The 119,087-nt window shown below is 41.8% G+C and overlaps 4 protein-coding genes and 1 pseudogene across 5 annotated transcripts; 4 read left to right on the plus strand and 1 right to left on the minus strand.

Moving 5' to 3' along the window:
• Window positions 1-885: 885 nt before the first annotated feature.
• LOC119735423 (TLC domain-containing protein 5-like) lies at window positions 886-4,158 on the plus strand. The gene is made up of 3 exons (XM_038209123.1): window positions 886-992; window positions 1,662-1,884; window positions 2,841-4,158. Exons 2-3 carry the CDS (start codon window positions 1,674-1,676, stop codon window positions 3,503-3,505), a joined length of 876 nt encoding a protein of 291 aa, XP_038065051.1. The 5' UTR covers window positions 886-992; window positions 1,662-1,673; the 3' UTR covers window positions 3,506-4,158.
• A 6,996-nt stretch (window positions 4,159-11,154) lies between these two features.
• LOC119735746 lies at window positions 11,155-23,696 on the plus strand. Its single transcript, XM_038209662.1, has 2 exons — window positions 11,155-11,733; window positions 19,630-23,696. The coding sequence occupies exons 1-2, from the start codon at window positions 11,619-11,621 to the stop codon at window positions 21,918-21,920; spliced, it is 2,406 nt and encodes an 801-aa protein (XP_038065590.1). The 5' UTR covers window positions 11,155-11,618; the 3' UTR covers window positions 21,921-23,696.
• Window positions 23,697-27,894: 4,198 nt separating this feature from the next.
• Window positions 27,895-42,838, minus strand: LOC119735254 (annotated as a pseudogene).
• Window positions 42,839-47,026: 4,188 nt separating this feature from the next.
• Window positions 47,027-58,783, plus strand: LOC119735468. Of its 2 annotated transcripts, none has more exons than XM_038209168.1 (2): window positions 47,027-47,895; window positions 55,195-58,783. In XM_038209168.1, the coding sequence occupies exons 1-2, from the start codon at window positions 47,781-47,783 to the stop codon at window positions 57,414-57,416; spliced, it is 2,337 nt and encodes a 778-aa protein (XP_038065096.1). In that variant the 5' UTR covers window positions 47,027-47,780; the 3' UTR covers window positions 57,417-58,783. The 2 variants fall into 2 exon arrangements, with proteins under 2 accessions (XP_038065096.1, XP_038065095.1); XM_038209167.1 differs by lacking the exon at window positions 47,027-47,895 and adding an exon at window positions 50,615-50,942.
• A 2,609-nt stretch (window positions 58,784-61,392) lies between these two features.
• Window positions 61,393-75,849, plus strand: LOC119735469. The gene is made up of 2 exons (XM_038209169.1): window positions 61,393-61,596; window positions 73,442-75,849. The coding sequence occupies exons 1-2, from the start codon at window positions 61,485-61,487 to the stop codon at window positions 75,712-75,714; spliced, it is 2,385 nt and encodes a 794-aa protein (XP_038065097.1). The 5' UTR covers window positions 61,393-61,484; the 3' UTR covers window positions 75,715-75,849.
• Window positions 75,850-119,087: the final 43,238 nt, after the last annotated feature.

Consider the following 119,087-nt stretch of genomic DNA (forward strand, 5'->3'; position numbering starts at 1 on the left):
GGGTTGCTAGCATAAGGCTTGCCCCGAATCACGTGATATAGTAACAGTCTCTTTGGTCGGGAGAATGCAAACTTAAAACGTGCAAAGCACTGGATTAAGTCAGTGTTCCAGATTTTATGCAAATTTAACACGCAAATGGCTTATTGGGTAGTAATGGACTTATATCGTGTACTTGCTGGTGTTATTTCCAACGTGCATTACGTGTTTTCATGATCATTGTAATTATAACGCCCACGCCCTCTCAAAAATACTCCTTTCCTTTTCAATTTGCTCATATTAATACGAAATGTAATACCGCATATTGGCGGGATGAGTTTGTAACATTTGCAAATGATCCAATACTAGGGTGAGAGAGCGGGTAGTGGTGGGAGCGTACTGCTCGACAACCTGGGAACGAGGTTGATGTCAGCCTGCCTGCAACAATCGGTCAGGCAAAATTCGGACGGTCCTGACCCCCCCCCCCCCACCCACCCTCGCAACAATTCGTGGATCCGCCCCTATTTGTGTTTGGTGACATATCACAGCATCAGCGCTCTCAGTTGCTAGGAACACGGGACATTAAAAAAAAATGCACTTTTAAAGATTTTATAAGGCCCTACATTTTGGGACACACACAAAAATGGGTTAAATCCATGGTATACTCAAGCGTACGAGCGGATTGGGTATAACATAGGCGGATCTACATTACTGCCTTGCTACGTAGACCTATGTGTGGTCTTCGGTTTTTGTCCGAAAAGGTTACCTCGTGTTAAAAGGTTATTCCGGGCAATTCTGCAAATGCGCTGGTACACCTGCTGGGAGATTCTCTAAGGCTATTGACAGAATTTGTTCTTGAAAACATTGCCCATTGTGTATGATTGGACTCTATTTTTTGACTGACGATCAGAGCTGTAACACCGCGCGGTTCTCATTCTAACTGCCGATCTTCAAACACAAGAACACGTCGTACTGTACCTCAACCAGACCTGGTCTTTTGCCATCAGAATTCATCGGTGAGTATGCTATGAAAAGACATTGGATTATTTGTTTGAAAGCTGAGTTCTCGGTGCTGCTGTCTGACACTAACTTGACAAAATGTTTCATTCTAAATCGGCCACGAGTTCATAAATGGGTAATCTCAAGCATTCGGACGCAGTTTCGTTAAAAAAAATGTTGTGTTTATGTCTAAAATATCAAATTTTTCTTTAATTAAAAAAATTCAAATCTGTTTTGAACATATTTCTCAACAGCATTCATGTTTCACAAAATCATACACCCACATGTTGACGGTATTAAGCTGTCCGAAGTGTTGCTTTTAATGAAATTAAGGGTCCGGTACCATAAAAGTCAACGAAGTGTAGCATTATTCAAAAGTGCAATATTGGTGAACTACGGAACCTTGCTGAGGCGAAGTGACAGTGAGAACAAAAAGTGACTGTAATTTCTTGACGGAGATGTTCGCAAGACAATGACAGGAGTTCCCCTGCTTGGTTTATCATAACATTGTCCCTATTAATCTTTTGAGACAGGATGCACAATGAACACCAGGGAACTATTTGGAGTAATTTGTATTTCCCCTAATGGACTCACTCAAAAAATCACACTCATAATTATTATGTCAGCCAAATGTCAAAAACACATCACTAATTAGTGTTCTCTCCTCAACGCTCATACAGCCGCAGCTTATAAGCACGATGAATGCACCGAGTGGTTGGGGCATTGCCCAGACGGTGGCCGTGTCGACCGCCGCTTGGACAGCTCTGTTCGGCCTGGTCAGCTACCTGCAGCCATGTCGAAGCTACGGCTGGAACGGCCGAACGGTGGCCGGCATTCACGGACTGACCGTCTCCATCATGTCACTGGCCTTCGGCGTCTGGAACAACCAGTCGCCTTTCACCCAGCCAGGTAAATTTACCGTCCAAAATTAGGGGGTGGGGGGGGGGGGGGGTCCCAGGAAACCATCACAGTGTGCTCTTTGTACCCACCCACCCCACTGACCCACCGTCCCAACGACCCATCCACCGACCCACCAACCCACCGACCCACTGACCGACCCAGAAAAGTGTCATGTTGAAACGGTACAATTGTCAATTTATTGTTGTATAAATGAAACGCTATTAAGTCACTGTAGCACACGAAACCGCCCTGCCTATTACTCACTGTAACACCCGAAACCGCCCAAATACTCTTCCTCAGTCGATAAATACAATGTAATACATTAAACCAGGCGCCCAAAACTGTGGCATTTTTAGATGGATTTCAAGTGCTCGGTACATATACTTTCAAAACATATGCAATGGATTTATTAGCCATGAGACCGGGTAATTTATCATTTTTCAATAAACCTGTATTCATAGAAAGTTGAGCTCTATGTGCACAGGTACCCCATCAACGGCCAGAAAAGGAGAGTTAGGGATGATCTAAACTGGTTCCCGATCCATCCATTGCGTATTTCGAGTGTCTCCAAAATTATTGGAGGCGGAGATTAGTCTCGGAGACCATTGCAAGCTGAATTCGAATGTATTCGTGCGCCGACGACGCCTGACGCCATTGATCTCCATATATGGAGATCAATGCCTGACGCTCACGCGAAGACGCGGTTGCTATAGCTTTTGCACACTCTGCGCACGAACCAGTACAGTACAATACGCGCACGCTGTGTTCCCCGTCCACGGAGCTCTCAAAAGAGGTAAAAACACGCCCTCTTTTAGTCGCGCACGTAGCTCATTGTACCTTTATCGTCTTATTTTGTTGGCGTTATTTCTAACTTTTTGAAGATAACTTTTAAGAGGTCTCGTTAGTCCTACCAGCTACTTTAATCTAGTCCAGCTCTGTACTCTTCCTCCTCCTCTATTTTCCAGGCGGTGTTTCCAACTTCTTTGAAGTCTTCGTTCAAGTCACTTGTCTCGGGTACTTCATCTTCGATACGACATTTTGCCTGGCGTTCCGAATCTACGGACGCGAGACCCACATCATGGCCGTCCATCACGTGGTCGCGATGGCCGGCATGATGACGTCACTCTGGATGGGCGTGTCGGGCACGGAGGTCAGCGTTGCCATCGGCCTGATGGAGTGCACCAACCCGATGTTTCAGCTGCGCTGGTTCCTGCGCGAGGTGGGGCTCCGGAAAGGAGACACGTGGTACGAGATCAACGACCTGGCCTTCGTGTTCAGCTACGTCATCATTCGTGGCGTCATCGCGCAGTATCTCTCGTACTGCGTGGTCACGCACCCCCAAACCGCGGATCCGATCAAGTTCTTCGCGGTCGCCATGGGTGTAATGAACGCCATCCTGTTTGTCGGGATCCTGGAGTACGCCCTCAAGAGGTACACAGCCATGTTGTGGCATCTGACGCGAGGGGATCGTGCAAGTGAAGCAAGGATTAAATCCCCAGCGGAGAGCGTAAATAAAAACCAACTTAGTAACAGTACAGACACATTCGAAGAAATCACTATGCATAAATCACTTGGTTTCACAATGAAATACATCAAGCAGCAACTGCTTTTCAAACACCACAACATTTAGACTGATTCTCCTTTTTTTATCCTTCGAGAACCCGGTCAGAACAGGGCTTTTTTTAATCTTCTCAGGACCGTTGGGGGCACATTATTTTCAATAATCTTTATTTGGTTGGCCGGGAATCTACAACATGACGCCATTGAGTTGCACTGCGGTGACAACAAGTCAGAGCGTTTATAACATTTTTGCCTATTTGGTCAAACAGGTGGGGTTTTTTGCACAATTGCTATATTTGTCACTCAAATACCTTCAAATTTGGTACAAGCATTTTGAACAGTATCCATCAAACTGACTAAATCCTGGAATCTAAAGTCACGGCTCGAGGGCGCTATGCCTATTTTTATGGGCAAAATCATCCTGGTGATTTTGACCCACAATTTGCATTTTTCAACAAAATGTGGCATGGCACTATAATGAAGTTATGGTGAATTTATTACATGTAATGCTTTGCATTTTGTAATGCTATAGTACATCTACTCCCAAAAGTAAAACAAAGACAATATTGTGCAGAAAAGATGAAAATTTAAAAGGATTTTGGCGTAAATGGCGGCCTTATTGAATTATATTTGTTGGACCAAGAATTGTATCCAAAGTGGATACTGGGCGGGTTCTGGCAAAGAGAACGCTGTGTGATTATGAGTGGTTTCAAGATATGCCAAAGTGTTATAATAAGAACTAACATTGAGGTGGAAGCATAATTCTTCCGCAGTCATAAAAGGGTGTATCACTTTTTAAACAGTGCGTCGCAGAGCAGCATTTTATGTGTATTAACAGAAACTAGTGATTTTCAAAAAGAAATGAGAAATACAGGGTGAGTAAAAAAAGGTGCATGTAGCACTTTCAAAATCTAGGATATAAAAGCCCAATGCATAAGCTTTCTTTTAGTTTAAGAATCATTCAAATCAGACATGGACTTTTCAGGTTACGGAGTTTTAAACACAACCACCGTTTTAAGAGTTCTGTCCACGGATCACAAAAAAGGCGTGCGTTCTTTCATCAAAACGAAACAATTCACATCCCCATGTGATTTGTTTTCGCTTTGCTGAATGAACACTGAACTTTTTTGTGATCCGTGGACAGAACCTTAAAACAGGGGATGTGTTTAAAATTCCTTAACTTGTACATGAGTGATTTGAATGATTCTTGTACTCAAAGAAAGCTTATGAATTGGGCTTTCATATCCCAGATTTTGAAAGTGGTACAGGCGGAACTTTACTAAAACAATGGTCCTGACATTTGGGTTTCGAGTTTTTTCTTACTCACCCTGTATATTTGAACATTTGCCAATTAAAAGCCACTATTGATCTGCAGCAAGTTGTCCCACTGTAAAATACTTTCGATTGTTTGCTGGTTGACGAAATATTTTCCACAAATATGGAGTTCTTATATTTGTGACAACAGTTCAAAAGGTTTACAAGAGAAACTTTGCAATAATATTACCCGCAAATGTGCGGGTACCTTGCAAATTTGCAGTCCGGCGCGTTCTGAAAGGGGGTTATAAATAATGTCATTGTTTTTATTGATCAAAGGCCCACTGTGCCATTGAACTAAGCTATTGAACTTACGACCGGGTCATTGGTCTCTATCTTTCCTAGAGATATTGTCCAGGTCTTGGACAACTACGTAGGCACAATGTTGACAAAAGACGTAGCCTCATAGCAACGGGAGCCCGTGTTGGACTCAGTCTTATGGCGATATCTCGTGACATTTTGACTCCTATATGAAATTCGTGGACTCAGCCTCACCTCTCAGTGAGTTGCCGCGCTATGTTTGAGTTTCATCCCGTAAAAATGGATTCCTTTTCTAAACTGCTATTTTTGTAGAATTGTATTCCATTTTGAATAGGACTTTAAAAGAGGTTTCTTATTGAATCATTTACTTTAGAATTTTGAATCATTGGCTGCCAGACCATAATTCTGTTCTCGCGGCTGGTTCCCGCCCCGCAATCAGTATCGATAACGGACCGGGAGCCAGTCTGCTCGCAAAGCAGATCTATTTTTGCCCCAAAACAAATACTTTTTCGGGGGATTGCAGACGTGCAAAAAAATAGGGAAGGGGGTTTTGGTTGGAATACAAAAATTGCAAGTTGAAAACGTATTTTTTTTTATAAATCACATTTAAGAGCACACTAACGCAATTTTCAGTTCGTTGAGTCATGCGCGATATTGGCGAAGAGTCCATATTTCTCAGGGGTTCAAATTTCACAAGACACCGGTAGTCTGCTGACGCGTCCTGAAAATAGAGTTGTTGTTTAGTTGGGTGTATTTGTTTTAGATAAATTGATATGGCCTTACATCAAATGAATCTTCTAAACCACTTTTTCCTTTGTGACGGTTGCGATGCGAACCCCCCTCTATTTATTTTTACATTACGTAATCGTTTTCTGTTATTTAAATTGGCGAGCGCCCTCTTGGTTTTGTAACCCAGTTCGCGCGCTTTCCACATTTCGTCATTCTGTTTTCGGTCGAAGACCAAGTAACATGTCTTCGTTCCTCAACAGGTAATGATCTTTTTACATTTTACCTCAATCTTTCTCATAATAATAACTTATATTAATTCACAGTTAACAGGTACTATCCTTGAGTAGATTTAGATTGCTCTTAGGTCATTTTAGCTGATTTTGGAAGCATATTCGACTAATTCAGGATATTGATTGACTTGTGATTTTTCATGTATTCAAGAATTCATTTAATTATTTTATCGTAAGAGTGATAGATATTTCGATATTGTAGAAGAAATTCAGAAGTTCATTTCTTCATTATTATATAAGATTGGATTAATTATCTTGTATTTATTGGGTGTTTACAGTAAAATTCAATATGGCGGACGCTGCCCGAATTTAGGCGCAAACCGCGGGATCTTGTTTAGATATTGATGAATGCTTTTTGGTATTTAGTATCTAGATTATTTCCAAAGTATTTTGTACCGTCATTCTTTTGTATTTTGTATATTTGATTCTGTTTTCGGTCGAAGACCAAGTAACATGTCTTCGTTCCTCAACAGAAATAAACCAGCAAAAACAGAGAATCAGCCGTTCAGCCCGTATTATTTAGAAGGGTCACAACTTTATCTTGCACTTACTCATGCCGGAATTCATTACGGTATTTATTATAATGTTACTTAGTAAGTTATTTAGTATTTAATGGCAAAAAGTGAGTGATTATTTTGTTTGCAGGACTATTTAAAGTATTTTGTTTGGGAAAGTAACAATTTGAATATTTCAGTTTGTTTTTTATTTAGGCGCCTTAGCTGATTTGAACTTATTTGTATAAATATATTGTTTCCGTGCCGGGCTGTGTTGGTGGTCCGAAGTTGGTTCACCGAAAATGCTTATGACAGAATATAACAGCAAGAAAATTCATTAGCAAGAAAAACAAACCATTTAATTTATTATGGTAAGACAAGCCAGCAGAGCAAAGACAACTATGAACCGTGTGATATTTGTTGCTAAAATTAGATGTTCTCGTCCCGTGATGCCAAATTTCAACAAACGGTTCCCTTCTGCACTGCAATGTAGGCCTTCGTGGACATGTATGTATAGTTCTTGAAATGCTGTGGCGTAAATCTGTGCCGGCGACTGAGGGGATGGGGGATGACAAAAATCCTACATTTTCGCGGCCGTGGAAATTCGAAAGGCGGGGGGGGGGGGGGACTGGACAACACATTACACTTGTAAGAAGTTTTCGTGTATTTCTCCCCTTTTCGCGAAATGGTATAGTCTCAAAAGTTTCTTCCAATAGCACTAACTGCATTTATAACATGCACTAACTGGTGCGGCTGTAGGACACCCCAGGCGCGGTTCTACGGGGGGGGGGGGGGGGGGGGGGGGGGGGGGGGGGGGCTGGGGGGGGCTGTAGCCCCCAAATTTTTTTGTCTAGCCCCCCCAAAATTTTGTCTAGCCCCCCCCAAAATAAATTCCGTAAAAATAAAATTGCATTAGCAAAAAGAAGGATTGTGGTGTACATGTGAACGGTCTCCCCCTAAAGGGGTGCAAGGGTGCATTAGTTAATATAGTGCAAGGGCGGAGAGGGGAGGGGGGAGGCCAAAGGGGGCCATCGCCCCTCTCCCCCCCCCCCCCCAAAAAAAACGAACCAATTTTTTTATTTCTTATGTGACATCGCAATAAAGGCAGGCAATGAGTGCACCACCATCTTTTCCTCAAAAACAATTGGTTAAAGTGGTCAGAATTTGCCTCAGATCGCACCACAGAGCATCTAGAATCCAAAAATTGTTCGGGGCCCAAGCGGGCCCCGAACCCCTAGCCGTAATTTGTTGGACCCACTTTTTTGGGGGACCAAAATTTTTTTTGGCCCCCCCCCAAAAATTGTGTTCTGGATCCGCCCTTGCTATAGTGTGAATGATTTTAGGATTTTATTGGCGTTCCCCGTTGAAAACATGGCATGAGCCCCCCCCCCCCCCCCCCCCCCCCCCACCACCACCACCACCACCACCACCACCACCTATTGATTTTCGGAGGCCTAAGTGTCTGGAAAAAATAACCGGTCAACATTTCAGCACGCCTCCCTGAAAAAAAATGTCTGGATCGACCGTGCTAGCCCCCCAAAATATTGGTTCTAGAACCGCGCCTGGGACACCCAACCCAGGAGGCGGTGTATCCAACGATCAACCGGCATCAGATGATTCAAGACAGTACCGTGGGCTTGATATCCTTAAAACGGCTGCTCCTCCCATTTAAAGAACCTTGTATAGAGTAAAATAATTTAAAGTAACTGCAGAGTGGAAGTTTGTTTAAAGATTAATTGCTATTCATTTCAAAGGAAACACGAAGGAAATAATATGATTTAGAATGTGAATTAATGTAACAAGTGAAGAAATACCGGCCTACCACAGTTGTAAATAAGTGTAAATTGTTTGTAAATAGAACAGATATACTGAAGGAAAAGCTTACTGTGTTTAGTGTATTTCTTTCGTTGTTGAGGAAATAAATAGTTGTAGACTATTGGACACGAATTTAGGGAATAATCCTAACAACACTCTTGCGCTCTTGTTGTATATTCCCTTTAATGTGGGACAAATAACATGCAAATGAAAGTTGCATAAATGCCCAGGTTGCCCGGCATTTGCCTGTCGGCATGACGTCACACAGTTCACATAGTCTATACGTGCATTGACTATGGTCGTAATATACGCTCCCCGCAATCATTTGCGAAGTCTTCGTTTTCTCACAAAATTTCATGAAAGAGAGAGTGGCGGTAACAGAGTGCCGCATTGGGGGCGTCTCTGGATAGAGCGATGGGTAGGAGTGAATTGTATTCGAACACTTTGGTGTGTTAGGGTTAATGCCAAATATTGAGCCAGTTTGATAAGCAAAGTGAACCGTAGAAAAAAATACCAATATTCAGCAAAACTTCGAATTGAAAATCAAGATTTTGAGTTTTCCCCATTAAACAGACCCTTTAAAAAAGAAAAAAAACCTGGCAGGAGCTTCTACGTGTCACTTTGTAGTCGGTCTGTCCGTCTGTCCGTCTGTATGTATGTTTGTCCCCGATTATTGACGAACAGTGTCGTGCTGCAAATGTGCCATCGGCTTCGCGTTCTTCGGCGTCGCATTTTTTTTTCAGCTCTGACAGGGATCATTTTGATTGATTTCATTTTTAGCTCTGTTAGGGATCATTTTCGTCGATTTCATGCAAGACTGTCATGCAAGACTTCTTGCAACACGGCCAGAGCTTATTGTTCACTCGCACTTGTTGGTCTATGCCAAACAATTCCTACCCGGCAGCGAATCTTTTTTTCCCAAACGACATCCGCTTTCCATCTTCTGATTGGTCCTTTTGATGCACATCTAATGCCTTGTTCTCCATAACACAATCCTTAGATAGGCTTTACGTCTTGTGAGAAATGATCCTTCATCACTTTACTTATTTAAAAGTTAAAATGAGAAGAAGTGAAAAACGCTCACTGGGATTCGAACTCGGATCACCTGATTAGAAGTCAGGACTACTTCCAACCAGTCCACGAATCAGCTGCCAATCGTCGGTGATTGAAACACTATTATTCCTTGTTAGGCCAAAAAGAAATAAGTCGGTCTTTGGTCAGCGCGCGCGTCGATTTTAATAATCATGCGCGTCAATCTTTTTTTTTTCCAAAATGTTCCGCGGTAGCTCCAACAGCGCTCTCTATTGCCGCACCTCCTCAATTGTTTTTACCACAGAGCATCAAGGAATGGGAAATTGGACCAAGGCAAACGATCGAAAGCACCAAGGCAAATTATGGAGGACACCAATGTACATGAGGACACCAAAAAAGCAAAATAGTACTCCACCTTGTCTGTACAATCCAAGCTTGAAGGAAAAAAAAGGAGAAAAAAAAAAAAAAAAACCCGTCGCCGCGTCAATTCCGGAACTTTGGTCTGACCAGAGACCGAATATTTTTTTTGGCCTTATATAACTTATACTCTTATTTTCCTAGACATCATGAATATACATAACGCGGAGAGAGCGCCCTCTTTTGATATTGTCCGATCTCGCTTGGGAAAAGAAATTTCGCTACCCGGCAAGGCTCAATAGACCTTTCTGCGCTTGGTTGGCAAACTGCATTTTTGCCAACCACGGCCTGAAAAACTATGGAAGGTCCAACACTGAAAAAATGAAGAAGAGTTATTACAGATCACTAATATTATTTGATACTTGAAATTACAACATTTTCAACAAAGCTATAAAAAATTATTCCCACATATGTCTTTTTACTATGTGTTGATGGCGTTATGAAGACTTTTTTGGAAAAAATATGTTGCCAACTACGGCTTCAATTTATGCACTTACGGCAGCCCATACAAAATGGCGCCAATGTTTACAAACAAAAGAAAGGCCTATAGTGGGCCTTAAAGGGAAAATACAACATTTGCAAACATCAAAAAATAAAACTACCAAATCATTTTGAAATACCTTGCTGGACTGTTATGAATGACAGTGTAAAGCATCCTGTAAAATCATGGCACCTGGTATACTGTCATTTTCAAGAAAAGTGGTATTTTTGTATCAATTTCCAACGCTGATCGGCCGACCAGCGTTGGAAAAAACTGGCTTTTTTTCAAATACTGACCCCAGTTGACCATCGCACTTGTTTGCAATCGATTACACACCTATGAACGGGTACAAGCCAGCTAGACTGGTTCCCTGACCTTACAATTCCCCAATATATGTAACTGCTCTGTTTCTTCTTAAATGGAGTCAGGGAACCAGACTACAGGAAAATGATTGTTTTTCTTGGTTTTTATAGCATTTTCGAACCCAAAACCTCAAAAAAGTCAGTGTAACTATATTTGCTATATATTTCCAACCCCCCAATTCCATCCATTTCTGAAAATTACAGCAAAAGCAAAAGATGTATATTCCCTTTAACATATAATGACGACACTTTTTTGTTCACATTTGCGCTTTTTATGGGAGCCGAGTAGGGCCGAGAGCAAGGGACCACCGAAAAGAAGTCGCCATCCCGGCCAACCGCCGAATAATCATAAACAAACACCCCAACAAACAAAAAATCAAACAACTCCACACCACTTGAAAATGGTTCTTATTAATAGACATAAGCAATCTTCCTATACTCCGGTCATCTCAGCCTGCAGGATAGTCAGTCTTAACGGCAGCCTGGTTCGCCGCGGTGGTATACACTATGACGCGAGTGTACACATGATGACCTCTCTTTTTCCGTCAGTATTTTATGTGCACAAACGAAATTGATTCGCGGCCCATGTTCCCGGTCACAATACAACTCCGTGTGGGATGAGCGTCCTAAGGCTTGCTCTTAAGAACTAACCAGACAATAGTTTTGTTATCGTGCTCATTCGGGCATTCACCATTGGAAGCCGACCCCGCGACCTGCCAAGGATGAACATTTCAATAGCGATGAATGGACGAGGAAAATAATCTATATATATACAAATGTACTGTTGTATATGTTAGTAAGGTAGTAACATGCAGAAACTCGAATGTGCGCATGCAGTGGGCGAGTGTTTCGATTCATCGCAGGTCTGAAGGGTGTAAAGGTCTGGTGTCGGATTAATCAGTATCTCGCCTTTCAGATTCTCATTTATGTGTCACCACAGAGGAAACGTTAAGATTATCTAGTAAATATTATTTTAGAATTATTCGGCATGGCAAGCAGGTTTAACCGTGTTTTCGTCTCTCTTACGTCAGTGATGGCAGTTTTGTTGTTGGTGTCGATCGTGATTCGGAATATGGACGGCAGGATGCTCCCTGGAAGAGGAGGTAGGTTTCCACTTATTGATTTACTCCATGGTGTATTTTTGTTTCCTGTTGAGTAAATTGTGGAGCAGTAACGGGTAAAAAAAGACTCTCAATGTAAAAACAAGACTCTAAAACTCGCCTGCAGGAACATCAGGACCATGCAGGATGCAAAAGACAGCAACCGTCCGCAGCGTCGTTCGGCGTTCTGCACTAACAATTGGAAATATGGTCCAGGTACAAATGAATTATGTGGTCCGTATATTTTGGTGTAGAACCGGGGTGTAGGGGCGGATCTAGCTTTCAAGAAACGAGGGGGGAAATACCATACTACATGTATCTTCTCCATCATTTACATGAATTCCAGGAGCCTCTGTAGACATTTCTTCGACATACAAGATTACTTGGCTAGTCTAAACCACTCTTTTTCCATCTACGGGTTCACTGAAACTTGGTTCCAAACAACCCCTCCGCCCTATGTTCACATGAATAATTTCCGTCTAGTTCATTCCTCACGTTCCGATAGACCCGGCGGAGGGGTAGCCATGTTTGTCAAGAACTCGCTGAATTTTCGGATTCGTGAAGACCTCACGCCTTCTCATAACGGCTTTGAGACAATCTTCATCGAAATTCAGCGTGACAAAGCTAGCAATCTTGTTGTGGGAAATGTCTACAGGGCTCCTGGTACTTCACTTGACAACTTTAACGAGGCTGTTGGTACCTGCCTAGAGGAGATAACAAGGGAGGGAAAGCTGTGTTACGTAATGGGTGATTTCAACCTTAATATACTCGATTGTGTAGATCACCAACCCGCGGACGACTTTGTGAATGCTGTCTTGGCCTGTGGTTTCCATCCTTTAATCACCAAACCCACTCGCATCACTCCCCATTCTTCCACACTAATAGACAACATACTAACCAATTCTGATCTAAATACCACAGCTGGGATTCTGTACTCTGACATCTCTGATCACTATCCACTCTTCCGATTCACTACTTCTTGTCTCCAGAGCTCTGAATCCTCCCCTTAAACATATCTTTCAAGGGATATTAACACGGACTCCATCAGTTTATTTAAGCAAGACCTCGGCAGCATTGAGTGGAGTGGCGTGTATCTAGCTCAGGACTCTGAATCTGCATATGACACTTTCCTTTCCATTTTCTCCTCCTGCTATAATCACCATTTTCCCTTCACTCTTAAACGGGCCAAAACACCTAGGAATACCAAACCATGGGTTTCTCAATCTATCACTAACTCTTGTCTTTTTAAAAACAGGTTACATAGGCGGTTTCTTCGTAACCCGACTGTTGCAAATGAGCAGCATTACAAAACATATCGGAACAAGCTTACAGCCACCATCCGACTTGCAAAAAAAGGTACTATGCTGATAAGCTTGCCCGTACCAAAAATAATCTGAAAGGTACGTGGCGTGAAATCAATGGGATTTTCGGCAAACAGAAGCACAGCAATCTTCCCAGCGATCTGGCGACAATCTCCTCTCCAACCCGCCTGATATTGCTGATACTTTTAACAAGTTTTTTACTAACATTGGTTCCTCTTTAGCTAGCAAAATTGCCCCTACTAATACCCACTTCACTGAATCCTTGCACAATCCTAATGCTTCCTCGTTCTTCCTTTCCCCCACGAACAAATACGAAATTATTAAGGTTGGAAGTGAGTTGAAGAGCAGTGGCAGTAGTGGCTTTGATGGCATCTGTTCAACCGTGGTGAAATCTGTACTTCCTCTCATTGCAGATCCATTGACTCATATCTTTAATCTGTCTTTTCTATCTGCTTCTGTTCCTCTCAATCTGAAGGTTGCTAAGATTATTCCTATTTTCAAAAGCGGCGATGTTCACAATATCAGCAACTACAGACCTATTTCTATCCTCCCTTGTCTCTCCAAAATTCTTGAACGGCTTGTTTACAATCGTCTTTCTCAATTCATCTCTCATCATCATATCCTTTTCGATCAGCAATTTGGTTTTAGATCAAAACATTCTACGGACATGGCCCTCATTGAACTTTCCGACAATATTACTAATGCCCTTACCAACAAATTGTGTGCTATTGGTGTTTTTATCGATCTCTCGAAAGCTTTTGACACTCTCGATCATTCTATTCTTCTTTCTAAACTCTATCACTATGGCATCAGGGGCATTCCACACCAATGGTTTGCCGACTATCTCTCTAACAGGTCCCAATAAACTTCTATAACGAACCATGATTCCGGTCATCTTAACATCCAGCATGGTGTCCCCCAAGGCTCTATCCTTGGGCCTCTTCTTTTTCTGCTTTATATTAATGATCTTCACAATTCTTCATCTCTTCTTAACTTCACTCTTTTCGCCGACGATACAACCATATTCTATATTCTAGCTCTGATGTTACCTCTTTGATAAACACTCTCAACTCTGAACTCAAGTTGATGTCTTCGTGGTTTAAAGCCAATAAACTTTCTTTGAACCATAGTAAAACAAATTATATTTTTTTCAGCAAGTCGGCTCGTCCTCATGATATCAACTTGTCTCAACTTGTAATTGACAATATTCCAATCAACAGGGTCTCTTCAGCCAAGTTTCTGGGTGTCATCATCGATCAAAACCTTTCCTGGACCGAACACATTTATTCAATCACCAAAATCATCTCTCGAAACACCGGCGTTCTTTCTAAGCTTCGTTTCTTTCTTCCAGCCACCTCTCTGATCTTACTTTATAACACTCTTATTCTCCCGTATCTAAATTACGGTAATATAATTTGGGCGCGTACCAGCAATAAGAAACTGAACGCTTTGGCTGTCGCACAAAAAGGGCCATTCGCATCTGTACTCTATCGCATCCTCGGGACCACTCTGCACCTCTCTTTGCACATCTACGCACCCTCACTCTTACTGACATCAACAAGTTTCACACTGGGATCTTTATGTACAAATTTACTAACAATCTTCTGCCTCGCACATTCTCCTCATACTTCACCTCAGTTCATGAAATTCATGATTATTCAACAAGATCCCGCAATAATCTGTTTGTTCCCTTCACTCGCACCTTGTATTCTATCAACACCCTTCGGTTTTACGGTCCTCGGTTATGGAATGCCATCCCCAATGACATAAGAACGGAGTCGTCCGTGGGTCGATTTAAGATCTCTTATAAACGAGTCCTCCTCTCCCATTATGTAACATAGTTTCATTTCTCTCCTTTATATCTCTCCTTTATTTCTCTCCTCGCGCCAAAAAGTTACTTTCTATGGTTCGAGTCTTCTCCCTCATCGACTCTCACTCTTTACCTCCTTCAGTCTTCTGAACTTTTGTCTCTTCGCAAATAGTTGTAGGCACAATAATGACTCCCATTATTCATGAAGTTTATTCAGAAATTGCAGTCGTTTTGATAGAAAACAAATATTTGAACTCTCAAATTGCGTTTTCCAGACGTGCGGCACAGCCATGTTCGTTGCACGGAGATATACATGTACCATGCGGGTTGCCTAAGTAGTCTTGAACAAAAGTAGGTTTATTTCGTTGTCGCGATTCGTAACCGACACTCGTGGCGTGTATACCAAATGAACCCGGTATCCCGCTCCATTTGGACGGCGCACTGATTTACGCATGCTTTAAGTCTAACTTCACTGGTCCCCATGCATATGGTGCTCCGATGGAGTTTAAAGGGAATATACAACATTTGCAAACATCGACAAATAAAACTACCAAGTTTTTACGAAATACCTTACTAGGATGTTGGTAAATTACAGTCTTAAGCATCTTGTAAAATTATGGCACCTGTAGTGAAGTCGTTTTCAAGAAAATGGTATTTTTGTAAACATTTCCAACGGTGGTCGGCCGACCAGCGTTGGAAATACCTAACTATTTTCAACTACTGCTCCAAATTTACCATTTTTTCAGTCCAAATTTTGTTTGCTATTGGTTCCATGTTCATGAACGGGTGCAGGCCAGCTAGACTGGTTCCCTTGCCTTACAATTTTCCATCATCTATACGTTGATCCATTTTATCTTTTGTGGAGTCAGGGAACCAGACTACTTGAACATTTTTGTTTTTCTTGGTTTTTCCAACCTTTCGAACATTAAACTTCAAAAAGGTCAGTGTAACAATATTTGATCTATTATACTAACCTCTCAAATAGTTCATTTCTGAAAATTACAGCAGAAGCCAATGATGTACATTCCCTTTAAGTAATACACGGTACATTGTACATGTACCGAATGCATAAGGTACCTGTACGGTAGACTACTCTTATGATGCTTGTGATGTAGCGAATTAGGAATTTATAGAGGCTTAAGAACAGACATTGGACAACTCAAATCCAAACACAGGAAACTTAAATTCTGCTTCCAAGTAATTTAATATGACTACAGAAAATGGTACAGAAAGTCATGACGGAGCCAACGCCCTGAAGCCAACTGCAACGAACAATGAATACGGGCGTGCTTATATGGCCACACAAGATTAGGCGGGTATTAGGGTAGCAGACCAGTAAATAAACTTCCATAGACCCCAATGGTAAATGCTCCCACTTCAAAAATTCGGGAAAAATACTCACAACTCTCCAAGGTGTTCGAGACGCACATCAAATTAAAGCTTATTTCATCATCTTTCATTTTCTTTTCGGTCAACTGATGACTTTTAGGAGAAATTTCCATCTGAAGATGATCACCCCTGAAAATAGTCCTGAAGCCCATCGCCATTTTGAAAAACGATGCCTACACTCCATTGCAAAATAGAGCGCTTTTAGGGTCCAAATTACTTCAAAATTACACAGAACTGCAAGCTCCCAGTCCTGTGCACGGCTTCCACCCATATTTTTTACAAACCCTCAAGTTCATGGCCCACAGCATGCCCAAATACCGAAGATTTTGAGGGCATGCAAATCGTGATTTGGCCGGCGCAGGCAATTTCGGACCGATTTACTGGTCTGCACCCTTAGAAGAATTTGTATTATAAGAGCGCCACGTCTGTTATTACATAAGAGCGCCACAACACTACCATACAGTACGGGCAAAGGTTTACGAATCGGAACGCAATTGGCAAGTCCAACGAGCTTTTATTTTCTATTTTCTATCTTTTTAATTGAAAAAAAGTGAATTTCGATTAACAAAAAGAGTCCATAAATTAATTTGACCCACCCACCCACATTTTCGAGAAAAAAAAAAATCGAAATTTAAAAAATCAAAAATTTTGAATGGCCCTTAGAAAGAGCTAAACTATCCACTTCATCGTGTTTTAGTACTCACATAAAGGCAATTGACTTTAACTACTTTTTTTGGGGGGGGGGCGTTTAAAGCACATAATTGTTTCTGTGCAAGTTCTAGGACAAATTTACAAAATTTCCTCTGGATATAACACGGAAAACGTAGACCGCCTAATTTAATTTACTTGTATTATAGGGAAATGGCGACCACCTTATCTCTTGGACTGACTGCGACTTGAGGATTAGGCTGGTTCCCTATCTCACTGACTGACTGTTACTTGTCTCATTAGGCTGGTTACCTGTCTCACTGACGGACTGTCACTTGTGAATTAGACTGGCTACGTCTCACGAACTGACTGTGACTTGAGAATAAGACTGATATATATCTCACTTACTGTCGCTAGTGAATTAGACTGGTTATCTATCTCACGGACTGACTGTGACTTGAGAATAAGACTGATATATATCTCACTTACTGTCGCTAGTGAATTACATGTAGACTGGTTTCCTAGCTCACAGAGTGACTGTCACTTGTGAATGAGACTGGTAACCTAGTCTCAAGAACTGACTGTGACTTGGGAATTAGACTGGTTCCTTATCTCACTTACTGCCGCTAGAGAATTAGACTGGATATTTATCTCAAGGACTGACTGTGACTTGAGAATTAGTTTATATCTCACTTACTGTCGCTAGTGCATTAGACTGGTTTCCTAGCTCACAGAGTGACTGTCACTTGTGAATGAGACTGGTTACCTAGTCTAAAGGACTGAATGTGACTTGGGAATTAGACTGGTTCCTTATCTCACTTACTGACACTTGTGAATTAGACTGGTTACCTATCTCACAGAGTGACTGTCACTTGTGGCTTAGACTGGTAACCTATCTCACTGATAGACTGTCACTTGTAAATTAGACGGTAACGTATCGCACGGACTGACTGTGACTTGAGAATAATACTGTTAACCCATCTCACTGAGCTACTATCACTTGTGAATAAGACTGGTTCTATCTTAAGCAGGCTTTTTAATTCATTGGTTATGGTTTTTAATAGCTGGGTTAATAATGTATGTTTAAAAAAATGTTTTTAAAGGCTAAATGTCAAAAGAAAAAGTATGTTTTTCAATGGCTAATTTGTCCTCACTGGACTTATGATGTAATTGTATGTTTTGATCTACACGTTCACCTTTTTAAAAATATATATTTATATTGTAATTACTTTATCTTTTTAATGTGTACAGCGACTAAGACCATATTATTTACGGGGGCCATATAAATGTTAATTATTATCATTTATTATTATTACCTCACGGACTGACTGTGACTTGAGAATTAGACTGGTTACCTGCCTCACTTACTGACACTTGTGAATGAGACTGGTTACCTATCTCACGGACTGACTGTGACATGAGAATTAGACTGGTTACCTATCTCACTGACTGACTGTCACCCGTTTATTAGACTGGTTACCTATCTCACTGACTGAATGTCACCTTTGAATTAGACTGGTAACCTATCAGACTGTTTGACTGACTGACTGTGACTAGTGACTTAGACTGGTTACCTATCTCACTGACTGACTGTTACTATAGTGACTTAGACTGGTTACCTATCTGACTGTTTGACTGATTGGCTGTGACTAGTGACTTAGACTGGTTACCTATCTGACTGTTTGACTGATTGACTGTGACTAGTGACTTAGACTGGTAGCCTATCAAACTGTTTGACTGACTGACTGTGACTAGTGACTTAGACTGGTTACCTATCTCACTGACTGACTGTTACTATAGTGACTTAGACTGGTTACCTATCTGACTGTTTGACTGATTGACTGTGACTAGTGACTTAGACTGGTTACCTATCTGACTGTTTGACTGATTGACTGTGACTAGTGACTTAGACTGGTTACCTATCTGACTGATTGACTGACTGACTGACTGTGACTAGCGACTTAGACTGGTTACCTATCTCACTGACTCCCCGTGACTAGTGACTTAGAGCTGGTTACCTATCTCACTGACTGACTGTGACTAGTGACTTAGACTGGTTACCTATCTGACTGTTTGACTGACTGACTGGCTGTGACTAGCGACTTAGACTGGTTACCTTATCACTGACAGACTGTCAGACTGTTGAATTTTTCATTACGTTACCACTACAGCTAAGTTCTGCGGACCTTTTAGTCATTCCCAGTTGACGGAGTACTACAGACAGTCCGTACACTTTGAGTAGTTAAAAGTACGAGGCTTCACGTCGCCCGCCTTGTTGTTACAGTTGCCCAACATCAAGAATTGACGACCGAGTAAACAAATATCGACAGGTTTAATTGTGTAAACAAATTGACCAATCTATGGGATAGTAAACACAGCCCGATGCTTGATGAAAATCATTTCCCTGCAACTGGTTGCTACACTGTCCAAACCTCAGGAAGAGACAGTTGAACAAACTTAATTTGGACTAATTCTTGATAAAAAAAATGTGTTTCCTTATTTATGTTTACCCAACTTTTTTTCCATTGTGGGGCTAAGCAATTCAGGATATTGGGAAATCGGATAGCCTTAAAAATACAGGTTAATGTAAGATAGGATAGACGGAAAGTGTGACATATTTAGGATAGTCAGTTGTTGAAAAGATATTTCTTCTGAAAAAAAATTACATGAGTACACTAACGTCAGACATAATTTCGTCTCAAAAAGATCTTGTTTGTTTCTTATCCACAGCTATTTTTCCAACTCCAGTTATCCGCTCCCGCGTGGATATGAAGAACAGTAAAAACATCCGAACTCTCAGTGACACATCAACAGGCCCTCCAGATGCTGCAGAAGGCAGAAGAGGTTCAAACGGTAACCAAACTACGCGGCTGCCATCGGAAATCGATGACCAAGAAACTTCCAGGGAATCGAAGAAACAACACAGAATAGTCATCATTGGCTCCGGACCTACCGCTCTGGGTGCTGCTAAAAGACTCCACGATTTCGGGCAAGGGATCAACAACAGCGTGATCACTATACTGGAAGAGCTAGGCAAACTAGGAGGCCGAGCCTCGTCTGTTAGGGATGATAAAGGCTTTCTCTGGGACGATGGATTTCATGTCGTCTTCTCCCATTATACCTACTTCGATCGAGTTCTGAACATGGCAGTACCCGAGTGGAACTACCGGCGCAGGTCGTCATTTGCCTTCATGAAAGGATCAGATGACGAGAGGAGATTCATTCCTTATCCAGTTCAGAACAATATCCACGTCATGGATAAAATTGATCAGCAAAAAAGCCTGCAAGGATTAGAAGAGATTGCCAAAAATCCCATCACCAGTAAACCCAACAATTTTGACGAGTGGCTGCTGCAGAAATTCGGAGTGGGTCTTGCTGACGTCTATATGAGGAAATACAACCCGAAAATGTGGACGGTCGACCCCAAGAAAATGAACTCGGCCTGGGTTGGCGAGAAGGTTGCCGTACCAAACATTGAAGAGATCAAGACCAAGATTAAAGAGGTAGATATAAACGGGACAAACACCAAGGATTCCGAATGGGAACCGAACCGTTTCTTCCGTTTCCCCAAATATAATGGAACTGGTGGAATTTTGCAGTCAGTTGCAAAACAGCTTCCAAGCCACTGGTTCAAATTTCACGAAAAGGTAACCGGTATTGATATTGACCAAAAAATAATATCCATTGAAAGAGGAGATGCAACGGAATCTAAATACACATTGGAATACGATACTCTGATATCAACGATTCCCCTGGACATTTTGACTGGGTTTTTGAAGAGTCGTGATCAGTCTTTGGAGCAGATGCTGGAGCTAGCATCCCAGCTGGTGTACACACACACTCACGTCGTAGGCGTCGGCCTCACCGGTCAACTACCCAAGACCCTCGCTGATAAATCTTGGTTGTACTTCCCGGATTCTGATTCTCCGTTCTACCGCGTGGCAATGTTCTCCAATTACTCGGATGACCATGTACCCAAAGCGGGAGCGTACTGGTCTCTCATGTGCGAAATAGCCGAACCGCAGACAAGTTCTAATCCAGCGTATTGGAGTAGGGAAAACTTGATTAAAGAATCCATTCAATCTTTAGTCATGTACGGGTTTATCACAGCTGATATGGTAGTCTCCAAGCACTACCGTCGCCTGGAGCATGGGTATCCCGTCCCTTCACTTAAAAGGGATATGATCCTTGACACGGTACAACCTTGGCTGAAAAACAAAGACATCTACTCCCGTGGACTTTTCGGAGGTTGGAAATATGAGGTTGGAAAGCAAGATCATTCCTTCATGCAAGGAGTCGAGGCTGTAGACAACTTCCTACATGGCATTCCGGAGTTAACTTATACGGACCCGAATCTCGCCAATTCCAAGAAAAACACGGGTCGCAAAATTCCGTTGGATTATGAAATCGTCGTTGCCCAGTACCAGGAGGACCTGGATTGGGTTAAGCCGTTCGCGAATCGGACATTCGTCTACCACAAAGGGGGCGACGCATGGCCGACTTCCCAGTGGTACTCGTGGGAGAGGCTCCCTAACATTGGTCGAGAGAGCCACTCCTATCTGCATCATATCATCACCAACTACGACCATCTTCCAGATGTGACCGTATTTTACCCCGGAGAGATTGCCGATCACAAACGACACTGCAGGCGAAATCCCCTGGATGCGGTCTCCAAGGCAAAGCGAGGCATCCCATGTAGCAAAGGAGGCGGCTACAGTGTACACAAGAAACACGTCATAAGTGCCGGTGATAAGTATTTACTGAAGCCCAAGAATAAGTATTTCAGACCATCAGATTTTACGTTCATGGAATTTTATGAATACATCTACGGTCACAAGCCGCGTGGAGGATCAATACCACACTGCTGGAAGGCCTGTTTTGCCGCCACGCGAGAGATGATCAGAAAACACCCTTTGGAGTTTTACCAGAGAGCGATTTCGGCTCACGGTAATTCCTCAAACGCAGAGGAGTCCCACTACTTCGAGCGATTGTGGTTTCACATGTTCCACGATGAACCCTGATGATTGTCACTTGTAGCGTTTGTTGATAATTTTGTATTTTCAGCAATCAAATACTATTTTGGTTATCATTAATGTTTATTCTCCATTTTTGCAGTGTTGGACCTTCCATAATTTGGCAACCCGTGGTTGGCAAATTTGCCAACCACGCGTCGGCGATAGAAAGGTCTACATAACGCGTAGAACATTCACATATCGGAAGCCATTTTTGCAAGACCGGGCCGAACTGGTCAAAATGCAAATTCAACTATGTGGCTGGTGTATGGGCATCCGCTATATCCAGTCTTTATATAGAGATCAGTGGTATATGCAACAGTCCTAGTGCTTTTAACATATTATTTGCGATATTGGCTGTGTCTAGTTTGACTGGCCTACTTCTCTTGTACACTCGCGCTTCACGCTAAACGCAGCACCCTATTGGTACGCGCGTAGATATTTAAATTGACCCTCATGTCATAAGTCATTCTGAGAATCCACGCGCTGGCTAGTATCAGACTTTAAATGACCTGCCATTTTGAGTCTGTGTTCAGACTTAATAGGTAGGTGCGAAAATGATACGACCAGAACGGAAAAAAGCGACATTTTCATCGCTATTTTCGATTGACACTCGGGTATGTTTAGGTGTTAAATAGTTATGTTCACCAACATAATGCCTATCATGCATGTTATTGTTGCTCCTATTTTTTTGATTTTCACATTGGCGTAATGCTCAGTACATTTATCATCTAGGCGATGTGCCTCAAGTACATGTATGTGCAAATGTACTAGCCGATCACAAGGATAGGGCTTTGCTGGGTCAAGTTGTGCGTTTTGAATGGGTGCATACCTATGTTCCCTTTATACCTATGTTCCCCAATACCGATGTTCCCCGAGATCCTTACCATAACCATAGCCCTAACCCTTACCCTAATCCCAAGGATTTCGGGAAACATTGGTATTGGGGAACATAGGTATTAGAGAACATCGGGTAGATCCCATTTTGATTGTAACGGCTACCCGACCTACCATGTATTGGGAGACGTCAGGGATCATCGTGTATAGGGAATCAGAGTATCATTTGGATTAAGACTAAGTGATAGAAAACGCACTAATCACTCACTTTATCATGGGTGATTTCAGTCCCTTTATAAATATTTTCGAATGACGAAAGAGATAGCAGTTCCATAGTAAGGGATCACTACTAACTTTTTCTGTTGAGTTTAGACCATGTTTAGGAACAGCAAGTGCCTTATTTATTTATGCGCCTATCATAATGTCTCCCCCCCCCCCCTCGCGCTAACCCAGGTCCGAGGTCGGGATTTGGTCTCGTTTTTCATGCCCCAGGGAGGGGATTTTGGTCGCTCAAATTACATCGTTACCATTGGCGTACTACAGAAGACGCAGTCACTAGTGCGCCCCACGTATCTATGTCGGGGCATGGTCAGGGATTGTCATTTAAAATTTACCCGAGGGGTGGGGATTTTGTCACTTCAAAAGTTACAATCCCCACGACTTGGGTGGGACAGCCCGGGGGAGGGGGGAACGATTGATAGGCGCATTCAACGCGACGTTATTTCAGAAACAACTTTTTTATTTCAAACACAAGTAAAGGTTCACAAACAATTAGAGAAATGTTCGAAAATTCTTAAATTGAAAATTGCAAAAACATGTGAAAATTAGTAAAATCATTATTCGTTATTCATATTATTTCATACAATTTCATGTCGGTTTGAGAATCCCTGCATTTTACTTGTTTGCAAATGAAAAATAAAGGAATGAATTGTTTTCTTCAAGTTTCGATATGTTTCGATCAGAAGGTGTGGTTGTTTTGGTTTAAGTTGGGGTGGTTTTTTTTCAAATCGAATTTTAAATTAACCTAATGAATCGTATCTTATATAACACTTGAAGAGTCCAAAATGATTAAAAGCTAAAGTTTTTCTTTGTTTATAAAGAACATTTTAGATGAGGGCGTACTGTATTGTCCACCCTTCCAACTTCTGATAAGTGTAAACTGTTCCCACGCAGGGGTTGATCCATGAATTTTCGCGGGGGGGGGGGGGGGGGGGGGGGGTTCATCAGCTAAAAAAATCCTAAATGTGAAAGATTTTTCTCCGAACACTTGGCCTCCGACAATCAAAAGGTGGGTGGGGGGGGGGGAGAGGGGGATCGTGCCATACTTTCAATGGGGGCGCTGTTCGAATCCACGATTATTTACACTAGCCTAAAAAAAACCTAACCAAGCTGGCTGTGTCTGTTTTTTGTGCACAGTCCGACATTATTACCAGTTTCATTTTTAGGTGTCAGACCAGGGGGGGGGGGGGGGGGTTCGCATATCTATGAATCTACGATTTTCTTTTTTGACCCAGATGTCAACCTTTCCCATAATGCACTGCAAATAAATTAGTTTGTTGGGGAACTTGGTTGCCTCGCCTCTAATTTCTTATAGTTCTCATCGAACGGATGTTTGATGAAATGGGGGGGGCTGTAACGATGTCATTTTCTGGGTAAAAAAATAATTTTAAAATCCCATTTATAAAAGCAGTTTAAGTGTTATTATCTAAAATGTAACGATCTTGTTGAAAAAAAGTCATTAACTTTGGGAAAAAAGTCTGAAGGGTGCAAGCCAGTACAAAATAGGCCCGAAATTGCCTCCGCCGGCCAAAACACGATTTGCATGCCCTCTACCTTTTTTGACATAAGGGCATTTTGTGGGTGATGAACTTGAGGGTAAAAAAGGAAGGGTGGAAGCCGTGAACAGGACTGCGAGCTCGTATTTCTGTGAAATTGGGATGAAATAATTGAGCCACAAAATTGCTCTATTTTGCAATGGAGCGTAGACATCCTTTTTCAAAGTGGCGATGGGCTTAAGGACTAGTGTTAGGGGTGATCATCTGTGGATTGAATTTTCTCCAAAAGTAATTAGTTAACCGCCAAAAAATTAACAGAAAATGAAAGATGATGAAATAAGCTTCACATGTGATTTGATGTGTGTCTAAAACACCTTGGAGAGCATTTTTTATATTTTTTGAAGTTGGCATAATTATTACTGGTAGTTCATTAACTGGTCTTCAACCTGAATAAATCCCCAAATGGGGGTAATGACAGGATCCTGATTCGTTAAATAAAAAAGAAAATCACTTTTTTTTTTAAAATTATTACTGATGTTTATACAACTTCATGAACATGACTCACGATTTATTAGTACCAGATTTGAATTCGTTTACATTAAACCTTCATCGATTAAACAGTTTTATTAACTTCAAAGAATGTAGGCTACCCTATAAATAAATCGATTAACTTATTTCATATATTTCCATTCATATCATATAATAACAGCAACCTCCCCTAGCCTCTTGAGGGCGCTGGTGCAATGAACCATGAACGTAACTTAACCATTATGAACTTAACTGAAATAGACCGTTATCATGCTGCCAACATTTCAGTCATGTTCCCTGTATCCAATAACAGTACTGAATGATAATGTTTTTTTGTGCAAAAGAAACCAGACTATTGTTATGTTTCTTCCAGCCTCGACAAATCAAGATGGCCGCGACATGATAATGGTTTATTCGAACACTCGCCATGTTCTCTTAAAACAATTGCACCCAAAGATCAAAAATCATTTCATATAAGGTTCTTTATTCAAACACTAACAATTTTTAGTGAGTGAAATGCTCTACAACAAATTCGATAAATAATTGTCATCACGTGTGTTTTGTTTTACGGAAAAAAAAATCGAAAGTGTTCATGTATTTCTCTATTGGGCTTTTGTAACCCTCATAAAAAGGCTTTCCTTTCAGTTTGCTTTTGTGCACAAACAGATCTGCTCTGAAAGCAGACTGGTTCTGGTCTTACACTAACGCAGGCGCGGATCTAGGGGTTGGGGGTTGGTCCCATAGCTCTGTCAAAACTTTTTTTTTCATAGAAATTCAAGAAAAATAATGCGAACCCCCCCCCCCCCTGCTCTGACAACCTAAAATATTATACTGGTAATAATGTCCACCTGTGTACAAAATACGGTCAGAGCTAGCTTGGTTAGGGGATATGTGTACAGTATTCTGTAATAATCGTCGGATTTGAACAGCGCCCCCATTGAAAGAGTATGGTACGAGCCACGCCCCTCCCAACCTATGGTAGCAGACCAGTAAATAAACTTCCATAGCCCCCTATGGTAAATGCTCCCACTTCAAAAATTCGGGAAAAATACTCACAACTCTCCAAGGTGTTCGAGACACACATCAAATTAAAGCTTATTTCATCATCTTTCATTTTCTGTTCAATTTAAGTGGGTCAACTGATGACTTTTAGAAGAAATTTCAATCTGAAGACGACCTCCCCTGAAAATAGTCCTGAAGCCCATCGCCATTTTGAAAAACGATGCCTACACTCCATTGCAAAATAGAGCGCTTTTAGGGTCCAAATTACATCCAATTTACACAGAACTGCAAGCTCCCAGTCCTGTGCACGGCTTCCACCCATATTTTTTACAAACCCTCAAGTTCATGGCCCACAGCATGCTCAAATACCGAAGATTTTGAGGGCATGCAAATCGCGATTCTGCCGGTGCAGGCAATTTCGGACCGATTTACTGGTCTGCACCCCTATTGATTTTTGGAGGCCAAGTGTCCGGAGAAAAAAAAACCCTGTCTACACTTGAGATTGTTTTGCTGATGCACCCCCCCCCCCTGCAAAAATTCCTGGATCCGCCCCTGTAACCGATAGCCATAGGGTGGCGGAAACCAATCTTACCGACTATTATCGGTCGCGAGTAATTTTTAAATGTGTGAGGTGATAATGGAAGTCTCATTCAACGAGAAGACTGTTTTTTGTTTGTTTCTTTTTGAAACTTGAAAACACCATGGACAGTACATGTACATATCTTCAAAGTAACCTCTTTTTTGGGGGGGGGGGGAGGGGGGAGGAAAAGTAAAGAAAGTTTTCATTTATCGACTGGACTGTATTTATGGAGATATAACCTAAACGCTGCGCATGCTGGACCAAACGTTTTACATACTGTCTTTGAAAATGTATTGTGTATACTTTCGCAATACGAAAGTTATTCACTTTTGATTTAGGTATTGGACAAAACAAACCAACCCACAGCCACATTCAAATAGGGAATACGAATTATTTGCGGTTCGAGAATAATTCACTCACGCAAGTTAGATTGTGTCCAACCACCCGATCATAATCGTTAATGTTAGGACAGGGAACCAGTTTACCCAGCGCAAAAAGGATCAGTACGTGCGCGACAGTAAGGCCAAAAAAAAAAGTCTCTGGTTCTGGTATGGAGCTTGCCCAAAAGTGGTGCGGCGACGCGGCTTTTTTTTTTTTTACCTGATTTTTTTGCTTCAAATGTCGGCTGATGACTGCAAATGGCATGAATGGTGCCCGACTTAACTTAGTGCAAATATATATGGGAGTCCAGAGAGGCCACATAAAGCTTATTCTGGACCATAACCCAATCTAAAAACACGTTAAAATTGTGCAGCAGCAGGATTCCAGTCAAACCAGTGAGTTTGGAGGTTCTGAGACATCATCTTTCATTGAAAAAAAAAACTTTTTCATTTTGCCGACGCGCATGGCTACGGCGACGCGCGCGCATACCAGAAACCGGAGACCTTTTTTTTTTGGCCTAATCCAAATATTTTTTTTTTGGGGGGGCAAAAAAAAATTGTGTCTCCCAAAAAGAGGGTCGAAAACTTATGGCGCGGGGTTCGGGGCCCGCTTTAGGGCCCCGAAATTTGTTTGGATTCTCGATGCTCTGTGGTGCGATCTGAGGCAATTTCTGACCACTTTAGCCAATGTTTTTTGAGGAAAAGATGGTGGTGTACTCATTGCCTGCCTTTATTGCGACGTCACATAAAAAAACAACAATTGGTTTCGTTTTTTGGGGGGGGGGGGCATGACCCCCTTTGCCCCCCCCCCCCCCCCCCCCTGGATCCGCCCTTGCATTGAAGTTGGAAATTCGTTGAAGGAAAAACAAATGCCGACAGTAATTTTTTTTTTTTTACAATCATACGAAATTTATCGCGGCTGAGATCTGAGAGCTGGATGTCCTGGTTCGCAAGGTAAAGCAGGCTCGTTCACTAACTTTTTGCATATGCAACAATCATGATTATAATGAATTAAGATAATGAATAAGCCTCTTTACTAATGACGTTCCAATTTGTTTACATGTGCACTTTCCTATGGAGCCAGTGGGGGTCCACGACTGAGCACCATAGGAAAGCACACACGTAAACAAAGTGTGACGTCATTGGTACGAGGCTTATTTAAGGTCATCAGGGTCAATCATGGAATATGTGATACCACATTCTCTCGAAGAAGTGGCCCTCTTCAGGATTAGAAGACTTGACCAAAGTCGATATGGCTCTCTGGTAAAAGTCCAAAGGGTGTTTTCTGATCATCTCCCGCGTGGCGGCAAAACAGGCCTTCCAGCAGTGTGGTATTGATCCTCCACGCGGCTTGTGACCGTAGATGTATTTATAAAATTCCATGAACGTAAAATCTGATGGTCTGAAATACTTATTCTTGGGCTTCAGTAAATACTTTTCACCAGCACTAATGACGTGTTTCTTGTGTACACTGTAGCCGCCTCCTTTGCTACATGGGATGCCTCGCTTTGCCTTGGAGACCGCATCCAGGGGATTTCGCCTGCAGTGTCGTTTGTGATCAGCAATCTCTCCGGGGTAAAATACGGTCACATCTGGAAGATGGTCGTAGTTGGTGATGATGTGATGCAGATAGGAGTGGCTCTCTCGACCGATGTTAGGGAGCCTCTCCCACGAGTACCACTGGGAAGTCGGCCCTGCGTCGCCCCCTTTGTGGTAGATAAATGTCCGGTTCGCGAACGGCTTAACCCAATCCAGGTTTTCCTTGTACTCGGCAACGACGATTTCATAATCCAAGGGAATTTTGCGATCCGTGTTTTTCTTGGAATTGGCGAGATTCGGATCCGTATAAGTTAACTCCGGAGTGCCATGTAGGAAATTGTCTACAGCCTCGACTCCTTGCATGAAGGAATGATCTTGCTTGCCAACCTCATATTTCCAACCTCCGAAAAGTCCACGGGAGTAGATGTCTTTGTTTTTCAGCCAAGGTTGTACCGTGTCAAGGATCGTATCCCTTTAAAGTGAAGGGACGGGATACCCATGCTCCAGGCGACGGTAGTGCTTGGAGACTACCATATCAGCTGTGATAAACCCGTACATGACTAACGATTGAATGGATTCTTTAATCAAGTTTTCTCTACTCCAATACGCTGGATTAGAACTTTTCTGCGGTTCGGCTATTTCGCACATGAGAGACCAGTACGCTCTCGCTTTAGGTACATGGTCATCTGAATAATTGGAGAACATAGTCACGCGGTAGAACGGAGAATCAGAATCCGGGAGGTACAACCAAGATTTATCAGCGAGGGTCTTCGGTGGTTGGCCTTTGAGACCGACGCCTACGACGTGAGTGTGTGTGTAGACTAGCTGGGATGCTAGCTCCTGCATCTGCTCCAAAGACTGATCACGACTCTTCAAAACCCAGTCAAAATGTCCAGGGGAATCGTTGATATCAGAGTATCGTATTCCAAAGCGTATTTAGATTCCATTGCATCTCCTCTTTCAATGGATATTATTTTCTGGTCAATATCAATACCGGTTACCTTTTCGTGAAATTTGAACCAGTGGCTTGGAAGCTGTTTTGCAACTGACTGCCAAATTCCACCAGTTCCATTATATTTGGGGAAACGGAAGAAACGGTTCGGTCCCCACTCGGAATCCTTGGTGTAAGTCCCGTTTATATCCACCTCTTTAATCTTGGTCTTGATCTCTTCAATGTCTGGTACGGCAACCCGCTCACCATCCCAGGCCGAGTTCATTTTCTTGGGGTCGACCGTCCACATTTTCGGGTTGTATTTCCTCATATAGACGTCAGCGAGACCCACTCCGAATTTCTGCAGCAGCCACTCGTCAAAATTTGTGGGTTTACGGGTGACGGGATTTTTGGCAATCTCTTCTAATCCTTGCAGGCTTTTTTGCTGATCCATTTTATCCATGACGTGGATATTGTTCTGAACTGGACAAGGAATGAATCTCTTGTTCTGATCTGATCCTTTCATGAAGGCAAATGAAGACCTGCGCCGGTAGTTCCACTCGGGTACTGCCATGTTCAGGACTCGATCGAAGTAGGTATAATGGGAGAAGACGACATGAAATCCATCGTCCCAGAGAAAGCCTTTATCATCCCTAACAGACGAGGCTCGGCCTCCTGGTTTGCCTAGCTCTTCCAGGATAGTGACCACGCTGTTGTTGATCCCTTGCCCGAAATCGTGGAGTCTTTTAGCAGCACCCAGAGCGGTGGGTCCGGAGCCAATGATGACTATTCTGTGTTGTTTCTTCGATTCCCTGGAAGTTTCTTGGTCATCGATTTCCGATGGCAGCCGCGTAGTTTGGTTACCGTTTGAACCTCTTCTGCCTTCTGCAGCATCTCGAGGGCCTGTTGATGTGTCACTGAGAGTTCGGATGTTTTTGCTGTTCTTTAGATCCACGTGGGAGCGGATAACTGGAGTTGGAAAGATAGCTGTGGATAAGAAATAAACAAGATCTTTTTCAGACGAAAATATGTTTGACCTTAATGTACTCAGGTACATTTTTTTTCAGAAGAAATATCATTCCAGCAACTGACTATCCTAAATATGTTATACTTTCGTTTTAGTCCACAAATTTCTAACCGAGCCTTCCTATCTTACACTAACTCCTGTGTTTTTAAGGCTATCCGATTTCCCAACATCATGAATTGCTTAACCCGTACACTGGGGTAAACATAAATGAGAAAACAATTTTTCTTTTTAAAAAATTAGTCCAAATTAAGTTTGCACAGTCACTCTGTGAGATAGGTAACAAGTGTAATTCACTAGTGACAGTAAGTGAGATAGGGAACCAGTCTAATTCTCATGTCACAGTCAGTCCGTGAGATGGGTAACCAGTCTAATTCACTAGTGACAGTAAGTGAGACAGATAACCAGTCTAATTCACTAGTGACAGTAAGTGAAATAGGTAACCAGTCTAATTCTCAAGTCACAGTCAGTCCGTGACAGTGGCGTAGCCACCGGGGGGGGGGGGGGGGGGGGGGGGGGGGGGGCGACCGCCCCCCATGAAACCTTGTCGCCCCCCCCCCCCCAGTCGCCCCCCCCCCCCCCACACACACTGAGATTTTGAGTTTCTAAAAAAATTATCATTGATCTACATGACGCCATGGGCCCTATTATGTACTAAAATGTATCTTTTGCTTAGAAAATATTGGTTAAAGTGTTCAGAAATTGCCTCAGATAGCACCACAGAGCATTTAGAATTCTATAGCTCAGAATTCTGGTAGCTGATTCAATGACTCCAACCTCGAAAACAATGTTCACAATATGCCTTTAACTGAAAAACCCTCGAAAATTTTGTTTAAATTATTATCTTTTGTGCTAAGATAATTATTGGTTAAAGTGGTAAGAAATTGCCTCAGATCACACCACAGAGCATCGAAAATCCATTTTTTTCCGGGGCCCTTAAGCGGGCCCCGAACCCCACGCCAATAGCTCAGAATACCGATAGCTGATTCAATGTCTCCAACCTCAAAAACGATGTTCAAATAATTATCTTTTGCCAAGAAAATATTAGTTAAAGCATGGAGGAAAGTCGTAGGAAATTGCTTCAAATCACACCACAGAACATCTAGAATCCATTTTTTTCCGGGGCACTTAAGCGGGCCCCGAACCCCATGCCGTAAGGGCTTCGCGCTTGCAACAGTAATGATCAAGGTATTCCCCCCCCCCCACTTTTGAGAAGCGATTGACGCCCCTGCTTGACGCCCCCCCCCCCCATGAAATGTTCCAGCCCCCCCCCAGCGCCCCCCCCCCCCCCCCCCCCCCCCCCCCCACTGAACAATTCCTGGCTACGCCACTGGTCCGTGAGATAGGTAACCAGTCTAATTCACAAGTGACAGTCTGTCATTGAGACAGATAACCAGTTTGATGAGACAAGTTACAGTCAGTCAGTGAGATAGGGAACCAGTTTAGTTCTCAATTCACAGTCAGTCAGTGAGATAGGTAACCAGTCTAATTCTCAAGTCACAGCCAGTCCGTGAGTTAAGGTGGTCGACATCTCCCTATTTAGACTCAGAAGTACGATTGTAATATGTTTTAAAACTTTAATTTTGGTTCGGAAATACTCCTTGTAAATAATACAAGGAAATTAAATTAGGCTTTCTACGTTTTCCGTGTTATATCCAGAGATTTTTTTTGTAAATTTGTCCAAGAACTTGCACAAAAACAATTATGTGCTTCTAACGCCTCCCCCAAGTAGTTAAAGTCAATTGCCTTTAGCCTAGGTGAGTAATATAGCAAGATGAAGTATATAGTTTAGCTCTTTCTAAAGCATGTCATAATCTAGTGAGAGAAAATCCTTAGGACCGGTATTTGGTCACATTTTTGAAAGTAAAAAAAATAAGAAAAAAAACAAAAAACACTTCCCACTCGTTTCACTGGTGGCATGACGGGAAAGTACAAAGTGCCGACATAATGTCTACTGGGGCAGCTATGTAGGGGTAAACCCTCAGGCCCATTCCCAGCCAAAAAATTGAGATATATCTTGCCACCCCTGTCGCAAATCCGGGATGGGGGGGTCGTTCAGCCGCTGACTAATGTTATGATACTATAGGTTTTCCCGGACAATTTCGGAAAATGTGCGTTTGAATTTGTAAAACATAAATTCAATTTGGCGCCGAGTTTGAGAACGACGTACATCCTGGTTTCATTTTCGCAATAACTAGCATTCAATTTCATTTTGCATCAATCAAATGAATGAATGTGCGTAGCGTTTCATTTAAGGGATTACAAATACGTGATTAGGTTTTCGGTTTGACGTATGAGTTGCCGATTATTACGAATGTGCAATCCAATCCGCAGAAAATCGATTGTCTATTGTGACATGGGCTGAATTGAACATTCTTTTTCATTTGTTACAATTTAAATTCGCATTTTCTGCATTCAATTTAAATAAATTTTAAAGGCCTATACAAATCATGATACAACTTTGATTCATTAATTAATCAATGTATGCCCTATTGATCATTAATGTGTTTGTTCTTATATACACAAAGGCCTATGTGAAATGTAGGCAAATGAAATGTGAAAATGATATAAATATGACCAATATGAAATCAATAAAAATAATCTTGTAGCCATATTATTGAAACTGTAAAGGGACACATCACGTGCCATGTTACATAGGATCTGCATGGGGACTTTTGTTGGTTCATTGTCTTAGTTGTATTTTAATTTCTTTATGTATTTCTTAAGGTTCTCTCTCGTCTTATCAGTTCGATTGTCTATCCTTCAATGACCTGTCCACCATGACATCGAGGGAGATATGTCTGAGAATGGTTGTACCAGGCGGTGCATTTCGCAGGTGTCACCTCCAATGTTGAGTGCAGCCACCTCCTGGAGACGGAGGGATCTCCAGACTTGCAGGTTCACACCAGCTTGGACTCTTGCGTCTTGGTCTCCAAATCTGTCCTGCCATTCAGGAAGCCCCAGCGTGTGCTTCACTCCCGCCTTGAAAGCCGAGTGCGCCATTTCCGTAGGATTTAAGAATGACGAGTATGGGGGCAGCAACTTGATGGTGAAATTGCCGGCATCAGGGGGTAGTTGGGCTCGGATATGAGGACGAGCGTTGTCATATTATCAGATATATGCGTTCGCCTGCCGGGAATAACATACCGCATTCTTGTACAGTCGTCGCTAAGAAATCCTCAAAAGTCGCTCTCGTCACAGTCTCTGATGATATTCTGTCAAACCTCACCAGAAATAGCAAACGTGATGTTGACTTGCTTGCCTCTCTGGCCATGGACGACACGCCTTGCTGGCTCTCCACGAGGAGCGCGACCATAAGACCGACGGGTCCATACGTTATACCCAGTCTCGTCAATGTACACAGTGTGGCCAAGGACACAAACCTGAAGAAACCAATTTCCAAATATGACTAATATGCGTGGCTCATTCCTCTGTTCTGGAACATCTTCCGCTAGTTTAAGAGTTATAAGCATACCATCTAGAGTTCTAGCGATGGTACTAGTGGTAACGAAGGGCTTATCGGGAAGATCAGCTCGCAGTTGAGTATTGAGTTGACGCAAAGTTAGAAGGGGGTTGTCATCTAGATATCCTTGAAGGACATCTCTCATGTCGTCGTCAACCTTCTGGTTTATGGGTCCTCCTTTCGGCAGCTTGTTACGACGACCATCCCGAAGATATACGCCAACGATTGATCTGGCCGTTGAGTGCTTCTGCTACCTGCAGATAGTCAGCGTCGTCAGCCTCAAAGGCATCGATGAGGCGATTTCGGTCAACGTCCGAGATTCGTCGGTATCTCCCTCTTGCAGCCATTATTGGATATTTAAGGACTATGTGAACTGAGACTCTTGGCTATATGATGCGATTGTGGCAAATGCTGAGCAGAAAAAGATTTTCCTAAGGTTAGATTTTTATATAGGATTTATTACAATAGCTGGTATGTTTCAAAAGACTACACCTCTTGGTTTTAGCTCAATCATCATGAATATTCAAAAATTCAATCATTCAATCAAGCTTTCCTCAAATGTTACTTTAACACATAAATGAATTCCAATGCTTGACCAGGCATACGTTAAATAACACTGCGAGGGAAATCGGCTGTACATTTAGCGAAAAAGATTGATGACAAATTAAAAGGAAAATAGGATTGCGGATGTGCCTTCGATTTCGCGCTAAAATGAAATGTCAATACACTAAATGCAGTGCACATTCGGGAAATCGTACGCTGATTTTTTACGACTGAATGCACCTTCACGGAAAAAGAATTATCATTTGTTAAATAGAAACAGAGATTTGGAAGGTTCATTCTATTTCGCACGAAAACGAATGCTTCTTTTACAAATTCGTGTACACATTTTCCGAAATTGTCCGGGAAAACCTATAGTAAAATGGGGCCAAAGGGATAATAAATGAAATGCTTAATTTCCTTGACCTATTCTCGAATTGCCTTTAGCCCCATAAATGTGGCCAACTTACTGGACTACCGCTGTAAATAAAGGCCACACTTGGAACATGCATGTATTGAAAATGTAGAACTTTGTTTAGTTTTTCATTTTTACATTTAGACTTCGTAGTTTATTTGCGCTTTTAGAAGCGAACTCACCCTCTTTTTAGCGATATAATAGAAATCCGTTCTTTTCAGACGTCCACTTTCGTGTAATTTCCAGGTTCGTTTGTACACGTTTGCACACGTCTATAAGTACCAACATCGAAAAGATCACGCGCGTGCTGGATCGTTTCTGCTGTTAGTCAAGTAAACTTGAGTCAAGGCGCATGTGGTAACCCGGACACCCGAGTACAGGAAATCGTTGGCTCCGTGCGCCGCCAGCGAATTTCCTTTCCGTAGGCGGGATGCTCCAAAGTCATGAATAATTCAATAGTTTCGGTCGGATCAGTATGCTTATTCATGAAACAGAATAATGATGTCAAGAGCATTGATGTTATTTAGTACCACACAGTAGCGCGTGATGAGATTTGGATGCAAAGATCCCTGGTTCGAATTCACGTCGTCGCTGCTCATTTTCATTGATTGTTTTTCTTCTATGAATTTGTAGTTGAGATTACACGAAAAATTACACGAAAAATAGACGTCTGAGAAAGGCCAGACTTCTTTTGTATCGCCATTTAGAGGGTGAGTGTGCTTCTAAAGCGTAAATTAACTACAAACAAAATCTAAATGTAAAAATGGAAAATTGACAAAGTTCTACATTTACGGCACAAGTGTAGCCCTTATTTACGGATGTATTCCAGTAAGTTGGCCACATTTATGGGGCTAGAATTGCCTTATGGTGCAGGAGAAAGCATCGTAGAGCATGACCCAGACCCCTGGCAGGGCATTCGGCACGCTCTTGACTCACCCCTCCCTTTATATCAAACACACCCCTCGTTTCTTGAAAGCTAGATCCACCCCTACACCCAGGTTCTATACACGAAAATATACGGACCACGCAATTCATTTTTACCTGGACTATATTTCAAATTGTTGTTGTTTCTCCTTCAAAGACCGTCCCCAATTGTTAATGCAGAACAAACGACGCTGCGGACGGTTGCTGTCTTTTTGCATCCTGCATGGTCCTGATGTTCCAGCAGGCGAGTTTTAGAGTCTTGTTTTTACTTTTAGAGTCTGGTTTTTACTCCTTACTGCTAAACAATTTACTCAACAGGAAACAAAAATACATCATGAAGTAAATCAATAAGTGGAAACCTACCTCCTCTTCCAGGAAGCATCCTGCCGTCCATATTCCAAATCACGATCGACACGAACAACAAAACTGCCATCACTGACGTTAGGGAGACGAACACACGATTAAACCTGCCTGCCATGCCGAGTATTTCTTAAATAATATCTACTAATCAATCTTAAAGTTTCCTCTGTGGTGACAGATAAATGTAAACAAGAATCTGAAATGCGAAACACTGATTAATCCGAGACCAAATATTTATACATCACAGAACCAAATCGAAACACTCGCCCACTACATACGTTGGAGCTTGTGGTCGGTTCTACCTTACAAATCTAGAAAGGCAGCATACGACTGGTTCATTTGCTTATCAATAAATTATTTGTCCTTGTCCGTTCATCGCTATTGAAATATTCATCCTTGGCGGGTAGGCTGCCATGCAGTGATTGAATGCCCGAATGAGCACGATAACAAAACTACTCTCTGGTTACACTCTAAAAAAGCATTAGTCAGATTTGACTAGAAACCAGTCAAATTTGACTAGCCATTCAGGGTCAGCTGGGTGCAACTGAAAATCAGTCAATCTGACTAAATTTTTCCAGTCAGTATTATTGACTTTGGAAAAATAGTTATGCAAGAAACTGAAATTGGAGTCGAACCCAACTACTTTTTCTAGTCAAAATATGAAGCTTTGCATGTTTAACTAAATTCCTAGTCAATTTTCAATAACTAGGAAAACCAGTCAATATTTTGACTAAGTTGTTTTTAGAGTGTATGGGAAAGGTTGACATCTGTGTCAAAAAAGGAAATCGTAGATTCATAGAAATGCGACCCCCCCCCCTCCCGGTCTGACACCTAAAATTGAAACTGGTAATAATGTCGGCCTGTGCACAAAATACAGACAGAGCCAACTTGGTTAGGGGGTATTTGTACTCTATAATGTGCATGTATCTGTAATATAGGCTAGTGTAAATAATCGTGGATTCAAACAGCGCCCCCATTGAAAGTATGGCACGATCCCCCTCTTCCCCACCCCCCCCCCCCCCCATTCCTGGATCCGCCCCTGCGTGGGAAATGTTTACACTTATCAGAAGTTGGAAGGGTGGACAAAACAGTACGCCCTCCTCTAAAATGTTCTTTATAAACAAAGAAAAACGTTAGCTTTTAATCATTTTGGACTCTTCAAGTGTTATTTAAGATACGATTCAATAGGTTAATTTAAGATTCGATTTCCAAAAAAATTAAACCAAAACAACCACACCTTCTGATCGAAACATATCGAAACTTGAAGAAAACAATTCATTCCTTTATTTTTCATTTGCAAACAAGTAAAATGCAGGGAGTCTCAAACCGCCATGAAATTGTATGAAATAATATAACGAATAATGATTTTACTAATTTTCAAATTTTTTTCCAATTTTTAATTTAAGAACTTTCGAATATTTCTGTAATTGTTTTTTGTCTTTTACAGACTCTAAATCAACTGAAAGTCCTGCCACAATATAATACATTCAATTTAGAAACTTAAGAGATACACTAAGAGTTTGTGAACCTTTACTTGTGTTTGAAATGAAAAAAGTTGTTTCTGAGATAAGGCCAAAAAAAAAAAGTCGGTCTCTGGTCAGCGCGCGCGTCGCTTTTAAGCATGCGCGTCGATCTTTTTTTTTTTCCAAAATGTTCCGCGGTAGCTCCAACAGCGCCCTCTATTTCCGCATCTCCTCATTTTTTTTTACCAAAGAGCACCAAGGAATGGGAAATTGCACCAAGGCAAATGATCGAAAGCACCAAGGCAAATTATGGAGGCCACCAATGTACATGAGGACACCAAAAAAGCAAAATAGTACCCACCTTGTCTGTACAATCCAAGCTGAAGAAAAAAAAAAAAAAAGGAAAAAAAAAAAAAAAAAGCCGCGTGGCCGCGTCAATTCCGGAACTTTGGTCTGACCAGAGACCGAATATTTTTTTTTTGGCCTAACGTCGCGTCGAATGCGCCTATCAATTGTTCCCCCTCCCCCGGGCTGTCCCACCCAAGTCGTGGGGATTGTAACTTTTGAAGTGACAAAATCCCCACACCTCGGGTAAAACTTAAATGACAATCCCTGACCATGCCCCGACATAGATACGTGGGGCGCACTAGTGATTGACTCTCATGTAGTACGCCAATGGTAACAATGTAATTTGAGCGACCAAAACCCCCTCCCTGGGGCATGAAAAACGAGACAAAATCCCGACCTCGGACCTGGGTTAGCGCGAGGGGGGGGGGGGACATTATGATAGGCGCACAAATAAAATAAGGCACTTGCTGTTCCTAAACATGGCCTAAACTCAACAGAAAAAGTTAGTAGTGATCCCTTACTATGGAACAGCTATCTCTTTCGTCATTCGAAAATATTTATAAAGGGACTGAAATCACCCATGATAAAGTGAGTGATTAGTGCGTCTTCTATCACTAAGTCTTAATCCAAATGATAGTCTGATTCCCTATACATGATGATCCCTGACGTCTCCTAATACATGGTAGGTCAGGTAGCCGTTACAATCAAAATGGGGTCTACCCGATGTTCCCTAATACCTATGTTCCCCAATACCGATGTTTCCCGAAATCCTTAGGATTAGGGTTACGGTTAGGGCTATGGTTAGGGTAAGGATTTCTGGGAACATCGGTATTGGGGAACATAAGTATTAGGGAACAAAGGTATTAGGAAACATAGGTATGCACCCATTCAAAACGCACAACTTAACCCAGCAAAGCCCTATCCTTGTGAGCGGCTAGTATATTTGCACTTACATGTACTTGAGGCACATCGCCTAGATGATAAATGTACTAAGCATTACGCCTATGTGAAAAAAAACAAATTAGGAGTAACAATAACATGCATGATAGGCATTATGTTGGTGAACACAACTATTTAACACTTAAACATACCCGAGTGTCAACCGAAAATAGCTATGAAAATGTCGCTTTTTTCCGTTCTGGTCGTATCATTTTCGCACCTACCTAAGTCTGAACACAGACTCAAAATGGCAGGTCATTTAAAGTCTGATACTGGCCAGCGCGTGGATTCTCAGAATGACCTATGACATGAGGGTCAATTTAAATATCTACGCGCGTACCAATAGGGTGCTGCGTTTAGCGTGACGCGCGAGTGTACAAGAGAAGTAGGCCAGTCAAACTAGACACAGCCAATATCGCAAATAATATGTTAAAAGCACTAGGACCGTTGCATATACCACTGATCTCTATATAAAGACTGGATATAGCGGATGCCCATACACCAGCCACATAGTTGAAATTGCATTTTGACCAGTTCGGCCCGGTCTTACAAAAATGGCTTCCGATATGTGAATGTTCTACGCGTTATGTAGACCTTTCTATCGCCGACGCGTGGTTGGCACATTTTGCCAACCACGGGTTGCCAAATTATGGAAGGTCCAACACTGCAAAAATGGAGAATAAACATTAATGATCATAACCAAAATAGTATTTGATGCTGAAAATACAAAATTATCAACAAACGCTACAAGTGACAATCATCAGGGTTTATCGTTGAACCTGACCACAATCCCTCGAAGTAGTGAGCCTCCTCCGAGTTTGAGGAATTACCGTGAGTCGAAATCGCTCTCTGGTAAAACTCCAAAGGGTGTCGACTTATCATCTCCCTCGTGGCGGAAACACAGGCCTTCCAGCACTGTGGTATTGACTGTCTGCGTGGCTTATGACCGTAAATGTATTCATAAAATTCCATGAACGTAAAATCTGATGGTCTGAAATACTTATTCTTGGGCTTCAGTATAGTACTTATCACCGGCACTAATGACGTATTTGTGGTGTACATTGTAGCTACCTACTTTACTACATGGGGTGCCTCGCTTTGCCTGGGATACCGCATCCAGGGGATTTCGCCGGCAGTGTCGTTTGTGATCAGCAATCTCTCCGGTCACATCTGGAAGATGGTTATAGTTGGTGATGATGTGATGCAGATAGGAGTGACATTCTCGACCAATGTTAGGGAGCCTCTCCCACGAGTACCACTGGGAAGTCGGCCCTGTGTCGCCCCCTTTGTGATAGATAAATGTCCGGTTCGCGAACGGCTTAACCCAATCCAGGTCCTCCTGGTACTGGGCAACGACGATCTCATAATCCAACGGAATTTTGTGATCCGTGTTTTTCTTGGAATTGGCGAGATTCGGATCCGTGTAAGTTAACTCCGGAATGCCATGTAGGAAGTTGTCTACAGCCTCGACCCCTTGCATGAAGGAATTATCTTGATTTCCAACCTCGTATCTCCACCCTCCAAACCGTCCACGGGAGTAGATGTCTTTGGTTTTCAGCCAAGGTTGTATCGTGTCAAGGAGTATATCTCTTTTAAGTGAAGGGACAGGATATTCGTGGTCCAAGTGCTTGGAGACTACCACATCAGCTGTGATAAACCCGTACAAGACTAAATAGATAGAAATAGATTCTGTTATCAAGTTTTCTCTACTCCAATATGTTGGATTAGAACTTGTCTGTGGTTCAGCTATTTCGCACATAAGCGACCAATATGCTCCCGCTTTAGGTACATGGTCATTTGAATAATTGGAAAATATTGTCACACGGTAGAACGGAGAATCCGAATCTGGGAAATACACCCAAGATTTATCAGCGAGCGTCTTGGGTAGGTGACCGGTGAGGCCGACGCCTACGATGTGAGTGTGTGTGTTAACCAGCTGGGATGCTAATTCTTCCACCTGCTCCAAAGACGAATCATGACTCTTCAAAATACTGGTAAACAATTTCCAGAGTAATCGTCGATATCAGAGTATCGTATACTAAAGTGTACTTAGATTTTACATTTTGTTCCCTTTCTACAGTGATAATTTTTCTATCAATATCAACACCTGTAACTTTTTCGTGAAATCTGAACAAGTGGCTTAGAAGCATTCTTGCAACTGACTGCCAAATTCCACCAGTTCCATTATATTTGGGGAAACGGAAGAAACGGTTCGGCCCCCATTCGGAATCCTTGGCCTCTATCCCGTTGTCCACCTCTTTAATCTTGGTCTTGATTTCTTCAATGTCTGGTACGGCAACTCTCTCGCCAACCCAGACTGAGTTCATTTCCGTGGTGTTACCCGTCCATATTTTCTGGTTGTATTTCCTCATAAAGACGTCAGTCAGACCCACTCCGAATTTCTGCAGCAGCCACTCGTCAAAATTTGTGGGTTTACGGGTGATGGGGTTTTTGGTAATCTCCTCTAATCCTATCAGGCTTTTCTGCTGATCAATTTTATCCATGACGTGGATGTTGTTCTGAACTGGATAAGGAATGAATCTCCTCTTGTCATCTGATCCTTTCATGAAGGCAAATGACGCCCTGCGCCGGTAGTTCCACTCGGTACCGCCATGTTCAGAACTCGATCAAAGTAGGTGTAATGGGAGAAGTCGACGTGAGCTCCGATGTCGCAGTCCCAGAGAAAGCCTTTATCATCCCTGACAGCCGAAGCTAGGCCTCCTGGCTTGCCTTGCATTTCCAGGATAGTAATCACGCAGTTATTTTGTCCCTGCCTGAGATCGTATAGTCTCATCGCAGCTCCCAGAGCGGTAGGTCCGGAGCCGATGATGACGATTCGTTGTTCCCTCGGTTCCTCGATTGTTTTATCGGTTACAGATGCCAAATGGGTGACTTTGTTAGTGCTTGAATCCCGCTGGCCCTCTGCAGCACCTCCAATGCCTTTTAATGGGTTGCTGAAGCTTGGGATATCCTTACGGTTCTTTCTTTCTTCGTGAAAGCGGCAGATTGGAGCTGAAAATGTGGCGGTGAATATGAAAGGAAGAGTGTTCACATTAAGACTAAAGACTTTAAAATGACACTCTACCTTAGATAATCGACTCGACCGGACTACATATTTATTTCATTTGTTTAGCTAACTTAGGACTTTGTCTTCTAGTTTTACAGTTGGTTTCTCTAATGATTGGTTCAAGTTAGGGATTGGTTCAAGTTAGTTGTTGTATGGCTTTTGTCGTTGGGGGGCGGGGTCAAGTGCTCGCAAATTAGGGTGGCCCGGCCCCACCCCCCCCCCCCCCCCCGGTTGAGACACGACATCACTGGATAATCAAACTTTTCAATTTCATTCCACATGTGACAGTCGGCCAAATATACCGAACACAGATCAGGATCTTCACCAATTTAATTATAGCAGTGGATATTTGGCAGGCACCGGTTTCCTTTTAGTTAACGTTATTCATGGAGGGGATGGAGGCTTGCTGTGATTGGCTGATATCATATTGCGTCATATTGGTGAAACGCTAGTTGGCAGAAGGAATCAAAGAAGACCTCCCGCAAACTAACATTTACTAACAGTAACAGAAAGCCGGCGCGGCTCAAATCATATTTGAGCAAACCAAAGAAAGTGAAAATAACGTTTACTAAAAGAAAGCCGGCACCGGTCAAATATCCACTGCCTTTAATTGTCGGGTTTTCCCGTTTAAACGAACGATCAACTGAAAGCGTTCTCTTGACTATCTCTTAGGGAGCCAAAGAAGAGAAAATGACTCGGTCTGCCACTGGACTGTTTGAAGAACATTTCAATCATCATTATGGCTAATTATCTATAACTTTTTTTTTAAATGTACTTTCTTGTCATTAATTTTCGAGGTCTGTACCCGTCATTTATTTTGTCATAGTCTTCTCAATATACACGGTGTATAAAAAAGGAAACGCAGATATAATGTAAATTATAAAAAAAAGCCTTATAAATACTTTCAAATAAGTTAAAAATCATATGAAACGCCCATTGGCGCACCCAGGATTTGGCTTTTGGGGGGGGGGGGGGGGGCTCACACATTTTTTTTTTTCAAATTTGTTAGAAGGTATTTTTTTTTTTAAATGTTGCCCAAATGTTTTGGCAGCAGACAAAAAATGGGTTTTTTGGGGGAGGGGGAGGGGCGGACTATTTTGGCGTCGGTGGCGCCACTTACACCCCTATTATACTACTCGAAAATAGGCCACATACATATCACCCAGGTCAAATCGTGGGACTAAAAACAAATAATATTTGTATTGTTATTAATCATTTCTGGTAATGAGACAAAGGATTCCTCAAAAGCGCCCTAGGCACTGTAGCTCGCAAGCCTGAAGAAACCTGTGGAGAGAAGACAACGAGAAGAATTTACAGTTTTAGAGGTGGGAGGAAAAGCCCAGAAGAATATTCTGGGGAAAACCCACGGAATCAGGCAGGGACTGAAAACCCAATCCACATATTGGCCCAGGCGGGATTCGAACCCGGGTCACAGCGGTGGAAGGCGAGGAAAGTACCGCTACGCCAACCTGACTCCCCGAATTGAAAACCTCTGGGGGGGGGGGGTTCAACCCCCCCCCCCCATCTTTGAGGGCTTATTTTATATTTTAATTCAGTAGCAATGAATGCACACAAGGTTCCAGCAAAAAAAAGGCATTGGCCTCTGAGATGGCTGCTATACGCATGTTGTAAAGTCATATTTAGAAAATCGCCCAAAGCGTCGAATGATATCGAACCTCCCCCTCCCTCTGGACTAAACGCAGGATAGTACATGTATAGGACTCTGTGTAAGTGGCCCACGTGACCCGGCCTACACCCGGGTATCGGGAAGTCCGCGTCGCCATTGCAGTAGGCAAAGAACGTATAGCGTCGCGCAAACTAGGTAAGAGGCAAGCCTTCAATGTTGTGATGGACGGCAAAACTCTGAGAAAAACGCGAAGCCAACACCTATTGTGATTGGCAGACATTGGTTGGTGCACTGTATAATTATAGCGTTGAATGGCTGCTGTCATTTTTGTTACGTGCGTAGGAGACAAAAAACGTCTTTTTATTCAAATTAGGTTTTGCCCTTCACCGACGTTTTAAACACTGTATACTCAGTGTGTTACCTTCCGAGTGAAAGATGGGGAAAAAATCACTCTGGTGGGACTCGAACCCACGACTTCCTGCTTTCTAGTGCAGATGTCTTACCACTCGACCACCGAGCTATTCACGGGATCGGTTGGCTGGTTCGAATCTGATGTACATATAGCAGCGAGTACTGCATAAACTATTATAAGATGGAATTTTGCGTCGGGGTGATATAAATCAAATTAGGTTTTGCCCTTCACCGACGTTTTAAACACTGTATACTCAGTTTGTTTTTTCCCCCATCTTTCACTCGGGAGGTAACACACTGAGTATACAGTGTTTAAAACGTCGGTGAAGGGCAAAACCTAATTTGATTTATATCACCCCGACGCAAAATTCCATCTTATAATAGTCTTTTTATTCATTCATTGTTTAGTATTTGGCCGGGATAAACAAAGAAAGTCCTCATTTCCAGCAGGTTCCTTTTGGTAGAGGAAGGAAAGAATCGTTCCAGAAGAGGAATGAATACTCCTGACAAAATACATGGGGGAAAAGCGACTGTGTCAGATGGGACTGATGAGATGCCCAATCAATCTGTTGGTCCCGCGCCGGGCTGTAGTTGAAATAGATGGAAAGCGAGGAGGAAAATACACCCACGCCCACATCATCAGCTCAGGTAATAGACGTTTCCACCTCACTACATATCATGTTGAGTTTTGACCAGAATATTGCTGCTCTGCCGGGAAAGTTTTTCAACTTGTGGGTCGGCGAATAAAGCTACGGCGTAGCCTACGGAAACTCAGTTCCAAACGTTCGAAACCCTTGTAACAATTAACCAATAAGATTGATACACAAAGAAGAAATATATGTTATACTGTCTTGAAATGAGTCTAGTTAAGAACGTAGTCTGGTTCCCAGACCAAAAGATTCTGACTATTCCTGATGAATCTTAGGTCCGGTAGCCTCCGGTAATACATTGTATTACAATTTACGTCACGTGACTAAAACGGGAGGAATTCCTCCTTTTTCCGAAAATTTTCGAAGTTTGCCGAAGTCGTTTCGTCGACAATCGGATAGCGCCCGAGTATTTCCGAGTATATAATATAGGTTTAACTAACTGCTAATTGCTTATTAATTTTATTTTAAATGAGTTGATAATCAATATTCATTGTTTTCATTTAGAAAACTTGAAATTCAACGACGATTGTGTGCATCAAATATACTCGGATTGTATGGGCGAACTTTTTGCTGCGTCATGTACAATTTTGAATTTGACGACCGTTACCGAGATTTTCCAAAACACGGTCTTCATTCGGCTCCGCCAGCTAACAGTGCTATTATTAACTTCAAAGAATGTAGGCTACCCTATAAATAAATCGATTAACTTATTTAATATGTTTCCATTCATATCATATAATAACAGCAACCTACCCTAGCCTCTTGAGGGCGCTAGTTCAATGAACCATGAACGTAACTTAACCATTATGAACTTAGCTGAAATAGACCTTTATCATGCTGCCAACACTTCAGTCATGTTCCCTGTATCCAATAACAGTACTGAATGATAATGTTTTTTGTGCAAAAGAAACCAGACTATTGTTATGTTTCTTCCAGCCTCGACAAATCAAGATGGCCGCAACATGATAATGGTTTATTCGAACACTCGCCATGTTCTCTTAAAACAATTGCACCCAAAGATCAAAAATCATTTCATATAAGGTTCTTTATTCAAACACTAACAATTTTTAGTGAGTGAAATGCTCTACAACAAATTCGATAAATAATTGTCATCACGTGTGTTTTGTTTTACGGAAAAAAAATCGAAAGTGTTCATGTATTTCTCTATTGGGCTTTTGTAACCCTCATAAAAAGGCTTTCCTTTCAGTTTGCTTTTGTGCACAAACAGATCTGCTCTGAAAGCAGACTGGTTCTGGTCTTACACTAACGCAGGCGCGGATCTAGGGGTTGGGGGTTGGTCCCATAGCTCTGTCAAAACTTTTTTTTTTCATAGAAATTCAAGAAAAATAATGCGAACCCCCCCCCCCCCCTGCTCTGACAACCTAAAATATTATACTGGTAATAATGTCCACCTGTGTACAAAATACGGTCAGAGCTAGCTTGGTTAGGGGATATGTGTACAGTATTCTGTAATAATCGTCGGATTTGAACAGCGCCCCCATTGAAAGTATGGTGCGAGCCCCCTCCCCCCCCCCCCCCCAACCTATTGATTTTCGGAGGCCAAGTGTCCGGAGAAAAAAAACCTGTCTACATTTGAAATTGTTTTGCTGATGAAACACCCCCCCCCCCCCTCCCCTGCAAAACACAAAACTTCGTGAAAGAGAGAGTGGCGGTAATAGAGTGCCTCATTAGGTGCGTCTCTGGATAGAGCGATGGGTAGGAGTGACTCGTTGTATTCAAGCACTTTGGTGTATTAGGGTTAATGGCAAATATTGAGCCGGTTTGTGGAGCAAAGTGCACTAGAAAATAATACCAATATACAGCATAACTTCGAATTGAAAATCAAGATTTTGAGCTTTCCACTTGTTTAAAGCTCTGACAGGAGCTCCTACATGTCACTTTGTGGTCGGTCGGTCTGTCTGTTTGCCTGTTTGTTCCCGATAATTGACGAAAAGTATGATATGATGTTGCAAATGTACCATCGGCGTCGCGTTTTTTCGGCGTTGCATTTTTTTTCTGCTCTGACAGGGATCATTTTGATCGATTTCATGCAAGACTGTCGCGCAAGACTTCTTGCAACACGGCCAGGGCTTATTGTTCACTCGCAATTGTTGGTCTATGCCAAACAATTCCTACCCGGCAACGCTCGATAGTGGGCCTTATCATATAATGACGACACTTTTTGTTCACATGTGCGCTTTTTATGGGAGCCGGAGCCGAGTGGGGCCGAGAGCCAACAATTAAGCTCCCACAAGAAAGCTCACATGATAAAAAAGCATGACATAACATTATTGTCTCATGTCTACTCGGGTTAATGGGGATCGGGTTGGCCTAGCGGTACTTCCCTCGCCTTCCACCGCTGTGACCTAGGTTCCAATCCCATCTTGGCCAATATGTGGAATAGTTTTCTGCCCCAGCATGATTCCGTGGATGTTCTCTATAATTCTTTTGTTTTTCCTCCCACCACCAAAACTGTAATTTCCTTCCACATCTTCTACCAAGGAACCCACTGAAAATAAGTCGAAAGACTTTCGCGGGCCATCCCGGCCAATTGCCGGATAATCATAAACAAACAAACAAACAAACAACGACACACACTGACTGAAAATGGTTCTAGTCTTTCTGTACTCTGGCCATCTCAGCCTAAAGGATAGCCAATCGTAACGGCAGCCTGGTTCACCGCGGTGGTGGGATGAGCTACCTAAGGCTTGCTCTTTAGAACTAACCAGAGAGTAGTTTTGTTATCGTGCTCATTCAGGCATTCAATCACTGGCAGCCTACCCGCCAAGGATGAACATTTCAATAGCGATGAACGGACAAGGAAAAAGAATCTATTGATAAGCAAATGTACCAGTCGTATGCTGCCTTTCTAGATTTGTAAGGTAGAACCGACCACAAGCTCCAACGTATGTAGTGGGCGAGTGTTTCGATTCGGTTCTGTGATGTATAAAGATCTGGTGTCGGATTAATCAGTGTTTCGCATTTCAGATTCTTGTTTACATTTATCTGTCACCACAGAGGAAACTTTAAGATTGATTAGTAGATATTATTTAGGAAATACTCGGCATGGCAGGCAGGTTTAATCGTGTGTTCGTCTCCCTAACGTCAGTGATGGCAGTTTTGTTGTTCGTGTCGATCGTGATTTGGAATATGGACGGCAGGATGCTCCCTGGAAGAGGAGGTAGGTTTCCACTTATTGATTTACTCCATGATGTATTTTTGTTTCCTGTTGAGTAAACTGTGGAGCAGTAAGGAGTAAAAACAAGACTCTAAAAGTAAAAACAAGACTCTAAAACTCGCCTGCTGGAACATCAGGACCATGCAGGATGCAAAAAGACAGCAACCGTCCGCAGCGTCGTTTGTTCTGCATTAACAATTGGGGATGGTCTTTGAAGGAGAAACAACAACAATTTGAAATATAGTCCAGGTAAAAATGAATTGCGTGGTCCGTATGTTTTCGTGTATAGAACCTGGGTGTAGGGGTGGATCTAGCTTTCAAGAAACGAGGGGTGTGTTTGATATAAAGGGAGGGGTGAGTCAAGAGCGTGCCGAATGCCCTGCCAGGGGTCTGGGTCATGCTGTACGATGCTTTCTCCTGCACCATAAGGCAATTCTAGCCCCATAAATGTGGCCAATTTACTGGATTACATCCGTAAATAAGGGCTACACTTGTGCCGTAAATGTAGAACTTTGTCAATTTTTCATTTTTACATTTAGATTTTGTTTGTAGTTAATTTACGCTTTAGAAGCACACTCACCCTCTTAATGGCGATATAAAAGAAGTCTGGCCTTTCTCAGACGTCTATTTTTTGTGTAATTTTTCGTGTAATCTCAACGACAAATTCATAGAAGAAAAAATCAATGAAAATGAGCAGCGACGACGTGAATTCGAACCAGGGATCTTTGCATCCAAATCTCATCACGCGCTACTGTGTGGTACTAAATAACATCAATGCTCTTGACATCATTATTCTGTTTCATGAATAAGCATACTGATCCGACCGAAACTATTGAATTATTCATGACTTTGGAGCATCCCGCCTACGGAAAAGAAATTCGCTGGCGGCGCACGGAGCCAACGATCTCCTGTACTCGGGTGTCCGGGTTACCACATGCGCCTTGACTCAAGTCTACCTGACTAACGGCAGAAACGATCCAGCACGCGCGTGATCTTTTCGATGTTGGTATTTAGACGTGTGCAAACGTGTACAAACGAACCTGGAAATTACACGAAAAGTAGTCTGGTTCCCAGACCTGACAATTATTCCCGACGCTCACGTCTTAAATTGTAGGTCAGGCAGCCTCCGTGGCTAAAAATAAACATGGCGACATTAATGGCCCTTTTTCAAAGCGCGGCTTCGTTTCCGATTTCGCTTTATCACTTGTAGCTTTTAATGTTCTGATCAAATCTTTAAATAAATCACTTGCTTCGTAATATCATACAGTTATGATAATACAGTTTGATGTTTTTGTAAGATAACATTGAGTAATGTTGATCTGGAATCTTCAAAATTACGGAACCAAATAGCACTGTTAGCAGGCGGAGCCGAATGAAGACCGAGTTTTGGAAAATCTCGGTAACGGTCGTCAAATTCAAAATTGTACATGACGCAGCAAAAAGTTCGCCCGTACGATCCGAGTATATTTAATGCACAAAATCGTCGTTGAATTTCAAGTTTTCTAAATGAAAACAATGAATATTAATTATCAACTCATCGTTAATTTGTTGCGCGTCCACGAGGGACAACAAAAATGGCGGGGATTTATCGCACAGTGAATGGGCGCGTGTGGACGCGCTGCCGATCTAGTCTTTTAAATCTATATTCATAAATACCTCAGACAGTTTAGCTATTCCTATTGGTCGAGAGCCCGTCACGTGGCCGGTCTTAAACGGATGATAAAGACATGGCTAGCTGGTCTTAAACACTTTTCCAGTGTCACAATAAAATGTGGACTCCTAAAAATCCAGTGCCTCTTACCGTTTCATTGGTTGAACGTTCACAATCCCCACGTAGGCATGCGCAACACTACAAGCGAGACAGAATTTTATAGTTCTAAATTCAAAACGCAACGCCCCAGGTGCGTTCTGCGTGACATCGCGCAGAACATGCTACGCGCGCGTCAATCTCCATAAAAGGGTTGTTTACATCTTACTCGCCAGCTGAACACTCCATTATTTTGCTAGAGGGATGTTTCAAAAAGCATGAAGTGAACTTGTTGAACAAAATCGGGATTTTTTGAACGAATTATTTGATATTTTTTTACGGATAAGGTATTTATGAATGGGAATAAATATGTGCTCGGTCGGTATTTATCACTCTGTTTAATACCGCTTAGAGTCTGGGTGCTGATAATTACCCTCGCCTCCGGCTCGGGTAATTATCAGCACCCAGACTCTAAGCGGTATTAAACGAGTGATAAAAACCTCCGGAGCACACATTTATTCCCTTATCTATGCCTTTTACCTACGCGCGCGCGCGTATACTCACTCCACATGTGTGAAAGTATATAATTTATGAATTGCAAGGTTTTGTCGAGCACCGCCGTTGCCTAGTGGTTAGGCATGCTGGCTAATGATCGGAGGTCTCGAGTTCGATTCCCTGCTCTGCCTGTTCAGAATTTGCTCTTTTTTTCAACAATTTAAAGTTGTATCTTAAAAACGTTATTTTTCAGTCGGATACTACTTGTATAGCAGCAAATTTCCTTTTTCTTTTCTGATCCGAGGCTCTGGAGGATTTTTTTAGAAAGGGAAATAAAGTCCGAAATCCGTACCAAGTTGAAAAATAGTAGCCTCCACTCAAGCCTGGTTATAAAAACCAAGCCCCATAGGAAAGCGCACAAAGTACCCCAGATAGTTGAGTAAAAAAAAATATCGCTGCCTGACCTAAGATTCATCAGGAATAGTCAGAATCTTTTGGTCTGGGAACCAGACTAGTTAAGAACGATAAAATCGCCTACAGACCCGCATGCGCACACCGCACAACCATACAACCACACGTGAGCTCAGACAAAGCCGTGGGCGAGGTGGAATCTCAGGTGTTCCAAGATTTAAGCCTTCGATCTGCCGTTCCAACTCAAGCAGCCAGGCGATGAAGCCCAACCCGCCGTGCAGCATGTCGCCTCTCCGGCGTACACGTCGCCTTCTCCCCCGCGTGTTGGTCTTGATGATGGTTCTCACCCTGGGGCTGATTTGGAAAATGAGTTCCTCCAATATCAACGTCGAGAAACGTAAGTCATTCTTCCTTTTCTGATGGTCTGACATTCAAAATCATCCTCCCTCAATTTTCTATCAATTTAGTAAAGATTTTCCTTTCATGCTCCGATGCAGAGGACTTGTCGAAAACAAACTGAGCCTTGTTTTCCAATTTGTTTGGGGGAAAATAATTATCCACATTTTTTCCCCCAAATGTGCCTATGGTTAAATTCTTTTGTTTTCCTCTCAAAGGGACTATTGTATAGATTATTTTCCTTGTAACTTTCGTGTGTTGTTGCATCGTGGTAAACCTTTCGGAAAGAGTGTTGCAACCTAACGCCACTGTTTTCTTCAAATATCATCTCAATGAAGGTCGGTCGATTGCAAAACTGATGATAAGACATGAATCTGGTACTTAAAAATATTTCAAAAGTCCATAGACTTTGTACACAACCGCTGAAGTGGCGTCAGGTTGCAACTTTCTTTCACATCTTTCTCGTTTTACATTTGAAATGTTCATCAAAATGGGCGATCCCAGTCGTTTTATTTCAGCTTTAAAAAACTACGCAAGTTATGGACGTGTGGGTAAAAAAAAATCCACTTCCCGAACCCTACCCAGCAACTCAATGTTTGGCATTCCGTAAATATTTGTAGTTAAAGAACTTTTCCGTCTTGCCGTGCCACGCATTCTTCGTGTCCCACTGGTCAATCATGGGTGAATTTTAACCTTAATTGCTGACATCAATCGCAGCTACAAAAACATCTTTCTTGTATGACGATTTTCACGATATTGTGTAGGGAACATTTGCCTTATAAATGACTCAACATTATTAAGCCACTTCGGAATAAATGGTTCTCCATTAATGTACCCAAACAGATTGACCACTTGTCTCCTTGTGTGGTTGATTAAACTGACAAGTTGTGTTTCCTGAAGTTTGGAAGGATGTGGATATTTGGCCGGCACCAGTTTTCTTTCAGTAAACGTTGTTTTTTTTTTTCACGGAGGCGTTCTCTGACTGGCTCGTGTACATTGATGTCATATCGGCCACGCCGGCTTTTATGTAGTAAAAACTATAGTTTGCCGGAAGTCGTCTTTGGTCCTCCGGCACGGGTCCCGCACCTTTGACCTATTGATTTGTCATGGTTATTAAAGGGAAAATACAACATTTGCAAACATCAAAAAATAAAACTACCAAATCATTTTGAAATACCTTGCTGGACTGTTAGTGAATGACAGTGTAAAGCATCCTGTAAAATCATGGTACCTGGTATACTGTCCTTTTCAAGAAAAGTGGTATTTTTGTATCAATTTCCAACGCTGATCGGCCGATCAGCGTTGGAAAAAACTGGCTTTTTTTTCAAATACTGGCCCCAGTTGACCATCGCACTTGTTTGCAATCGATTACACACCTATGAACGGGTACAAGCCAGCTAGACTGGTTCCCTGACCTTACAATTCCCCAATATATGTAAACTGCTCTGTTTCTTCTTAACTGGAGTCAGGGAACCAGACTACAGGAAAATGATTGTTTTTCTTGGTTTTTATAGCATTTTCGAACCCAAAACCTCAAAAAAGTCAGTGTAACTATATTTGCTATATATTTCCAACCCCCCAATTCCATCCATTTCTGAAAATTACAGCAAAAGCAAATGATGTACATGTATATTCCCTTTAACCGGGAATAAGTAGCTTCAATAGCAAAGATCAGTGGAACAAAAGTGGAGGTTTCAAATTCAGGAAAGACAACTTTTCAGCAACTGTAGCATGCCTCGTTGCGTGGCTCTAGACACGGATGAAGTCCGGTATTTGAGACACATTCATGAAGGTATAAGAGAACATAACATCTTTTCAAAACACCAATTATACCTTTTAATAGACGCAAAGAAGAGAAGACCAGTTTGGCTCAGACTGGGACCTTGAGTGGAAAAAAAACATGCAAAACCAAATCAGGCCAACTTAACTCACTCTTTAGTCAGCAAAATTCTCCCAAATTTTCATTGGGCAAAGAAAAGGTCTGCAGTATTTCACCAACCAAGTTTGAAGACTCAATTCAATTTTTAAAGGAAACTTTTCTTCAATAATTTTGCACATGAGAGAGAAGTGAAGTATTTTCAAAATGAGGCTGAAGACTATATAGACTGGTACATGTCCAACTATGTCCGACTGCTTAAAAAACAAACTGACCTCTTCATTCATTATCATTAGTCTGGTGGCTGACTATGGAGAAATGTGTAGAAATAGAGACTAGTTGTTTCAGGTGCAAGTCTAATTTCCCAAATTTTCGGACTAAGTTTGACTGTGCACACAGTCTGCATCACGGGACTTCAATGACAAATTTGTAAACAAGTAACAATGGTCCATTTGTGTCTATTGTTTTTGGTAACTTAACAACTGTAAAAACCACAAAAAAGCCATGATCAGGTTTTAAGCCATTTAATATGATTATTGCACCTAAAAACGTTTCATCTTATTAACATATTTTTCCTTTTAGCAAAATAGAGATATTGATTAGCAGGGGGGTTTTTTTTCAGACCAATTTTTAAGACCTTTTTGAGGCACATGAATACAGTTGTGCAACCTGTGAAAGACCGCTCTAAGTCCAGCTTGCTACATCTTTGTTTTGTATACTTTACCGCAGTATTTTGTATCTAATTGTCATTTTGTGCAGGTACATGTTTATCGTAAACTCATTTGATCATTAAATCATCTGGTATAGAGTTCACCCCTGGTGGCGCACTTCCGGAACCCTTGAGTAGGAACATTAACGTGCACAAATCTAGAATTTGCAATTATTTGTGGTACATTAATTTCTTAAGAAAATCACCCCCCAAAAAACGGGCCTTTGTAAAATTATTGTAACTATCTTCTCACTTTATGGCAAGTGATAATCGCCTTATGTGAAAGAGAAGTATCATGTCAAAACTTGACCTCTCACTCGGTACGGTGTATACTCGTTCATAGATGAACATTTATGAAATAATTTTGTGCCGGTCATTAGGTGAAAACTTAAAGATAAATAGCAGACCAAGATGTCTTTTAGGATTAATTTTTTGAAAGGGAATGTACATCATTGGCTTTTATTGTAATTTTCAGAAATGAACTATTTGAGGGGTTAGTATAATAGATCAAATATTGTTACACTAACATGTTTGAAGTTTTGTGGTCGAAAATGCCGGAAAAACGAAGAAAAACAAAAATGTTCCAGCAGTCTGGTTCCCTGACTCCACTAAAGATGAAATAGATCAATATTTATAGATGCCGGAAATTTTTAAGGTAAGGGAACCTGTCTAGCCTGCCTGCACCCGTTCTTGAACATCCAATAGCAAACTAAATTTGGACTGAAAAAAAATGGTAAATGGTAAAAATGAAGAATAGTTAGGTTTTTCCAACGGTGGTAGGCCGACCACCGTTGGAAATGTATACAAAAATACTATTTTCTTGAAAATGACTTCACACCAGGTGCCATAATTTTACAGGATGCTTTATACTGTCATTTACCAACATCCTAGTAAAGTATTTCGAAAAAACTTGGTAGTTTTATTTTTCGATGTTTGCAAATGTTGTATATTCCCTTTAAATAAGCTTACAGGACTCATTAGCATTTACGCGGGCCGCGCGAGTTTTCCGGAAGCTGAGCCGCATTGCCCGGCTTTCAGGCTCTATTTTGCGGTCCAGTTGTATATCATGTAATTGGACAATAATTCACAAGCTGCGTTGACGCGATTCTAACGCGACAGGAAGATTGTCAGGAAAACAAGATTAACATTATAAGAATGACCCCCCCCCCCCCCAACTTGCTGAAATAGTTCCGGAATACTTAGCCCGATCGGCATGAATTTTTTGGACTTTTCCTAATTTTTTATCGGAGGATAATATAGCACAACAAAGGATTTCTTGTAATTAAAAAGACAAAATAATGGTTAATCATAAATTTTGGTTTGTTTATATGAAACCGTTGAATATTCATTTGGAGACAAAAAAAATATGTATTATTTTGACCCCACCAACCAATATTCACTTCAGACTTACAATTAAGGTCACATTATTAATTATTATTTGTGCTGGGAATCCAGTATGGACGCCATTGGCACGAAAAGCCGCTTTAAAGTTTCACTTGTTCTGCATAATCCACTCTCCGAATAAAACAATACTTTCAATCCAACACTAAAACAACCTTACTGATTTGTAGGCTAAATTTCAATTTTGTAAGTTCTCAGTAAAGGTATTGACTAAGTCAGTGCTTATAATAGGCCTATTCAATCTAAATGTCTTTGTTCTTAAAACAGATGTGGAACACGACATGATGATCAGGCAACTTCCGAAATCGGTGGATGGAACCATCTTGAAAGCGGAAGACTGGCCTACTTCGTCTAAAGACACCCATGCACGCAACAAGGAACCAAGGAAACACAGAATCGTCATCATTGGCTCCGGACCAACCGCTCTGGGCGCTGCTAAACGACTCTACGATCTCGGGCAAGGCAAAGACAACAGCGTGATCACCATCCTGGAAGAGCTAGGTAGACCAGGAGGCCTTGCTTCTTCTACCAGGGATGATAAAGGTTTTCTCTGGGACGTCGGAGTTCACGTCGTCTTCTCCCACTACACCTACTTCGATCGAGTTCTGAACACGGCAGTACCCGAGTGGAACTACCGGCGCAGGGCGTCATTTGCCTTCATGAAAGGATCAGATCAGAACAGGAGATTCATACCGTATCCAGTTCAGAACAACATCCACGTCATGGATAAAATAGATCAGAGGAGATGCATCAGAGGATTAGAGGAGATTACCAAAAATCCCATAAACCGTAACCCCACAAATTTTGACGAGTGGCTGGTACAAAACTTTGGAGAGGGTCTGGCTGACGTCTTCATGAGGAAATACAACCGGAAAATCTGGACGGTCGACACCAACGAAATGAACTCGGCCTGGGTTGGCGAGAGGGTTGCCGTACCAGACATTGAAGAGATCAAGACCAAGATTAAAGAGGTAGATAGTGGGAAAAAGGCGAAGGATTCCGAGTGGGGACCAAACCTTTTCTTTCGTTTCCCTAAATATAATGGTACTGGTGGCATTTGGGAGTCAGTTGCAAGACTGCTTCCAAACCACTGGTTTAGATTTCATGAGAAAGTAATTAGTATCGACGTCGACCGAAAATTTGTCGTAGTCGAGACTGGAACTGATATCAAGATGCGTTACGCCTTAGAGTACGATACTCTCATATCGACGGTCCCCTTAGACAGTTTTACATTCTCTTTGAAGAGCAAAGATAGGTCTTTGAAGGATATGAGAGAGCTGGCATCCCAACTGGTGTACACGCACACTCACATCGTAGGCGTCGGCCTCACCGGTCAACAACCTAAGTCCCTCGCTGATAAATCTTGGGTGTATTTTCCGGATTCTGATTCTCCGTTCTACCGCGTGACTATGTTCTCCAATTATTCAGATGATCATGTACCCAAAGAGGGGCTATATTGGTCGCTTATGTGCGAAATAGCCGAACCACAGAGAAGTTCCAATCCTTCGTATTGGAGTAGAGAAAACTTGATTAAAGAATCAATAGAAGCCTTAGTCTTGTACGGGTTCATCACTGCTGATATGGTAGTCTCCAAGTACTACCAACGCTTCGAGCACGGATACCCCGTCCCGTCACTTAAAAGGGATATCATACTGAATGTTATACAACCTTGGCTGAAAACAAAAGGCATCTACTCCCGTGGACGGTTCGGAGGTTGGAGATATGAGGTTGCAAATCAAGATCATTCCTTCATGCAAGGGGTCGAGGCTGTGGACAAGATCCTAAGCGACGTTCCGGAGTTGACTTACCCGGATCCGAATCTTGCCAACTCCAAGAAAAACACGGATCGCACGATCCCCTTGGATTACGAAATCGTCATCGCTCATTATAACGAAGATCTAGATTGGCTGAAGCCTTACGCTGACCACACCCTCCTGTATCATCAAGGGAAAGACCTGGGGCCGCCATTCCAGTTCTACTCTTGGGAACGGCTTGAGAATCTCGGCCGCGAGGCGCATGCGTACCTGCACCACATCACCACCTACTACGACCGGCTCGCTGACGTCACTGTCTTTGCCCAGGCAGATCACATGTCGGGTCGGTGCTATGAAACGCCGCTGGAATACATAGACTCCGCCAAAAAAGGCGTGCCATGCATGAAACTACCTGAGAGGTACAGGGATTGGGGAAGGGTGAAGTTTGTAGAGGGCTACTTAGAGGCTTACGAGAAGAAAGGTGACCCTATCCAGAGGGCCACTGCGACCTTTAGACAGGTGTATGAACATCTCTATGGGCACAAAGCACCTCGTAGAGGCATATGGTACTGCTGGAACGCCTGCTTCGGGGCTACCAAGCAGCAGATCCGGAGACACCCGCCAGAATTCTATAAGAAAGCTCTGGCTTATGTCAGTAGATGTTCTAATCAAGAGGAGGCACACTACTTAGAGAGACTGTGGTACCACTTCTTTGAAGGGGTTGATACGAGCTGAAGGATTTCTTATCGGATGCTAATCAAATGTACGAGAATAAAAAGAACTATTCCTAGTTTCCTGTCCTATACGAACACAATTCGTGAACTTGGCGCTGGAGGCTAGATGTCAGTTACCATGTGTACGATTTGATTTTTTTTAATGAAAATGCTAAGAAAATCTGTAGCCCATACGTCGTGTGGCACTGTTATACTGACTCGTAATTGAGGAAAGAGTTTTTTTATTTTAGGGCCTACTTGTTATTATTTTATATTTTTCGGTTGGGGGGGGGGGGGGGAGTCACCGAGTAAGTCCTCGATTAGATTTGCTCATCATCGTCCTGATATATAGAGGTCGATGTGTCAGGGTTAAACAAGTGTTAAAGCTAATGTACAGTAGCAGTAACCTAACTCCACATGTAATTATTTTTATTGAAAAAAATACCACGCTGCCTTTGTGGGTTGAACACATGAATTGTATTATTTACTAAATTATGTGTTATTTTGCACAATTTCTAATGATGCAATCGAGGAAGCGTATGCTAAATAAAGTTGTTTTACAGTCCTGTTTTGCTGAGACTTGACTTTAAAAAACACATTGGGTAAGCTCTGTAAATTTCAAAACTAAATCTCTGTAATTTGCGCACTAATTTCTTTGGCTCAAGATTGACATCATCATTAAAATGCAAGTTTACTGACAGAAAGTTTACTGCGTACGTTTCCTCGATTACATCACACCTACTGTAGGTATTCCTTCAATCTCAGGAAAGGACATACTCCTATCAAAAGGCCATAACAGCTGTTCTTTACACTGAACGTATCATTTGATTCGATTTTCACTATCCGAGATCGTACTTCGGTCGATCTAAATCAACATAATTTAGAAGATCGGACGGTTGAATGGACCTTTGTTTTGCTTTTGATTTAGATGTATAAACACTTACATCATTGTTTTGTTATTCTAAATTATAATGATCAGAAATACAAACATATGAATGTACCTATAAGGGCCACTCTTTTTCTTTCCTTCGGTTAGGGTCAGAAAGTGGGTTATTAAAATTATCATATTTGTGACCAAATCCCTGAAATATGAGTCCTCATGACAATTTTGTTTTCGCTTATCAGTGTTTTACAAGCCTTCATTTTGATATATCTCTCCCTTAAAAATATTCAGATATTTTGTGGATTAAAAAGTTGAGGCATTTCTTTTGACTCCATACGGTTAGATTCTTTTAAAAGTTAATTAATCAAAAGTAGCTTTGGCGACTTGGACTCATTTTGTTGGGTTGGGTCACATTTGATGTTGCCTTTTGGAGTTCAATTCAAAGAAAAAAGGGATGCTGTAACATGAGTGAAGAATGCTGCAGGGAGATAAAGTCTCACACTGAAGACGTGTCGATATTTTTTCGTCATTCGTACTAATTAGTGATCAGCTGAGGCCTATACCAAAATATAGTCTGCCCAGTAACATTGTCTTGTAGATTATGAAATATAATTGTGAGTTTTTTACATTACGTGGGGTACACTTTGTTTGAAAATGATGCATTACTTTCCAACAAGCCTTGAAAAATAACGCGAAATGTGATGATTCTCATACAGCTATAGTGTAATAGTTAGTAATGATTGCATCAAAATTTCAAAAATGGTTGATGAAGAAACGGCTCCTTATGTTGTGTATTTTGATACGAGGTGAAACAATATTGTTATTTGTCGTTTATTATGAAAAAAACATCGTTGGATAAATGAATCTTTCTGGGAAAATCACCTTTAGCCGCATATAATTTATGTATTATATATTTTTTGACTTTTGGTGAATGCGCGGCCAGAAATCCGGCTGAATCCGCCGCGGCTACCATGAGCCAGGTTGAGATGAGGGCTTCAACTCAAACATGTCTGCAAGCCACGTAGCTTGCTGGGAAAAAATCTGCGAAGAAATGTGCGACATCGCAGAAATCTGCGATAAAAATGTGCGACATCCCATAAATCGGCGCAGATTTCTGCGATAAAATGTGCAATATCGCAGAAATCTGCGCAGAAATGTGCGATAAGTGCAGTATCGCAGAAATCGGCGCAGAAATGTGCGAAAAAATGTGCGACATCGCAAAAAATGTGCGCAGAAATCTCGATGTGTGCTGTCCCTTCATAAGAAACCTAATTATCTGAAGAAAAAAAAAATCCTGGCCGGAACAGCTATAAAAATTGACAAAGACAAACCCACTCTACAATTCACGTTTAAATAATTTTATATTTTATCATTAATGCTCCTGCACTAAACGAGAGCTTCAAATTGTATGAACAAAAAAATAACGCCGCCATCTTTTGTTCTTGCCGTTGAAGCGTGAATATCCGACTCCATGAAATAATGGACTCATTGGTAGTATTGCGCGTGCCCAAGTACGATATTATTCTATTTTTAAGATCATAATATGGAGAGTGACCTGTCACGCGCGAGGGATTAACCAATTATAGGGGAAAGGAGTCCGATTTTCATAAGACACCGTTCCTCATCTACTCCCGAATAAGTGGGGAGTGAAAAGCCTGTTCGCAAACACCGTTCGCGTGTTGGTTCTCCTCATTCGATATTCGAAACCCCGTTCTCGATCTCGTGTTCACTCAATACCAGCGTTACCACTCACAAAATCTGAAAAAAACCCAGATTTTGCGCGGAAAAAACACTAGAAAAACACTAGATAGTAAAACATGATTAATTTGTACACGCACCATTAGTGCATGCTCAGTGCAATGAACCATGAACTAAGACAATGCCATAGAGCTATATTACTAAATTTAATATAGGTCTATGGACAATGCCCGCATCTGACTCTCTAGAGATCAATGTCTGTCATCACGCAACGCGTCACGCACGGCCGGTGTAGCATGAATTTAGGTTTTATGAAATACGGACTCATTGGTGGTATTGCGCATGCTCATGCATAGATAATTAGGAGAGGGGCTGGTCACATGAGAGGGTTTAACCAATAAAAGGGAAAAAGAGTCCGATTTTCATACGAGTCCGATTTTCATATGACACCGGCCGGCCACTGTGACTAGACTGTGACCCTGTCTGAAAGTGGCTTAATTGTTGTTCAAATATTGGGCTAATTTGAAATGGATGTAACTTTTTCTCTCAGTTATCTTCTTGTGAATGGTATAAAAAAATTATGTTTCATATACATTTGTTTATGAAATTCAGATTTTTCAAAAAACACCAGATTTGGCGATTTTAAGAAAAACGGACGCTAGAACCCCAACTCGGACCAAAAACACCCAGATCTAGTGTAAAAACGCTAACAGTGGCAACGCCGCTCGCGTATTTTTTTCCAAGGAGGGTTAGGGGCAATGTCATGAATAATTCAGTTTTTCCTTTTTGAATCATTGCAAGACTTAGATTCTCGTTCTATTTTCCCCTTAATTTAAAATTATCTCAGTGATAAATTTGGAGAAGAAAAATAGCTGATGAAAATGAGCAGCGACGACGTGGATTCGAACCAGGGATATTTGTATCCATAGCTCATCTCGCTATCCACTAGGCTACTGTGTGGCCGCTCGACGACAATCGTTCTTTTTTAAATGCTTTAATGTATAGTAACTAGTTGAGTAACTAACAACAATGCTGTTGATGTCATTGTCCGTTCTCATGGATAAACATGAATTATTCATGACATTGCCCCTAACCCTCCTAGGAATAAAAATTACGCACGCCTCTCAATACGAGAACGGGTTTTCGAATACGCCCTCAGCGTCGGGCGTTCGTCATCGATGCATCACGCGGACAGGTGTAGCGTGAATATCCGACTCCATGAAATGTGGACTCATTGGTAGTACTGCGCACGCGTGAGTACGATACTAAGCTATTTTTAGGATCTTTCGTGTTACGTACGTGTGAGGGATCAACCAATAATAGGGAAATAGGGGTCCGATTTTCATAGGAGTCGGATTTTCATGTGACACCGACCTCAGAGGTCAAAGTCCAAATTTGTTTTGTGTGTGTCATGTCATGCATGTGTGTGTGTTGCCGGTTTGTCTAATGTATGAATGTCAGTGAATGTGCGGGCCAGAATCGAATCGGCTTTGAATTGATGCTGGCAACATGGCGACCCGATTTCTCAGCTGGCTTTTCTTTGTATTGATAGCGTTGGTCGTTCTCACGGCTGGAATCGCTTGGAGTATGGACTTCCAACTCTCCAGACTCGTTAGTTCAGGTAAATTCTTTCACTGTTAGTGTATTCCCATTCCTTGACTTCGCCGGTTGTCGTACAGTCATTTTCCTAGTTCCGGATAGCAAACGTATTCAGGCTGCTTTCGGCTCAACTAGTGCTACTCCACGAATTCAAGTGACATTGGTTTAAAAGTTTACCTTGAGTGATGGAGATACTACAAAATAATTTTCAAAATTTAAGCTCTTTTTATTGTGACTTTACGACGTCAAAAGTACCGATGCCGCTTTTCCTAGTAGTTCCGGATCGGTTCAATCAGTTCCGAATCAATCAAAAACTGATTCGCGCGAATTTTCAAATATTAGTGACGCTACAACTTATTTTGATTGAACAAACATTCGATGGAAGAGTTTATACGATTGTAGTGAATGAAAAAAATATTCGAAACCACACGTTAGGCTAGCTGGAGTTACCCAGCCCTGAGTTTTATCATTGGGTTGTCTATTAGGGCTGGAGCGCATTTTTCTCAAAACTTGTAGTATTTGCAAAAAAAATTTGGAAAATGTTCAATTTTGTCCCCGTTACACACTAATTGCAACTGCAACTCATCCCAAACTTGCCTGGAATAACCATTACACAGGTCCTTGAAGTAAAAAACGATCCACGATGAAGATTCAGCCTACAATTGCAGTGAAAACAGGAGGAATAACCGCTAACTTGACAACCTTGCTGGATTGGCCAGGACCGCTATTGGTTTGTGCACAAAAAAAATTGTGTACAATGAATGGCGGTCGATTAACAGGCACAGAGAGCGATCGCTGTCAACTACTCGTTTTTGCCGGCTGCGCTGGCTGTTGGCGCATGACGTCACGCGGAAGCGTAACACCCGATGACTGTTTCATGCACTAGTATAAGGTTTACCACTCGCATCACAGCTTTGGTACTGGAACCGCAACCAATAGTGCATAAAACAGTCATCGGGTGTTACGCTTCCGCGTGACGTCATGCGCCACTATTGACGTCATGCGTGACTATTTCCACAGCTTTATACACGGTATAAAAGTCTAAAAATACGATTTCTTTCGTCAGAGATCGTTAAAATTTATCAATTTTTGTCTTTAAAAAAAAAAAAAAAAAAAAAAAGGAGGCGGCCTCTAAAAAGGAAGCGGGCGGGGACGCTAAACATGTTTGTTTTTTTACTTCGCCTAACGAGGAGAAAATTTATCGTCGATTCGCAGCTGCCGTGATTTTCTTTAAACCGTCCAAACATGTCGAAGTGCGAGTCAGAAATCTGGCCAAAATTCCTTTTCTAAGGATTTTATCAAAAACGATCTTTGGGTATCAAGAAGCTTACATATTCCTTTTCAAAATGCACTCCGTCAGAATTTGTTTTATTGGAGACTAATCCAAAAGAGGTAGGTTTTTATTTGTAGCGATCAGGAACTAGGAAAAATCCAGAACTAGGAAAACGACTGTACTTTTAGTCGTAATATTCCTCTGTTCCACTGTTTTGTCTTTGCTACATGTAGGCAAACCTGTTGTAATATTCCGCCAATCGACATGTTTGGCTACTCTAACTGTTATTGTGTACTCTCATGATCCTTGACCCGCGTACAAAACTCTGTTACACTCACACGCGGTGTATACATTTTCTCACTGTACATGATTTGTGATACGTGCATTGCTGTAGTTGTGTAGTGTGTATTGCAGTGTTGAATAAATAGTGCTCTCCAGTGCCAAGCCAAGAAATCGAGAATAAACCAGGTTATCACAGTTCGTTACAGTTTACACCTGTATATATGTCCCTATTTCACTTCATTAAAAACCGACAAAGCAAAATCAATTTCTTTACGAATTACCACATAAGGCATTTGTGTATAGGATATATATTTTGACCAACATCATAAAATAAAAAATAGGCCCGCCAATTTGATGACATACGACTGTTACTGCTTTCCTCAGAACTTGACTACTACCTAGACATACCTGGCCACATTCTAATGGAGCTGCTAAGTAGACAATAGTGCTTAATGCAGCGTGTCCCAATAAACATTGAGCATGAAGAAATAACCAAATTTATGTAGATTTTCAATGTTCATAGCATTGAAAAGTAAACAGTTTTTCAAGTAATACAACTAACTACTCCAAATCCCATGGAAATCTGTGGATGCAGTGGAGGACAATGCCAGAGGGACCCGCCATTCCTGTCCACGAATGGCGCATTACCGAATGGCATTATCCGACTTAAAGGGAATATACATCATTTGCTTTTGCTGTAATTTTCAGAAATGGATGGAATTGGGGGGTTGGAAATATATAGCAAATATAGTTACACTGACCTTTTTGAGGTTTTGGGTTCGAAAATGCTATAAAAACCAAGAAAAACAATCATTTTCCTGTAGTCTGGTTCCCTGACTCCATATAGAAGAAACAGAGCAGTTTACATACATTGGGGAATTGTAAGGTCAGGGAACCATTCTAGCAGGCTCGTACCCGTTCATAGGTTTGTAATTGATTGCAAACAAGTGCGATGGTCAATTGGGGCCAGTATTTGAAAAAAAGCCAGTTTTTTCCAACGCTCATCGGCCAATCAGCGTTGGAAATTGATACAAAAATACCACTTTTCTTGAAAAGGACAGTATACCAGGTACCATGATTTTACAGGATGCTTTACACTGTCATTCACTAACGGTCCAGCAAGGTATTTCAAAATGATTTGGTAGTCTTATTTTTTTATGTTTGCAAATGTTGTATTTTCCCTTTAAACTCCAACCATGACATCCTCCTATAGTTTTCTAGCGCTCCATTATTTTGTGCGAATGGAGCTACTTTGTTTCACAGAAAGAAACAATCCTTTTCTTCCTACGTAACTTTAAAATGCATTCCTTGGTGTAAATGGAATTGTACTGAGCAATTAATTGTACCACAAATGGCATGCTTGCATATGTCTTTACGTATACAATACAATGAAGTTCTTGGCGTGCTTGGTATAAAATGCTTAACCCCATCATTCTCAAGATGTTGAGGAATATCACTATGATGATGCTGTGATATGCCTACATAAAAAAAAATACAATATAGTTCGGGTGGATAGTATACAAATATTGAATGCTTCGAGTGGTGTAGTAAAACTAGCCTCCCGAGGTGATGCATGGACATTCTATTTTTCCGAGGCGAAGCCGAGGGAAAATAGAATGCTCCATGGATCACCGAGGGAGGCTAGTTTTACTTCACCACGAGATAAAGCATTCCATATTTGTGTTATAACACTTCACCCACAGATTCTGCTTGGTTGTAATATTTTAAATTATTTAAATCTGAACATTGGAATAAACTTCAATTTCAATACAAAATTGGTGGAAAATGTATTTCTCTCTTCCAAACTACCCCTTCGCGAAATGTTTGAACCCAACTCTGTGGCGCGCTCTCTTTGGAACAAAACGCGCTGCGCGCAACGCGCACACCAGCATGCATTTTGCACACATATACCACGCCGTGGAAATAGTACTTTGGCTGCTAATGGTATAGTACTTTGGTTGCTACGGGTAGGCCTATCCGCTCCGGTCACCAGTACCCCCTCACCGGCAAAGGAAGTACAGTTGGAGGTGACCGACCGACGCCATCTTGCCTGACTGCAATTCATTTGCCGCAAAGCGCCACCACTGCGTGTAAATAGAACAAATCCCCTGGTGTACGTGCGTCACACACAAGGAACGGTGCGCGTCAACCAGCGAAATGTCCCGCCCATGGGACGTTGTTGTTAGGTAAAAGGGCGCCCTCTTTTGGTAGCGCACGGAGCTCATAGTACTTTTGGCCGTGCACAAAAAGATAGCAAAAATAGAAAGTATCATGTGACTCGCTCTCGGCCAATCAAGACACAGAATCTGTGGGTGAGGTGTTAAAATCGATATTAGCTCCCCAGATGCGAATATACAATGTATGAAATACATTGGCATATAAATGGAAAATAAAATATGATTCTGGATAGGATTCAAACCTATCTGTACACTAACCAACGAAAATGTATATGAGAATTGATAATTAAATGAATTTTTTGTCATCCAGTATTCCGAGCCATAGGGAATTTCCCTGAACTAGAGAATTATTGCAGCTGTGGTTTATTTTTGTGCGTCGATGCACGTAGGCATTAATTAGTACTGTCCATACTCAGTAACAAATATTGTTGCCAAAAAAAAAAATTAACGAGAAAAACATTTTTGTTCGGGTTTGATCATCTGTAACCCTGAAGAAGGCTTACATGTACATCCGCACTGCGAGTCGACTGGTTCCCGGTCCTTGCATCACTGAGTTAGATTGGGAGCGGGAACCAGTCTAACCCGCGAGGACTGATTGGTAAAGATATTTGTTGAACATTAGCCGCCTTTTTGGTTCTCGTCTCATTCAAAAGTGATTAGCTTTGGTATTGCTAGTAAAACAGCAATTTATAAATGAAAATGAAATTTTGGTGGGAGGTTTTTCGGGGTAAAACTGGAAAATGGCACGGACACAGCACCTGTTAGACATTTAGACAGGTGTGCATGCAGAGCGCTACAAAGTGCTTTCCATTTCGTTTTGGTCAATCAACACTGCAGGTCATTCTAGTGCCACGTCTCACCCTGTCGACAGTGCCAAGCATTTCCACCATTCGGAAAGTGGGTTTTATTCGTTACCGATTTAGACAGATTTTTTGCAAGTTTCTTTCGCTTTAGCCTTAAAAAAAACATAAGGAAGGATTGCCAGGCCGAAATCGTCTTAAATATTCGCAATATTTTTAAAGTTGCACTGCCTGCATTTGCTCTGCCACAAATTCAAGTTTGTCTCCGAACGATTTTTTTTATTTGTAACCCTCCGAAAATAATTATGCTTTAATTCGGGGTGTTTTTGCGTTCATTAAAGGGAATATAGGCCTACAACATTTGCAAACATCAACAAATAAAACTACCAAGTTTTTACGAAATACCTTACTAGGATGTTGGTTAATGACAGTCTATAGCATCCTGTAAAATTATGGCACCTGGTGTGAAGTCATTTTCAAGAAAATGGTATTTTTGTATAAATTTCCAACGGTGGTCGGCCGACCACAGTTGGAAAAACCTAACTATTTTTCAACTACTGCTTCAAATTTACCATTTTTTTTCAGTCAAAATTTTGTTTGCTATTGGTTACATGTTCATGAACGGGTGAAAGCCAGCTAGACTGGTTACGGTACCTTACCTTACAATTTTCCGGCTTCTATAAATTGATCCATTTCATCTTTAGTGGAGTCAGGGAACCAGACTACTTGAACGTTTTCTTTTTTCTTGGCTTTTCCAGCATTTTCGAACACAAAACTTCAAAAATGTCAGTGTAACAATATTTGATCTATTATACAAACCCCTCAAATACATGTAGTTCATTTTTGAAAATTGCAGCAAAAGCCAATGATGTACATTCCCTTTAAACACAAAGACTCAAGGCACCTGAGCTGAATTATTGTCGGGCCGCAAAAAAAGTGGAATTTGTACAGTACAAATTCCATAGTTGCACGTAGGTAGATTTGTGTATGCATTCAAAAGTGAGTAATCTTTGTACTTCCTGGAGAATAGCATTTTGGGGTTTGTTTGATTGTTTCGTTTGTATGCTTGTTTTTGTGAATTGTTTGCTGTTTTATTAGGTGTTGGGCCTTGAGCCCAACACCTATTGTTATTGTAATGTAACAGTGTAAGAATTCAATATTCTTTTTTTTATTCAATCAAGACAGATTCTTCTCCGGAACTGTTTGTCGAAATGAAAACATATGAACTTCAATTGTCATTACACGAATGCCCAACCCACTGCAGATGTATTTTTTTGTAATTACGTCATCATGATGTCATCATGGGTCACGTGACGTCACTTCAAAATATGATAAATTTAATCTTTGGAATTCAATATAAAATCAACCGCGAGAAACCGGAACTTGAGTTTTGCGGATATCGACATGATAATACATGCTCTTCCTTTTATCCTGTGCGGAAGTGCCTTATAATTTGAAAGTGGAAAAAGATATGAACTTGCTTTCAACGGTGTTGGTGTCTGCCTGGATTGACCTTTCAAAAAAAAGAATGGGTGACGTCATGAAGAGTTGGAGCGCCCTCTAGCGGCAGGTTAAAAAACGCGAAAAAGGCATTTTCACTTGATGTGATGTCTGTGGCGAAGTTTGCGGTAATCGCTTTAAAATTAATGTACATGATGACCAATGCAGACAACACCTGTGCACGAAAAAAAATTGATTATGTCATCAGACCGGAAGTTACAATAAAAAGACCTTTAAACCTTCAAAAATTGCTAAAAAATCAACCGTGATAGATATAATCAATATTTGGCTAACTATAGCACAGTTAAAATAGCTCTTGAACTTTCTGGTAATGACGTCACAATGACGTCATCAAGTATCATATTACAAGCAATCAAAGATTTCTAGATTTAATCTTTGAAAATCAATATAAAATCAACTGCTACAGATTTGATTTTGTTTTTTATAGCAATCGATACAATATTGCAGGGTCTTCATTTTTGGTATTAAGCATGTTAAGTGCAAAATCACTTGACTCTTCCTTCCGGTCGAAACCGGAAGTGCCTTATTATTTGAAATTGGCAGAAGATGCGAACTTGCTTTCAATGATGTGAGTGTCTGCCTACGCAGTATTATATAACTGACATACAGACATGACAGATCCTAGACATTTGATTGGTGGAACTCACATCACGTGACATTCGTTATTGCTCCCATTCACGCCGCGGCTCAAAAAGTACTATCCGCCCATGGGGAATGGGAAATACTATTCAACAGTTAGGATCATGACGCGGTATTTGTGTGCAAATGCATGCTGGTGTGCGCGTTCAGCGTTGCGCGTAGCACGTATTGTTCCAAAGAGCCAGCGCTACAGCGTTGGGTTCAATCATTTTCGAGAAGGGGTATTTGGAAGAGAGAAATACATTTTCCCTCAGTTTTCTATTGAAAAAAAAAGTTCAAATATATCAAATGACAAGGATCTACCGGTACAGTTTATGTCAGTTATAGCCTAAAAAACAAATATTGAGTGGCTTTAAATAGTGAAATGGGAGGAATATTATCGCTTGGTAAAATCTGGACTTTTCCAGTTCACTCGGCTTCGCCTCGTGAAATGGAAAAGTCCAGATATTTACCTTGCGATAATATTCCTCCCATTCCACGCTGAGCCACTCAATATTTGTATACTGTACAACAATTTTACAGGTGACGTCATCAAATGTTAGAGCGCCCTCTGGCGGCACGTTGAAAAATTCAAACATGGATTTAAACATGCATATTTTCAGTTGATGTGTGTGGCAAAGTCTGCGGTAATCCATGGCCCAACACCGTGTGGTTGTTCCTACAACCTCTAGTTTATTTTTGGTTGCCTATTTTCAGTGGTACTGACTTTGTCTAAGTATTTGTCTGAACATGTCCGTTCGTTTTTTTGAATTTGTCTGCTTTTGGTTGCCCTTGTATGCTATGGTTCTGACTCTATCTAGTACTTGTTTGTCTGCTTTGCTTGATTTTGTCTGTTTGTGAGTCTGATAATTGTCTGATTTGGTCTGCTTGTGCAATTGTTTGTCCATGTCTGATTTTCTGCCTCGTCTTGTAATTTTATTGCTGTCTGTTTGTTTGTCTGCGTAAATGTTTTTGTACATATTTTAAATGGATTTTCACTGCATGTGCGATTTTTTTTCGTGTTTTAAAAATCGTGTTATTTTAAATACTTTCAACAAATTTTTTTAGTTATACCTGTATTGTGCAATTATCTGTTATCTTTATATGATAGGCCTATATATATTTTTTTGAACAGGGATATCTGGATGAACACATCATTAAGTTGACAGTTTTATACTTTTTTCCCCTCGACATCCCCCGTTCACTTTATCAATTTTTTTTAGTGTCAAAAGATGTAAAATAAAAAATAATGAAAATAATTTTTTACAAACCAAATCTATTTTTCGGGGTTAAACTCAAAAAAAGCATCAATCATCGATCAATTTTTACGCGAATCTGCCAATTAAATTTTACCATAATCTGTGAAACACTAACTTGAGTTCATTATCGACCATGCCAAAATAATGTGTTGAATTTAATTAGAATTATGCGCAGCGTTAACTGTTAACAGCTGTGTCACTCAGATGCATTGTTGATCTTTTTGTGAGTTTTCCAAGTGAATTGAAAACCAAATATAGAATTTCAGTCCTATTTGACTGGGTTCTACGGCCAAATCACTTTTTTTTTTAAGTGGAGAAAGAAACCTCCCGTCATGAACATTTCTAGTATCAAAAATTGCCATTCCAGGCAATCTGGCAAAATTAGAATGACTGGTGGGCACCCCTAGAATGAAAAACCCAAAATTGAAATCTGCAGAACGAATTTGACTGCTTAATTTTGTTAAATTTTAATTACAAGAGACATTGGATTAGCACAATCTTTGAATTTCATTGTCAATTAGGCCTATTGTCAATTATCATGAATTTGACAGTTGAAACCATTGATCACTATGGCTATATAATGGAGATCAATGGTTGAAACATATCTCTCTCATTGGTCGCTATCTTCGTAGGAAAATTACAACTACGAGTTCAGCGCCGTGTGTATGTGCGCAGCGTGCAAAATGCATGGCAAAATATCTGAAACACACGCGCATGTTGCTCGAAATTTCTTCGAAATACGGTGCAGCCGATGCGCGTCACGAAAATTTTGACACCCAGAATGCCGCAGCACGTGGCAATCTGTAGGGAGTCAACCTCGTCCCCAGGGTGTCAAGCAGTACGCGCCCACCACTACTTGCTCTCTCACCCTGGTATTGGATCATTTGCATGTGCAAGGTTTTTGAACACGTATGCAAATGAGGAATAATCTGGTGCCTGCATGTACGTTACATTAGTGTTTGTTTTTGTATGCGGTGTCTGGGGTAAAAACAGCATCAATTCGTCAAGCCGTGAGTTATGAAAACACGATTTTTTTGGAAGTTAAAATGTTACAATATGGCCCGCCAATTATGTAGTATCACATTTCATATTAATATGAGAAAACTGGAAAGAAAGGAGTATTATTGAGAAGGTGTGGACGTTATAATTACAATGATCTTGAAAACATGTAAAGCATGTTGGAAATAACAACACCAACTACACGATATAAATCCAATATTAGCAAATTGCAGTATCAAATCAGGAATGGATACAGGAAGAAAGTTTCGTATCCAGGGCTTACTATTGGAAACGAGTTTGGAAAGTAAAGTAAGCACTGGGGATGAGGTTAGTAGGGAGTAAAGTCATTTGAGAGAGACCTATTTACAAGGACAACGTGTGGATTCTCCTCGAATCGCATCGTGCCATACAGCATTGTACAGAGAGATAGCCGTGGCTAGTACGTGCATATTGCAGTAAGCCTACAGCATAAACTGTATACTGTATACGGATAATCATAATTTCTGTTTTACATAAGTCTAAATATATATCCGGTTGGTAAAATTAGTGTCCAAACAACTATTCATCAATTCACTTCATAAGTGAGTAGGCCACGTTTGCTTTGACGCGTTGTCTGATGATGAGTCACCATTGCCATGTTTCATAGGGGTTCAGTACAAAGTACACTTTAACAACTATTCGATGACTGAGTCAGCTAAGGTCAAAATGGTGCTGTCAGCAACCGTTCGATAGTTGCCATATGGCATCAGATAAGCGCTTTGTTTGCGAAATGAATCGCTTTGAATTGTGTACTGTTTATTGAGAGTGAAAGTCGATTTCAGGACTGACTACAGCTGACCAAACCAAAGCTGACTCATCATTAGACAACGCGTCTGACTACGATGGTATTCCAGATATCTGAAAACAAGGTTGCGTCCAAATCTGTTTTATAAGGTTATTGTTCACATGCCTACGACAATAATTCCAGTCCGTCATCTGATTGGTGAATTGTAGATCACGTGACATATTATTATTCGGTATAATGCACGGTGCGACCATGCGTTATACCCATGCGTTATACCGTTTCACTTTGCGCTTGTTCCATGACGCGGTATTTGCGTGCAAAATGCATGCTGGTGTGCGCGTTCAGCGTAGCGCGTATTGTTCCAAAGAGCCAGCGCTACAGCGTTGGGTTCAAACATTTTCGTGAAGGGGTAGTTCAACATCTTTAAAATCAAAATAAATTGTAGTTCATAATTTACATGTACCAATCAAATGACGAGAATTTATTCTGGTGTTGTATATTTATAAAACAAATAACGAATTTTTACGTTCGTGCGATGGAAAGAATTATTTCATTCGGTGACAGATTGAATGTTCTATTCCACTCGGCTTCGCCTCGTGGAATAGAACATTCAATCTGTCACCTCATGAAATTATTCTTACCATCGCACTCACAAACATTTGTTATTTGTATACTAACCATAATGCGCAGTCGCCCGTTCCCAAAATTTTGCAAGGAGAAGGGTGTTAAAGAAGATGTAACGATACGCAAGACCAAAATCATTAGGTCTTGTAATTTTCTGTATAGGGCTTTCAAAAATCACCTGTAAGATGACGTCACATGACCCATGATGACATCATCATGACGTCACCTCAGTTTTTACCTGTAACACCCTGTCAAGTTTCAACCCAATTGCACTTTTAGCTCTCTAGATATATGACTTTAAAATATCACCTTTAAGATGATCACATGACATGATGTCATCACGAATCATGTGACGTGACACGAGTCATGACACGGGTCATGTCATATTTATAGTAGACATTTACAGAAGTAACTTACAGAAGTACTTTTTCTTATTTTTTTCCTTATTTCTTTTTAAATAACCCGCGTATTCCATCTGGGTGGCATTAAGGAGAAATCAAGAAATTTACGCGATTCCTAACGCTCAGTCAATTGAATGATCGGTGGAAATACAGAGTGCTATATGGACAAAATCGTGTTTCGTGATAAACAGTTGTGCATGGTTTTTCATTGTTTTCTCAAAAAGTGTATTATCGACTGAGCTAAAGCTTCACCACTGGGCTAGGTTTTGAAAATTCGTCTTTGGATCGTGAGTGCTGTTGTGATTGGATTAATGCAAAATGATCCTATGTATATGGGCGTCGCCAGGATTTTTTCTAGAGGGGGGCAAAGCACATTTTCCCCCGAAATCCCTGTACTTTTTCAGCATATTCTCGATTTATCATTTTTTCGAGGGTGGGCAGGGATATTTGCCACCCCCCCACCCAAGCCATTAAATTAACGGCAATATGACTTCGTGCCTCTTTTTCTTTTTTCTTTTTTTCTCCTTTTTTTTCTCCCCCCCCCCCCCCTCCCCTCGCGACGCCCATGCCTATGTATGCCTTGAACACTTGCAACTTTCAGAAACTGTCTACGGTTAAAAGTATATTTCCAACTTACCGCCCTTAATTTAGTTCCATGGAAGGGGAAGGGCAACCCACCTAAGTCCTAAAGACATTTCTGGAAACTAAATCAGTAACAACATGCGGAGGCCCCCGGTAATGCCGGAAACACTGTCCCGGCTACTTAGTTGCGTAACTGGCGTCAAACGTACAGGGGCTTCTTGATGAGAGGGGGGCACTCAGTAGGTTTTTAAGAATAAAAAAAGTTCATTATTCAAAACTGAGCGGAAAGGTACTAGGTGGCACAAGCCTAAAAAAGTGGAAAGGGAGGTGCACGTGATTTTTTTTCAAAACAACGGAGAAATCTAATCCTTATAAAGTTATATACAGAAATAACGTTTCAAAACTGCGTATTGGTTACATGAATGTGTCTGGTTATAGAAAAAACATGAGTGGTCTGGAACTATTTTGTGTAAGTGCACAGTGAAGCGATGTTGAAATTAAAAAGTAACAAATTCCTATTTGTCTTTTTATATTTTTCTGCTTTTAGAATATGGATCAATGGTGATGACCCGGATTTTTTCAAAGTCCAGTCAAAAGATGGCAGCAGACGTAACATCAGCACGTAACAGTGATCTGGGGAAACCCAAAGGTCCAAATATTACCCGAGTCACTCAACCACCATCGGAAATCGATGACCAAGGACCCATCCGGGAACCAAAGAAACAGCAACGAATCGTCATCATCGGCTCTGGACCCACTGCTCTGGGCGCTGCTAAAAGACTGTACGATCTCGGTCAAGGCAAAAACAACAGCGTGATCACCATCCTGGAAGAGCTAGGTAGACCAGGAGGCCTTGCTTCTTCTACCAGGGATGATAAAGGTTTTCTCTGGGACGTCGGAGTTCACGTCGTCTTCTCGCATTACACCTACTTCGATCGAGTTCTGAACATGGCAGTACCCGAGTGGAACTACCGGCGCAGGGCGTCATTTGCCTTCATGAAAGGATCAGATGACAAGAGGAGATTTATTCCTTATCCAGTTCAGAACAACATCCACGTCATGGATAAAATTGATCAGCAGAAAAGCCTGAAAGGATTAGAGGAGATTACCAAAAGTCCCATCACCCGTAAACCCACAAATTTTGACGAGTGGCTGCTGCAGAAATTCGGAGTGGGTCTCGCGGATGTCTTTATGAGGAAATACAACCAGAAAATATGGACAGTTGACACCAAAGAAATGAACTCAGCCTGGGTTGGTGAGCGGGTTGCCGTACCAGACATTGAAGAGATCAAGACCAAGATTAAAGAGGTGGATAACGGGATAGAGGCCAAGGATTCCGAGTGGGGACCGAACCGTTTCTTCCGTTTCCCCAAATATAATGGAACTGGTGGAATTTGGCAGTCAGTTGCGAGAATGCTTCCAAGCCACTGGTTCAGATTTCACGAAAAGGCAACTGCAATTGATATTGACCAAAAAATTATCACTGTTGAGGCTGGAACGGTTAGTAAGACACACTACACCTTAGAATACGATATTCTTTTCTCGACGGTCCCCTTAGACGTCTTTACATCCTTCTTGCAGAGCAAAGATACATCTTTGGAGCAGATGCGGCAGCTCGCATCCCAACTGGTGTACACACACACTCACATCGTAGGCGTCGGCCTCACCGGTCACCTACCCAAGAGCCTCGCTGATAAGTCTTGGGTGTATTTCCCTGATTCTGATTCTCCCTTTTACCGTGTAACAATGTTCTCCAATTATTCAGACGACCATGTACCTAAAGGAGGAGCTTTTTGGTCGCTTATGTGCGAAATAGCCGAACCACAGAAAAGTTCCAATCCAGCGTATTGGAGTAGAGAAAACTTGATTAAAGAATCCATTCAAGCCTTAGTCTTGTACGGGTTCATCACTGCTGATATGGTAGTCTCCAAGCACTACCGTCTCTTGGACCACGGATACCCTGTCCCTTCACTTAAAAGAGATATGCTCCTTGACACGATACAACCTTGGCTGAAAACAAAAGACATCTACTCCCGTGGACGGTTTGGAGGTTGGAGATACGAGGTTGCAAATCAAGATCATTCCTTCATGCAAGGGGTCGAGGCTGTGGACAAGATCCTAAGCGACATTCCGGAGTTGACTTACCCGGATCCAAATCTCGCCAACTCCAAGAAAAACACGGATCGCACCATCCCCTTGGATTATGAAATCGTCATCGCTCATTATAACGAGAATCTTAATTGGCTGAAGCCTTACGCTAACCACACCCTCATCTACCATCATGGGAAAGACCTGGGTCCGCCATTCCAGTTCTACGGTTGGGAGCGTCTGAAGAATGTCGGGCGCGAACCTCACGCGTATCTTCATCACATCACCACCTACTACGACCGGCTCTCTGACGTCACTGTCTTTGCGCAGGGAGACAGCATGAAGGGAAAATGCTACAAGAATCCATTGCAGTTCATTGATTCCGCCAAAAAGGGTGTCCCTTGCATAAAACTTGGAAATATGCATACTGATTGGGGGCACATCAAATTCCCTGGTCGTTATTTGGATCATTATAAGAATGATCCACTAGTCAGATCGAATGAGACTTTTGGAGAGGTGTACCAAAATCTATACGGTCACCCACCACCCAAGGAAGGAATACGGTACTGCTGGAACGCCTGCTTCGGCGCAACCAAGCAACAGATCCTAAGACATTCACTAGAGTTCTATCAGAAGGCTCTGGCCTATGTGAGCAAACATTCAAACCAAGAAGAGAGCCACTACTTAGAGAGATTATGGTATCACTTCTTCGAAGGAGTTGATAAACCATAAAAAAACAATTTCATGAATATATGTATATATTGCAAACGATTCATCTTCTCTACCTAATCCTTACTGCCGGGCTGCCAATTTTGTTCCATAGGTGGGTTGCTCAAATGTCATGTATAATTCAAGTTTTTTTTTAATCGTTGCAAGAAACTTAGGTTCTCGTTCTCTTTTTCCCCTTAAAAATAAAATTATCTCAACGATAAATTCAGAGAAGAAAAATACATGTAGTCTGTGAAAATGAGCAACGACGACGTGGATTCGAACCAGGGATCTTAGTATCCGTAGCTCATCACAACTACTTTTTATTTTTGTATATATTTATCCTGTCCATGGGTTTTTATGACTTTTAACATAATGCTGCTGTTTATTGGCTATTCTGTAATTTTGTAAGGTATTTGTAGTATTGTTTTTTTTTATAATTGAAGGGAAAATACAACATTTGCAAACATCAAAAAATAAAACTACCAAATCATTTTGAAATACCTTGCTGGACTGTTAGTGAATGACAGTGTAAAGCATCCTGTAAAATCATGGCACCTGGTATACTGTCATTTTCAAGAAAAGTGGTATTTTTGTATCAATTTCCAACGCTGGTCGGCCGACCAGCGTTGGAAAAAACTGGCTTTTTTTCAAATACTGGCCCCAATTGACCATCGCACTTGTTTGCAATCGATTACACACCTACGGAACTGGTACAAGCCAGCTAGACTAGTGCCGTGACCTTACAATTCCCCAATGTATGTAAACTGCTCTGTTTCTTCTTATATGGAGTCAGGGAACCAGACTACAGGAAAATGATTGTTTTTCTTGGTTTTTATAGCATTTTCGAACCCAAAACCTCAAAAAAGTCAGTGTAACTACATGTATATTTGCTATATACTTCCAACCCCCCAATTCCATCCATTTCTGAAAATTACAGCAAAAGCAAATGATGTATATTCCCTTTAAGTTTGTAAAGTCCTTTGATGCCATTGCTTTATGCGCTATATAAGTCTGGTTTATTAGTGTTTATTATTATTATTATTATTAATATTATTATTATCCATTATATAACTGACATACAGATCCTAGTAATTTGATTGGTGGAACTCACATCACGTGACATTCGTTATTGCTCCCATTCACGCCGCGGCTCAAAAAGTACTATCCGCCCATGGGGAATGGGAAATACTATTCAACAGTTAAGATTGTGACGCTGTATGTGTGTGCAAATGCATGCTGGTGTGCGCGTTCAGCGTTGCGCGTAGTGCGTATTGTTCCAAAGAGCCATCGCTACAGCGTTGGGTTCAAACATTTTCGTGAAGGGGTGGTTTGGAAGAGAGAAGTACATTTTCCTCCAGTTTTGTATTGAAAAAAGTTCAAATATATCAAATGACAAGGATCTATATTCCAGTTATATAAAACAAATATTGAGTGGCGTTAAATTGTGAAATGGGAGGAATATTATCGCTCGGTAAAATCTGGAGTTTTCCAGTTCACTCGGCTTCGCCTCGTGAAATGGAAAAGTCCAGATTTTACCGAGCGATAATATTCCTCCCATTCCACGCTGAGCCACTCAATATTTGTATATTATACAATACCTGAATAAATCCCCGTCATCTGATTGGTGGATCGTTGATCACATGTCATTGAATTATTCAGTGCACAGTGCAATGGATGTTCTGTTGCACGGTGAATAGAACTTCCATTGCACGGTGTCACTGCTTCTGGTGGTGGCGCTGTTTTAAATCGAGATAGATTGAATATGATTGTTCTCAACCTGTTGAACAGTTTGCATAAATTTAATATGATGAATTTGTCGAACTTTTAAACAGTTTTAACCTGAATAAATTGGCTACTAAAAGTCAACCAATCAGATGACAAGGATTTATTCAGGTGTTATATAAAACAAATAATGAATGTTTCGTGTTCGTGCAATGGAAAGAATAATTTCATTCAGTGACAATTGAAATGTTCCATTCCACGAGGCGAAGCCTCGTGGAATGGAACATTTCATCTGTCACCTCATGAAATTATTCTTACCATTGCACTCACAAACATTCATTATTTGTATACTAGGCTTTGTGGTAGCTCGACGACGTCCGTACTCTAAAATGCTTTAAAGGTAACTGGTTGACAAAATAACAATAATTAATTGACAATAATAAGACAGAACATTTTTACTGTCAGATTTTGTGTTTTGCCTTATGAGGAATTAACCAAGTCTTATTCTGGAAAGGGGGATGCGTGGTGAGTTTTGTCAGTTTGGTGAGTTTCACGTTTGAAAAAAAGTGAATCATATATTACGCTGTTGTAAAATTGATAAACGAGGTTTGTTTGTCCGTTTCGGAACACCACACTCTTTGGCCAGTCTCCATCAGAAGCAGTGATAACTGTAAACTGTTGCTCCGCTTCAGTTTAACAATAGTTATTTGATAGTTACATGTGCTTATGGTGGCTAATACATCTCCCGTATGTCCAGCATTGTGCTCAGATTTTTTTCCATGTCTGTGCTTAGATTAGTAAGGCCAAAAAAAAAAGTCTCCGGTTTCTGGTATGCGCGCGCGTCGCCGTAGCCATGCGCATCGGCAAAATGAAAAAAAAAAAATTTCAATACAAGATGATGTCTCAAAACCGCCAAACTCACTGGTTTGACTGGAATCCTGCTGCTGCACAATTTTAACGTGTTTTTAGATGGGGCTATGATCGAGAATAAGCTTTATGTGGCCTCTCTGGACTCCCATATATGCACTAAGTTTAGTCGGGCACCATTTGCAGTCATCAGCCGACATTTGAAGCCAAAAAAAAAAAAAACAGGTAAAAAAAAAAAAAAAAGCCGCGTCGCCGCACCACTTTTGGGGCAAGCTCCATACCAGAAACCGGAGACTTTTTTTTTTGGCCTAAGATAACGTAAGCACAGTTTTGTAAAATATTAGGTATAATAAATGTCAACATTTTACCCAACTGTAGCCACAAGAATCGACCCAACAGGCTAGGGTGGACCACATCCACGTTTGTACTTTTGGATTTTTCCTTTTATTTTAACTGGCACTATTAAAGATAGAAAAATGTATATGTCTTATATTCAATCTGCCATCAGCAGCACCCCCCCCCCCCCCCCCTCGCGGTTTTAACGTGATGGTGCGGATTCGATGCATGAGGGCGCGCGTTATACTGTACGGACGTACGTATGCGCTATGTGGTCAAGCGATGTTGCTGCATGCATAGTGATATGCATCGACATACATGCGCGTACTCGCGAGGGGGGGGGGGGGGAGTGCTGATGGCAACCTCGTCCCCAGGGTGTCGAGCAGTACGCGCCCACCACTACCTGCTCTCTCACCCTGGTATTGGATCATATGCATGTGCAAGATTTTTGAACACGATATGCAAATGAGGAACAGTCTGGTGCCTGGATATGCGTTACACATTAGCGTTTGTTTTTGTATGCGGTGTCTGGGGTAAAAACAGAGTCAATAGCAGCGCGAGCACGGCGTGAGTTACGAAATCACGATTTTTGAAATCAAAACTGTTACGATCTTATCAGACAACATGCAGTATCATATTTCATATTAATTGGAAAGGAAATCAGTATTTTCGAGAAGGCGTGGACGAATGATCGTGAAAACACGTACTGCACGTTGTGAATAATAGCACCAAGTACACGATAAAAATCCATTACTAGCCAATTGCGGTATCCAATCAGGATACAGGAAGAAAGTTTCCTATCCAGGCTTTACTATTGGAAACGCGGTTGGAAATAAAGTAAGCACTGGGAACGAGGTTGTGCTGATGGCAGATTGATTAATTCGGCATTGCTAACTTTTGAATCACATGTATGCACATGCACCCACATAATACGCGTGTTGTACAATGTACACACAGTGTGGGCACATTAATATACGGCACTGGAATGGAAAGATGAATTTTGTTATTTTTTTTTTAACTTATTAACTTTCTAAGATACCGACTTAAAGCAATTCCGACCTGAGTCAAGTCTACACCGACATGGACGCGCTACCACCATACTCTAAGAGGCTCTGATCGTGATTGGTCATAAGCCCCGCCAATATTAGCAACGGCTTGGAAACGTCATGCGGTCGGTAAACTGCGCAAGTGCACTCAGTCTTTTCGTTTGCAACGTGCACGTACGCAAGGGCGGATCCGGGGGGGGGGGGGCCAAAGGGGGCCATGGCCCCCCAAAACGAAACCAATTTTTTTTTTTTTTTATGTGACATCGCAATAAAGGCAGGCAATGAGTACACCACCATCTTTTCCTCAAAAAAAATTGGTTAAAGTGGTCATAAATTGCCTCAGATCGCACCACAGAGCATCTAGAATCCAAACAAATATTTTTTGGCCCCCCCCAAAAAAAATTGTGTTCTGGATCCGCCCTTGCACGTACGTCACACGTACGCACGCGCGCACTTGCTGTATTTAGAAAACAATTCAAAAGTGAGTCCATCTTTTGTCCATCAAAATGTTACAATCTTATCCTGCCAATATGCAGTATCACATTTCATATTAAAATGAGCGAACTGGAAAGGAAAGGAGTATTTTGAGAAGGCGCGTGGACGTTATAATTACAATGATCGTGAAAACTCGTACTGAACGTTGGAAATAACAACACCAAGTACACGATATAAATCCATTACTAGCCAATTTCGGTATTGTGACGCGACAGAGGGTGCTGTTTAAATAGAGCTAGACTTGAAATCAAGTCTGTAATGAGTGGTTTTAATCGCGTCCGCCGCGCGCGACTGCCAAGCTCTGTGCCGGGGGTACGACATACCGCATGCTGTCCTAGTAGCGGGGACGCTACGTACATGTACATTTTCGACCCCATGCGTGTGCGAGACACGGACTGACCATGCCGCGCGGTAGTACATGACTTTAGCATGAATGGTTGTAGCGCTGACGTTGCGTGAACGGCGGTGGCATGGCCGGTATGCGGATTCTGGCGCTGATGACGGACATAAACCACTATAGTCTAACGACTTGTCATCAAGTCTAAAATAGAGTATGCTAGCGCCCTATTATGGTGAATGCACTTTGGTGTGCGCGAGTAATGCGTGAAGTAAAAGCATATGCAGCGCCTAGGCCCCGCCTGGCGCGTACATTCATTGGGCTAATGAGGCACTGTTCGGTGACATACAGCGCGCGCGCAGGCGCGTACGGGTCGTTGGTTGGCCCGTGATCTGAGGCTATAAAAGGCGAGCGCAAAGCGAGTTTAGATGTCTTGTTTTTCCATGGCCAGGTCCTGATGGTAGGGATCATAATCAATCCTGAGTAGGGTTGAATGCATGCCACCTAGCTTAGCGTGACTGGGCCAGTCTCTTGAGTAATGCGTGTGTCGCTCGGGAGCTTGGTGGGTCGAACGGGCTATTGGTGGTGCGGTAGAGTTTCTTATAGGAGCTTACGGTCGATGAGGGTAGATTGCTTCAATATCTTGCAGCGGTAGTTGCGAGGGGCGTAGCCCTAAGATAGCCTTAAGACTTATTTAGGTTCCCGTAGTGGCACTGGATGCACACAAATAATTGTGGGGTTCACTACTCCAAGTCAACGTCCAGTCACATCACATAGCTCTCCATTCAAATCCACATAGGCAGGTTCTTATCATTACGTTTGTGTATCTCCTAATTTCGTTGCACCCTTGTACTCATGTTTGAATTATAGAGCGCCTTCTATTGACTTCTTGCGATCCAATATCCGGATGAGTAGGTCTCTTTATGATTACAGCAGGTGTGAATAAAACAGTGGTCATTGTTCTTGGTAAATGAACTGGTGTCCCAAGGCTGTTCATTGGTTGTCTCTCTCAGTTATGTCATTAAATACAAGGCCAATCAGAGTAGAACAAACTGCCCGGTCAGCGTAATTACTTTTCCTAGGAGGGTTAGGGGCAATGTCATGAATAATTCAGTTTTTCCTTTGAATCATTGCAAGACTTTCTCGTTCTATTTTCCCCTTAATTTAAAATTATCTCGGTGATAAATTTGGAGAAGAAAAATAGCTGATGAAAATGAGCATCGACGACGTGGATTCGAACCAGGGATCTTTGTATCCATAGCTCATCTCGCTATCCACTAGGCTACTGTGTGGTAGCTCGACGACAACCGTTCTTTAAAATGCTTTAATGTATTGTAACTAGTTGAGTAACTAACAACAATGCTGTTGATGTCATTGTCTGTTCTCATGGATAAACATTGCCCCTAACCCTCCTAGGAATAAAAATTGCGCACCCGGTCACACACACAAATAAACAACCAGCTATCCGGCCGGGACGGTATATTTCCATCCCAACGGACTCGTCTCTAGCCGCTCAGGGACTTTCCGGTACGTGCCGTCCGCGCCACGCCTGTGGAGAGGGCGCCCTCTTTCGAGCACCGCTCCGCGCAAAGGGCGTGACGTCACAGTATCGAATCAGGATACAGGAAAAAAGTTTTTCCAGGGCTTACTATTGGAAACGAGGTTGGAAAGAAAGTAAGTACTGGGGAACGAGGTTGCAATAACCTTATTCACGAGGAAGCCATTTTCGATCGTGTTCCCTGAATCTATTTTATAAATTATAAACTGTTGAATGGAATGGTGTCAGACTATTTTATGATTGGCGTGCATTTTAACATTTTCAACGCCTCACTTTCATTTGTTTACATGGAGCTTAAAACATTAGGGTATTTTTAATCACAAGTTTTAAATTATTCATCAGAACAGACTGGTATTTATTTGTTATTCAATTTATTCATTGTTTTCATTTGTACCCCCAAGTAACAAAAATAAAGACTTTACCTCGCGTTCAATTTAATATGGCCCACTCGAAAATAAAGTCTATGGTTGCAAACCAGTACAGTAAATAGACGTCAGTGATAATTACGGGCCATTCCCAAAATTATTAAAAAATACTCAAACTCTTCAAGGTGTCTGAGACACATATCGAATCAAAGTTTATTTCATCATCTTTCATTGTCCGTTCAATTTTGGGGGGTTAACTTTTGGGAACAAAATGACCAATGACCTTTGAAAGAAAATTCCATCCAAAGATGATCAACCCCTAAAAGCAGTCCCGAAGCCCATATGCATCGCCATTGTCAAGACTAGTGCAGTGCCCGTCTAAAATGTTCATGTTCGGGAAACGCAAATTGCTTTGCCGCTGGTATAGGTTGCATACTTGCAGAGTTTTTGAGAACTGCTCGTGCAAACAACGCACGCGGTTCAATTGTGTTGCTTTCACAGGTTGAACGCACACTTGCGTCAAAGTTTGTTCCAAGTTTGAAGTTCGACCACCTACAATGGTCGCTCAGTCGACTGCAAAAATAATTTGCCCGTGTACATGAAATCAGGGTATGCAGTGCTATTCACCCATACTGGACAATGTATCGCCCTACAATGCACGTGCGCGTCCTTTTTGCATTGTTTGCGTCATATTGAGCACGCGCGCATGACGTAAACATTGAAAAGAACGGCAGTGCGTGGTGTAATGTTCTAAGCTGCCACGTTTGCCTCCTATAATACTGCTTTTTTGCAGCTTTTTCGAGAACCGCTCATCCAAACCACTTCAAACTTGGCACTGCACATTCTGTGGCCCCGAGCAATACACCCGCCGATTTTCAACTTCATACGATGCCCGGTTCTGGAGATAATCGACGGACAGACAGACAGACAGAGATTCCTGGAATTATAGTAAGACTAGTGCAGGGCCAGTCGAAAATGTGCGTGTTCGGAAGGGGCAGTTGAGAACTGTTAAACGCGCACTTTGTACACGTCGCCATCCCCTGGCACTGATATTTACCCATACTGGACTATGGTACCGTCCTACAGTAAAGGTTGCTCAGTCAGTCGCTTACAGTAATTGTTGCTCAGTCGACGACAAAATGCGTATACCCGTGCAGCCTCTCACGTCCTCGTACGCGTACAACCGTGCTGTGCCGTCTAAAATGTGCTTGTTTGGGAAGCGCAAATTGCTTTGCCGCAGGTATTGGTTGCATGCTTGCAGAGTTTTTGAGAACTGCTCGTGCAAACAACGCACGCGATGCAATTGTGTGTTTTCACAGGTTGAACGCACACTCACGTCAAGGTTTGTGCCAAGTTTGAAATTGTTTGGGCGAGTGTTTCTTAAAAAAAGGCTCCAAAAATAGCGCAGATATTACTCTCCCCTACTGGACAATGGTATCGTCCTGCATTAAGGTCGCTCAGTCGACTGCAAAAATAATGTGCCCGTGCAGCCACCACGTATGTACAAACGGTAACATGGTACGCAATGCTATATATTCACCCATACTGGACAATAGTATCACCCTACAATGCCCGTGCGCGTGCAATAGAGTTATGGCGCGTGCCCGTGTCTTTTTTGCATTGTTTGCGTCACATTGAGCACGCGCGCTTTTGCTCAAACATGACGTAAACAATTGAAAAGAACGGCAGTGCGTGGTGTTATGTTCTAAGCTATATACTGGCACGCTAGGCCTCAGAAAATATCACTTTTTTGCAGCTTTTTCGAGAACCGGCTGGTCCAAACCACTTCCAACTTGACACTGCACATTCTGCTATCCGGAGCAATACACCCACCGATTTTCAACTTTCACGGCTTCCACTTGTCCGTTTTACAAATGTTCAAGTTGACGGCCCTCAAAATACCGGAGAATTTGAGGGCATGCAAATCGTGATTTGGCCGGTGTAGGAAATTTCGGGCCTATTTAAATGCTCCAAACTGACTTCTGCAACCTCAGGCAGGCCTCCTCTCCCCTAGACTTGGCCAAGTCTGGTTTGCGCTCGGTCTGTGCCTATATAGTAAATACACTCACAGCGCATATCGCATACGTCCTTACCATTGATCTCCATATACACAGACTGGATAGGACATCGCGCCGTGTTTGTGCACGAATGCGCGGCCGAACAATGGCGGCGCGTTTACTGTCAGACGGGTAAACGCGCATTGTGCTTTCACTTTGTAATGGATTATAGAGTGAAATTTTTCTTACAGGAGGGAGTTCAAGCGCTCCTCCAAAACAAATCTTTAAAAAAAACAACTAACTGAACTATGAAGAGTTACCCTCAATCCCTCCAGACAGCTTTTCCACACTTTCTTGATATACACTTTCTTATTATGCATTTTCGAAATTCAAGAATCCCCCATTTCCTTTTCCTTTTTTTGTGTGTGTTAAATCCCTCCTCCTCCCAAAAACGATTGTAAGTAAATTGCCAATTTATTTTTGGCACATTGGTCATTAGAGCACACTGAATTACTCCATCAATGAAATGATTATTGTCTAAATAATAATGCTGAAATGACATCATATTTTTTTAACTGAACACTCACACGAGAAATTGTATGGAGATTCATTCAAATGATTGATATATTTATTAAAAACCCGAACATAAACCAATTAGAATCTAAAAGGTAAGAAAAAAACTTAATTTTACAAAGTAATCAGTAAAAACTTCTTCCCGTCCCTAGATTGATCAGGGAATGACATCGTTCACCTCTTGTGATATTGTGTGAAAGGAGATGAATCACAAACCAAAATTCTATTTTTGTCAAAGAATAATTCAAGCTACGCACGGTCTTGTTTTATAATTAAATGTTTAGCTATACTTCTGAAAATAAATGTAATTACTTGTAAGTGTAATGGGAATCGTTTTTGTGAGCGAATAGGACGGTGTATTAACGGCTATAGCTAATAATCTTATATAAAGGCGCACACAATATAATTTCAAACTGTAAAAGTACTCATTGCTTTCTTCACCATACAAACTGTCAATAATGTGTCAGTCATCTTGGGAGCTCACAAAAATACTTGCGTTGAACTCCACAGCTTCTTTCCAAAAAGAAAATCAATCAATCTTAACAGTTCCGCATCGTAAAAATTGATTAAGTCAAACTCTCAGGTGCCTATCACATCGCATGTTCCATTCAGTGGATGATACAGTTGATTCCATCCCTCCGTGAAGTTCTTCCTTTTTCGTCCGTCTCGGATATCGTCCTGCACCTAGTGGTTTTTGCTATGGCTTTGCTGAAGTTCTTTGTTTGATATGAAGGTCAATCTGCCGGTTGTGCAGTAATTTAGCATAAACCATCTCCTCGGTTTCTCTTTATAAAGAAAAAAGAATAGAAACATTTCGGTAGGCGTTTAAGGCAGACATAATTCAATCAGATTTTGCATATAAAAGTTATAAAAGTTATTCGAATAAACTATTTTAAACAAGTCAACTTTTGTTCATTGCCATTGCCGGGTCAGTCATGGACGTTTAGGCCTATGTCTTTTAAAGAAAAATGATGCTGACCAGCATGACAGGCCTAGATCGCATGGAATTTGAACAGAATATCTCGCTATAGCTACCACACAGGCCTCCATCCCCTCAAACTCACAGCGACATTAACGATATTATAATTTGCTTTGTCATTCCCGCGTTCATATTCCTCCATGCCGTGTTGTATAGGCCTCGTTAAAAAAAAACTTACTTGCGAATAATTGTCCTATTCTTCATCATCATTTGCTTTGTCATTCCCGTGCTTATATTCCTCCATGCCGTGTTGTATAGGCCTCGTTAAAAAAAAAACTTACTTGCGAATAATTGTCCTATTCTTCAACGCTCCTGACTTCCCGACTCCAGCAATCTAATGCTGCGCACACCTTGACTATACTCCTCGTCGATTTTGATCAATTTAGATCTCTGTTTCTTTTATTCTTTCAAAAATGACAAAGAAACCGAAGAAAACCCAACTTCATTTTTTAATCCTCCGTTCGAAAGTGTACACAATTCGAAATGCGAATTTGTGTTCTTTACCCTTTTCAAAAAACGCGCGCGCGGACGCACGTTCGTACGCGATGTCCTATCCAGTCTGTGTATATGGAGATCAATGGTCCTTACGCACAGTACACAACGCGCCCTCATGCGTCGAATCCGGACCATCATGTTAAAAACGTACATGTACATGTTATTTTCAAGTGATGCAGCAACCCAGATTGATCAAGTCGGAATTGCTAACTTTTGCACCACATGTATGCACATGCTCTGCAATACATGCACACACATGTACGTGTAATACGCGTGTTGTACAATGTACATACAGTGTGTGCGCATTGTTATACGGCACTGAAGTGGAATGCGCGCTGAAGTGCACCTTGTCGGGCATCTGGAAAGACGTAAACTAAGTGATTATTGCTACTTTGTTTTTTAGATACCGACTTAAGGCAATTCCGACTTGAGTCAAGTCTACCTCTACCCTAGTGTTCAAGATTTCGAACAGTATTTTTACATGAATGTATGTCGAGATTTGTATAAGTTATTTTCTGATGCCCTCTCTCAAAAAAGTTTTCACGAACTGAGCTATATCCAGCCATACGTTGACGGTTACCCAGTTTCGGTCAGTATCTTTGTTCAAGGAGCCCTAGTCAGAATCATTAATCCGTACATAAATTGTCGTGTAGCATCACGCCCAGATTTACTGCTAGCGACAATTCACAATGCTGCAAACCTCGGAAATAGCAAACGGGAATTACTAGTTCCAAAGTAATAAGAACACAACAACAACAACAACACTTTTGACATGTTCGTCCTTCAGAAGAGAATTATGGACAGTCTCTTAAAATGATGACCAATGCCTCGCCTAGTTCTGTAACTGAAATGAATTGCATTGAAAGTAATGTGTATTGGTTACTTAGCTCTAACTTGAAACGCTGAATTATTTTTCGAGGGTACGTCAATTTGACATACAAGTTGTGGTTGAATTACTTCCCCTTCAATATGGCTGCCGCTCAGTTAACACCATTGAATTCAGCAATAGGTTCAGCAGTTCATTTGGATCCGTGTTCAGCTTCACACCGAGCCTCGGGTTCGTCTGTGTCGTACGATACATGCAGTGAGCTAGTTCATCTGTGGGCGCCCGCCATAATCGCTGCAATCATAGTTAATGAAGCATGTCCGGCGAAAGTATGTTTCATTGATATTTTGTGAATGTGTTCCTTAATTGGTTTTAAATTTCGAAAGGACGACTGGCCTTGGTTTGCCAACCTCCATCTGGCATGAAAAAAAGGGCATGCAGGGCATATTATCTTTTTGAACTTGCTTTGTTTTCACGTACACAGCGTTTCGCCCACGGTGCAAGCTTTAGTCATGCTGCTCCCACGCTTATCCAAATCCAACAGAACGAATAAAATGTGAATGCAAATGCGAAGAGAATATTAGTCTTTTTCTTTACTTTCAATCGGGGCCAAACCGTGTTTTATGGACAGGCAGTTGTATTTGCAATGAAATAATGATCAACTCAGCCACAAAAAACCCACTTGCATCTGTCGCCGTTCCATTCGAATTGCTGATGATGCAACTCTGTCATCAGAGAAAGTGTGCCTTGCAAGTGTAGCCCGGAAAAGTGGCACACTAGACTAAATCAAGCTAAAACGATAAAAAGAGTTGGGGAACTCGCTTGCTAAAAAAACTTGAATTGATCGAGTAGGGAAAAACGCAAGGAGAATCAATAAATAGAGACAAACAACTGATATTAAATTCTCAACAACAACAAAACAACCAAAAAATTTAATGACTCTGAAGGCAAAAGTACCAAAAAAAGAAATCCAAAGTGTGACAAAGTATCAGCCAAAAGAAGGCCAAGTTGTCAAAAACCCAGATAAGCTAAAACTAGGAGGTTTTAAAATCCAAAAAAAAAATGACTTGCGACTAGCAACTGAAGCGTGAACCTAGGAACAAACAAGACTGTTATTCTAAAATGTAATTATAAAAAAACTGTCGAATAGTACCCTCAAAAAAAAAATTCAACCAAGGAACTTAACTAAAAAAAACAAAGCTCCTAAAACAAACCAAAAAAAAACAACAACCAAATTAATCCAAGCGTCAAAGAGGAAAATTGTTCCTAAATACGAGGTTCCAACAAAAAAGAAGAGTCCTTAAAAAGATGACATTGCAAAAAAAATGTTCTTAACCAGAAGAGTCCTAACAAACTTTCAAACCAATGGACTAAGGAAAAACAAAAAAAAACGAAAAAACTAAAAGACTAAAAGCCAACACGATATATAAGCGGGTTGCGAATCAAATACACAACTTCAACAACCTGTATAAATGAAAAACAAAAATAGAGCATACAAATAAGTAAATGACAAAAATGGTTATACAAGTGAAAATACAGCGTAAAACTTTTTAGTAAATGAACTAGGTCTACAAATAAACTGACTTGTTCACTCTGCACTAAAACAACCTGGTTCTTGTGCATAATTAACTCTAAAACTACTTAAAATAAACTCCCAACCAGGCTTCATAAGACAAGAACAGCCTTATTTCCTTGCGAATAGCTAATGAGCTAATTTCATCAAGGTCACTGAATAAGAACTGCTAGCTACTCTGACCAGAGTAAATAGAGTTGTCACAAGTCTCTACCATGAAATAAACTGTGAGCATAATCAGTACACTAAACAAAGTAAAGTAAGTCAGGTAATGAATACAGAAACTAGGGAACAAGTCTAGGCCTCTAGAACACACAATCCATTGTCAATCAGCTCCCTGTGTTCAGGACCAACCATGCCAGGGGCAAATTTAGGAAATAACACCCATTCTTCTACTGGAACATGTGACACATGTACCCTCAAGAAACTAAGGCAAGGGGAATTTGCGAATGTACGAATTATTTCAAACAACAAAATTACAAATCTAAAATCCTAATTATCTTCTAAGTCTACTCAAAAGCTAATAAGTATCTTAAAAACTGTAAACGAAAGAAACAGTTTGTCTAAACTGTGCCAAACAAATTACACACTTCTTTGTTAGTAAACCTGCCATCCGAACAACGTAATGAATCTGATTTAAAACTGTGCAAAGGCAACCAAAATCTGCACAAATACAATGTACTTGTAGTTTCGAACAACAATCCAAAATGAAAACATTCTTCAACTCGTCATCAAATCAAACTTTCAAAGGCATGTCGTAAAAACAAGAGAAAATACAAGCGACTGGCTATAATCATTTTACTTGGAGGAAAACTTTAACACCAAAATTAGTCATAAAAAATAGGAAAAATCATTAACCTTTATACAATATAATGTCTGTGAAGCTATAAAATGAGTTTGAACTTACCAAAGAATGAACAGACCAAGTTGGAAAGGCAGGAATAAAAGACTTGGAAAAATGAATTGTGTGCACTCCACTGCCGGTCTGCAAAGTGGTGTCGCAAAGGATTGTAGAGCACATGGCCTGTTATCAGTAGGCTCATTGTTCTAAGGGTCTAATTACAGTGCTGTTTTACCAGGGGGGAAATCTACTCAGAAAATCATTTTCCAGGGGGAAGGAAGTTAACTTAATATATGAAACAGAGAACAATCTAAAATGAGTGTCCCCTCTACACAAGCAAAGCACTAGTAGTTCACAAAAGTTGAAATGTAACTTCGTATCTTAACTTTCTAAAGGCATAATATTAATCATACATCAATGGTTGGTTCAATTTACTTGGCTAAATCGTCCATGGAGGCATATTTTACTTTTAGATATTTTTTTATAATTTGTCATGTAGGCCTAAATATTTATTTAAGCACTCCATCTTCTGTATTTGAGGAGACAACATTTGATTTACTCTTCTCTTCATTTTACAGAAATTAAACAACAGAGATAACATCAGAAAATTTGCTTCAGCCGTCCCTCATTCCCATTTCGACACCGATCCCCCGGTGTCACATATGGACAGAAACATGGCAGTTGTATTTGCAATGAAAATCAATTCGGCCAAAAAAAAAACACTTGCAGCTGCAGAGAAAGTGTACAATTCAAACAAAGTAGTTCACCAATGGTGAAATTTAACTTAGTTTCGGAACTTGCTAATGGTATAATATTAAGAATACAGCAAGTGGTTTGTTCAAGTTATTAGGGGTCAAGTTGGTCTTTCGGTGGGGGTGGCAACTTGAGAAATTCGATAAGCCTTCGATGGACGCCATCTGACTGAAGGAGGTGGTACATCTATGACTAAGATGTACGTGAAGGCATGTAACTTTTATGGTAGTAAATGTAATGTAGTGGTGAATGATCAGTGGCAAACACACCCCTGTAAAGAACGAGTAATGCGATATATTAGGGGACATTATCAATAAAGACCTACCCCTGGCACTTCTGGCCTTCCCCATGCCACCATCCCCCACAAAAAGCACAGCCCTCCACACTGGAGAGGTGACGCAGAGTGTCGTCTATAGTAGACCATAGAAAGGCTGGCTTTACGACCTGCAATGCGACCACCATCGTCAACTGCATGTAGTATATGTTCGATGAAGGTATATGATTAACCACACTCATTGACTACGCACCTTGCTATATTGACTAACATAATAGTCACATCATTGATTTTTAATAGTGCCAAAACAAAAAAACGTGTACAAATGATATGGGCAAAATGACTAAAAAAAAAATAGAGCTGTATGTCTGTTTGAAAACAGAACACAGGGCTTTTTCGCAGTTAACAAATGTTTATTTTTTGTTGGTCATTTTGCATTTACTTTTTAGAGTGCTTAATGCGGTTAAAGGTTGTTCAAAATGCTTAGAATAATTCCTAAAATATAAATTCATCACATGACGCCAAATGCCCTGCAATGACGTCATCTTGACAACATCTTTCAATGTACATTTTGTCATTGTGGTCTTAGTTTGAACCAAGTTTAAAGTCAATCCGATAGTAGGGAAATGTGCGCTTTTGGAAGCAGAATAAATTTTTAATGTTAAAAGAAATCATAAAAAATCAAGCGATGACGTCATCGTGACGTTACCTCGGCTGGTTGCCGAAACAGCCAATGAACATGTTAGGGGTTTAAGTCCCTCCAACAAAAGGCATGTCCACTTTGCCAAAATCGTTTGAATAGATTCTGCAGACCAGGCGCGTAGATGTTTCTGAAACGGCTACGACTGTCGACGTTAGCGCGTCAGTGGCAAAGGCCGAATTATAGCCATTATATCTGATCTGGACACGTCATAAGTTGCATAATATAATTTAGTTTCTTGCCTTGCCTAACATTATTTCGGCTCCATAGGCGGCGGAACGCTCTTTTTAAACTGGGGGGGGGGGGGGGGGGGCTCAACATCAAAAAGGGGCACTTGCTCAGAAAAAAGGGCACCTTCCGTCGGTGTGAAAGTGCACAGAGTAAAAGAATATAAGGTTAAGGTTAAGGGGACGAACAGGAGCGGAGTGCCCATCTCTCTTTCGAAGCGATTGGGCCAGAAGAAAATTGAGTTTCAAAGTTACACAAATGTATTATTATCAGTGTGCCACGAATCGAATGTACATGGCATTTGATGTACATGTACAGGGTGAGTCAAAAAGAAAATTGCCCAAATTAATGATTTTTTTCCCTTTAAAAGCCATCAAATTTGAAACACCAATAAAGTTTGAAAAGAGCATCTTATTCCACTAATCTAAGACAAAATTGCTGAAATTGATCCATGCTATCATGAGTTATGAACGTTTTACTTAAGAACCATTTTTTTATAGCTGTCCATGGAATGACATTAGAAGTTATTAAGCTGGGTGAGTATTATTACGCGTCCGCGTCTCATTATACTCAATTGACATTCATCGCCAAATAGTCAGTGGACAGCCGAGTTTTGTGATATCTTTATTGAAATATACATAACTTGGGAATAGAGTATGCAAAATACGTGAAATTTTCACAGTTAAAAGTCAATACGTCAATAAGATGTACTTTATTCTTATGTTTTGTGTGTGGGGGGGGGTGTGTGTGTGAAATGGTGCAAGCCAAATATTTGTAAAATATATTTCAAATTGGGTATTTTTCTTTTTGACTTACCCTGTACATGTTGTGAAATTTTACCAAATTTGGCTAACGAACGATGACCAGTGGTTATGCCTTTTGGGGTGTTAACAGCGCGAAATAACTGTCAGGGTTTTCAAGATCCAAGTGTTTTATTAAAGGCAAGGATGTCTTGAAGTGCTTCGGGAAGAGCTTCTACGAGATCACGTGCAATCATTTCAAACCTTGGCAGAAAGCCTTGTTTAGTAATCTCCCGCACGGTAGTGAAGTACGAAAAATGTACGACAAAGGCCCTTCCTACAACGCAGTTGGGATTCTTGACTTTGCCGGAGTAGATGACTGTTAACCATAGTTCCTCGCTTACATCAATTGGTCCACTTTCCAACATGGCTTTCATGTCAATGAGGTTTGAATCCATTAAGAGGAAGTTGATGCTGAAGCGAGCTCTTTCAGGGGTCAGGTACCGTCCGTCGAATAGTAATTTCTCCAGTGATTTGTTCTGGTAGTGATAGAAGAATGCCTCCAGTGCCACCACAGCACAATCCGCTGATTTCCAGCCGCACTTTGGGAGACCTTTACGGCTGAACTCAAATTTCAGCTTCTTTGGGTTGATGGTCTCGTTGTCAAAGATACCCATCTCTTGGTGAATATAGCTACTGCGCCAGTTAGCACCTCCTGTGTTGGCGAAATGAATGAAGCACTCGGAGGTGTTCTGTTGCTCAATCAGCTGCCTGAAGGCGCCGGGGTGGATGTACACGATGTCGTCGTCCATCTTGAAGTACTTTCTCTCTGAGTGCCTCGCCATCTCATCGAAAATCTCGTACACAAATCTGCCAAATATAGGAACAGTCACCTTTTTGTTTATGTGATTGCGAAATCGGAGCTCAAAAACCTCCTCCTGCAGAACTTTGTTGGCGGTTTTAGTCAACTCGGTCAGTTTGGAGAGGGTTTGGTTGTCATACATCACCATATAGTAGTGGACCTTGTCCAGAACTCCACCATTCTTCCTCAAGTTGCGATAGATGTAAGCAAAATTAATACGGAGGTATTTCCAGCGTCCGGTAACAATACAAAGGATGTTTTCAGAGTTTGTTTTTTGGGCAAAGCTGACCTGCGTCTTCAGTAGCGGCTGCAATTCAATCCGTTTAGGTTGCACTTGCACTGGCAACGGTTGCTTCCTTACTGTCGATTCCAGCAGACGATTGAAGCAGCCGACCATTGTGCATGTAATTAATGTGAAAATCAGCAAAGCTTTGCCGGACTGTATGAGAGCATTTTTACCAATTTTGAATCTTGCTGGCATTTGCTTTCGGCCAGCCATGTTCACGGCATTAGGCCTCATCACTGCAGTTCCACTGGTTAGCTCGTTTGAAACAAGTTGTTTCTTTGAATCTCTGTGCTGGGTTTGCGTGGTAATCCCGTCATCCACCAGGTTGGTAATGATACTATAGAGGGGAACATAGGACACTGGGTATCTATTTGTGCGGTGACCTGTGAAGCAGTGTTGTAGGTCTCGAGACCGGTCTCGGTCTCGAGACCGGTCTCGAGACCACTTTTTGCTGGTCTCGGTCTCGGTCTCGGTCTCGGAAGCTGTGGTCTCGGTCTTGGTCTCGGTCTCGGTCCCCTTTGGTCTCGATATTTTGGCTGGTCTCGGGTCGAGACCGGCAATATTTAGCTTTTACAGCTCGATCGATTACTTTGTGTTCACTTCGTTCAGTACCGTTGATAGTTAAAACATTTGCTAGCCCATAGATCAAGCTTGTTATATATCGTGGTCGGTTTGGACTCGACTGCACGTTGGAAAGTCCCAAAAGTACAAGTAAAGCTGCAGCAGTACCAGTCACTGAACGATTTGGAACAAGTTCGGCAATTATCTGTTGTGTCGGGCACATAAAGCAAAGTATAAACTTGTAACAATTTATGCAATAAGGGCCTGCCATTTTCGGGGATTGTGTAGTTTAGCCCACCCCTGTGGCAAGGGCGGATCGGGGGGGGGGGCCAAAGGGGGCCATGCCCCCCCCCCCCCCAAAAAAAAACGAAACCAATTTTTTTTTATTGTTATGTGACATCGCAATAAAGGCAGGCAATGCGTACACCACCATCTTTGCCTCAAAAAAACATTGGTTAAAGTGGTCAGAAATTGCCTCAGATCGCACCACAGAGCATCTAGAATCCAAAAATTTTTCGGGGCCCTGAAGCGGGCCCCGAACCCCACGCCGTAAATTTTTTACCCACCTTTTGGGGGGACCAAATTTTTTTTGGGCCCCCAAAAAATTGTGTTCTGGATCCGCCCTTGCCCTGTGGGCGTAATCACGTGCATTTTGCATTCTGATAATAAATGAGGTGCTTCAAATTAGTTATATTTTCGACCCCACACAATGTTCTCTTTAATTTGTGACAGTATTTTGAAGAAAAAGTAAATTTTCCTACCTGATTTTCCAGCATTGAACTCACACACTCTCACCAGTTACCACTCACTGTTGCCATGAGAGTGTATGATGAGACCCCATTTTCTGGCTGCTCACTTTGAAGTACCCCATTATTCCTCGAAAATTAAAATCCCGTTCAGAAAAAAAATTAAAATCCATATCTGGCACATTCTGGCTACCACCTCGCAACTTGTGGGTCTACATGTATAAGTCCACATTCTATGACAGAAATTTTAAAATTAATTCAACATTTTCTAGCTCCCATTTTTTAAAATCAAGTACACAAGTCTTGTTAGAATTTAAGTCCTATATTTATTTTAGGAAAAAAAAGCACAATGTAAAATTTAAATTGCATCTTTAAATATCCGTTAGAAGTCATAGCTGAAACCAATGGGTGACTGTGGAGTTGAGGATGAAACATCTGCCTTTAACTTTTGGGTGCAGACAACATGTCAAAGGCTTTTTGTAACTACTTTTTGCTCAAGTAGGGTGTCATGTATCAATTTGTCAACACTGCCACTGGTCAAAATGTTGGTCTGTAATCTTTGTGAATAGAAAGGTTACAACTATAATAACGTGTCTTGTTTTTTTTTATTTTGACTATTGTTATTCATTATCAGTGGTCTCGGTCTCGGTCTCGGACCATATTGGTCTCGGTCTCGGTCCGCCTTGAAGGGGCTGGTCTCGGTCTCGGTCTCGGTCTCGAATCTTCAGGTCTCGGTCTTGGTCTCGGTCTCGGACTATCCGATCTCGACTACAACACTGCTGTGAAGTACGATGATGTCATCAAATTTGGTTATCACAGTGCAGTATTAAAGGGCTTGGAAAATAAAACAAAATATACACGAAGGAATTTACTAAATGTAAGAAAGCAGCCTTGCATCAACTTGGATACGATGTCATGCATAATGATACAATTCTTTTTTCCAGAATTAAATGGAACAAAAATGGAGATAAAAGTACAGGGTTCCCAACTTTTCAGTACAGTAGAAACGATGTAAGAGCAATAGTATATTCTAAACAAAATAATGAAATAGATTGTCTTTATAATCTCAAGAAACGTTTTCTGAAAAAAAGTCTATGAAAGTGGCCAGGAATCGCCTTAGATTGCACCACAGAGTATTAATATTCCAAAACTTTTAGGAGCCCTTTAACCCTAAAAGAGCCGGGGTGGAATCCGCTCCCCCTCCCCCTCAACGAATTCAATGCCACAGACTACAAAGCCACAGAATTCCACACGCATGAATAGTTGGCTTCCGGAGAGGCTAGGAAGGCACAATGCCGCAATGAACTGTAGCGCAATCGGAGTTACGCAGATCATGGGTAATGTGCCGCAAAGCAATGAACTGTGGTCATTAATAGCAAACTTGTCTATTGTATTGGAAGTTGTTGACAATTTTTCATTCGGTTTTTTTTTCATAAAGGATTCTAGTTAATACCTTTACCCTGAAGGTTGCTTTTGTCGTTTTAAAGCCTCGTTGACGCAGTTCATTTTTGGCATCTGTGCCCAAACTTCAAATTATACGCAAGAATAGAACACTGACAAGTTCATCCTGCGGTTACACCCAATCATTGATTCTCAGCCTTAGACTGGCAATACGGCACCAGCTGTCAATGAAACCAGCCATGCTTACTCGCCATGGCATGGGCCTTATTCACGCCGAGTTGGCCTTTTTGGTCGATTTCACTGAATGTATTTCATTAATTGTTAATTGTGTAATGGATGGCGCCAGACTATTTATGCAGGCACAATGCAGCTTTAACAAAAATACCTTTGAAAGCACCTACTGGCATTTCCACATATCAAAGACGAAGTGATGGGGCTTCGATGATACTCACAAATATTTTTTGGGTTGAAAATCCGTCAAATTCAACCACTATTGAACAGACAACATATTGCGATCATTCAAAAACGCAATGGCTTTTATCTACTACGGCATTGTTATATGGTAGTACGGACGTACATCATGTACACATACAAACACGTACGTGAAGCACGGGCCGGGACACGACCGCGCGCGATCTACATGCGGAGTTGTGTGTATATAGTTTTATACAGGGCAAATGACCAATACTAGCCACACGCACAAGTCACTGGTCAGTTTTTAAGTACAACCAAGTTACTTTCAAGATCATTGTTTTAAGGAACTATATTACTCATTCCTAGTCATTTTTCTGAGACTCAAGGAAACCCCGATATGAATAAGTTTTCCCATTCTTAAGTACTTCTTATTCCCAAGACTTCCTGTTTCCACCTGTATATAAGTACGGCCCTATGAGCAGTTCCTCATTCTGTTTTAATTCCATTTCTGTTCCATTTCCATTTCTATTCTAGTCTATTTCAGTTCCGATTTAATCTTTGTCTCAATTCGCTGTAACCAGTTCAATCAATCAATGTGTATTACAATATTGTTTTGGAACAAACAGTAACGGTAAACACAGTTCTCAACCAAAGAATTGCGTGTCGACTTCTCCATTCCCCAACAATATGGGACAGGTGTAGCATGAATATCCGACTCCATGAAATTTGGACTCATTGGTAGTATTGCGCACGCGTGAGTAACATAAAAAGCTATTTTTAGGATCGTTTCGGGAGAGTGACCTGTCACGTGCGAGGGATCACCCAATAATAGGGAAAAAGCGGTCAGATTTTCATTGGAGTCGGATTTTAATGTGACACCGGCGTGCATTTTACGCAATGCTTTTGCCTTGTTCAGTTTTTAGACCATTCACATGAAAAGCTGGCAAAAAGCTATGCGATTTGTGACAGCTAAAGGGTAACACTTGTCGGCTTTCCCAGGGAAAAGCACAATACAGCATGCACATGCAGTCCTGCAGGTGTAGAACACTTGAAGTGAATATATTTGTATTGTTTTTTTTTCAGTATTCGATATTTTAAAAAAATCCATTACCTTTCCACTGAAGGTTACTTTTTCTCGTTTTAATGCTTCGTTGACGCAGGTCATTCGTTTACAACCTTAACAAATACCAAGGATAACACACTGAAAAATTCGTCATGCGGCTTCCCACAGTCATTTCCTACATAATTAAAAAAATAGGGACCCGTTTTCATTGAAACCAGCCATGCTTTGCGCCATGCCATTGTTAAATGACTCCCAACAGACTTATCCCAAACTTAAGTTAGACAGCAGGCATATGGAATCAAAATTACCAATGGGTGCACTAAACCAATTCAAGCCCCATTGAAAACAGCATGGGCGTTGCGAGGGAGGTGCAAGGGGGGCACTTGCCCCCCCCCCCCCCCCGGAAAAGCAACCCAAAAAAAGAAAAAAAAGGAAGGAAAAAAGAAAGAAAGAAAAAAAAAAAGAGGCGCGAAGACAAAGTGGTGTAAATTTCATGAGTGGGGGGGGGGGGGCAAAATGTCCCTGCCCCCCTCTGAAACTGATAAATCGAGAATGTGTTGAGAAATACAAGCATTTTTTGGAAAAAAAAATGTTGCTCCCCTCTAGAAAAAATCCTGGCGACGCCCATGGAAAACGGTGTAAAATCAACAAAGTTCAGGGCCACATAACATGCACGCCGACATCACTGGGGTTTATTAAACACAAATTAAATTATTTTCTTGTCCTTCAACTGTCTATTTCTTTTCAATTTTTGGTGGGTTAGCCAATTACATTTTTTAATATTCACAACAAAACTTACTCACCCCCGAAAATTGATACTTCCCAAGGGTGCATGCAGCCATTTTACAAATGGCGTCCATCCACTTTCTTGGGCAAATAGGACCCATTTTTCAACCGTGATTTTATCAAATCTGCTCTCACATGGAAGCCCAAAAACTGGGGAGTAGATCCTTGGCTATATTTACACAATTCAACCCTTTTTTGAGCCAAAGTTTCTCCTTTTTCAAAAGAAATTGTGGGGGCACTTTTAAATGCTAATTGGCTGGCGTAGAAATTCTCACTTGAATTAGTTCACTGCACCCTAATGGTCGTTTGCCTAAAAAACTTTGCATCCAGCTGTTTAAGTGTTATTTTCTTCATCAACAAACAGAACAATTATCATTTTGAACGTCTTATTTCCGTAGTTATTGCGCTGTCCATTAATTTAAATTCACGGCAGCTTCACGGGACAACACTCAGAACATTTTTTTTCTCCATTGTCCCTCCTCAGGGTATGACCTACGCCGTAATCAGATGCAGTTTTGTACTGTTGGATACTGGGGGCGTGGATGCACGCCCCTCTCCATCCCTTCACTAACATATTGTTACGAACCCAGAATGCTTGATTATGGAAATCTAGCGCCCTCTGGATTCACTCTGTCCATTATGGTGGCCCTGAAGGGACATCGCATATCGCAAACGTGTGCGCATACGTATGCGATGTCGCGAAATTTATCGCGAATGTATGCGCACACGTATGCGATGTCGCAAAATTTATCGCGAATATGTGCGCACACGTATGCGATGTCGCGAAATTTATCGCGAATATGTGCGCACACGTATGCGAATTTGTTTGCAATGTCGTGGATTTTATTGCATACCTTGTCGCATACCTTTCAGTAAAATTCCTAATAAACTGGGGAGTTGTAGCAGCTAGTCTGGAATCTAGACGTACTGTTAGATATAAATAGGGTCTGACTAATAAACCTTCGCGCGCACGCTCAACCTCGTACCCAGGGTGTCGAACAGTACGCGCCCATCACTACCTGCTCTCTCACCCTGGTATTGGATCATTTGCATGTGCAAGATTTTTGCACACGTATGCAAATGAGGAACAGTCTGGTGCCTGGATATGCGTTACACATTAGCGTTTGTTTTTGTATGCGGTGTCTGGGGTAAAAACAGTCAATTCGTAGCAGTAGCAGTAAACACGATTTTTGAAATCAAACTGTTACGATCTTATCGAGACAACATGCAGTATCATATTTCATATTAATATGAGCAACTTGGAAAGGAAATTAGTATTTTCGAGAAGGCGTGGACGAATGATCGCGAAAACACGTACTGCACGTTGTGAATATATAGCACCAAGTACACGATAAAAATCCATTACTAGCCAATTGCGGTATCCAATCACGATACAGGAAGAAAGTTTCCTATCCAGGGTTTACTATTGGAAACGCGGTTGGAAATAAAGTAAGCACTGGGGACGAGGTTGGCGCACGCTGTTCCTCGTGCAATCGTTACTACTAGTACTGTCGAGCGCAAACTTGCTACTTGCGCAACTTTGAAACTTGCGCGCGCAAATTTCAAACTTGCGTGCGCGCGAAGGTTTATTAGTCAGACCCTATTTATATCTAACAGTACGTCTAGATTCCAGACTAGCTGCTACAACTCCCCAGTTCATTAGGAATTTTACTGAAAGGTATGCGACAAGGTATGCAATAAAATTCACGACATTGCAAACAAATTCCCATACGTGTGCGCACATATTCGCGAATTGTTTCACGACATCGCATATGTGTGCGCACATATTCGCGATTAATTTCACGACATCGCATACGTGTGCGCATATATTCGCGATAAGTTTTGCGACATCGCATACGTGTGCGCACATATTCGCGATAAATTTTGCGACATCGCATACGTGTGCGCACACATTCGCGATAAATTTCGCGACTTCGCATACGTATGCGCACACGTTTGCCATATGCGATGTCCCTTCAGGGCCACCATAGTCCATGAAGTACACAATCTTCTTGTTGTCTTTTATAGTTCCTATATATTACCCATTTATCGTAAATTGCCAACTTGCACTTTTATTCCCAGGGTCTCTTACCAAGCACAGTGCATGATGCAATACCATGCGCGCTACTGTATGCATTATTCATGTAGCGATGTACATGTGCGCGACTGACCACACCTCCCTTTGCCCCAGCGAGCTAAGTTCCTTTCCCCATAGCATGCGTGCTTTGGCGTTCTCCGAGAGACTGCTCAGCGGCACGGAGCATTTCTCTCCCCCGTGTGTTACCCATGAACACTAACTGGAGTTCTCGGTCCAGTTTTCCAGTCCCGTACTTAGCTCGAGGGAATGGAATGTTACCCTTGCGTGGTCGCGTAGCTGGGCGAGGTAAGACATCCTGCGGTGTCAATAACCTGTGACACAGTAACCTTTTAGCTTGTCACTCACTCCATCAAGGTTGCTCGTGATGTTGTGTAAATACTTTTGCACTCTGATCTAACTATTTGCACACATCTCTCTCTGTATTTGCACACTTCTCCCTCCATGTTTTCCCTTATGTAAATGCACACGTTTTTAGTCTCTTGCACTAGGCACTCTTAGTAAATCATGTGACTAGTCATGTGACCCTTAGACATGGAAGATTACTATTGGTTAATTCCTAAATCAGTGCTCATGCATTATTTAATCCCGAGACTTCTACTGCCTATAAATACCGGAGGTTTTCCTCACTTTCGGCAGTGCGGCGAACCACGAAACCAATGTAGTGCGAACGAACCCTAAACCCAAAGTTGTGCGGCGAACTTATATGTTGTGCGGTAAATCGTATGATGTGCGACGAACTCGACTCTGACAGACCGATTGTTGTGCGACTCTTGTAAGTTGTCACTACGAAGCATCGGCCTCCCTTGGTGGTTGAGGCGCGGTGAAGTAATAGTGCAATCACTAGTACTAGTGTTATTATGAAGCATCCTTCTCCTAGATCCCTCGAGGAGTGTGTAGAAGCTGGTGAAATAGTAATACACTAGTCCCAATGGTGCTGTGCGGTTTCGAATGGCCATTGGACTGCTAGTCTTAGCTTGAACATGTTGTGCGGTTGTCTGGTGTTCTAGCCCAGCCAGAGCTAGTTCATCCCCGTCACCACAGCGGACCGCTCCCGCTGTGGCCAGCCGGCTCCCGTAGCCATTTCCCCCGTAGTTCAGCTATGCTAGCCCGGTCTTGTATCATAAACACTATCCTTGGTGCATAGTGCCTCGATTGACCTTGGATACCCGATACGCCACATGCACACTTTGGTTCGAACTGTAGTGCGGCCTGGTACACTTGCTGGCCCCGTCCAGTTACCGTTGCCTCCCCGGTCACCGTAGCGGACCGCTCCCGCTTCGGTCTGACCGTCGATAACCCGTACCGTGCCGGTGCCCACTCAGTTCGTATTGGTTGACATGGTTTTGCCATTGTACATAGTACATGTATAGACTTTGTAGACGCCAACCTGTTATCTCTATAACGCTACCAAAGACTACCAAAATGAGAAACCCTATAGGTTGATGAAATCTAACAAAGTTATGTAAAGTGAAGAGATGAATAAATCAGTGTATTGACATGTGTGACTGTCACCCCAAAGCTCTGTTTCCCTCCAACTTATTGAATTATTGTTGACTCTAATAAATGTTTCATGAACTGCTATTAGGGAACGCAACAATATTTTCCCAAAAAAAAGAACAAATAAATTTGTGTTATTTTGCTCTGGACCTCTAGTGGCGTATCCAGCATCTGAAAATCCTCAGCGCAAGAATCTCACATTAAACAAAATGGGTACAAAAAGTAGAGCACAATTTAAATATACTTGAGGGGTTAATAAGGTTAAGTTCAGAACATTACGGAAGTGTAATTTAATTTCATTCTTAAAACGGTTTTCAGGGCCAATATTATTGTCATTGACATATAAAATGCAATCCAAGTAAATTGTTCTCATCCCAACAAGATAATAATTGTAACACAAATCTGTAAAATCATCCAATAAAACATTTCACAATTTTAAATTTAAAACAGGTTTTTACATTCTACGTTTTCCTTTTCACAAACAATGTCTTATACACCTGTTTTGCAGATCAGCTAACATTTATTTGTAGATTTTTAGCAACGCGCACCACCATTTTGAAACGAAGAATAAATATGACGGGAAAATGGAGCAAACTTCGAGGTGACTATCCAGCTTGAAAATGCATATTGAATTTTGTTGGATACATAAAAACTACTGGTCAAAAATGTTACTTTTACGGACATAAAAATGCAAGTTTGTGCACAAACCTACGGGAATTTAGGTGCGCGTAACGCACGTTTTGCCCCATGCACTACTGCGCGTAAAGCGTCTATGCAGGAACGGGAAAATTTGTGCACATTCAATGGCGCGTATAAACGCGCTGCCGATCTAGTCTTTTTATAGACCGCTTGCAGACGCGTTCGATAATTGACGCGCTAAGGTGAGCGACGCCATGTTATGGGACAAAATGTGCGTGAATTGATATACGCCTGTCCCACAACATGGCGTCGCGCGCCTTCGCGCGTCGATTATTGAACGCGTCTGCAAGCGGTCTATTCTGTATCTATGGTCGTGCGAATGCTTGCGCGCGCTGCGCCGAATAACAAAACGAACTACTAATTTGAATTTTCCTACGGTGCTTCTTAAGACGCACCGTTGGCAATGCCTTCTTTCGTTGATTTCTTCAAAATAAGAGCTTGCCAGAAAGAATAATTTCACAGGGAGTTTATTCCCCTTACTATCTTTCAACCAGTATGTTTTCAACAATAATTACGCCAGTCACTTTTTTTTTGATAGCTGCAAATTATGGACTCCGGCTTCAATTAATACATGTACATGTAGTGTTAATCACTTAGTTAGAGCGGTGTGTTTACTCTCAAATTCGAGCTCACTTTGGGTGTATTGCGCATATGCCTTATAGTGAACATTATTAGGACGTTGACAGGTCACACATGCTAGAGACCAAGTGTCACAGGTGTCCATATTCCTTAAAACACCGATTAGAGGCTTTCAGTTGTGAATACACTCTTACAATTTCGATATGGATCTGCCAGTTGACACTTGGACAATTTCGAGGAGAGTGGATCATGTGAATGTTGAGATAGCCAATGGAGGTGAAATAAAGGAGGCTTGTTAGACGGCGAGTGTGTGGACAGCACGGCAAGCATGGAAGCCTTATTCTAGCACTTATCTGGGGTCAACTCCCCGGCGCGCATGCGCATACATGGATACATGAATATGCATATCACTACATCCCCCCCTTTTTGAAATATATAAACAAAAATAAGGTAGTTTAATACTCAAGTTGTATTATCGTTCAGTCCTTTCACAGTCGACTATCTCCTGGTAAGGTAGATATATGCTGGCATAAAGAATGCGGAGAGGTATAATGTTCAAACGTGGTTTCCTTATTTCTAGTAGTCAAAACATATCTATTTTAAATTGTATTGTGACTGTCCACTTAGACAACAAGAAAACTATAAACTTCTTTTTTTTTCTTTCTTTTTTGTAAACAACAAAACACTTGAAACACTTGTTTTAAACACTAACTCTATGAAACCCTTGTTCGAGTCTGTTAACTTTCAACACTGGAGTAACTAAGAACTTGGTTTTAGAGGTATCTGGCTGGTATTTTGGTTACACGACCAGATCTTGTAGTCTGTGGGGTTTGGAGAAAGGTACCCGTAGCCTTAGGTTTAGCTTTGGTTTGGCGAGAGTTTTCCCCGTCAGTGGGTTTTCCATCCCGCTGTGCTTCTCTGTTTTGCTTGTTCTGGTCAGAACCTTGTCTCGGTGGGAATAGAACTCGCGGGGATTGTTCATCAAAATGAACGCGCTTAGCTTGCTTTGCCTGCCTGTGCGCCTCGCGCGGCTGAGGTTGCATTTCACGCAAATGTGATCGATTGCGCCTGTGAGTAGATCCATTTGGTGTTCTGACCTCATACGACCTAGGCTCTTTGCAAACTTTGGTTACTTCACCCGGAGTCCAAGACTTGTTCGGCTGGTCAAGAATACGGACTTTCTGTCCCACGTAGAGTGAAGGTAAGTCTGGGCCAGCATGTTTGTCATGATTGGCCTTCATTTCATCTCTGCGTGATGCCAGTCGGTCATTGACTTCCAGAGGTTTCTGGTAAGTCCCTGTAGGGTCCCTGCTGGGCAGTGTGGTGTGGGGCGGCCTTCCAAACAGTATTTCTGGTGGAGAAGGTAAGTGAGCGTCGATTGGTGTTGCTCGGAGAAGAAGCATTGCCTTGTTGATGTCCAGTCCAGTTTCATGACACTTCTTCATCACGGACTTGACTGTCCTGACCGTTCGCTCTGCCATCCCATTCGATCGGGGGTACCTCGGTGATGAGGTAACATGGGTGACCGACCATTCCTCACACATATCTTGGTAAGCCTGCCCAACAAATTGTGGTCCGTTGTCGGAAACTATCTCCTTTGGTACACCGAAAAGGCTGAAGGTTGCTGCTGTTCGTTGAGCCACCGACGCACTGGATGTGTTGGACAGTTTGTGGATAACAGGGTATTTAGAGTGATAGTCCACAATGAGGAGATAGTTGTCTTTTCCCAACTCGAAGAGGTCTGTGCCCAGTTTCGTCCAAGGTGTGTTGGGTATCTCGTGAGGTTGGAGTGGTTCATTTCTTTGACGAGTCTGGTGTTCCTGGCATGCTTGACATGACTTGACGAGTTGAGTGATGTTGTCATTGATGTTCGGCCAGTACACAGAATTACGGGCTAATCGTCTTGTCTTTTCGATGCCAAGATGACCAGCGTGGAGTTGGGTGAGTATGTCCTGTCGCATAGCCTCAGGAATCAGAACTTGACGGCCCTTGAATATCACACCGCAGGACAGTCCCAGCTCATCTCTGAATGACCAGTATGGACGTAAGTCACGAGGCAAATCCTTGATTGAGTCAGGCCAACCGGTGTAGATGACCTTCTGTAGCTCTCTTAGAACAGGGTCTCGAGTTGTCTCATGCTGAAGAGCATCTTGCTTAGCCTTCCCAAAGTGAACCAAATCAAGTTGTTGAGTGGTTGTGTGCTGCCTCGCACTAAGGGAATCAACTGCAATGTCGAGGGGTATGTCATCATGATCAGACGGATTGGGGAGCCTGCTCAGGGCATCAGCAATTATCATGGTGCTGCCTGGTTTGTACTCCAAACTGAATTGATAGCCTTGAATCTTGATCAACAGCCTCTGTAGACGGCGTGGAGCACTGGTGAGGGGCTTGTTCCATATGGTCACTAGTGGTTTGTGGTCTGTTAGTACATGGAATCTGGAACCGAAAAGGTTAGTGTGGAACTTGGTCACACCAAACACCAGGGCAAGAGTTTCCCGTTCAATGTTGGAGTAGTTTGACTGGGATGACGACAGACTTTTCGATGCATACGCAACAGGTTTGCCGTCTTGGATGAGGCACGCACCAAGGCCTTTTTGTGAAGCGTCAACCTCGAGGGTGGTTTCCATCTTGGGATCATAATACCGCAGACATGACTCGGCAGTGATGGAGTGCTGGAGTGCACGAAACGATGCCTGATGATCGTCCTGCCAGAGGAATGGAACATCCTTCCGGAGGAGGTCCCGCAAGGGGGCAGCCGTGTCTGCGCAGTTTGGAATGTGTGGAGACACAAAGTTGACGATACCGAGGAATCTCTGAAGATCCTCTTTGTCTTGGGGAGTCGGCATCGCATGTATGTCTGCAACTCTGTCAGGATCAGGGCGAACTCCACTGTCCGAGTAGATGGAACCGAAGAATTTTATCTGGTTCGACTTGATACGACACTTGGCACTGTTGAAGACAAGCCCTTCTCGCTTGGCGGTCTCCATGAGGTTGAAGAGGTTGGCATCATGCTCACTCTCTGTACGCCCAAATACAGCAATGTCATCTGCAATACACACGCAGCCTGGTACCTGGCTGACAATGTCGTCCATACATTGTTGAAAAATGTCCTGGCTCACTGACAAACCAAACGGGAGTCGGCGAAAACAATATCGGCCAAATGGTGTCCGAAACGTTGTCAATTCCTGGGATGCATCATCTAAGTGGATCGACCAGTAACCCGCCTTCGCATCAAGTTTGGAAAAGAACTTCGCTTGCGAAAACGCAGGATTTAACTCCTCAAGCGTTGGAACCTTGTGAGGACATCGCTTCAAGTTGTCGTTAAGGCGTTTTGGATCTAGGCAAAGTCGGAGCGAACCGTCTTTCTTGACACTTGTCGTGAGGGAGCTACACCAATCAGTGTGGTGAGTGACTCTGCGGATGACGCCATCGTGCTCCATCTTGTCTATTTCCACCTGGAGTTTTGGCTTGAGATGCACGCTGCATTTCCGAGGTGGATCGATACTGGGTTGAGCATCTTTCTTGAGATGAAGATGGGCACGTGTCTTGAAGTTGCCTAGGCTGTCAAATTGCGTAGGGTACGCCTGCTTCAGATCTTGTACTCCTTTTACAGGGGTGACAAATCCGACAGGTGGTATGGCTGGTGGGGCTGGTCGAGGTCGTGATGTTGGGAGTCCGCTGGGTGAAGAAGATACGGTGTGTATCGTCACCAGCTGGAGCTTCTGGCTCATGGGTAGGCCAGCCACAGCAGGACCTGGTACATCTACGACGTAGAATTTTTCGCGAGACCACTCACTCTCCTTGTATCTGCACATAAGATGCAGATAGCCATAGCATGTGATGTTTGACCCGTTATATGCGGTCAGTCTTGTGGCAGTGGGGGAGGCGAGCGATTTCCAACGGTCTCCGTATATCTGCTTCATGGTGCGAACTGGTAGGGTGTTAGCGCTCGCACCGGTGTCCACTTTGACCTTCAAGTGGTGCTTGCCAAGTCGATCTGGGCAGACAACATCAAGTGTTGTGAAGACTTCGGTATGTCCGTACTGATGTAGCGGAGTGACGCACATATCAGACACGGTGATAGAGTTGAATGTGTCCCCAGCTTGGCTTGAGACGTAATCGTCGTCGGTGAAGAAGTCATGTTGCCCCTGTTGGTCATTCTTGAGGTCGTTCACCTTGGAAGTACCCCGGCTCGGCGATCTATTGCGAGAGCTGCGCGGTTTTGAGTTGCTACGCGATTTTGAGTTGCTACGCGATTGTTGGCGGCGCCAGTTTGGCGATTTGCTGCGCTGTCGGCCTTGCCCAGTTCGCTTCGATTTTCTGCAAAGCTTGGCCCAGTGACCTTTGCTACCGCAGGCTTTGCACGTGTCATGATACGCAGGACAGCTGCGGGGCTTGTGCGAAAGACCACAATTTTTGCAAGAGCGGCGTCCGCGTGCAGAATAGACAGTGTCTACAGATGCTGGTTCGTTCGCGGCTTTGCGTGCTGCAGTATCTGTGAGCGTTTCTAAATGTTGCTTGCCCGCTGCAACGGCTTCGTGCCTGCGTCCCTCTTCAAGCATCGCTGCAATTGGGTAGCCACGTGCTTTCTCGAGAAGGCTATTGCGCAATGCGTCTAAGGGAGTCGAGGCTATGACCAGTTCTACTACGCGTTCGTCTAGTTCTGCTTGCGCAAAATCATAATTCATCGCTTTTTCTCTACACCTGTTAACAAAATCGTCTAAGGTTTCATCGACTTTTTGTTTGTATCTCATTAACTCAAGCCTATGGATGCGGAAATTTACACTGATTTGCAACTGCTTCTCAAATAAAGCCCATAGCTTTTCTGGTTCTTCTTGATCTGCTTCGGACAAGCCAGATGCATTGAGGCGCTTAAGGCCCTCAGTGCCTACAGCTATTTTGATTTTCACCGCCTGTTTGTCGGCTTGATTTACTTCATGATCCTTCAAGCATAACGTAAATCTCTGTTTGAATAGCTTGAACTCCTCGGCAACATTCTTAACTGACCAATTCATTTCTGGATATTTAGCCATGGTTGAGTGCACAATGACAATGTAATATAATAATATGATAAACAACAATTGTGCGAAACCTTCTGAGCTAAAACTTGGGTTAAACACCACTGAGATGGCTAAACATGTAAGAACAATATTACATGGGAGCAACAATACACTGATTTGAATTGTCAATAACCAAACTCATACATGTAAACAATAGCAATGAACACTGGTCAATTAGGCTTTAAAAGTCTCAGTTCTGATGAGATGAAGTGGCTGAACAGTTCTTGTACGTCTTGCCTGGTACACTGTCCGTGATAGTCAGGGTAGTAGTCAGGTAGAAGGGCAGATGAAGTCGCCTGGCAGGATGCTGGAGGTCCCAGATTGGAGATGCACTGGTACTGTGAACAGGTCGGGCAGGTCCAGGTACTTGCTCTATGGGTACAGTTACTGGAAAACGATGAGCTGAATTTCTCACGAATTGGATGCAGCAACTGGATGGGCGCTGATCGTGATCGTGTCGGTCGGCAAACTGGACGCACGGCAGAATTTGCAAAATTAGCCGATGATGAGGTCCAGGTTTCTGCTGCTTTTCATCCCGTCTTGTCCCTTGAAACAGTCGGGACCGTCGCCGCTGGATGCTGTAAAGCCGGTCGGTAGATGACCAGTCTCCGGTAGAGCTCGATGGAGCCGTGGGGAATACAGCGATTATGGCGAACTCCTGAGTGCAGTGCAGTGATGGGGCGAGCACGGTATAGGCGCTCACACTGTACGGTGAAACGTGTTGAATGTGCAGTGGGTATAGCACACGCACGTGAAATGTCGCGGCATGACCTCAGACAAATCTGGGTCGGTTGCACGTTTTCACACCACAATAAGCGGGAATCGGGAGGTCCAGATGCCCGAAAGTTGCCTCACTCGATGGTCAGATCATCACAGATGTCTATCTTGTTCTTTTCCACCGCTGCCACCATGTTGAGATAGCCAATGGAGGTGAAATAAAGGAGGCTTGTTGTGTGGACAGCACGGCAAGCATGGAAGCCTTATTCTAGCACTTATCTGGGGTCAACTCCCCGGCGCGCATGCGCATACATGGATACATGAATATGCATATCACTACAGTGAAAGCACCTATTGATCTGCACCAGAGAGGTTGGCCGGTGTACACAGAACAACAAATCAACTCAATTCGACATTTACCTTCACATTGACATCCTCAGTGATATTTCATATAAAGAAAATTAAATGTATATGCAAAACATTCTTCACAGACGGTATGTAATTGAGTGTAAACATTAAACAATGTCAACATAAAAGGAAAAAAAGGTGAAGCACTCCTTCAAAACTAATAAACAATTACACACAGACAAAGACATGATAATAGGTTTAAGAATGAGACCCGGTACAATAGGTACAATAACAATTAAGCAAATCAGGAAAGAACCTTATTAAGTGTAGGTCTTGATCATCGATTTTTAAAAAAAGATTTCGGTCAAATGAAACCACAGTAGTGCACTCTTTTAAAGCTATAGTCCATCATTTGCACCCATCCGAAAAGTAACTGGCGTAATTATTGTTGAAAAACATACTTGGTTGGAAGATAGTAAGTGGACTAAACTCCCTGTGAAATTATTCTTTCTGGCAAGCTGTCATTTTGAAGTAATCAACGAAAGAAGGCCCTTCCAACGGTGCGTCTTAACTGTAGGAAATTTAAATAAGTAGTTCGTTTTGTTATTCGGCAAAGCGCGCGCAAGCATTGGCACGACGCACACGCGCGCGCGCTTGCTATAATTTTGTCAGATCAGCGCGCGATTTTGCGTATAGCTGCACAATTCAAAACATGATTCAGCAACTTTTGATTTGAAATTGAGGTCCTAGAATGCTGTTTTTCTAGGAATATACAGCTTAAGCTGAGCTGAAACTTCATCAGGTTAGTTGTTCAGTATCCTTCATTAGATTTTGAACACTTTTGTTGCTTCAAACGAACAAAATGCACAAATTACAAATGATGGACTTTATCTTTAAACCAATGTTGAGTTCATTCCCGTATATGACACCACGTTGAAATTGAATGTTTCTAAAAAGGAAGTTCTATTTTGTCTCACAAATAGATCACCTTTCGATGATCTGCAGGTTTCGTATGAATGAACAGAAGAGGTAAATGAGAATAGATGATTAAAAGTATGGTCCATCATTTGTAATTTGTGCATTTTGTTCGTCTGAAGCAACAAAAGTGTTTAAAATCTAAACAACTAACCTGATGAAGTTTCAACTCAGCTTCAGCTGTATGTTTCGAGAAAAACAACATTCTAGTATCTCGATTTCAAATCAAAAGTTGCTGAATCATGTGAATCGGGCCTGAATTCAGCGCTCGAGACACGTTCTCACTGAGCCGATTGCAGCTACGCGATGTTGCGCACCGATCCGACGAATTATAGCAACCACGGAAATGCCTTCTCTCGTTGATTTCCTCAAAATGACAGCGATGGGTTAAACACGAGGCATGTTTAAGCTAAAATCTGTCAGGATGATTTTTAGGGAGTTAAACCGTTTTGTATTACATATACCCCCCCCCCCCCCCATGGTGCTTTAAAGTCATCATTTCAGAGACGGGTACACATTTACTCGGTATAACTTAAACATTTAAGCCACCGTTTCAGAAACAAAGAAGAATGCATTCTGCGATCTCTCCAACGTATCTTAACGACACTTGGGTCGCTTTTGTATTATGCTAAAACGGAAAAGATAACCTAAGTGTTTTATTTAAGACGTACAAAGGAGACTAAAACGTCCAAAAAGAACAGACGACATATGTCATTGTTTCAAAAACTGTCAACATTTTCATTCCTTTTTTGATTTACTCAAATTCCAGACTACACCACTGAACCATCCTACTACGGCTGCAGTTCATATGAGTGGCGATGCTATTACAACGGTCAATGTATTCAAGACTACCAAAGATGCAACGGATACTCAGACTGCTTGTATGACGAAGATGAATACAACTGTTACGGTAAATGTTCAATGCAAAACGTTTGTTAAAGATAGGAAACAACATAACTGTCCAACTAAGAGAATAAATATGTGCTTGGCTTTTTTTTATTGCGGTTAAGCACATATTTATTCCCATTCATAAATATCTTTCGGCCAAAAACTCAAAACAACTGAAAACCCACCGACTTTGCTTCATTTTTTGTCAAACACCCCTCTAGCTATGTTTATGGTATGTACTTTTTACGAGTAATCCAAAAATTCTCCTTATATGGAGATTGGTGCGCGCGTGGGGCGTACTGCGCGATGTGCCGCAGAACGCAGCGGTGCCGGTGTAGTGTGAATTCAAGCTCCAATATACATACGGACACATTGTTAGTAGTGCACATGCCTAAGTGAAGATAATTAGGAAATCGACTGGTCACGTGTGAGGCTTCAACCAATAACAGGGTAAAAGGGACCAGATTTCCTAAGAACCCAAATTCATGTTATATCAGGAAAACAGTGTTTAAAACCGGTTGGTGTTTTGTCAACCGTATTAAACCACCCACGTGACGGTCTCTCGACCAATCGGAATGGTTAAACTGTTTTAGGTATTTATGAATGTCTTTTTAAACGACACTGTTCATTTCCAGACTACACCACTGAACCACCCTACTACGGCTGCAGTTCATATGAGTGGCGATGCTACTACAACGGTCAATGTATTCAAGACTACCAAAGATGCAACGGATACTAGCTCAGACTGCTACTTTGGCGAAGATGAATACAACTGTTACGGTAAATATCACCATGGGTGGCATGGGTGGCTTGTGCGTAAAGCGCTCGCCTCTCACCAAGGTGACCACGGTTCGAATCCTGGCCGCGGATCGCATGTGAGTAGAGTTGTGCGTTGGTTCTCTCCTGTGCCAAGAGGGTTTTTCTCCGGGCCCTCCGGTTTTCTTCCCTCCGGAAAAATCAAACACTTTCGATCTCAGGCTGTGCTCCGTGGTCATAATGGGTCGATGCATGGTATTGGATCATTTGCATGTGCAAGATTTTTGAACACGTATGCAAATGAGGAATAGTCTGGTGCCTGCCAGTGCGTTACATTAGCGTTTGTTTTTGTATGCGGTGTGTGGGGTAAAAACAGAAACTAGCGCGCCGTGAATTACGAAAACACGATTGTTTTCGAAGTTAGAATGTTACAATCTTATCCTGCCAATATGCAGTATCACATTTCATATTAATATGAGCAAACTGGAAGGAAAGGAGTATTTTTAGAAGGCGCGTGGACGTTATAATTACAATGATCGTGAGAACACGTACTGCACTTTGGAAATAACAACACCAAGTACACGATATAAATCCATTACTAGCCAATTTCGGTATTGTGACGCGACAGAGGGCGCTGTTTAAATAGAGCATGCTAGCGCGCGATTATGGTGAATGCACTTTTGCGTAGGCAGCGCTTAGAGCCCCGCCTTGCGAATGTCATTGGGCAATGAGGCACTGCTCGGTGACGTACAGCGCGCGCGCAGGCGCGTACGGGTCGTTGGTTGGCCCGTGAGGCTATAAAAGGCAAGCGCAAAGCGAGTTTAGACGTCTTGTTTTTGCAAGGCCAGGTCCTGATGGTAAGGATCATAATCAATCCTGTGTAGGGTTGAATGCATGCCACCTAGCTTAGCGTGACTGGGCCAGAGTCTTGAATAGTGCGTGTGTTGCCCGGGAGCTTGGTGGGTCGAATGGGCTATTGGTGGAACGGTACTGAGACTCTTATAGGAGCTTACGGTCCATGAGGGTAGATTGCTTATCTTGCAGCGGTAGTTGCGAGGGGCGTAGCCCTAAGATAGCCTTAAGACTTATTTAGGTTCCCGTAGTGGCACTGGATGCACACAAAATAATAATTGTGGGGTTCAGTGCTCAAAGTCAACGTCCAGTCACATCACATAGCGCTCCATTCAAATCCACATAGGCAGGTTCTTATCATTATGTTTGTGTATCTCATAAGTTCGTTGCACCCTTGTACTCATGTTTGAATTATAAAGCGCCCTCTATTAATTTCTTGTGATCCAATATTCGGATGAGTAGGCCTCTTTGTGATTAAAGAAGGTGTGAATAAAACAGTGGTCATCATTCTTGGTAAATGAACTGGTGTCCCAATGATGTTCATTTGTTGTCTCTCTCAGTTACGTCATTAAGCATTAGGCCAATCGGAGTAGAACAAACTGCCCTGTCACACACAAATAAACAACCAGCTATCCGGCCGGGACGGTATATTTCCATCCCAACGGACTCGTCTCTAGCCGCTCAGGGACTTTCCGGTACGTGCCGTCCGCGCCACGCCTGTGGAGAGGGCGCTCTCTTTCGAGCACCGCTCCGCGCGAAGGGCGTGACGTCACAGTATCGAATCAGGATACAGGAAAAAAAGTTTTTCCAGGGCTTACTGTTGGAAACGAAGTTGGAAAGAAAGTAAGTAAGTACTGGGGAACGAGGTTGCAATAACCTTATTCACGAGGAAGCCATTTTCGATCGTGTTCCCTGAATCTGTTTTATAAATTGTAACTGTTGAATGGAATGGTGCCAGACTATTTTATGATTGGCGTGCATTATATTCAACGCCTCACTTTCATTTTTTTACATGGGGCTTAAAACATTAGAGTATGTTTAATCACAAGTTTTAAATTATTCCTCAGAACAGACTGGTATTTATTTGTTATTAAATTTATTCATTGTTTTCATTTGTACCCTCAAGTAACAAAAATGAAGACTTTACCTCGCGTTCAATTTAATATGGCCCACTCGAAAATAAAGTCTGTGGTTGCAGACCAGTAAATAGACGTCAGTGATAATTACGGACCATTCCCGAAATTATTAAAAAATACTCAAACTCTCCAAGGTGTCTGAGACACACGTCGAATCAAAGTTTATTCATCATCTTTCCATGATTTTCCGTTCAATTTTTGGGGGTTAACTATTGGGAACAAAATGACCAATGACCTTTGAAAGAAAATTCCATCCAAAGATGATCAACCCCTAAAAGCAGTCCCGAAGCCCATATGCATCGCCATTGTCAAGATGGACGCCTACGTTCCGTTGCAAAATAGAGCCATTTTAGGGCCTAATTTCATCAAAATTTCACGGCTTCCACTTGTCCGTTTTACAAATGTTCAAGTTGACGGCCCTCAAAATACCGGAGAATTTGAGGGCATGCAAATCGTGATTTGGCCGGTGTAGGAAATTTCGGGCCTATTTAAATGCTCCAAAATGACTTCTGCAACCTCCAGCAGGCCTCCTCTCCCCTAGACTTGGCCAAGTGTGGTTTGCGCTCGGTCTGTGCCTATATAGTAAATACACTCACAGCGCATATCGCATACGTCCTTACGCACAGTACACAACGCGCCCTCATGCGTCGAATCCGGACCATCATGTTAAAAACGTATATGTACATGTTATTTTCAAGTGATGCAGCAACCCAGATTGATCAAGTCGTAATTGCTAACTTTTGCACCACATGTATGCACATGCTCTGCAATACATGCACACACATGTACTTGTAATACGCGTGTTGCACAATGTACATACAGTGTGTGCGCATTGCTATACGGCACTGAAGTGGAATGAGCGCTAAAGTGCACCTTGTCGGGCATCTGGAAAGACGTAAACTAAGTGATTATTGCTACTTTCTTTTTTAGATACCGACTTAAAGCAATTCCGACTTGAGTCAAGTCTACCTCTCCCCTAGTGTTCAAGATTTCGAACAGTATATTTACATGAATGGCCATCCCCCCCCCCCCCCCCCCCCCGCTGTGTGTGGTAAAAAAAAAAAAAAAAGAACGGAAAAAAAATGGAAAGTTATATAATGTACAAAATTAATATTAAAATAGATTATTACCAAAACGCGAATTCTATTTTAAACGAAACTATACGAGTATGTAAATATGTGAAGTCCGAAATTAAAACATGCTACGTACGTGACACGTACATATCCATGTACACGTGACGAAGGCTATAATTACTTAGCGCGCTTAGACTTACATTATTTTATTCATAGCATGCACGTAATGTTAAAGGTATAGTCCATCATTTGTAACTTTGTGCATTTTGTTCGTTTGCAGAAACAAAAGTGCGCAAAATCAGCTTCAGCTGTATATTTCGGGAAGAACAACATTCTAGGATCTCGATTTCAAATCAAAAGTTGTTGACTCATGTTTGGAATTGGGCCTGAATTCAGCGTCCGAGACACGTTCTCACTAGCCGATTGCAGCTAGCTACGCGATGTCGCGCACCGATCCGACGAAGTTGTAGCAACCGCGCGCACGTGTGCGTCGTGTCAACGCTTGCGCGCGCTTCGCCGAATAAAAAAAAACGAACTATACTAACGCCAAAAAAAAAAGTCTCCGGTTTCTGGTATGGAGCTTGCCCAAAAAGTGGTGCGACGACGCGGCTAAATTTTTGTTTTTTTTACCGTTTTTTTCCCTTCAAATGTCGGCTGATGACTGCAAATGGTGCCCGACTAAACTTAGTGCAAATATATGGGAGTCCAGAGAGGCCACATAAAGCTTATTCTCGATCGTAACCCCATCTAAAAACACGTTAAAATTGAACAGCAGCAGGATTCCAGTCATACCAGTGAGTTTGGCGTTTTTGAGACATCATCTTTCATTGAAAAAAACTTTTTTTCATTTTGCCGACGCGCATGGTTACAACTAAACTACTCGGATGTACCACTATCGGCCAAGATGGCGAAGCAAGTGAAAGGTTAAAATCGTGTGCTTTATTTTAATACCAAATATAACTGCTTTTGACAATGTGTTGTTATGCTGCGTCAAACAAAAATCATACTTTTGATCAACAAAAGTGAGGGCCGAGTGTTTTTAGGTGTACATTCGATTCTTAAAAAAGGCAGAAAGAAATGACAAGTTTCAGTAGGTAGAGGATAGTGTACGCTTCATTTACATGTAAAACACGTACCATTTTTTTCCCAAATCGCCGGTTGAAAAATGAAGACTTTTTGCGAGGTTTCATGATTTGCAGTCATTATGTACATGTACGTGTGTAAAATTACTAACGTACGTACGTATGGAGGCCTGAAAAAAATTGTGAAAAGCACGCGCGAACGTGCAATGAACCTTAAATATTAAGCAGGCCATCCGAAGCTCGACCAATCAGTGGGCGTACATTTTTATTAGGCTCACAAGGTCATACCGTTTTTGGCTTGTTGAACAATGGCGACCATCTTTCGCGTTATACAAATGGAGGTTGTTGGAAACATCAGGTGTATACACTGTACATGGCTTTCTTAATATATTTGCGACATCACGTTCACGAGATTTCTTGTAGATGAAGATTCATTCTTTCCTTTGATTACCTCAAAATTTGGGAGACTTTTGTCGATGTCAACAAAAAAGGAAATTTCATCACGTATTTTTAAAGTTGATTTGTCCGTGAAATAATTTCGTCAAAATCCATCGAAATCCTTTTGGATTTTTTGAGAAAAAAAATGCCTTCATAATATGTATGTATTAGGTCTTTTACTACTGAAAACAACTTTGTTATTATGGCTCTGTTGTGGTTTGGCGTAAAAATCGCGAATTTTCTTAATAGAAGCCCTTTTTACGGACGTCGATCGCTGGCCTCACGTTGCAGTCGGTTTGTGTGGACAAGAAATGCTACCAGCTACGCGTGACACGCAACTGACTGGGTGACTTGTAACCTGTCACGTCAGCCACGTTGTACTGCAGATTGCCCTTTGCAACATGACAATAATCAAATCCAATTTCCAAACTCTGATCTACCATATCTATTTGCCATTTTAATATTATGCATTAGGCCATGGGTCAAAATCTGTATCAGGTCTAGAAGTTGAGGTTCGTCTTAACTTTTTGTTGTCAACTTGAAATAAGGTCAACTTTACTAATTCGATAGTGCTGAATCTGAATCTGGCTGTTCACATTGGCCCCACTTGCACATTAAAGTTATGACGACATTTTTTCTTCATTATTTTGCCCATTTTGGGTCAAAAAATAGTATTTTTGCCATAACTTCTATGTTTTAAGTTCAAATGCTTTCAAATTTGACACAACAGATAAATAGGAAGTGGGCATGAATAATATTATAAGTCATTATTTAACGCTCAACACGGTGCTTAAAGTTGAATCGATCCTTTCAAACATGAGCGTGGTGAACTTTTGTGCAAACGATGTGATGTGTACATTGTAAAATATCAATTAACATCTTTCAAACTACTTATAACCGAGAAATTAAGTTGCCACTAAAAGTTAAGACGAAACTGCATGTTACAGGCTTTGGCCCGCGGCCTTAAACACGATAATCCTCAAAATACCAGCGAGTTCTCTTCATTTTCCCAAAGGCGGCTATAGACGGCCTGTGTACTTGTACAGGTTGAGTTTAAAAAAACGATACCAATAGTCGGGGCCATTGTTTTATTGATGTTCTGCATGTAGCACTTTCAAAATCTAGGATATGAAAGCCCAATTCATAAGCCTTCGTTTAGTACAAGAATCATTGAAATCACTCATGTGATGTTCAAGTTACAGAATTTTAAACACAACCTCCGTTTTAAAGTTCTGTCCAAGGATCACAACAACTAAGGTGTTCTTTCAGAAAAACGAAAACAAATCACATAGGAATGTGCATGAATGAATAATGTTTTCGTGATGCGGAAAGAACGTACACCAATAAAACCAAGATGTCTGGCGATTACAAAACGAACGAGGTTTTCCTATCTGTTTTTCGGAGTTCCTGAACGCAAAACTTTCAACAGGTCAGTCAAACAACCTTTCCCCTATGCAAATTTGAAGATTTCAAAAAATACATCAAAATCAAGTATTCTACCTATATTCATTCACGTTATTGAGAAGGAATTGTGAATTGGACTATCAAACCTGCAGCGATTGTAAATAAGGTGTGATGTCGGAGACATACTGACTACATGAAGTACATGTACAATAAATTCATAAACACTGCAGACATTTCGTCAACGACACCACGAAGTAACACCCGAGTGGGCTTGAGTGCGCTAGGCGCGTATTTTACAGAACCGAGTAATTTTCGTTTTCACGAAGTACCATCCGGGTAGACTGTGCGTTCACTTCGTGTATTTTTGCTTGCACGAAGTAACTCGCCAGTTTAAAGGCTTTTATTTAGTGTTTCAAAACGTTTTTCTCCGAATTGTATTTCCGTAACAGTGTTGTTACTTTGTGAAAACGAAACTCCGTTCGCGCCAGTGTCCGAAGTGCGGGCGCACATTTGGGGTGTTACTTCGTGAAACGGTAACCACAATTTGTCATTGAGCGTTTTCACGGAGTAACACTGGAGTAGACTTGGGTGTTACTTCGTGAAGTCGGTGACAATTTAAATCTTCTGATTGGTCCCAAGCCCGTCAGGACCGATTTTAAATTACTATGGTTGAAGACAAAGACAAATTTATACTCGTGTTGCACACAGTAAAATCGATCAATACAAAAAAACATTTAACAGGCCCGTACGCTTGGAGGGGGGGGGGGGTCCCGCTCGGTGACGAGTTCCGCTCAGAAATAAAAACAAAAAAATGCCAAGAAAAAAATCAACTTTGATGACCCACCACCACCCCCCTTAAAATCTAACCTTGAAGTTGTGAACACGAGCAAATTTGATTCAGAGTCAGAAGAAAGTGGCCAGGAAATGCTCAGATTGCACCACAGAGCGTATAGAATCCAAAATTTCCC

Source organism: Patiria miniata, unplaced genomic scaffold (assembly GCF_015706575.1).
Source record: "Patiria miniata isolate m_02_andy unplaced genomic scaffold, ASM1570657v1 HiC_scaffold_29, whole genome shotgun sequence".
Taxonomy (NCBI): Eukaryota; Metazoa; Echinodermata; class Asteroidea; order Valvatida; family Asterinidae; genus Patiria; species Patiria miniata.

Coding starts and splice junctions, on each gene's coding strand:
- LOC119735746 (XM_038209662.1), top strand. CDS start 11,619: ATGGCAAGCAGGTTTAACCGTGTTTTCGTCTCTCTTACGTCAGTGATG. Junction 11,734..19,629: donor GATGCTCCCTGGAAGAGGAG/GTAGGTTTCCAC, acceptor TCTTATCCACAG/CTATTTTTCCAACTCCAGTT.
- LOC119735469 (XM_038209169.1), top strand. CDS start 61,485: ATGGCGACCCGATTTCTCAGCTGGCTTTTCTTTGTATTGATAGCGTTG. Junction 61,597..73,441: donor CTCCAGACTCGTTAGTTCAG/GTAAATTCTTTC, acceptor TTCTGCTTTTAG/AATATGGATCAATGGTGATG.
- LOC119735468 (XM_038209167.1), top strand. CDS start 50,681: ATGCGCACACCGCACAACCATACAACCACACGTGAGCTCAGACAAAGC. Junction 50,943..55,194: donor CAATATCAACGTCGAGAAAC/GTAAGTCATTCT, acceptor TTCTTAAAACAG/ATGTGGAACACGACATGATG.
- LOC119735423 (XM_038209123.1), top strand. CDS start 1,674: ATGAATGCACCGAGTGGTTGGGGCATTGCCCAGACGGTGGCCGTGTCG. Junction 1,885..2,840: donor GTCGCCTTTCACCCAGCCAG/GTAAATTTACCG, acceptor TCTATTTTCCAG/GCGGTGTTTCCAACTTCTTT.